Source organism: Apostichopus japonicus, chromosome 21 (assembly GCF_037975245.1).
Source record: "Apostichopus japonicus isolate 1M-3 chromosome 21, ASM3797524v1, whole genome shotgun sequence".
In the NCBI taxonomy this organism is placed as follows: domain Eukaryota; kingdom Metazoa; phylum Echinodermata; class Holothuroidea; order Aspidochirotida; family Stichopodidae; genus Apostichopus; species Apostichopus japonicus.
In genome coordinates, this window is record NC_092581.1 from 8,617,303 (window position 1) to 8,738,212 (window position 120,910).

The following is a 120,910-nucleotide window of genomic DNA, read 5'->3' on the forward strand; positions in this document are numbered from 1 at the left end:
GTAACTTCAAGAGACGTTCATTCACTGTGTTTGGATGGAATCTTTGATTGAGATGCTGTGGACTAATATAAAAGCAGTAGCGGCAATTGGGGCATTGGTGCAAGAGAGACATTGCACTCTTCGGCACTGTGCAGTATACTGTGTGTTCCTGCCAGAATTCAGTTAAAGGTAAACTGTGTGTTCCTGCCTAATTGTTTGTATTGTCGGGTTACTGACTCAAATGTGTGTTACAGCCCAGGGAAACTTTGTGTTCCCACATGTTTTGCTGCGAACTGTAGAACCAGGAGTACTTAAACAGCGGTCCCATAAGTCATTGTATAGATGCTGTTGTCATTAAGTTTATTTCAGAATCCAATTAATTTAATACTGTATTTGTTGTGCAAAGAGTTGCTTAAAATTATATTAAGTGGACTCTGATGGAATATTTGCACATACAGTAATGAGGGAATATTAGGATCATAAACTGTATGAATGTAACACTATATCAGTCCATTTTGTTATAATATCAACATATGTGTAAAGGTTTATGGTGTTGCACGTACATGCCAAAATGTTATGCTAACAGTTTGTAATTCTATTATTTCTTTTGCAGGTGTTTTTTTTTTGGCTTGTAAATAAACTACAAACTCTTTCATCTAGTAGTCTTATAGTCCTTTACTTCCTGTCCACTGCCTTACTTGACCCATGACAGCCACTGAAGAAAGTTATACAATTATTATAAGGAACTCCAAATGTACTATTCACATGAGTTGGTTTGCAGGAGGTTAAATTGCAGCAATTCAAATGTACCTTTGAGGAAGCATCTCTAAACTTGCATACATGGTTAAGTGAAAGAAGTTTGCCAATAAAGAATATGGCAGCTTCCCTCTCTGTGCCCACCTAGTGGTATACATTTGACAAGATTGTAGCTGACACATCAATAAACAAGGGCATTGTCAAACTCAACTAAAAGATTTGTCAGAGAACATTGCACTGAATCTTTTAGATAAATATTGATAAAGAGAAATGAAAGGAATAATTCTTAAATTTCATCTTACAAACTATATGATTTAAGCATGCATAGTTCCCCATTGATATGCATAATACACAGCCTTAGTCAAATAGACCAGCTCCAGCAGATGTTTGGTAGACATTTAGTGCAAGATACCTGCCTGTTTGTGTGGCATTGAATGATTGTGCCATTAGAATTTTGTCAGAAATGACAGTAATCACAGATTGTACTCTGCCTCACATTCCCCACCCCCCATCTTTCCACGCATGGCATGAAAATGTTGATACCATTGACAATATACAGTAGTGTTGGCAGTTATACAAAATGAAATAAATCTATATACATAAGTTCTTCTATGACTGGATGGCAACACCAAAACTATTGCTGCATCTAATTGGACATTCTCAAGTTTTTGACATGATTATGGTATTGTGGCATGGTAAACCAAATAACTTACCTGTCTGAGGCTTTTTAGGAATATCTGGTGTACTTGACGAGTCTGCCGTAAATGTGACTGAAAATCAAGCATAAAAGAACTCATGTAATACTGTATCCCTGGAAAATTAATCATGAAATTCTTCCCAAGTTTTCATTTTTTTCAACACGTACCATTTATAATTTATCCTAAACAGGTGAGGACAGTGTACACTAGAATGGAAACATTAAACTTATTTACAGCATGTTGTTGACAATGCAGCACTCTTTACCATGTGTATTAGGCTGGACACATACACTGTTTTATATGTAATCATATGCATGTGAGGACAGTGAACGTTGGTAATATATGGTAAACATCACACATGTGTGCATGTGAAACATATCTCAGGACTATATATACACAGTTTATACATTATCCTAGACATGTGAGGACAGTGTACACTAGAATGGATACATTAAGATTATTTACATCATGTTTTCGACAATGCAGCACTGTTTACCATGTGTATTAGACTGGAAAGACACATACACTGTTTTATGTAATCATATGAATATTAGGACAGTGAACATTGGTAACATATACATCACACAGGCGTGATAGGTTCTCAACACAAATGCAATTTATGCCCTGTGAATGTGGAACATGTATTTCACAACCCACAATTTTACGCATTAACCTAGACATGAATACATTACACCTAATAAAATCATGTTTACATCACAGAAGCAATGTATAACATGTGGATAAGTGAGAAATACATAGGGCACATATACACAGCTTATCCATTATCATAGGTATGTGAGGACAGCAGATATTAATAGTAGATGCATTAATCCTTTTATATTTCCAACTCAACATCACTGTATGTACTGTAGTTCTTTATGCTTGAGGTTTGGATACCAATGTAGTTTATGTTCATAAATCAGATGTTCATTGCTATGAATTTTGTTAAGTGTGTCTTACATTGTGAGAGCATGCAATATCTAGAAATTTTATGGAGCTAAGATAAAGAAACGTAACATTTTGGATGGCGAGTTAAGTCAACTCAATCACTGGATGGCAACAACAAAACCGTAAAATTGAACTGTCTCAAGTTTTAACATGATTATGGCCCACAGCAGTAATGTGGCATGGTACAGTAGGTTAGGTAATCCAAAGGACAACCTTAAAACTTTCTTAAACATGAGCCCTGATACAGATGACCAAAATTTAAAAAAATCAATACCTCTCGCATGAGCACAAGCCCCAAAACAAAAGAATTACAACAGTTATTTTGATGTGTTAATTTTAAAGTGGACCCTATGTTTTTAAGGGGAATATTTTTGAAAGTTGGAACTGGAAGTTACATAAATATCATTCTAATGTATGTCATGTCTGTTATACACCTATCCATCTATCTAAAAGTCATTTTCAGCCATTTGTAATTTCATTTCCTAATGTCCTATCCAGATGTGCCTACAGACCCTGATGACCCACAGTGATACTATTGAAACCTTTCATGAAATGCACTAGACCAATCAACACTTACCTTTCACTGGCAAGACCCTTTCAACAAATCCATCTTTGTCCATCTGCAGGTCTTCCTCATTAGGATGACAAGGCAGTTTGCCTCTACGTCTGACACATTGCCTGCCCTGATCCATCTAAAACAAATAAGTAACAATTTGGAAGGTTTGTGATAATATTTACACTTTTTAGATGATGCTATAACATGCAGCTACCTTTATATGGCACAAATTGCTTTGATTCCAATTTTACAAGCTAATGAAGACTCATTGATAAACCTAATACTATAATCATGGGAGAACACTGGTTAAGTAAGCATTGTCATCCAACCATACTTTTTGGTGGCAGATCAAACATATACATGATGACCTAGGGTCAGCTCGGGAATCTTGGACATGACTGTTAAAGTTAACGGTTGAAATAGTCTATCCACCATCACAAATGGGTATGGGTAGCCTGTTAACTATCTTGTACCTGATCTATATATCAGTATCTGTAAGCAATAGTGCAAAATATAATTTTAAAAAGTGGAGTATTTTGCTTGCAAAAGTTTTTTTCAAAAGGAAGTGAAACAACTTAAATTGATAGTTCTATGCTGTTCTTTAGCAGTTATATAACTGTAAAACTTTGGTGTATAGAAATCCTGACTACTTGAATCCTGACTACTTGAACAACCAATTAGCCCTTTGTGTGTGCAGAAAATACTACTTACAGTCATGTCTGATGAACAAGATACTACAATTTTTGCTGGTGCAGGACTCATAGGTCTCATTTTCTTTAATAACTTCACTCTTTCGTGAGCTGACTGCTCCAAAGTTACAAACAGGTTTTTATCTGCTTCTCAACTGCTAGAGCTATTCCAGATGATCTATGAAATCAATGAGGATATTAAGAAGTTCCTCCAGGGTGAAGATATTCAGTTTATATGCCTCCATAACAAGCATCAAGAACTTAATTCTTCCTTCAACTTCAACTTCGTAGGACATTTTCACTGGCATTCTGTAAGCTCTGACAAGAAATGTTTAAGTAAGTTGGCCTGACGTTTCGATCCTAGCAGGATCTTCTTCAGAGGCTAAATGACAAGTTACAGTAACAGAGGGGACAAAAACACGCACAGAATACAGACAGGTTAATGAGCACGGTGAACACAATGAGATGGATGAAAGGGGATTATAAGTAGAAAGCAACAGGAGAAGAGGAGAGGAAGGAACACGGTTCTCTCTCTACAGACTTATACACCAAGCCCACAGACACACACCAGTATCTCCATTCTTCAAGCTGCCATCCCCGTCACTGCAAGTCTGGAATTGCCTACAGTCAAGCACTTCGTCTTCGTCGCATTTGCTCTAACAATTCCTCTTTCATTCGCCATACAGATGCTTTGGAAAAACACCTTATTGCCAGGGGCCATAGTGCCAGAAGGGTGCGTGAAGCCATTCAGAGAGTCCGCTCCCTTTCCAGATCATCTACTTTGGCAGTCAAGGACAAAAAGGGACGAGATTGCGACAACAAGCTGCCCCTGGTTGTTACTTTCCACCCAAATCTTCCTCCCCTTCAGAAAATCACCTCTAACAACCACAACATTCTCCTCACTTCAGATAGACTCCAACGAGCCGTCCCTGAAAAACCCATCATCGCCTACAGACGACCACGCAACCTACGAGACCTTCTTGTACGTGCTGCTGTTCCACCTCTAACTTCTAACCCCACACCCATTCAGCATGGTACCTTCAAATGTGATCGTACTTCGAGATGCATCGTCTGCAGCCACCACATTGTTGAATCCAATTCCATCACCAGCCACAGCATGCAACTCACACACAAGACTAAGGGTCACATCACTTGCACTACCACCAATGTCATCTATCTGATCTCTTGTAGTGTTTGCGGCATCCAGTATGTTGGCGAAACCAAAACCACCCTCAAGAAGCGATTCTATGGTCACAGATCCACAGTCAACACCATGAAGACTGAGACCCCAGTTGGAGAACATTTTAACCTTCCCAACCATACCATTAACGACATGTCCCTACAGGGGATTGAATCCTTAGGTAGCCATCCTGACCTAGTACGAATCAGCAGAGAGAGGCTCTGGATGCAACGCCTTCGTACCATTCAACCTCATGGGCTGAACATTCAGGAAGGACATGACTAACTTTCCTCTGTTCCCTACTCCTTCTCCCCTTTCTCCCCCCCCCCCTTTCACTCTTCTTCTCACAGCTCTCTTCCCCTCCATTTTCCTTCACACCTTTCTGTCTTTGTCCCTCTCCAGTTTATTCCTTACCCTGTGCCTTTAATCCTCTCTTTGTCCCTCCACAGTTTATCTCCTTCCTCTCCTCTTCTCCTGTTGCTTTCTACTTATAATCCCCTTTCATCCATCTCATTGTGTTCACCGTGCTCATTAACCTGTCTGTATTCTGTGCGTGTTTTTGTCCCCTCTGTTACTGTAACTTGTCATTTAGCCTCTGAAGAAGATCCTGCTAGGATCGAAACGTCAGGCCAACTTACTTTTACACATTCTATTACACAGGCTCTCTAGTGGATAAGCAGTTTGCTAACAGTTTTATTTTATTTTGATTATTAAGAAATGTTTAAGGATGCAATGTGTTTTGCAACAGGTCATATATTAACCCTTCACGAAGGCCATAAACTCAAGTTCAACCAGTTGTTATATCACAGTGAACTAAAAAGTATTTGTCAAGAGCTAATATTCCTTTCTTTTCCGAACAAAAAAATTCATCAGGTTGTGGCAAGCATAGTGTTATACTCCAAACACTTATTTCTTGAATTGTTTGAAACCTTACTGTAGTCTGTAACATCCAACAACTGACAACTAAAGTGGTAGGCTTAGGCCTAGGCTGTATGAATACTATCAATGAAAATACACCACTTTGTGACAATTTCTTTGGTAGCCAATGTTGAATTAGATTGACCGTCTCATTGAATAGCCTAATTCATATGTTGACAGAATACTTGCAGTGAAAGGATTATCTATAGTAGTATTACAACAACATAATACACTTTGTTTAGCCTATAGTTACTAGGCTACAGTAAATGTACTAGACTTTACTCCTACTTCTGGGTGGGTACTGTATTTGGTAACCTAACGTTACACTACAGTATGTCTACGTACGTTAGACCATGCCTAGCCTACCCTTCGAATAACTTAGTACTACTACTAGTAGTAATTTTAAAGTAGACTAATTAGGCTAGGATGTAACGTGTTGACCACAGAATCGTTATGGTAACTCATGTTAGGTCTTTAATCAACACAAAGAGCAGTTTGGAATGTAACTTACATGGCAGGGCGATATCTGCAAGTAGTAAAACGTTTCGATGCCAATTCGATGCCACTTCGATGTCAATTCGTACAGCATGCAAGAATGCTTGTTAAATTATGGAAGGCGAATTGGGCCACAACATGATATACAGTAACAGCAATCCTTGCGTACCGGACTTGCGCAGATACAGTAGTGGGATTAGCATTGGAGACGGAGATTTACTCTGAGATTAAGAGGGGTTGTTGTGGGGGGGGGGAGGGTTAAGTTACATCATATGGTCCAGGTGACGGTCTAAGGTAACTCAAGTAGGGGCTTGGTCATTAAAGGGTGCATCGTGGTTCACATTAATCTGAGGGTATGACTTTATATGAGTGGCATACATCAAGTGCATTAAAATCATAATATGACGGACGATGCGGAGGGAAATAGGGAAACGAAAAAAATCGTACAAGGGGAACCCTGCCATCACTTGGCACCACTGAGGTTCTAAAGATTTTCATGGGGGGGGGGTCATGCAAAATAGGTAGTTGGAGTTAAATAAGACAACCGAAACCCTGCACTGAGAGCAAGCACTAAATGCTCAAAGGCGATGCCAGGTGGGGAGGGCATAGGAACCTCCCCAATCAAATTAAAAATAGCATGGCCGAATGGGGGTGGGATTGGAGTTTTTAAAATAATATCGAGTACATGTTGCTGGTTTGACTGCACACAAGACTAGGTATTAAAATTGCAGAAGCAGGAATGACGATTGTAAATATGATTACTTCTGCTATGTTTGGTCATATGAAACGTATATATCATGCTGCATGAGCAGGGAGCAAAGCAAATGGTTGGGGATGAGTCTCGAGGGAATGATTAGAACAAAAGTCAATTTGATAAGTTTGAACTTTTGACGACTTTCTGTGCTCGAAAACCTTATCACAAAGGAAATTGGGTATTGAATGGAAGATGCCATATTCTTTCTTTTTATTTCTGTTCCTTTCTTCATGTTTACTTTTAAAGTGCAGTGCACGTCTATGTTAAAGTGTATGTCATGTTCTCCCCGCATTCCAATAATCTTACATTGTATAACATGTAAATATGGGTCCATATCCACTGCTATATAAAATGAGAGAAATGTTTACATTAATCATTCTTCATAGGTAAATAAAGTTGGAATACATCCTTCTCCTTCTCTTCATCCTCCTCCTCATCATCATTATAATTACTTTTATCATCTTGCATATTATTTTTACAATTAATATGTCAGTCATGTTACATATATATATTAGTAGTATAATATATTAATATTATTTTGGTGCTATTGTTATTGTTTTGGTTGTCACAACTTTATTATCATTACTATTTTCCTTTTTTGGTGTTGATAGAGTATTGATAGACTGGGGATAGGTTCTAGCTTAAATTTGTCCTCGGATATTGTAAATGTCCTCACAAGTATATATTTGCAGAGGTATACATAAATAGAGGGCGCTATATATATTTTAGCATACATTCAGTATACACCAGGTATTGGAAAAGTACTAAATATTGACACATTCGAGATAAGTCCATAGCAGTGTTGATCAACCCCTGGGGGGTCAGTTAAAGGTACTTAGAATGTGAGGACACGAAATTTGTCCTCACATTTTTCAATTGTCCTCATATGTATAGGCCTGTAGAGGAAAATGTCCTCGTATACATAGGTCTGTCAGTAAATAGATACATACATAGATAGCAATAAAATTACGCATCGAAAATTAAAACATTCCTCAAGCTCCTTAGAATAGAAATAGAAAAATACAAATAAATAATATGTGCAAATACAATTTACAGGTTATTATAAAGTTTGACGGCAGATGGAAAGAAACTGGCGGTAAAACGCCCCTTCCCTCTAAAGGTACGGAGTCTGCGGTGCGATGGCAAGAAATTGAAATATGCATTGGCAGGGTGATCAGAATCGCTAAAAATGAGCTGCGTTCTACGAAGAGACCTGCTCGACGATGTCTCCTCCGATACGTAGTGGTTGCATATCTGGCTTCTTCCTCCGAAAGTCAAAAATCATCTCTTTAGTCTTGGAAACATTAAGGAGTAGGTTGTTCTCATTACACCAATGTATGAGAGATTCAACCTGTACACGGTAAGTCGACTCATCATTGTCCGATATGAGGCCAGTGAGGGTTGTATCATCAGCAAACTTGGTCACGAGACAGTTCGGGCTATATACCTTACAATCATACGTAAAAAGTGAATAAAGTTTCGGTGAGAGAGGGCAACCCTGTGGTGTACCAGTACTCAATGTTAACACGGAAGAAACATTATTACCAATTCTAACAACCTGAGGACGTTTCACAAGAAAATCTAAAATCCAATTACAAATAGAAACCGGGAGCTTGAGGTCATTGATGAGCTTAGAATGCAGTTTAAAAAGGATAATAGTATTAAAAGCCGAGCTATATTCTACAAATAAAACTCTAGCATATGAATTCTTGTTCTCAAGATGCTGTAACATTTCATGAATGTTAATAGATATTGCATCGTCCACGCTTCTATTTGATCTATAAGCGAATTGGCAAGGGTCAAGGTCAGATGGCAATTTAGAGCATAAATACTTCAATACATGTTTCTCAAAAGATTTCATAATAACAGAAGTCAGTGCCACAGGTCTATAGTCCTTCAGACTGGAAGCAGAATTGTTCTTAGGAACCGGGATAATGGTTGCTTCCTTCAAACTGTTAGGAACTTTTTGCAACCTCAACGACCAGTTATAGATGTCAGTGAAAACAGTCGCGAGTGGATCACTACAGCGCCTCAACAGTCTTGGGGAGATACCATCAGGGCCGGCAGCTTTCCGTTCCTTTAAACCCTTGAACGCTCGTCTCACATCGTGTTCAGCGATCTCAAATGGTGGCAGTACATCGTCGCATGGGGCGGGTACCGGGACACGTAGAACTCATTCAGCTGGTCGGGCAATGTGACATCATCGGTGTCAGTGGTTTTCGCGGGACCTTTGTATTGTGTGATCAGGCTCAAGTTCGACCAGAGAGCTCTCTAGCGTCGCCCGATTCGAACTTCTCCTCAACCTTGTCCCGGTACGCCCTCTTCGAGTCCCGGATAGCTTTCTTCAAATTTGATCTGGCCTGCCGGTAGGATTCCGGATCGGTGTTCCGAGAACGATACGCAGCGTCCTTGGCGACGAGCTTGGACCGAATGGACTTATCAAACCATGGTTTTCTGTTCGGATATGACGTCATCGTTTTTGTAGGTAAACACTGTTCTTGACAAAAGCGTAAATACTCCGTCACGGCGACAGTGAATTCATACAGATTATCGTTACTCTTGAAAACATCCCAGTCAGTCCTATCGAAACAATCAACCAACTTATCGACCGAAGACTGGGGCCAAAGGATTACCTCCTTCTCGATCGGTTTAGATTGCTTGAGGTCTTGTTTGTAGGCCGGTATGAGCAGGACTACCGAATGATCCGATTTACCAAGACTGGGGCGTTCGACAGATTTGTAGGCTGATTTAACCTTGGAGTAACAATGGTCCAGAGTTCTCCTCCCGCGAGTCGGACAAGTAACGTGTTGTTATAAGTTAGGGAGAACGGTCCTCAAATGAGCTTTGTTGAAATCCCCGGCAACAATTGAAAGAGTATCCGGATCAAAATTCTCGGCTTTTGTAATGACGTTTGCGAGATCAGTTAGTGCCACCGTTGAATTGGCCCCTGGATGAATATAAACAGACGTCAAGGTCACCGATGAGAATTCCCGAGGTAGGTAAAATGGCAGACATTTGATAGTCAAATGCTCCAGATCCATGGTACAACCTCTCGAAATAGTCTTAACATCTGTGCACCATTGATTATTGATCATGAAACACACACCACCTCCCTGGGACTTCCCAGTAGCGGCCTGATCCATATCATTACGATAAATAGAGAATCCAAGTGGTTGTACAATAGTGTCTGGGTGGGTGGGAGTCAACCATGTTTCCGTGAAACAAAAGACGTTACAGTACATATAGTCTCTCATCGTTTGAATGCGGCAGAAAAGTTCATCAGCTTTATTATGCAAGTTCCGGACGTTCGCCAAGATCATACCAGGTACCGGTGTTATGTTCCAGCGGCGTCGTGATTTAACTAGAAGACCCCCTCTCTTACCTCGCTTACGGTTTCTGCGGCGTATATGCCTAGGCTTGTTAGGCTGGGCCGTCGGCAGGTCTCGAAGACACCCTCCATTTGTTAAGTCAGCAAAAATATCAGGCTCCAAACGGTTGAGATTACCTTGAACATCAGGTCTAAGTAGAAGCAGTTCCTCCCTTGAGTATCGTAACAGTAAACAGTTCACAGATGTTAGTAGAAGGAGAAAAATCATTAGAATTTTCGGAGCTCGAGCGAACACGTCACCATTGACCGGCGCCTCATTGCAATCAAGTTTTCATCATTCCAATAGTGCACCCCCTTAATATCAAATCTCTGAGTGAATAAAACATCCTTTATCACACGGTACTTGTTGCAGATATAGAAGTCCCGGGACAGAAGTTAAACATTATTGCAACAAAACCATCTATAAAGTCATTCAAAAGATACTTAAGTGATTTGAAAGTAAAGAATCTATCAACATAACACACCCCTGAAAATAAATGAAAAACTGCTAAGTCCGAAATGTCGACAAAAGCACGTGGCAGATTCAATCTATTATTATATCTCACGCTTAATTCACTTCGTGAATGTTCGGTATTATTTGGTCATTTATTACGTAGTTTTCTCCATATTTCTCATTTTCCATCATGGCGGCTAGTGGGAGCTATCGCTCCCCTGTGCAAATTTTCTCGTTAACGTTATAGCCTAGGCCTATTACATGGGCTATAATAGTATAGTGAAACCATACTCCATAGGCCTAGTCTAGTAGTAGTAGTAGTAGTATAACGTTACGAGCGCCTGTGTACTGCTAGTACTACTAGACTACTATGAAAGTATATATGATGATGATGGTAACAAAAGTCGGTCACTAATTAACAACATTTTACACATTTACATATCCAAAGAACAAAGAATACTTCTCAAACATGACCAAATATAGAACTTAGACACATTTGTTTTCTCCAAATTAAAGTTCATATTCCTGAGTATTGTTTACATGTAAAGTGTAGGTTAGGATGGAAAGACTATCTGTTAGTGTTACTGAACTCCCTTTTAGGCTTACAAATATAGAATATATGATAATATAAAATATCTCTAAAGCAGTTTTGTGCTACTGCTTTACATATTCTTCCCCCAGGATGGGATAAGAAGCGTCATTCCATAGCTAGATAATCTCTAGCAGAAGCTAGAACCCAACAGTATTGGAGCAGACAGCCAAGTATTCTTTTGCCTAAAGGCATTGAAGACTCGCCCCAACCGGGTGCGGCCATCTGAAAACGTTACGTTACTTGCAAGTGACGTTTTGTTCGTGTCGCTACAAAATGCAGACAGTACAGTAATGAAACGTAATACCTTGTTACCTTTACCTGAGATGTCCATCGCTGTATTGTTTGTACACTGTGCTGTGGGTATTGACCTCAGCTATATGTACTGACTGTACACTAGTGTCTAATTACAGATGGTAGCAAGCTGTGTGTGTGTATTTTCTGGAATAAGTGCTGGTGTCTAACACTTCTGTTACACCTCATTACAAACTAGGTCAGATTACCAGCATTAGACGTTTCTTTTGGTGCGAGTCTTCACACCCTTTAAGAACACAAGATAACCCATACCGTATTAAAAAAAATAACGCAGGCGACTTCTTCCCTCAGATTCATATGAGAAGGCACGTCAGATGCTAACAAGAGCTGAAGACACATCAGAACCTCAAACAGGCAGAAGATGCTGAGGCAAGTTGTAAGAGGAAATAGAGGTTTACGTGTTATTTCTTCTGCCTTTTTCTAGCCAGTTACTGTGATGGTTAATGACTGAACCTTTCTTTTCTTTACCAATAATTGAAGCAGCCGTGGGTCCTTGAAAAACCAAATAATTATAATCAATTTTGTAATTGTAGTTTTATACATTAGGAATGCTGCATCTTTTTATACAGTACATACAGATGTAAGTGGTTTTTTCCCAAGCTAAAAGTTAACATGTGGCCTACATGTTTGTTTTGTAGATTGATGTGGAAGATGGGTTAGCATTGATTTGTTATATGAACTTGGGAGTAAGCAAAGGAGCCAGAGTCCGGTGGAAGAAGGGTTCTAGACATCACAGGTGTGAGCCGAGGCTTTTTTGGGTCACTTTCCATCTGCCATGTAGCATTGGTTGTGCCACATGCTCGAACTTGAAAACACAGTAAGCAGCATACAGACGAGCTCAGCTTGATCGAGTACAAATGCATCATCTGCTGCTGCAGGTATATGAAACCAATTTTGCTGGCCTTGGACCAAATGAAATAGCATTGTTTCCCCAATTAGTTATTAAAACGTATTTGGCTTCAGGAACATATGTGTTCATCACAAACGTTTCCCACCCCAAAATTATGATAACTAATTGTAACTGTTCATTTCCTTGTGTTTAACAGAGCAAATCGTCGGTACGATACTTCTTCGGATGATGATTACATTCCTAGGCCAACTGGTTCAGCAACACTCTCCACCAATGCCTCACCACTGCCAGCAATTTGAGTGCAATCCCAACCACAGAAGAGGTTTGACCAGCCACCCTCTGTGCCAACATATCCAGTTTCTCTGGACACCGTCATTGCCATCTGCAAGTGGATTTTTAAACCATGTACCCAGAACTACACCTGTCAGTGGCCGAGTAGGACCGATTTAAGAGAGCTCCGGCAGTAAAGTCAATGGTAAGTTCGTTTTCAATATTCTCTGTCGAATCATCCGTAAGATGAGGCGCCACCCTAAATGGGGTTGGATGATGCTATATTCTGATTTTTTTTTACAGAAAAACAGCTTGACAATAATTCAGTTGTTTCAATGTTGAGAAATTTTGCCCAGATTGCCTTGAACCCTTCTGCTGTATGCAGGTACAGTTACTGTATATTACTCTTTGCTCTTCAGTTTAACCTTTTATAGTTTTATAAGGTTGTTCTCTTTAGGTTGATGATCAGGTAGTCTACATATAATAAATTTTGAGACTTTCTTTTTCAGCTGCCCAGAGAATGATTCTGAAGTTGCTGACTGAATTGAAGGGAGAGGTGAGGGAATTGAAGAATGCTGTTCAGCAGCTTCATATTCAGAATGATCAACCTCTCTGTGAAGAAGAGTTTGTATTCCCTGAGGAAGTGGTCATCCCAGTGACTGATCTGGAGGCGCTGAACAGGCTGGGAGAAGAGCTGAAAACAAATAAAACTCCTCAGAACCACTTGGTATGCATTTTGCCAACTCCTGGTTTCCTAAATTAAACTCACACAACATATGCTGCAGTTTACTGCAATTTCAAAACAGTTAGAACAAGCCCCTCATAATGAACCATAAACATTGTTTCAATATAATAAACGAAACAGTATTTGACGACTGGGTGTGAAACCTGTCAGTATCTTTATAAAAAAAAGGATTAATGCATTTAATCACACCATGCTGAATGATTATGGCACATGCTTTTTTTGGGGGGGGGGGCTAGAAGTTATTTTGGGAGTACTAAAGCCCCCCCTGTAGAACAGCGCCTGGTGGGGTACCTAGCTAGTCATAAATTTTATCCCATGCAACATACCAAGACTTCACTTGTGGTTGAAACATACTGTTTTGAAAGGTTTGCAATATTTCTTTAAATTTAAAGTTCATTTCAATCATTTGAATCCTAGTTTTGATTGAGCCTCTGTCAGCATATATGTGATATCACAGTAAATCATTTACATAGGGATGTTTTTTTTTAAATACGGATTTTGAATTGCCTCAAATTTTTGAATTTGTGTTCACTTTGTAATTGCAGAGATCTCCTGGTGACCACTTCAGTTTGCCCTAAAAATCTTGCGCGGGTACATCTTTATCCATACTGGACACATGCAAAATTTAAGTCTTCAATTCATAACAATTTATGAGATATGGCCCTCCTAACATTGGGCCTCACGTCTAATTTTGCACTAAACAAATGTCATTTTTTAGGGTGTTTAGGAGGCTGAAAATAATTAGAAGTAGGGACTGCAAGATGCTACCTAGGGTAATGTGTAGCTCTAAAAATTTTATTGTAATGTTCTATTGATACCACTGTACTGGTACTCATAATCTGGGCCATGTAATCACAGTCAGCATTTTTGTTTTTGTGCTCGTACTTGTCCCACTGTACTTGCACTACAAATCTGCTGTATGGGTGCCTATGAGGTACCGGATCTTTACAGGTGCTATGAGATGTACAGTTGTTATTATAGGTTAAGGTTCTAGGGGAAATTGTTGAATTCCATAACACAATTATAGTAGTTACTTAACTTAACACGTGTTAGAAAATTATAATTTCTAACGTTAATTACTATGGTAGAGTGCTGTATTATTTCCAGTAGTTATTATACCGGCTATGTGAATCGGTTGATGTAGGCCCTACAACTGATGCAATGAGCATCAGCCTGCATATGATAATGTAACATACCGATGGGTGTAAAGATTGAGTCAACGGTCAGCTTTCACTTCCCATTTGTTTTGTCTCTGCATATCTCGATCTGACGTCCACCTTAGTTGAGATGCATTAGAGCAACCTCCCTTGGACAGTGAAACATATGTTTTATTGATAAACTGTAAAATATCTTCTCATTTTCTTATTAACAGAGGCAGTGAGAGGTACACACAACATATTTTCTCCTGCACAGATGCTCAGATAAAGGAGGAGATCATTCATTATCTGAAGGGAGCTTCAGAAAGAGCTGGAGGGCGGGAGACTAGACGAAGGGCTGGTGATACCGCTGCACTACCTGATGAGCCTGCCCAAGAGATTTGAATGTATTTCTCGAAATTTCACCTTATTTAGATTATTTTAACTCAGTTTAATTTTTTAATACACTATTGTGAGTTTCCACCTGTGATATATAATTTTCTCTGCCAAGTTTTGTTGCACTGTTTCTCTGGAGGTTCCTCTCTTCCTGACTCAAAGCTGCAGGGTTCGCATGCATTATTGAGAATTGATACAGTGCTGTAGTTGTACGGTACTGGATGGGTCTCTGGCTATAGCAGTGAATGCACATACGTAGTTACAACATTCACTGGAGTCACACAATTACCGTCATACATTTCAGAGTTACCAGCAAGATGCACGGCCCCAGGCATATTTATTCACCAATTGGGCAATTTATAAGAGTATCTGTGGAGGTGTTTCCTGTGGAACTATTTTTGGACACTCAAAACACAGATTCTCTCTTTAAGATGCTTGTAGGTAACTTTCAGATGCAGAAGCCATTTTATCCTGGATTTACTAGCTTACGAACTGTGGGACTGTGATGTTGGAGCATTCATTACTTAACACCTGCTCTTCAAACCGCATAGGCTTTCTGGATCCTGCTTCTCAGCTTGAATAAGGCCTCCAATATATTCAGTCACGTTGTGGTTTTAACCTCATTGAATTGTGTGCCTAATTTGCATTCTTCTTGTAATTTTTTGCCATTATAGGATTGCTCAGGTTTTACATATTAGAGCCTGAGGCTAATTTTCTTCATATATGCATTTGCATTGTCAGCTCCAAGTGATAGTTCCAAAACAAATATTCATATTCGGTTTCAATGAATATCGTAATCTTATAATTGCATTCATAATTGCATGGGTGTATGTGCGTGCCTTTGTGACGCCCAGCTTGTAAAGACGATATTTCAAGAAGGAAAGTTGGACCAACTTCATGTTTGGAGTGTAGATGTTCCACATTGAGTACAAAAAGCCTGTTGTTTTCTGTGGAGGTCAAAGGTCATTTGGGGTCACCAGGTGTCAAAATGTGGAAACCTTGTAAACACCATATCTCAAGTAGGGAACCTTGGGCAAACCTCATATTTAATGTGTAGAAGTACCACATTGAGTACAGGAAGCCTATTGTTTTCTGTGGAGGTCAAGGTCATTTAGGGTCACTAGGGGTCAAATTGGGAAAACCTTGTTAACACGATAGCTCAAGAAAGGAAGCTTAGGCAAACCTCATTTAATGTGTAGAAGTACCACATTGGGTACAGTAAGTCTATTGTTTGCTGTGGAGGTCAAAGGTCATTTGGGATCACCAGGTGTCAAATTGTGAAAACATTGTAAACACGATATCTCAAGAAGGGAAGCATGGGCAGACCTTATATATAGTGTTTAGACGTACCCCATTGAGTACAGCAAGCCTTTTGTTTTCTGTGGAGGTCAAAGTTCAGTTAGGGTAACTAGGGGTCAAATTGTTAAATCCTTGTTAACATGATAGCTCAAGAAAGGAAGCCTGGTCAAACCTCATATTTAATGGTTAGAAATACTACATTGAGTACAGGAAGTTGTTTTCTGTGTAGTTCATTTAGGGTCACCTGGGTCAAATTGTGAAAACCTTGTAAACACAATAGCTCAAGAAAGGAAGCTTGGGCAGACCTCATATTTAGTGTGTCGAAGTACCCCATTGAGTACAGGAAGCCTATTTTTTCTGTGGAGGTCATTTAGGGTCACTAGGGGAAAATTGTCAAAACCTTGTAAAAATGATATCTAAAGAAAGGAAGCTTTTGCAAACCTCATATTTAGTGTCTAGATTTACCCCATTGTGTACAACAAGAAAAATGTTTATGGTGGAGGTCAAAGGTCTTTTGGGGTCACCAGAGGTCAAATTGTGAAAACCTTGTAAACACTATATCTCCAGAAGGGAAGGTAGGACCAATTCATATTTAGTGTGTAGACGTACCATATTGAGTACAATAAGCCTAATGTTTTGGGTGTAGGTCATTTGGGGACAAATCGTGACAACCTTGTAAACATTATATTGCAAGAAAGGACAGATCTTATATTTGGTTTGTAGATGTACCATATCAAATTTAAGGAGCCTACTATTGCTTATGGTGGAGGTCAAAGGTCATTTGAAGTCAGCAAATGCCAAACATATACTTCACTCCCCTCTTACCTGTCTCTTCACACTAACACATCTTCCCAAACATAATATCGTAAGGGAAGCTTGGACAGATCGCATATTTGGTATGTAATTGTACCACATTGAGTACAAGAAGACTTAATGTTGTGGGCGCAGGTCAATGGTTATTTGAGTTAACCAGGGGTCAGATTGTGAAACCATGTTTTACACAATATTTCAACAAGGACTGATGTCGTATTTAGTATGTCGATGTATCTAACACATTAAGTACAAGAAATGTGTTGTTGAGGTCAATGGTCATTTCAGGACAGCCTGTGTCATTGTGAATTTATTGCTTGTCACATCGCACTGCTATTCACTGTATTACTAATATCAAGTATGTCCTACACCCTCACTATACATTACGTCAGATTCATGCAGAAAATAGCTGAATGTTACATCATCGAAACCACTATGCACTTTTGCATTCTGGTTCTACTAAGTTTTTTTATATTTCCATCTTCATTTTTAACTGCCCTACATCTTCAATGAAAGAAATGTTGGTAATAAAATATTTTCGAAAGATTAAATATCTGCATCTACTTCTTTTAATTATTGTCGGGGCCTTTCTAAAGAACAATTGATCAGGCAAATGAAGAAAAATAGTATTGTCACCCTACTGTAAATTAAGACTGCCGAAAAGATTGGACGTTGACATTTTCGTGTCATGGCCACATTAATTATCTTGGCTCCGATAACTTCTGAGCTTCCCCCTTGAAGCATTTCTGTGCTCACAATGTGTGCTCTGTGGTGACACCCCTTGTTATACCTGTTAGGAAGCAGCATCTGGCTTCTCTCAACTGTATGGGCAAAACAACTCCTCTCTGTTTGTGGTCATCGGCCACCCTTCACAGTATAATTCTAAGGGTGAAGTTAAGATGTGTAGGGCTTAAAAACCTAGCTACCTCCAATGGATGCATCTCTCATCTGCAAAAGAGAGAAAGTTGAAGACTATTTCATATGTCTTCAGATCTTACTGTATATTCTGATTATTCAGGTAAGCGTCTATTTTATATTTCTTGCAACTGCTTCGTAGGTTAGACATATTAGAGTGACTGAGGCTTATTGAATTGCCATGTAGGCCTACAAGCCCTTTAATACTAATTTTGCTCTATTGCGTTTACCCCTGAAACCTCTTATGAATGTGTTTCTATTAATCGTTTGACTATCTAAGTTGTGTCCTTTGCAAGCAACATTGCTGTATTATTGTTCAGCTTGCTATCGTAATGCTCACTAAATATAATCCCATAATATTTAGGTTTCACGTGGCAGTTGAGTATTCTTCTGTATTTAGTATGTGCTAGAGTACTGTACATATTTTGCTGCTATCTAGTTTACAACATTGTATTGAGGCTTGTTAAGTGTCAACATGGTGCGCATTATTTCAATTTATATTCAATATGCCGTTAAATATTGTTAGTAGTGATCACCCAGGTCCTCTTTGTTTACATTATAATTGCTAACAAGGTCTGCCATACCCCCGATATGGCAGTAGCTTAACATTTTGTGGGTTAGAGCTGCATACTTTAAGTCCCTGGTGATCTCTGTGCATGGTACCTTCCGTTACCATGGTAACAGAACCACAATGGGCAAGATAATATAGGCAGTATTGTTCATTTAGACTTTGAAGAGCCATATTAAGGCAGTTGTCCGTATACCTGTACTCTTAAACTTGTATAGATGTGTGTTGTACCCTCTGTACTCCCCCTGTCACCCCCCCTCCGCCTTGATTGAAGCCCGTAAAAGCAGCTGAACAGCAAAAAATCTTCGGTACGTTACTGTTCGGTGGAATTCGCGGAATTATTTTACAAGAGTTCATACTTTCGTGAGCAAATAGGCAAGTTCACTACGACGTTGTCACAGAATGTTAGCACCAATCAAAATAGATCTCAGAGAAGATTTAGGGTTTCAGCCAATCGCAGGCATTTCCTGGATAAACAACATGTCTGCGCCCTTATGCCGACCCCGGTTTCAGTGGTGTACATGGAATTACGTTAGTAATAGCCAAGGCCTATACTTACAGTCACTTTATCAACCAAACAAGTGAAGCCTTTCAGTTCCTATTTTTGATATGAACGCAATGCATGTGTGCCCGGTGACTGTGTTGAGGACTACCAAGTAAAAGTGGTCGGATTTACACAGAATAATGTTATTGCTTACTTGACAAGTCGTCCATATGACTTCAAGTTACACACAGAGTGAGACTGGAGTAGGCTAGGCCCTAATAATAATTAAATAGGCAAAGGCCTAGCACTTAAGTTTATGTTAACGTTTACAGCTCATATAGCATCTGCACCTAATTATCTGAAAACGAATTCATGATGAGGGACGTGTTGAAGATTCGTGTAGATCTTCCAGGCAAGTTGGTCTAGGCTTTATAATGTTGGCCGTGGCTATTCTTACGACTAGTTGTAACAATTATTTACTAACTATTCTTACGACATTGGCGAATTCATGCGCTATAAAGTAAATAAAGCAACTTCGCATGTAGTAGCGGTAACCCTAACCCTTACCCCTAACCTAACCCAACCCCTAACCGGGAAATAGTGTTACACCTAGTCGTAAAAATAGTACTCCTAGTCGTAATAGCTGCGTTAAAGCAACTGCGCATGCGTAAAAGGGAATTATTGTTACGACTAGTTGTAAGAATAGCCACTTTGTATAATGTTTCTTCTCCAGTCCTAATTTTGTTCAAACAAGAGGATATTAATTATTCCTATTTCCCCATGATATTTCAGAAATAGGCCTATGGTAGATTTGAAGACAAACAATGGTCTGTTTGAGATATTGATATGCACATTTGGTCTCCAACTGTGTTAACTCATTGAACTTCAATAGGCCTGTACATGTTATAATATGATATTCGTTGTAAATTGTGATTGGCCTTTAATAACATTGTCGGCAAAAAAACATGTTTACAGGTTGCACAAGATTATTCTTTCCCTGATGAAGTCTTCTCAAAATCTGTGGGCTGTGTGGGATGCAATGTATTCTCAATATAGTGAAGATTTACTCCACATCCATGACTGATTCATCATATTCATACATTCATCCCCCTGCTGATGGTTCTCCAAAGTTTCATTCCCTATGTGTGGCAATTGTATTGAGGGACGATTTGACATTCAATTCCAAAATTGGACTTCAGTTTTTAAATTCCAGGTGCTAGAAACATAGACCAAATTGATTTCTTTCTTTTTGGAACTTGTTGGGCCATTATATAATCTGTTCTGGTGATGCAGAATTCATTCAGCAGGTGGTTCAATTCCATCAACAGATATCATACAGCCAAACAGTTTCCAAAAAGAAGGTCAAGTATTCGGCACCATCATGAGACTTGTAACAAAAGGAATTACAGGAGTTTTCAGTGGCAAAGCTCTCGTTGAATTTCCTCACATTGTCTACATAGGAATTTTCTCTGTGATAATCTCGCTTTCTATTGCCCATCACTCTACACAGCAAATGTGAATGGTAGGGGTAATTTTAATGTAATCATGACTTCACTATAGACCATCCACTGGTGTTCCAATGAAAGATTCAATATGAGTTGTTAGCTCGTCAGCTAACTTAAGTTTAAACAACAACAAAAACTGTTAGAAGGAAACATGTTTGGATGGTGCCATCTCATACTTTGGAACTACTGGAACAGATAACTAATATATATATTTATATATAGAGAAGAACAGCTCTCAGCAAACTGGTTAGCCATGTGTATGGAAATATCTGTAGTAAGTGGACCTGCAGTTTCCCACCGGGATGCTCTGTAGGCCCATATGTTTAAACAAAAGAAACTTTTATTACACACATAGGCATACATTTCTCATCAGAAACTACGAAGTTGTGCAAATTGTTGAACTATGCAAATATTACAGCATGTTGTCATGGCTGAGCTAACAATGGATGTTTTTGAGCACCTCTCGTCAAGCCAATGTGTTCATAAGCACCATTAGATGACTGCATGGAAATAAACCCATATTTTCACTTGTAATCCATTTGTGCTTAACTTTGCAACTCACCACCCCAGATAAAGTTATCATGAACAATGTTCATCTTGTATAATGTTCTCCAAATTTCTCCCACTTAGTATTTGCTATTCTGTGTTCCCCAGTTTTCCATTAAGGACATGCATTAGTCACTGATTCACATATTATCTGTCTAATTTTTGTCCATTTTAGGGCACTGTGCCACCCCAGAAGTGTTTAATACTGAAACTGGTAAATGGAAAGTGGTGGACACAGAATACATAAGCCTATGGAGGAACATTACCTCATAAAGTGCAGGTACTTTATGAATAATTGGATTCATATCCACATACTGTATAGTTTATGTTGTGCATAGTGAGTGTGTCTGTAAAACTAGAAGGTGAGGTTGATCTCATATAGAATGGTATATCAAGGCAGTGTCCAGTAAAAAGGAGACTTCAACTGCAATAGCAATTATCTCTTGATAATATATTACAAAATGACAATATGACAGGGCCGTATCCAGGGGGGCGCAACAGGCGCGCGCCCCCCCCTATTGGCGGTCACCAAAAAAAAAAAAAAGTTTAGCAAAAAAAAAAAAAAAAAAAAAAATTGATGACGACCTTTATGTGAGATGTCGGTGATCGCTCAACCCCCCCCCCCCTCCCGTATGCTTTATTTTTTTGTTTGCCAAAAAAAGGTTCTGGCGAAGTTCGGCGGCATAATAGTTTTAGAAACATAGATGGTAATTGTGTTTGTATTATCACTATAAACACTAAGTGACATGCCAGCCATACTAAATTGTGCATTTTGTGTCCATATTTACTGGAAATGTTGCTTATTATTAAGGTCGAAAAATGGATCACATATGGCCATGGGCGGCGATCCTGGGTGGAGGGGGGATATATCCCCCCATGAAAATGGGTGGAGGGGATGTAATGCACCATATCCCCCCCCCCCCACCAAATGCCAGGGATAAGAATATTTTCATGCCTACATTTATGCATCTTCGTTAATGTACGGCTCTTTTTTAGCTTCATTTCTCGCCTACCATAAGCGCAGTGCGATCTTTTCAAATAAAGCGTCTTTATAAAGCAAAAATAGTTGACTGTAGGCTTCATTGGCCCTATAACAACAAAATGTATTATTGCGCCCACGGTATTGATATAGTACATATATGCACCCTCATAGTATTCATATAGGCCCTATAGTAGGCCTACACACGTACATGTTCCCTCGAACAGCTGAGAATCTCATGTAACCAGGGTAATGCTTAATACACGTTTCACCTGGATGCCCTAGCAATCGGTACCTAGGAATGTCACTATGTGTAATTGTGTATTGCATGTCTATAGGCCTATAATAGCCTGCATGAGGCCATTTTCTTCATCGAATAATATAAAAGAGCTCTCGAACATTCTAACGTTGCGCCTGAAACAAGATTGACAGGGGCAATTTTCCCAAAATAACACCCGAAATTTAAAAAAAAAGTATTTTGGATCCTGAATATGAGAAATTTCGGACATGACATCCCTATTTTAAAGTTGGGTATATGCCGCTTGGAAACCTCGGGAAGTGCCGTTTCCGGCCATCTAGAGGGTTTGTTAATCCCAAAATTTTCTTGTACGCTTCGCGCCAACTCATGATGGCGCTACGCTTAGATAGTCAACAAGGTCATATCCCCCCCCCCCCCACTCGGAAGTACTGATCGCCGCCCATGCATATGACACCATTTTGCATTTCAGCCCTTCTTCGAAAGCAAAAATTGTACACCCCTCCCCTTAGACCCATCCCCCAGGACGGCGATCATTCATGCCTGGCGCCCCCCCTATTGGAAAATCCTGGATACGCCCCTGCTATGCGCTATATAAATAGGTTATTTAAACAAAATACGTTGTGTCTATTGAGCACGACAAATGCAAAATTGTTTGCAGACAATGGTAGGGACTGTTAGCCAAACAAATCACAGGAAATTTGGAAACGCATCATTGACTACTTTTAGCATGAAATTCTTTGTAACGGGAGTGTTGTTAACCTTGTACTTTGCGGTTCTATGCGCTATATAAATAGGTTATTTAAACAAAATACGTTGTGTCTATTGAGCACGACAATGCAAAATTGTTTGCAGACAATGGTAGGGACTGTTAGCCAAACAAATCACAGTAAATTTGGAAACGCTTCATTGACTACTTTTAGCATGAAATTCTTTGTAATTGGGAGTGTTGTTAACATTGAACTTTGCGGTTGATTGTTATCATTTATTTGTTTGAAACAGATTCAATCATCTGTACAAAGGATTGAAAGAAATTGTGGTTCTTTTGAGAAGCTGTGGTTTTTTGAAAAGAAAGAAAGAAAGATATTCATTCTGAAAAGTGTTTGTTAAATATTACGAAAACATGTTATTGGAAACCTGATCAAATCCCGAATCCTGAGTCGTTGTACTCTTTTTTACACAATTTACACGTTGACACTAAGGGTTATATCTACGATTTGTCTAAAACGGCATGTCTTTTAACTGTTTATAGGAACGAGGAATTGTTATAACGGCACGCCATTACTCTTTTAGAGATGTGTAACCATTTTCTTTAAAACTTTCCTAGCTTCCAAAATTGTAATAGTTTTGAATTCTTATACATGAACTCATACTTTCACTTGTGGCTTCATCATCTGTTACTCACAGTGTGTTAAAATTTGGTGTATCACATTGTTGTTGTGTTTAATTATTTCTACCTGGTAAGTTGCATCACATGACTTAAAAAAAAAAAAACACCTACAGTTACAGTTTACCGTTAATCAATGAATCACAGGTAGGGATGTGTCTGTTGTATAATTACAAGATTGATTGCCCTACACAACAAACAATAACAATACCACTGAACTGATCAAAGTGGCAACAAATACGTATTTAATATAGATCCCACCCGTACAGTATACCCACAAAGAAATGTATAATATACACGTTTATAGTACTCGAGTCCATTTTTCTTCACTCGGACTTTAGACCAATTCCAATTTGGTATATTATCTTGCTTGGCAGGTCTCTTATTTCTGAAGTTTACTCTTTGAGTGTCCAGAATGAGCACTTATGTAAGGAGTCAATGCAGTCTTACATATTTAGCCACACATACAATTGATATCTTCTTGTTTAAAGCAAATCATATGAAGCCAATGCTTTGATTGGTAGCTGTTATTCGTCATATGGTAGATTTTTTGGCATAAACGATAGTGGCAATTTATATAGAAACTGTGTGTAAAGGGTAATTCTCACAATAAAACTCCATTTCAGTTAGATCCTTTCATTGTTCAAAGCTGTGTCAAAGTTATGGTTACAAAGATAAAATGGTGATCATAAGATGTCATTTTGATCTTAGTAATACAGTGAAAAGCAGTGTGATGTGACAAACAATAATTCACGATGACACAGGCTGTCCTGAAATGACCATTGACCTCAACAACTGGCTTCTTGTACTAAATGTGATACATCAACATAATTAATATATCTGTCCTTGTTAAAATATTGTGTAAACAATGGTTTCTGGTGAACTCAAACGACTATGACCTCCGCCAGGGGCGTATCCAGGGGGGGGGGGGCGCAACAGGCGCGCGCCCCCCTATTGGCCGTCACCAAAAAAAAAAAAAAAAAAAAAATTGATGACGACCTTTATGTGAGATGTCGGTGATCGCTCAACCCCCCCCCCCCCTCCCGTATGCTTTATTTTTTGTTTGCCAAAAAAAGGTTCTGGCGAAGTTCGGCGGCATGATAGTTTTAGAAACATAGATGGTAATTGTGTTTGTATTATCACTATAAACACTAAATGACATGCCAGCCATACTAAATTGTGCATTTTGTGTCCATATTTACTGGAAATGTTGCTTATTATTAAGGTCGAAAAATGGATCACATATGGCCATGGGCGGCGATCCTGGGTGGAGGGGGGATATATCCCCCCATGAAAATGGGTGGAGGGGATGTAATGCACCATATCCCCCCCCCCCCACCAAATGCCAGGGATAAGAATATTTTCATGCCTACATTTATGCATCTTCGTTAATGTACGGCACTTTTTTAGCTTCATTTCTCGCCTACCATAAACGCAGTGCGATCTTTTCAAATAAAGCGTCTTTATAAAGCAAAAATAGTTGACTGTAGGCTTCATTGGCCCTATAACAACAAAATGTATTATTGCGCCCACGGTATTGATATAGTACATATATGCACCCTCATAGTATTCATATAGGCCCTATAGTAGGCCTACACACGTACATGTTCCCTCGAACAGCTGAGAATCTCATGTAACCAGGGTAATGCTTAATACACGTTTCACCTGGATGCCCTAGCAATCGGTACCTAGGAATGTAACTATGTGTAATTGTGTATTGCATGTGTATAGGCCTATAATAGCCTGCATGAGGCCATTTTCTTCATCGAATAATATAACAGAGCTCTCGAACATTCTAACGTTGCGCCTGAAACAAGATTGACAGGGGCAATTTTCCCAAAATAACACCCGAAATTAAAAAAAAAAGTATTTTGGATCCTGATTATGAGATATTTCGGACATGACATCCCTATTTTAAAGTTGGGTATATGCCGCTTGGAAACCTCGGGAAGTGCCGTTTCCGGCCATCTAGAGGGTTTGTTAATCCTAAAATTTTCTTGTACGCTTCGCGCCAACTCATGGTGGCGCTACGCTTAGATAGTCAACAAGGTCATATCCCCCCCCCCCCCCACTCGGAAGTACGGATCGCCGCCCATGCATATGACACCATTTTGCATTTCAGCCCTTCTTCGAAAGCAAAAACTGTACACCCCTCCCCTTAGACCCATCCCCCAGGACGGCGATCATTCATGCCTGGCGCCCCCCCCCCTTTTGGAAAATCCTGGATACGCCCCTGAATATGTGAGGAAGTGAGTGGGGTGGGAATTGGGGACAGCATAATGAACACATAAATTGGTATCACTGTTCCTGTGGCTATGTAAAGGTCTCTTGGAATTTCTTTATGAAAAAGTTAATGAGTAAAATGTTTATGCAATACAGAGGCCCGGTAAAGAAAGTAGATATGCATTGAGAGTGTTTCAAGTAAATCACTAATTCCAGGTGGGGTTCCTCTTAAAGGTATGCTATAATGGCCCCAAATATGCTAGATATTCAAATATGGTCACCTTTGGTCAAAATTATTAATCTTTTTTTTATTACAAAACTTTGAGGAAATTTCCTAACTGGGGCATTTAGTCATCTTGTGTGTTCCTTAACAATTTCTTAGAACAGTTTGTATAGTAAAGACCTCCAGGAAAGTACTTTTTGAAACCTTCTAGCAGTTATAGCATGCTATAATTTGGGACCTATACTGACTACCTTTAAGGCCAAAATTTTGACTAATCTCTGTGCCAAAATACCCCCAAAAGTATGGACAAGTATTGTTATTCTATAGTGGCTGACACTGGGAACCGCCACCTGTCAGTCAGAACTTTGTAGTACTTTAGGGTGGAGGTTGAGGGGGTGGGGGTATCTGACTAAAACTGAGAGGTGTTGCCAATTAGAAGCATAAACACAGTATGTCTTCTGGGAAACAATATTCTTCATAGGGTTACAAGCAAATCATTTAAAACAAAGAAGAAATGGAAAAATAGAGACTTAACTTTAAACATGAAGGTAACCTATGGGTTTTCTCTCCTGACCAATGCAGTAAGTACAAGACACCTCTCAGTATGTGAAATGATTGTGTTTATCTCATTGACTTTGTGTTAAACCCTGTAATACCCAGGACACCTTGAAGCAGGAGTCATGGCAAAGCAAAAACATGAGAAATAATCTGCAGAAAGCAATGAACAGTTGTTGATTTTTTTTAACTTCCTGAAATCTACGAAATATATTGTATTTGCTTCCTAACTATTTGTTTATTTACTACATTTTATTCATGAAGGCACCAATTCAATGCAAAGTGTGTTACTTGAAATGCCTCGACGATGGAAACAGTTGCTGAGGGGTGAGGTGGGGTGGGTGGGCGGGTCGAGAGTTTCAGGTACACCAATCCATGGGCAACTTAATGTATAAATGCCTTTAATTATTATTATTATTATTCATCATTCTTATTGTTGTTATTATTATTATTGTTGTTGTTTTTACTATAATTACTTTCATCCTCATCATTATTATTGTTATTATTATTATTATTATTATTGATGTTGTTGTTACTATGATTACTATTATTATTATTGTCATTATCATCATTCTTATTATTATTGTTGCTGTTACTATTATTATCGTCATCATCATCGTTATCATGATTATTATTATTATTAGAAAATCATCGTCGTCGTTGTCATCATTATTACTATTATTAAGTCTTCGGAGGGGGTGGAGTGGTATAGGCAGCTGGGATTGTAATGACTTTTACAGTACATTTCAATCAAGTTTATTTCAAGCTCCTTATCACATCTTTTCTCTTAACCTATATAGTCATATTTTGTGTACCTCGCGTATTTTTACATTTATACTATATTTTTGGTTTGAAATAAAAAGAATAAAATAGAAAAGTCACGTATTTCAGTTGATGTAGTTCTCTGGGGCTTTATATCCAGAAACAGGCCTCTTTTTGATTCCTTGCCAAAAGCTGAAGAAATCAATGCGATGGTGATTGTGTGGGTTCGTGTGTATTTGCGTGTGTGTGTATGTGACACTTTCTTGTAAACACGATATCTCAATAATTGAAGCTTGTATTTAACTCATACTCTACATGTGGGTAACCCATATTAGGAAAAAGACTGCTATTGTTTTTGGTGGAGGTCAAAGGTCATTTGAGGTCACCAGAGGTCAAACTAAAAACCTCTTAAACTGCTTGTAAACACAATATCTTATAGGTGGGGTAACTTGGAAGGATTTCATACTTAGTATGTAGATGGCCCATATTGGGTAGAAGATCCCTATTATATTGGACACAGGTCAACAATCATTTGGGGTCAGCAGAGGTGAAAGTCTGAAAAACTTGTAAAAAATTACTCTAAAAGTGAAAATCCGTTAATGTAAAAACAATGCACGTAGATTGCCTTTGGTGAGAACAAAATCGCTGTTTAATTTCATGCGTGTCAAATTTCCTTTGAGGTCAAGAGAAGTAGTTTTCAGAAAACACATTATACGGTACCCAACATCGACCATACTGTCATCACATACATGTTTCTGCCCTACGATGATGATGCGCAAGCATATATCATTTCGTCGTCCGGATCAGGCATCCCTACAAAAGTGTCGCAATGAAACCGGTATAGGAGCTGCATTTCGCGTAAGTTGCTGAGTTCCTGTAGGTTCTCTCTGGCCAGTATCTTTGTAGTAAGCAATAAGATATACTTGGTATGTCGATGATCAATATCAATTAAAGAACCTATTGTTTTGGTGAAGGTCAATACAGCCCAAACTGTGAATAACCTACAAAAATGATATATCCAAATCTCTCAAGTTGAAATCAAAGCCCTATCAAAATTTCTCCTATGGGCAAGGAATCACTAAATCTTTGACTTTCTGGTTTCTTATTTGCTCATTACTAGGCTGCTCATTGCCCTTTTGTAAATGATGTACTCATCCTTTAAGAAAAGTGAATACTAAAGAAAAATACCCCAGCAGCACGGCTAATAAATGAGCAGTGATGTAAGATGTTTGAATAGCTTACTACCGGACCAAAGTTCAGCAGGCTGATTCGAAATACACCAATAACAGATGAGAACAATTTGCGGAAGGAAGGAGTGCTTCTACACCTTCACATGATCATACACAATAATGCACATGTTTTGTAGCCTCTATAGTCCAATACACCTGTTTTCTCAACTTATTCCGTAAGAGTGGGGGGGGGGGGTCTTTGAAGGGGGGAGGGTCCGATCTTCTAATTTTATGGCTTATTGGGTCACTAGTTCCCAAACATATTCGAGACGGATGCTCATACCATTTCTGGTTTAAAAGTTAAAATTGGTTAAAGTGCTCAACTGGCCATATTTTCAAACTGAGGCTAAAAATCGGAAGAAACTTACAGAACTAATAGTTCTATGGAAAACTTCCCCACCTTCCAAACGAGTGTGATAACGTCACAGAATCACAGGAGAATGGCATGTCCAAAATATTAAAGTCTTAAGAAAGTCAAAACCTTGGTTGGAACTAAAATTTATATGTGCGGCATTAAGTGGAAAGGTTTACGACCTCGAAAAGAATTTTCCAAACAATTATGGCGTTAATCCTCACCCTATAGGTTTACCATTAAGGTTAGCCTGATTATTAATGGTGTCTAAATGAAGAGGTCTATAGGAATCAGGGGCGGATCCAGGGGGGCCGACCCGGCCCCGGCCCCGGCCCCGGCCCCCCCCTTTTTTGGAAATCAGTTGCGTGTTTTTTTTATGTGGGAGTACTTCAAATTCCTAATAGGCATAACTTGGTGAAAGAAAAGCCTAATATATATCCAGCTGCTCTTCCCTGAAACGCGATCGTTTTTATTCCAAATTTGAAACTAAGGCAATTATCAGGCCTGAGCGACATCACGTATTAATTACATACGGCTCAGTACTATAGTGCTGACTATTACTGTCAGGGAAAATCAATGCACAGTTAGCAAGTTTATCATAATTATCTGAATGAAAGGGGGTGTAGGCGGTTTTACACTATCTAACGCAACGTAGTCGCCAAGAACCTGAAGTATTTTTAAGGGAGGGCCCGAGGAACATGAACTTATAGCATGCTCCTCGTGTTGAAACATAATTGCACCTATTAGGTGAATTGAGTGTACTGTTAATAGTAGGAGAGACTAGTGTAGGTTCTTATGACCAACTAGACCGGTTTCTGCTCTCAAACTTTATAGGAGGAGCTTCATCAGTAGTAGCCTTTGAATATTTTATATTCGGCCTGGGCGTCTCGTTCTCAGAATGCATCTATTTTCTGTGCACGAGCTTTATGGACTCATAGTGCAGCTATAAGTCCATTTTTGTAGGCTAGAATCGGTTCTTTTGGAAACAGTTTGGATAATTCCGCGTGCAGGGGCGTAGCGAGCGGGGGGTGTGGGGGTGTCACACCCCCCAATAATTTGGTCGCTGTCGGCAAATTTTGGGTCTGTCGGCAAAAGGAGAAAAGGTGAAGAGAGCGGAAGGGGAAGAAAGAAGGAAAGCTGAATAGAGAAAAGGAGAACGGGAGCTTCTTTATCGGTTATTTCGATTTTCCAGTTCTTCATCTGATAAACTCATTCACCAATCCAGTCACCCGACGTCTGCAAGTTAAAAACTTCTCGGCAAATAACTGATAATGTCACGACCGTCAGTATAGCTACTGTAGCCAGGCTCAGCTAGACGAGTGCCAGAATCGCCGGCAACTCAGTGAAAGAAATGGAATTAAAGGCTTCCGTATAGGCCGCAGCCCATGAGTCGTGCTATCGTGTTGTTATTAACCTCTGTTCAGAATGACGTCATCGCAGATGTCATTCGTTCTCCGTGGAAAACTTAAGGACACGGCTCACGAATTGTACACAAGTTTTAAGGTTTCTCGCTTGTATATCAATGAATGTTGTTATTTCTCATTACCGGAAAGTTTTCTGAACATTTTCATCACAAAGTTTCACTATTTCAACGATCGGTGAAAGAGAAAACACAGTTCTATAATTGGTCCCAATTAATTCTTCTTCTGCCGACTGCCATAAAAATAATATCGAAATGGAAATTCTACGGTGCCAAATTTGACTTACAATATGCACCAGATTGCATCTAAGGACGTTTCAAAACTAAAAATTTTCCAAAGGGGAGGTCGACACCCCCTCCCCTTAGACCCCTCCCCCATTTCAGTCACCACTTCCAGATCCGTCGGCAAATCAAATCCTCCACACCCCCCCCCCCCCCCAACAACAACAACCTTCGCTACGCCCCTGTCTGCGTGTTGCGAGATTAAGTGCCAATGTTTCAAAGAACATTTTTTAAATGCGTGGTTTTGATATGGGGTGTATAGGTAAGCTTGAACACCATTGGTGGTTCCTTTTGTTTAGGTTTGGTAGTGAGGTATTGCCCACGGTTTTCAAATTTTATGCCTTTTTGTGGCTGAGGCAATTTCCTCTTTCTTATAGTTACGAGTAACAGTTTCTCTGTGAACGCATTCTTTTCTGTAAGAAATCAGTCTCATTGTTACATAGACGTGCGTATCGTAAGACTTCCCCTGAGCCTTTAAAAGTGGCAAGTGGGTGTGCAGAGTTTCTGTCGAAGTATTGGAAGGTTTCCGTGGGTTCGGTGTAGACTTTGGTGTCTAATAACCCATTGGTTTCAAACCTTGGACCTTTCAAGATTTTCAAATCTAGGTATGTTACCGCGGTGTGTAATATTTCTACCGTAAACTTTAAGAAGCGGTGAATTTCATTCAATTTGTTTACTAGTTGTTCAAGTTCCTGAGGTGAACCGTCGTAAAGCAATAGAAGTTCTTCTCTATAGCGGAGCCATTTTAAGATTTTATTATCTGTCGGTATAATCTGGTTTTCCAGTTTATGCATGACGATATCACAGATTTCCGGGGAGGCTTGGCTACCCATGGCGCAACCGATCTTTTGTAGATAGAATTGGTTATTGAACTCGAAACAGTTTCTTGTTAAAATAAGTTCAATTAGTGTGCGCATGGATATGGAAGATATTTTATTTATTCCATATTCGCTTTTTTCCGCCTTTTCATAGACTTCTTGACATATATCTAATGCCTCCTCTTGGGGAGTATTGGTATACATGGCGACGACATCGAGTGTAGCAAGTACTACTGCTTTTGGTAACGGGGTGGCTTCCACAAATTTCAGAATGTGATTTGTGTCTTTCACATAGGTGCTTTGTTTTAATACAATAGGAAGCAAGAAATAGTCCACAAATTCCGATATTTTTTCGGTCGGTGATCCGTTTCCGCTTAATATCGGGCCCTCCCTTAAAAATACTTCAGGTTCTTGGCGACTACGTTGCGTTAGATAGTGTAAAACCGCCTACACCCCCTTTAATTAATAAGTATATCATAATTATCTCATTGAATATATCTTGTTTTATGTTTTTTCTTGGGGTGAATCTGGTGTCATAATTTTCGCGCAAAAGAAAAAAACGAATCGACGCAATAATAGTGTATCCATTGTACATGCACTGTTGAGCGTTGTTAAATATGTGTCTATCGAGAAAAAATATGTGCACAAAAAAGCGTGTCTGCAACGTTTCTGGTTTTTCTAGTTTTTTGCGAAATGTTTCACCATTTTGCATCTAAGCACTCACAATTAACCAAAAATTTCCAAGGGGGGGGGGGGGCAACCCCTCCCCCTAGACCCCTCCCCCAGGACGCAGATCACTAAAGTGCTACCATCGGGATGTCGGCCCCCACCTTTCTCAAAATCCTGGATCCGCCCCTGGGAATTGAAGCTGAACCTCCGAATGCATATTATGGCAGAGCGATGCCTTCACGTGATATCCATGTATTAGCTCAGTGTAAGTTGCTCTCCATGTGAGGGCGCTTCATAAGAATACTTTCTAAGGCAAACCCCACAGCTCTGGAAAGATCTGTCAACTTGAAACTTATAATTACCTTGAAAGCTAATTGCAAAGGTACGTTTTGAAAATTAAATCCCGATTTTCCCGTCTTTCAACTCCAAGCGGATGTGATGTAGTCGTGAACGTCACTAAGTCGGAAATGCAACATGCAATGGCATAATAATTTGTGGCGTATATACAGCATGACACTTTCTCTTACTTCTTACGTTTCATATCTTTTCTTTTCTACTTGAATAAAAGGCGGCATGTTAAAAAAGACATAAAAAATTGTAAAAAATATAATAAGAAAGTGACCAGAGGTCGGAGGCAATCGAAATGACATTGAAAAAATGAGCTTTGTTTTTAATATTTAAATATAGAATTTCAAGCCAGTCGGGCAAAGTTTACATTGGCGCCAAATACCGCTCCACAATATAACGTCATAAAAATCGATAAAAATACTGTTTGCCCTAGAATTGGACTCACTGGGTCCATTGATGCAATGATCAGGACGATCACATGCATTATTGTAGAGAGTGAGAGGAGAATGAAAGGGTAGATAATTATGATATCATTCCGAGTCTATACAGCTAGGGGAGGCCAGTGGCGTAACTAGAGAGAGCCAGATTTTTTTCTTTCAAATTTGCTTTGTGCTACAGTCTTGCGCCCCCCCCCCCCCTTAATGAAATCCAGTGATGTATTCAAAATACTTCTTTTTACATTTTTTCGAGTTCTAATCAAAAGTATTCATACCTCAGGGCTCATGTTCATACTTCATGTAAGGTCAGAACTTGGAAATTAGACCGAGATATTAAACATTTTGGGCCTTCATCATACCCACATACGGAGACCGTTGATCAATATCGTCCTACAGAATAATCGCCAATAATTTGGCCGGTTGTATAACCTATACAAACTAAAGGTAGCAACCCATGTGTATTTTCAGCGACTTATGATGCCACTTGTGGAGAATTTTCACTGCACGTATAGGCCCAATAGGCCTAGTGAAACTTGTTTGTGTGGAAATCTGGGCATGTAGGCCTAGTGAATTAGAGTAGCTAATTTATTCATTGTATCCTTTTCATAATGTGCGGAATTATGCAGAAACCACGACGACTGTCTCTGCAATAGAGGTAAATTAAGTGAAAGTGTGTCATGTTCCACTGAACCATTGGATGTGTATTTGTGCAGACGAGGTGCCCGTTAATACATATATTTCTTGGTAATTCCTACCATCAACCATCACGGGGTTTCCCCCCTTAAGAAAATCTTGCCCCCCTCTAACAATTGAATGTTAGCTACGCCACAGTGGGAGGCCACGTTGACTTAGAACTTATGTTGTTGGTACAACTTACCACAGATGGGACTCACTATTGTTTATAGTCTTTGCCCGATTTATAATGTCTCGTGGTTAAAATGGCAAGCGAATGTGGCCAAAGAACACTTATATTAACATTAACGGAGGGCGCTCTTGTTAGGTTACATTTAGAGTTTATTTATGTTCTACTTACATTCAGAGCCATGTATACCTCTTTGTTTGCATTAATGCAAGATACATAACCTGTCATTTATCAAAGCTCGAAGCCTTAACGTGTTGAGATGTTTCATCCTATCAGACCAACCTATGAGAGGTTATTGAGCCCCCCCCCCACTCCCCTTGCCAGTAGTATACTGCATGATGTTGGTGCGAAGAAGAGTTTTGCCTGACCATTGCCTTTTCCAAACTTAAATGATCGGGCTGTTGTTTAGCATTAGGAGTGCTGTTGTAGGTGCAACTTTCCGAGATTTCCCAACGAAACCACTTGGGTATGGGGGAGGGGGCAAAGTGTGAATGTTATACATAAATCAGCCTCCCTAGAGAGATAGTCATGGTGGGGGGGGGGGGAGAGACACACCCAAAATGTTCTGCTCAGTATGTGCGGTACACATGCTGACGGAGTTAGTGTGAAGGCTGGTTGCAATGGACCCCACCCCCCCCCACCCCCACACCTTCCCAGTGTTAACACTTCAAAGATCAATATGTAAGTTTTCTTTTCCTTCACAAAAAAAGTAAAGTACAACTTCTTCTTCATCACACCTAGTCTTCGACTTTCCTTGTTTCATGCCGTGGCATCAATCCCTTTAATCTAATTTAGCACTCATTTAGCAATCAGGATTTCGGATTGTAGCAGACTGAATTGTTTGTCATCTTGTCTGAATGTTCAATGTGACAGCATCATGGTTTGCTAGTGACCGTGTCCAAAGAATGCAATAGCTTTTTGACATAGTTGTTACAACATCAAATGATGTTATAGCATCACAGGCAATTGGGTTCATTTAATAATTTTAAATTATTTTATGCTAGAGAGCACCATGACAAGATTTCAGTCACTTCTGTAATAATAAAAATGTCAAGAATGGGGATTTTCATTCATCTGTCAATAATAGTTAATGAAATAAACAATAAAATACCATTATCAATTGCGACTTGAGTTTATTGAAATCACCAAGTACAGTCCTCTTGTTGCAATGTCACCAGATTAAAGTATTGCATTTATTCACCACAAATATGCTATGATATCACTAGAATAACAAAACAAATCGCTGCTTTTCCCAGCAACTAGATAGTAAGTAGAAATAAGCACATACTTTCTTACATATGAAACACAAACAGCTATGGTATTTCCAAGATACATTTGGCATAGCAAGGTACTGTCAACCAGAATGAAAACATTTCATGGTTCCTGCTGCTGCTCATTGATTAACAGGGAACACTCCAAGAATGTAATGATGAAGCAAGATCAACAATTGCCTTACAAAGCCACACCTCCTCATAAATACACACGTTATCCATTTTAACACATATCGCCATGTGTAAGCTACCTATCAATAACACACTCACCTTTGATGAAACTGTGACTTATGGTTGTCTACTGTAGGTTTAACCCTGTGACCTCATTAATATTCATGGTATGAGCACCAAAATCAATATTTTTATCAACTAATTATGGACCACCCACCCACCAAATATAGCATTGATCAATCATAGCCCTTGTTGAGTTATCGTGCATACAAACTTAAGTGTCACACACATACACATACACGCAGACACACCGACCTGACTACAAAGCTTTCAGCAAGAAACCAAAACTACAAAATGCCATACACAAAATGCACATAAATTTAAGTTTGCTGTTGTGTTTGATCCAGGCACAATGCAACATGATATTTCTTGTTAATTAAACAAAGAGGTAATTGCATACTTCCTTGACAGCAAGGAAATGTTAATTGACTGTCAAGACTGACTGAAACCACAGAATGTTTAACATACAATGGGTGGGTTCATTTGCTGCAATGTTCAGAAAATAACATTATATGAACCCTGCTGAAGGATAACTATTTCATGCCACAACAAATACCTTTTCACAGTGAAAAGAATCTTTTTAGACTAAATAGATCTGTCAATAAATGAACAGAACATATGTCACCTGTGATTTGCAAAGGGCATAATTCTATAGCGTTTTAATGGTAAGATTTATTATCTATTTTAACATTGTTTACTAATTATTAGTCACTAATATAAAATTCTTCTTGATTAACTGTATGATTAGGTGGCAGAAATATGATAATTATGATAGTAACATGAGCAAATACTGTATACCTACAAACCTTTTCTGCCACACCCCTTTTTTTTATCATCATTGAACAACCATTCCAATTGTTATTCTGCTTGCATACAGTGCTTTCTCAATTGACTTGAATTGTGATCAATAATAACATTGAGTTGCTTTTTATAGTTATTGGGATCATTAGCTTGATCCTATGAAGTTTTACAGTACCTAAAGGAGTAAACATCTAAGAATGTCTGCAAAGGTAAAATACTAACTGTATCCAAGGACAGTATTTAACTTATCACAATATGAGGTTCAACTGCATTATACCATACTGCAGCTTTAAACAACTACATACACATAAACCTGCAAGACCAAGAAATATGCCTCCTCCCAACCCATTGCCTTCTCAGGTATGCACAGTATGCTTTCATTATTAGCAATCATGGCTGGTGAAAGACATATAAATTGATAAAACTAAATTATTATTTTCAGTTGGAATGTCCAGCCAAATCAGTCTCCATGTGATTACTGTCATGTCTTTCTGCTACTACTGCACTCATGAAACTTTCTCTATGAGGCTTCTTATGCCCTTCAGCATGTCTCTTGACATAAATAGAATGAAAAGATAAAAAGTTTCAACATAATATGCATGAAAATGTGAGTGTAATGTCAGGTATTTTGTGTGAAGTATTTGCCAGTTTTGCACACTTTTGGCAAAAGTTTTGCTCACTGCCATAGGTAAAATTATTGAATTTCTTCTCATGCAATGTCTAATTATTTTGCCAACAGATGATTGAACGAACACCGGCCCAGTGACTAAACGGAGAGGATGAACATTTCTAGTTGCCAGAGAAATGCTTGGTTGCAATTGTGACCTTGCAGAGGAAATTGCATCCAACTTTCACAAAAATCCATCACAAAAAGAGTTTCCAGAGCACTTAAACAACCATAGATAAATGTAATACAGCTAATCCATTAAAACCACATTCAAGTTGTGAAATTTTAACCCTAAATATGTATAGCTTTTTTAATACTACTGATAAGTTACCACTGTAAACTGGTCATATACAGTGTACCAAAAGATTGAGTGATTTGCAAACCCTGAAACTGGCATCTATTACATGTTAATATGAGTAGGAAGCTAATTGCATTTTGCCAATTTTGAGCTGTCTACATAACTTAATAGTTCAATCTTTTGTCAAGCAATCCCACTTGCCTCAAACACAAGACTGCAGGGTTTAAAGTTGGTAAAGGATGGCTAAGCCAAAGGCTGTCATACAGTTGCAGTGCTATGAGGGGTTTTCACACCGCCCATTCAGTAGTTACTTCAAAAAGGTACTGTAGAAAGATGAATAACAAATGGATAACAGCTAGATAGATTGACAGAGTGAAGATGCTGAGTCACAATATATCAAGTGGCATAGCTGGTTCGAGCTAAAAGTTACATTCCAATATGGGAGAGTCTTTCAAATATCCAGTTGCTCAGACTTACACCAGTATTTTACATACACTGTGCTTGCTCTCCATTAACCAGGTGCCACTCCATTAAATATGGAATAACAACATTTCGCTCCAGAGTCTTTGTCCATAGGCGGCATCCATCATGGACATACTGTTATTTATCATGATGGCAACTTTCATAGACCAGTCATGGAACCATGCAAAATATTTTGTGTGTCTTTGAGTGCAGCTTTACTTTCCTTTCCAATGTTTTTGGTTGTGCTTCTACTGCCAGTACTATCCTTTTTTATCAGCATGTTAATGATCATTGACATCTACTGCCAGGGTGTGTTGTCAGTAAACCATCTTTTGAAAGATTAAGGCCAGACTGGATAGTCATGCTTTTGAATGACATATGAAGTTCTCTTGGATCTCATGCTGATCACCTGTCACAATTTATTAAAATAGCACAACACCTTGTCCAAACAAGGATCTCAATCACTGCAGCTAACAAAGTCATTACAAACTGAGGGCTGCCAATTTCATCCACAAAAGTCCATGAAATACGTACAATATAGCCTAGTGCTGAAGAACATGTGGAGTGAGTACTTGGTAATAATATTATATTTTTCAAAATTGCAGACAATACGCTGCACATTGTTATACAGTGCACATATAGGACAAACAATGGGGCATTAGACATATTGTGAATCGCCTTTGGGTAAGCACGACACACCTCCCCCTTGGATCCACCAGTACAAAGCTAAGTATTGATCCTAGGCCCTAGGGTACTAATAATTATTAAAATACCAGAGTGAATTGCCGTGCATGACACTGGCAGTACAGTTTGCAGGCCTAAGTAAGGCTAACACAGTTACATTCCTAAAATACAGTTACGCCTAGTAGTATAGTAAAAGCTTCATAATTGACGCACCCCCGTAATTGACGCATCTTCAATTATTACTAGCAACGATACAGCAGGCCACCTAAACATTTTGCAGTCACGTAGAATTACATATTTCATGAGTTTGAATCCATTTCAGCTATTTGCTGACCAAATTGTGGTATTTTTTAAGCTTTTAACACCTTCCCCCCAGTTTTGCACATTTTTTTTGCATTTGGAAATCTTACACCCTAAAAGTAACCAACAATACCTCAGTATGATAAAACCTCTCTCTGGGACCTGACCTGTCTGAGCTTAGAGGCTCAGAGCATAACAATCAGTATCTAAAGTCAATGGATGTATACTAAGGCCTACAGTACAGTTAGTTTATCGAAGGATGTGTCAATTTAGGGGTATGAAAGAACTTGACACGGCAGACATTTTGTGGTCAAATTCTGCTCAATTGTACGGTGCATAAGCACAGAACCTTAAATATTTTGAGATCATAACATTTCTGAGGAACTACACATATGAAAAACACATACAGTTGAGTGATTTGGTTTTTTCCTTGATAGACATCGTTGATCAAATCCTTAAGTGCATCAATTATGAGCCCACCATGCTACTAGTAGTATAGTAAAGGCTTCATAATTGACGCACCCCCGTAATTGACGCATCTTCAATTATTACTAGCAACGATAGAGCAGGCCACCTAAACTTTTTTTTCAGTCAAGTAGAATTACATATTTCATGAGTTTGAATCCATTTCAGCTATTTGCTGACCAAATTGTGGTATTTGTTAAGCTTTAAACACCCTCCCCCCCCCCCCAGTTTTGCACGTTTTTGGGGCATTTGGAAATCTTACACCCTAAAAATAACCAACATTAGCTCAATATGATAACACTTCTCTCTGGGACCTGACCTGTCTGAGCTTAGAGGCTCAGAGCATAGCAAATAGCATCTAAAGTCAATGGATGTATACTAAGGCCTACACTACAGTTAGCTTATCGATGGATGTGTCAATTTAGGGGTATGAAAGAACTTGACACGGCAGACATTTTGTGGTCAAATTCTGCTCAATTGTACGGTGCATAAGCACAGAACCTTAAATATTTTGAGATCATAACATTTCTGAGGAACTACACATATGAAAAACACATACAGTTGAGTGATTTGGATTTTTCCTTGGTAGTCATTGTTGATCAAATCCTTAAGTGCGTCAATTATAAGCCCACCATGCTACTAGTAGAACTACAGTAGTTAATACTATGTCTACTACTAATTATAGGTAGGCTATATCGAAATTCGGACTTCTCCATCACTTCTAAAGCGCCCGAATCGACCGCTCGCCATTTCTCTATTTCGATGCTCCTTCAACTTGACTATACACGCTTGAAGTCGGGCTGGAAGTCGCCATTCTTCTCTTATACGCTTTGCACTTTGTTTACATCTATGGGCGCAGACATCTTGATTAGGGGTGCTTGGCAGCGATTGGCTGAAACCCCAAACCTTCTTTAAGATCTATTTTGATTGGTGCTAACATACTGTGACACCGTCACCCTCAGTTAAAGCAAATCGACTATTGATATATATATCGATTACAAACCAGCCTCATTTACACGCATACAGACAAATACAAATACATATACACAAAGATGCACATGTAGGCCTAAGGCGAATTTACAAAATTTACAACTAAGATGACAACACGTACCAAAAATCTCATTAGTACAATGGTTTCAACAGTTTCCGTTTGCCAAGGGTAGCCATATTTAACATTACGACAACCGCAATCATTGAGGCGAGACATTAAAATATACCCATTGAAGTTTGACAACAGTAGTGTTATCCGGTGAAAACCAGTTTACATTGACACGTATCATTAACTTGATTCGTGTGATTGGTATGATATGGTTTGACAGCATAGATATACATTGGATACGTTATGACCGTTTACCAGTCTTAAGGGTAACAACAAGAGCAATTTTATGTTATTTCTATATTGCCGGGGAATCTTACTTTGATTAACCCTATACTATTGCCGAAACCATACAGAGTATGGCACCGAAGGGTAAGTAGACCACCCGACTGTCTCTTCATTTAGAACTGTTTTCAGTATTTTAATTTTACCCCCAAAGAATCATGCCTGGCGTTAACTGATTCTTCCTGGGGTCTTATTGCCACATTGTATGCAATTGCCGTCGTTGTGCCGATGGTGTGGACCATTTGTTGTTGGTTTTGTCGGAAGTTTTTAGGGGAAAAGTGCCAACCTCTCCCCATTAGTGACGTAACTTTATTGATACAGGAGCAGTTGATGGCAGCGTGGTAGCTGCCACTTCCTATATACCGACCCCTCACTTTGTAACCACGTATACACGGCATTGATGGATAATTCAGTTAGATCCTTTGCATTGGGCCATGACAGTGCAAGACTATAACAAGCACATTTTAGTATTTATCAACATTTTAATAGTCATACATTTTGAGCAGTGGCGTAGCTAAGGTATTCATGGTACCCTGTTCTAAAGTTAGAGCTGAAGTTCGTCATTATTATTATTATTATTATATATACAGGCGCGAATCCAGGGTAAGGAAAAGTGGAGAGAAAAAAAGAGAAGAAAAAAGGGAAAAAGAAACTTGGACACAAAGACCATTGGGTATAGGGCCATCAGAGATGGTCCGAAATTTGGGGTCAATGGTCACCTGTGGGCCGTAATGGGCCATTTTGTGGAAATAAGCAAAATGCTTCTTCTCCTACAGATTCCATGGTACAATGTTGAGGGTTTGTCACAATAGTACTATGGAAGTTTTACCTTCAGGGTGTTCATGAATTTGAGATCAAAGATCAACTAGGGGTCTTTTGTGGCCCGGGCCGCGAATTTCTTTTTCCTGAACCTTTCGGGCAGTGTACGTGGAGTTTAGCCAATCAGAGCGAGGCTGTGTTGATGACGTACTACAGTAAAGATAGCGGCGTGCTTACCAAATGTTGAAGTGCATGGGGAAATCACATTCGATAAGTCAACATAATTGTTGTACTACAGCAGAAAGTATTGAGTTATATAGGCCTTGCACTAATAACATTATACTGAATCATTGTGCACAACTTACGTGACGTTTGCATCGGTTTTTGTTGAAAAGCGGCGATGCATGATCGCTGTCTGATGTACAAATTTACAATGTCTTCAGATTGACATGACACTGTACTCAGTACTGTAGTACTGGTACAGTAGTATGTTACGTACTTACAGTTTACACACATCTACACAGCAATATTTGTACACAGTGGTACAGTCCTATAGCACCTCCTTGTGAGAGACGAGGTCCAGTAATTAACGGTTTATTGTGGAAACTGCCAAATGTTTGTTGTAAACGGATGAGCGAATTAGGTAAATAAGAGTGCAAGTACTGCCCTTGTTTTATTATGCAATAAATCCTCTCTCTTTAATTGTTCCAGAATGAATATCTGTTTCCCTTGTCTTTTATTCTAGCAAGTCATGTGCCTTTAAATTAAGATAAACTTTCCTAAAACGGATGTACCACATTTTGGGGCTGAGACCGATTTCCCTCTAATAAGATCTAGAAGGAAAATAAACAAAAGAAACTATATATATTTTCGCCACACTATCTACGGAGTTTCATATATAAGATGACCATGCGCGAAAACCATGACATAACTTATAATACCGATTTTCAATTCATGATATAATACTTGGACATAACTACTTGAACATGAGAAAAAGTGGGGGGAAAATCCACACGGGGGCTCGAACTCGCGCTCTTTCGTTTTCCACCTTATGTTATTGAGGGGACGCATTTACCCGACTGACCATCTTTACTGAGTAGTACGTCATCAACACAGCCTCGCTCTGATTGGCTAAACTCCACGTACACTGCCCGAAAGGTTCAGGAAAAAGAAATTCGCGCCCGGGCCGCTGCCCTATATTTTCAAATTGCTCCTGTTCGTACAGTGTATGGCCAGTTATAATGAAACTTGGTCACAACGTTCCTCGGGATGAGGGTTATGAGGGGTGTTCGGAAAATTGAGGTCAAATGTCATTTAGGGGGTCATCAGGGGTCATTCTTTGTAATATTTTCAAATATCTCAATCTCCTCAAGATTTTGATGGATCATATTCAAAGTTGAACTGATGATTGTTGGATTGTGTATGAATAAGATGATACCTAATAATTTTTGGTCAAAAGTTAATTAATTACAATTAATCCCCATTGTTTAAAAAAATCTGAGCCTTCACCTTTTGCCAAAGCTCCTTTAATTTGTCTCCCAGTCTCCGCAGTGTTTGTTTACATTTGTGGTTAAGCTCTGCAGAGGCTGTTAGTGGAATTAAAGCAGGACTGGGAGTTGTTATTAACTGTTGAACTGTAAGCATGAGAGCCCTATAGAAGTCTTTGAGCCTGAGGTATGTAGGCAGCAAGCCAAAATTTTGGCAAGGAGTGCTTCAGTATGGAACGCGAAAAGGGCAACCATATTTCGTTGTCTAAACTAAGTTTGTTGCAGTCTAAACTAAAGTTGTTGCTGCTGTTTTACCACGTTGTTGCTCAAACTCAGGTTGTTATTTTAACTTCCGTTGTCTAAACATACGTCGTTGTCTAAACTTACGTTGTTGCTATCGGCGCTGTTCAAAATTGCTCAACCGCGTAATGTAAACCAGAATGCAAAATGCATTGAGGTTTCGATGACTTCAGTACACTAGAAAGGTGTTAGCATAAGAACTAGCTGTTACTATAGAACTAGCTGTTACTATAGAAATGGCCCGAACCACCATTTTGATACATTAAATAAACACAGGTCAGTCTACTGTACGTGGCTATACACACCTGCACCAAAAACAATAGGGGTCTTGGAGGTCCAAGTCCATTTGGAGTCACCAAACGCAAACTTGTGAAAACCTTGTTTTATAAGCTACCGTATCTCCCACAGCCAGCCTATCAGATAACATGTGCGTTAGTACAACTCATACGAATAGGAGGCTGCACGGTAAACAACTTTTAAAATGTTATAATGTTATAGTTATAGGCTATGCATATACGCTGTGAATGTCGGAAATCAAGTACAACGTCCAGTGTCTAGACAAAGTACCAGCATAAAAATACTGCACTTTTAAACTGATTTCATTGAGCCCCTCAACAATGTGTAGAGATAATCTGGGAATGTCGGTAATCAAGTAAAACGAGTAACGAGACAAAATGCCAGCATGAAATACTGTACTTAAAATTGAATTATTGAACCATTACATGATGTCTGGATATGTTGTGAATGTCTGCAATCAAGTAAAACGAATGACAGTAATATTACTACAGACAAATGTTTTCGTCCCGATCGAACACCAATTGCGTTTATTATATGACCTATACTTTTACTAGTGTTTATAGTTGAGAAGATGCGATCTTATCACTGCCTGTACTTTGTGAATGCTCTACACAATATATATATATGGCGGATGCCATCCAGTGCCCTAGCTTCGCTGTTTTACAAGGGCAGCCGTCCGACCTTCATTTTGCCTGCCCTGCCACTCTTTCCTCCTCTCCAACTTCGTATATAGTACCTCGATGCTTTGACCTGCAGCGATTTCACCAGCTACCCCAACTCTTCAAATATCCTCGCAAATGTAGTGTGCATATCTCGCTAAATTCCACGCAATTTGTATTAGGCCTGTTCAAACTTCGGAGTTTCAACTGCACATGGGCATATCCTGAAAATTTGTGGAGAAAAGATCATATCACCTTACCTACAACACATAGCCTTAGTCAAAACTCGAGTGTATCTTGGATGATTCGTTTCTTGCATAACATGTTAGCGGGTTTTTTGGTCTAAAATTCTTAACAATGCTGAAAGAGGTTTGTGTATATTCCATTTACAACACAATCCCTTTCGCAAATCGAAACTCCGAACTGGATTGGTGTTACGAATGAACTTGCTTGGCGGGTTTAGTAAACTAGTTCTGTGAGTCATATTGCCTACGTACTTCAATACTGTGCCCCTCTTGTTACTCACGAAGCGCAGACTACATCCAACCATAGAGCAACTGATCCAACATTTACCCTGGATGCTTTTCAGTATTTGGAAACAACCAACTCCACGGAAAATATAGTATTTAAATAACATTTTTACGCAATGTCGAAACTTCAATGACTACTTTTGACGATTTATGACTGCAGTAGTTTATGAATTAGTGTTGCACCAGAATCATGACTTGAAGCACGTGGTCAAAGGGACCGCAAAACTTTACGCAAGTTTGCAACGAAGAAATAACTGTGGTATAAATGCACATTTTACATTATCAACTCTCAAAAGGGAGAGAACATTACATACTGTGAGATTTAAAGTCCTTTTCAGTATCAGAGATGTTGTGGTAGCTTCCCGCAAAATTCATAGATTGTCTCAACTCATAACTTTCTGTGATAAAACAATTATTCAAATATGACATTAACAATATAAATGTAAATAACGTCCTCGGAGTTGTATTAACTATCATCTAAATATCGTTAACAACGTGATTTTGTTCGACAAATCAGGTTTTTAAGGATATTTACATGGCTGTTGCTACAACTCCGGCATGACATTAACGATTACCCCCCCCCCCCCCCTTTTTCGCGTTACATAGTTAAACCATCATACTTTGCGTTCATTGAGCACTGAAGATGCAAGCATGTTTGCAGACAATGGGTAAGGGACTATTAACCAAAGAAATCTCGGGAAATTTGAGAAAACATCATTGGCTGTATTTAGCATGAAAACCTCTGTAATAGATATGTTGTTAGCACTGCACGGAAGCAACTTGCGGTTGATTGTTATAATTTTTTTGAAAAGAAAGAATGATGTTCGTTCACAATGTGTTCACAACGGTACTTTAGATAGCAACGAAAGTGTAGACATCAACGTGAGTTTAGACATCAACTGTAAGTTAACTTAGCAACGAAAGTTTTAGACATCAACGTGAGTTTAGACATCAACCGTAAGGTTTATAAATCAACGTGAGTTTAGACATTAAGGCGCGTTTAGTCGTCAACGTGACTTTAGACATCAACGTAAGTTTAGACATCAACGAACAACAGCAACATGGTAAACTAGCAGCAACAGCTTTAGTTTAGACAGCAACAAACTTATATTAGGCAACGAAACAAACTTAGTTTAGGCAACGAAATACGGTTGCCCTTTTCGCGTTCCATACTTCAGGTCTGCTCAGGTAGAGGGGAGAAAGTTTCATAGGGTAGGTCAGTGGTATTGTTTGAGAGAGTGGGTAAAACAGGATTTAAAGGGGAAAATAGGAATTATAGCCAGTGGTGTGGCCAGTATTCTGCTAACGGAGGGGGGGGGGGTATCACTCATGGGCCCAAAATTGGTGGAATCTGAAAAATGGCCTGAAATTTGGTGGGCCATAAAGTTTTGTGGGCCCTACATTTTTAAGCTAGAAAAGGTATGAGCTTCTGCACCATTGGTGCTCTAGTTGACGTTTCCATTTTTCCTCTCTCACTAATGTATCTATATATATATACTATATATAGTCTAGCATAACGCGTGTGTGTGTATGGACGCCTTGAACAATTGTTCAATTGTGCAATGGAACCAACTGTGGCTGGTCTTGAACTCGACCGAGTCGTCGGGGAACATGACGCATTTCGGGAAGGGGCGACCGCCCCCCCCCCCCGAGCAAATTTTCTCTATGATATCGCTAGTCATTTAAAAATAGACAATGCTTAGATGCAACTTACAAGGCCTGGGAAGTGTCATTTCCAGCGATCTGGGAGGCATTTTCGGCCAAAATGTTCTTCTACGCTTCGCGCCAACCCATGGTGGCGCTTCGCTTAGATAGTTTGCCTACAGGCTTTGCCCTTCCGTTGGCAAATTACTCGCTACACGCCTGTTCGAATTTGTAAAGCAAAGAGCAGACATCGCATAATATCAGTGAGCATGAAAATGCATGTTCAAAAATGAACAGCCTCAAAACTGTCTATGTGTGTAGTCAAAGGCGTAGGAGCCCAATTGGATTTGGGGGCTGTAACGACTTTCCCGAAAAATATAACCAACATTTTTCGCGCGCCAAGCGCGCGTTCAACATGTTAATGGCAATATCATATAAGCAAGCATAGGTCATTACATCGCATGGCATCGTGTACCGTACGGTCCGTGAAAGTTGCGCAGTCATCCGCAGGATGCTAATGTAAACAACGAAATGTCTTATGTAGATGGAGAAAAAGCATACAGGTCCAATTATGTCAAAACTCTCTTTTACAGTAGTAATGGCGAATTAGTCTGCCAAGCTTAGAACTTTATTTTAATTACCAAGGAGATCATTTTTAAACTATTCATTTATTCTCAGCATATTGCCCGAATTTTCAGGGGAACAAGTTTGGTTGGGGGGGGGGGGGCTGCAGCCCCCGCCTCCTACTCCTATGTGTGTAGTGTTCGGGTTCGAAATATCTCTGATATCGGAAATATCTGGTATTTTTCATTTCCTTTAACCAAGTTTTATAATTGCCGTTATAAGAGGTTGTAATATTTGTACACCAATAAATTAACTGTGTCTGAATTTCGAAAACTTCCTGACCAACATTCTTCATCATACTTCCCTCTACTCGTAGCAATTTTGACCTGTCTGTTAGGGGTTGAAGGAGGTTTTTCTATATTGGTTGTCCATAGATTGAATTTTGTGCAACACTATGTATATGTTTTGAAGTGATTTTCTTCACGAGAAATGTGAATTTTCAAATTCTGAACAAATAATGGGCTTTAAACTTTGAAAAGTGGGGCTTTCGGATATTGTGGGCCGTGACGTAGAATCACCTACAAAAGCATTGATCCACAGGACATGCAATGAGGTCGAACATGATGTGTGACTGGTTACAATCTTCAAAAAGGTTATGGATGGAAAAAAAATATTGGGAAATACTTGGTTCTCAGGCAAAAGTGTACATCTGGTTGGTCATTTCCAAGCCCGAGAAGTGCCATTTCCGGTGATCTAGGGGGTATCAAAACCTGAAATTTTCTTGTACGCTCCGCGCCAACCGATGGTGGCGCTCCGCTTAGATAGTCATACGCGCCCCCCGGGTTAGAAAATCCTGAATACGCCCCATATATATATATATAACCCCCACTTTCTTAAGTCTTTCTAAGCCGCTGCTCTGTTCTCCGCCCCCATTCAACTACCCCCCCCCCCCACCCTCGAGTATGTGAAAGGTACAAGATATTAACAACGGCTGATATACAGTATAGATAGTTTACTTCATCATTTCAAGAAACCTTCCAAAAGTCGTCTTGACTTTAACATTGTAGATTTCTTACAGAGTGTCCATTTCGACATATTGGTCAATGCGGAATTGACCTATTAAGCTTTGCTCGTTTATCCTATAAAAGTAACATTTACATATCATTTTTGTTCTTTTCACTTTGACGTAAAGATTGTTAGTAAATAAATCAACGTTCCGATTCATATACAAGTGTCCATGCAGCGGACTCCTCCACCCGAAACAACCAGATTATACTAGAATAGTAGTTTTGCCATAGATATTTGTTTTATTGCTCTGAGGTGGAAGAGAATCATTAGTAGGCTTTTATTGTATCATGGTTTACAATTATATAAAACAGGTTTATTGGAACGACTTCATTCTGGAGAGAAGGTCGTGGTAGCTGAAGGATATCTTTTCAACTTTGAGAGGCGAGGTTTCCTCCAAGCTGGACCATTTGTACCTACGGTTGTACTGGATCATCCAGAACTCGTCAGGCAACTGCATGAAGAGTTTGTGAGAGCCGGAAGTGACGTAGTACAGGCGCTAACGGTAAAGAACATGTTTACATACGTAAAGATTATATTAATAAACAACACTTTTAGATTATGTTGTCTTCTATTAATATGTGTAACCTTTCTTAACAAACATGAAGTCTAGCTGGTCACCTGACATTAGAAGGAGTGTCATATTTTCTCAAACGTGTTCAATGTCTCCAAAGGGCTTCTCTTCACAGAACTGCTGATTAGTGACAGTCAAATTTGAATGTGCGTGAGTATTTGAAAGATCGTTAGGTTATACTGAGGTTAGAGGATAGACACCGCAACCTTCGTCAACCAGCAAATCATTCATAATTCAGACGTCTATGATGCGCATAGTGTGCTATAAGTCCTGAAATCGACATTAAATTGAAAAAGGCCTATTTATGTTTCTAATTGACAAATGTCGAAATAAATTAACATAGGTTCCTCGTGCTCTCATTGGACGACCAGTGTCACATGTCGTTATCTAGCGCTCGGATTGGCAGAAATCGATTTATGTCATATAAATTGACATAGGTATGTTTCTCGTACTCTTAGTGGACGATCATTGTCACGTATATCATTTAGTACTCTGATTAGAAGAAATCGATATTTGTGAAAGAAATCGACATATGTCGAATGAAATTGTCATACGTCGTTTTTCGTGCTGTGATTAAATAATATATACATATTCATTGGCCCCAGAATTCAACCAGTTAAAATTAGAATAGCTAAACGTTATGTTCTGTTCATCAAGTTATGCATAAATGCCAAAATTGGAAACCATGACAATGGAATAACCAGGAAAAAAGACCAGAAGTATGTTGATATGCAATTTAATAGGTTGTGTAAGTATCACTATCTTTTCAAGCCTATAGGAGGACCTATCCGGACAGCTTTGTTTTTCGTTAATGCCAACGCCATTATAGTCTCATAACTAGCGGTGTATAGTCATTCACATATGTCAATTTCTTCCAATTAGAGCACTAGAAAATAACACGTGTCAATAATGTTCCAATGAGAGAACGAAAAACCGATATATATCAAGTTAATTAGACATATGCAAATTTAATTAGACATATGTCGATTTCGTCCTATCAGAGCGCTAGAAAACGGCATGTGACACTGGTCGTCCAATGAGAGCACAAGAAACCGACATATGTCAAGTTAATTTGACATATGACGATTTCTTCCAATCAGAGCATTAGAAAACGATGTGACACTGGTCGTCCAATGATAGCACGAGAAACGTACATATGTTTATTTAATTCGACATATGTCGATTTCAGGACTTATGACACACTAGGCACACCAGATGTCAGGTAAATATATGCACTACTATCCATGCTGGCTCATGTATAGTAGGTCAAAGGTCGTGTGAACTTGGAGAATTCGTTTTTCTAAGAATACGTCTCTCCATTCCGCATTGCTTCCCTTTTTGGTTTTCTCCCCAGTATTACGCAAATCGTGAGAAATTGTCATTAATCGATCGCGAAACTGACCTTGAAAAACTGAACAGGGATGCTCTCCGTATTGCAAAAGGTGTGGCAGTTAAAACCAACACCCTCCTTGCTGGTAATATATGCAACACCAACATTTATGACGTCGAAGATCCTGTCAACAGAGAAAAAGTGAAGAAAATGTTCAAGGTTTGGCAATCCTCCTCACTTTAATTTTTTAAGTTGGTCAATTTGCCTAACAATAAATTACCTTCAGTCTGTTATAAAAGAAACACATTCGTTAATTTGCGTGGGCTTGACTGCATTTCTGGCTGACTGGCGGCTGATGGACGGGTGAGTCAGATGGATATATGGCTGGCTGACCGATCGGGTGGTTACCTGGTGGGTGGGAGGAATGGTTGTCTTGTACTCGGGTTATCGACGGGTTATGAAAGTACGAACGGACCGTGAGTAAATGCCTGCACGCATATATACATTTTTATATTAATAGGAACAGATTGACATAATCGTCGAGGAAGGGGCCGATTTCATCATTGCAGAGACTTTCGTTATCTTTGCTGAGGCTATGATAGCCGTGGAGGCTATCAAGGAATACGGCAAAGGTAAATAGAAATATCCACTTAGTCCGCAGTAGCTTGACAAAACAAAGCAACAGAAACATGTCTTTGGGATGCCGATATATCACCATCAAATCTTAAGTCAGTTATAGAGCGTCGTTAAACAACTATCAGTAGATATATATTTAATTAGGGGTTTATCGTAGTGTAATGTGATACACCATTATGCATTCTATCATAATCACGAACTGTTCCCTCACTCTACAATCGTTCTTGGTACTATTGTATAGTAAATAGCCACACAATCATGAATGACGATGTATTTTTTCCCAAACATTTTGGCCCTTTTCGCAGAAATCGAACGAATAAAACATTCACACCAAAAACAAAGGGATTCCGTTCTTTATTATTGCTTTTGGTCTGCATGAATGCATGCGTCCGATTAATGTTCTTAGTTAGAATTTCTCGCTTAAATGCGCTTACCTTTTAAGTTTAATTGAATTTTCGTTTTATGTGTCCACGATTGGTAAGTCCTAGTCATAAACCATTAGTGCCTTATACCAATGACTTTAATAACTTCCATATATTTCCTTGTATAAAGGAATAACCTCTGTGGTTACTTTGGCACCACATTTGCATAATACCGAGCAGGGCCAACTATTGACAGTCGATAACGTTGAAATAACCGAGGCTATCAAGAAACTCGAGTCTGCCGGAGCCGACGTTGTCGGTCTGAATTGCGCCAGTGGCCCCGATACAATGTTATCGTACATGGAACTTATCAAGAAGGCTGGAGTCAAGGTAACTATATACACCTAGCCTAGAACGGGTTGATTAAAGGTGAATCTTCACTTCGAACGGGCGATGGGCACTACGAAAGCAAACTGGAAAACTAAAAACATCCAGGAAATGTTCATTCCATCGCACAACGGATATTAAGCGAAATGACGGCAAACGATATTTTCATACTTTGCCCATTGTGTACTTTTTCTCTTCTAGGCTCCACTTGCATGTGTCCCTGTGCCTTACCGCACCACGCCAAAGGAGCATACGTTCATGCTATTAACGGATCCTGTAACTGGTAAGATATCCGTGGATGAGGTCCACTCTATAGGGAAACCCATACTTCACCTTTACCCCAAAGTTAAAGGAGGTGTGTGTCTTGCATGAACGACTTCCACAACATAAAACCTCTTTATACTGTTTGACTTTGCGTCATATGCAAGGACATTTTACTTCATCATGTTCATTATTTAGTGCATGTAACCATTGCTTTGTTCATTATCTTCGAAATCAGGTGGGATCTTCTAATTTTTTTTGATAAAATATTCACGTTTTCTAACATTTTAAAATATCTTGATTTTATTTCAGTTTTTATGACCTGTTTCATCAAATTTGTATGGGCAGAAACACAATATGTCAAACGGTTTTACTTCGTTATGGCATATTACTGAACAAATTTGTATTTCCTGACAAGACTCAAATTAACAAAAAGCTTGAACAAAATAACTTAAACCATCTTTAATTTCACTTTTTATCGCTCAGTTCCGCGATTGTGTTATTTATCTTATTTTTAACAATCCCCTCAGGTGAGTTTGTATTTCCTACCAACCTCGACTGTGCATTGTGTACGAGAGACGATATCTACAAGTTCGGTCGCCGGTGTGATGAACTCGGTATACCGTACATAGGACTCTGCTGTGGTAACGCCGCCGCTTATACCCGCACTCTCTGTGAAAGCATCGGTAGAAAGCCGCCTGCTTCGAAATATTCACCATGCATGGAAGTGCATTGCCTATTTGGAAAAGACGAGAGAGTATTAAAAAATCATTCCAAGCAATCTTTGGAGAATATTGTTACAAGAAAGGGCAAAATGTAGTGATATCTATATAGATAATTGATTGGGATTGGTTAACCTAACTGGCGAAAAACGTCATTTTCGAGGAATAGTCTACATATTCTTCCATTTTGTGATGGTCAAATATTGAAACCCAATCTATATATGACTTATTTCATTTGGATTATTATTTATCATATCAACTATAATCATAGTCTGCTTCATTCTTTATTGTTACTTTAGTGTGTTGTGTTGCAAAGTGTTCTCTAAGATTCAAATCAAGACATCGCAACTTTAATTAAAACAAATTCCAACACCAGTTCTGCTTGCAAATTCGCTTTTAAAATGTCAGTGTTGAAATCATAAACGTGTTACCCTTTTCATTTTCATTTTTTTTCTTTTTGCGATACTTGACTGGAGACGATTGTATGTTTGATAACCTTCATACTCCAGCCACTTTGCTCGATTAGCCTCGATTGTTTTAATGGTAACATCATATAAGAGAGATATGGAAACGTAATCTTCCCCGTCTTAGGGGTTTCTATAGGCTATGGTGGTTCATTTTAGTTTCCACTTGAACAAAACAAAACACTCAGAATGAGACATTATCTCTACAAGAAGAATGAAGAACTGAAGAAGCAAGCTTCCTTCTGCAGAGGGGAAAGCAAATGAAGGAGAAGCGCAACATACAATGAAAAACAAGGAAAGGAAAACAGAGCAATGAGATGAAATGTTATAATTTTGCTTACGAGTTTACGTCATTGATGTAGTATACAGTACAGGTGAGCTGAGAGGTCATACATTTCAATTAGTCAATATTTTCATTAAAGATTCGATTTCTTTAATTAGTAACTGTGCCCTTTGTTCCTTTTTTGTTGTTGTAAATATACCAGTAGACCACTGATTAGAATTTCGATCCTGAAACTGAACCCCATCGGGTATGAATTACAAGCACAAGACCAGCACAATATTACCCTGAGTCAGTGGCGGACTGGTCACACGGGCATTTGGGCAATGCCCGGTGGGCCGGTGGGCTGGTGGGCAGGTGGGCTGGTGAGCCAAGTAAACATTACAGCCCATTTTCACCGTAGTTAATAGAAAACAGACGGGCTGTGTAGAAGCATATTTTTAACTGTGGGAATCAGCTCATGAAATCACCATGTTAGTTAGTCTGTTAGTTCGTAACAAAAGAACGTGCTATTGGCAACCCGTCCATGCTAATGGATTTTTTCCCCCATTTTTTCAAGCATGTTGTCACAAAATACTTGAAAGACTAAATAAAATCCAGTCTTAAACATATATTTTTGTCTATATTTGTTTACGCTTTTAACGTTTCTCAGATTAATCAAGTGTTGCTTCTGGAAAATTATTTTGGGGTATTTTTTAAGGGTTTATTGTAACCTACAAAATTGAGAAATATAGCACCATTTTGCATCTAGGCATTCCTTAACTTCAAAAGAATCTCAATGGGGAGGGGGACACCCCTCCCCTTATACCCCTCCCCAGGACGACGATCACTATGTAAGTAACATATATCAAAGAATAATGGCCCGGTCTTAGGTGAAAAATGCCCGGGCCGGTTTTGAGACCCAGTCCACCCCTGCCCTGAGTAGCACGATTTCCATGTTCCATAGACATGATAACATCATGTCAATGTTAACTGGGTGTTCATGTTGTTTCCCTGCACGTGATGAGAGACCACCGGGAAGTGCGTCTCACTGTTTATGTTCTAACGCAGTGAAGAGAAATAATATCAACACTCATCACACAGTTCAGCCAAATGTATGCAGTATCTTTCATTCGCTATGCAGTTAAAGTGTATCAAGTGTAGCCGGCCAAAAACTCAGTGACGTAAATATACTTTTAGATTTGGGGAAATTACAAGTGGCACCTTCCCATGAGGGTAAGGCCGGTTTACTATGAGATCGTGGGGACAACTTTAAAAGGCAGAACGCTCACATACAAAAAAAAATGAAGGCAAAGTGGTGTGTTTACTATTCACATGGACGTTGTATTAATATCAAATAAATGGGTGTAACTTACATATCTCGGAGCTCTTACTTCTCATAACGACTCCACTGAACTTATTGGAAACAAATAATTATCAGTCCCAACAAAATAATAACAAATTCGCGGCGCGGGTCGACCAAATACAATTTGAAAACGAAATTGTCTCCTTGGGAAACTTTTAGGGCGGTTCACTTAGTTGGGGACGTCTCTTGGGTAGGCTGGCTCTCTGGGTAGCTCGCGACTCGGGGAAATAACCTCTTGGGGCGTGTCGGTCTCTTGGAGGGCTGTTCATCACTGGGGTTGGGTCACCGCAGGGGTTCACTTCCGGATCCAATCAAGGACGTAGAATTAAAACGGGGATTTATAGTTCCATCACAACAGAGAACTAGCACAACAAAATAGGGTTGCCAGATATTAGTACAGGATGAAATATAGGTCTGCTTCCATGGGTACAGCTTCGGGTGATAAACTTATATTAAATATGAAATCTCCATGTAAAACAGTTCCAGGTGTTTACTAAATAAAATATCCATATGTAAAACAAGCTCCGGGTATTCACTAAACTTCTATAAAAAACTCCATGGGTTAATAGCTTCAAGTGTCCACTTAACTTCTAATTAATTTAATACTGGTCCTCTATACTCTTATAGTGGTGAAGTTAGCCTAAGAAAATAATTATGATCTCGTACCCAACCATCTCAAACCTTATCCTTCCTCTCTTCTCCTCTAACTATTACAAACTCGGCTTCAGTATCGTTTCTTAACTTTGTCCCCCTACCATCATACCCTATTCATTCCATCCCATAATTCCTAAAATACATCCCATAATAATAAGAATACATCCCATAATAGTAAGAATACATTACATAATAATAGTACAAGGCAACTCACACATGACCACCTTAAACCAATCAAACACAAATTGGGCCAATGAATATTCATAATTTAACCTTTGTCTCAACTCCCCCCCCCCCCCTCTTACTCTAGAACAGCTTGCCCTCCACCTCCTGGTATCTGGGGTCCAGTGACCAACCAGCTGTCATGTTATACTTAATAAATAATTTACCAGACACATTACTTAACTTATAAATGGGTTTCGGTGTCCTCAGGTACATTTAAAATAATCATCTATCACCAAGAACACTCCAGTGTAACCAAAAAAGTTATGAAACTGTCTATTATGCCCACAGTTCTGAAAAGGGATAGATTCTTGGAGCCAGTCATGTATTCCTAGAAAATGGGACCACACAAAACAATAACTTAGTTTAAGAAAAAAAGTCACACAGGACCACTTGACCACTAACTGTTGCCATGTAGTAGTTAGCAATAAAAGTGAAAATTAAGGAAATTATTGAAAATTAAGAAACTCCTCAATCTACCAAGTAAAGATTATTCATTGTCAAATGAATAAAAACAAAAATAAGAAAATGAAAGGAAATGCTCAAATGAATAAAAAGAAAAGTAGGAAAATGAAAGAAATTGATAACTATACAAAACATAAACCAGGTTATGCTCTGGTTACAAAAGCATTGTCCACGTTTAAATAACGTTTATTGGGAGATAAAACTGGTGGCACGTCATAAGAATTATAATTTAGGATAGTTTTAATATGAATAGTTTTAATATGAAATTAATATATAGTCTGGAAACGGTATATACGGCCTCGAGAAGTTCAGTAATAAAAAAACGGCACATTTTGTGTTTCTACGTGATTCTGAGAGTAGATAGATTCCAACAAAAGATATGACTTATCGTTCCCCTTTTCTCTCTCAACCGTAACAATATTAATTTATATTTATTTTTCCCTTTCTTTTATATACTGTCGAGTTTTATCTCGACGTTTCAAACTTTACTTAATTAAGAATTGTGTTTTTTACGTTTCGAGTTAACCTGGCATTGTAACATGAGCATTGAAGGCAGTATACCATCAATGTCCATTCCCGAAAGATTAATTTGACAGTGCATGACGATGACGACAATATGAGATGATGATAAAGGAAGGCTTTCGGTGCTGTTCAGTTATTGCTTGCTTCATTTCCTTTCAACGAAGACTTGCAGTGTCTCTTTAGTGTGATGCTTGTAAACTTTCTCATCTTTCCCAAAGAAACAGTGAAGTTCCATCTTTGGTGAAAATTGAGATGCAGGAGGGGTTCTTCCGATGCTCTCACAAAGGGTCCGAGTGTATGATGCTGCATTACCACAACACAGACCCAAGTACGATATTCCGAGCTCTTGACACCGTTTACCGAACTTGAATATATCGTCTCTTGAACACAGGGTACAATCGAGGTTCCTAGGGAACACGTTGTCCCCTGTGTAAATAGAAATGATACAAGGGGTGAATCCAAGGGATATTTTAAATAGTAAAAACAAAGCTATAGCTTGAATAACAATAAAGCACTAATTACAATTAAACGGTGAATAGTCCCGTAGACTAGTTGATCTCATAAAGAGTCAAAAAACCGTGTGGAAAAAAGTCCAGATGGCAGGACAGTCGACTGATTATCATTTACAAGGCATTCCAGATGGGAAAAGGAAATGGCCCATGTAGAGTTTACCCAAATACGTTACAAGCATACAGGCAAATGAATGTTAGTGGTTTTATAGTCTCTAACCTGGTCACGGTATCCTCACTTCATATTACATTTGATCTCGATACCCCACTACCAAAGAGACGATCGTTTACCAACTGTTCGTGGATTAGGTCACAGTTCACGAGGAAATTCTAATCTGAAGAATATTTCACATTTCGTTCTGTTATTTTACATTGATTTCTTTGTAACCATATACTTTGAAGCTGGTCAGCACATATCCACTTTCAAGCCCATTCTCTTTTAAACCATATCTTCCTCCCAGTGCCCTCCTCCACACTTTCCCCACCCTTATCATTCATCAACTCTGGGACTGATTGTAACACTGACTGTCTTACCCGTATTGGGATCGGTGAGCTTCATGAACGTAGGCTCCTTCTCACTGGTACGATAGAGAACAGGAACACAGGCAAGAGGAATCTAACGCAAGGAAAGTAAAGAAAAGATGAAACGGAAAAGTTTCTTCATTTCAGTGCACTATAATTACAGTATTACGATCTGTCTCAAACCTTACGATGTCAACTGTGACGTTCATGTTGCTAACCCATAGATGACTGAAATATTAAAAACAATATTAATATATACATGAATAGAAAGTAACTTAGCCTATTTCTTGTTTAGTAGGAGGGCGATAAAGTTTGACTCGTGCTAGGGGAGTTTGTGCTTGCTTATGTGTGACTTCACTTTTACTGTAATGTTGAATCTACCACGGATTTGTCGAAATTTTAGCATACCCTCGTCGATGTAGAGCCGTGGTTTTCAACCTTGGGCTCGCGGGCCCATTTGGGCCCGCGAAGCCGATTTTGTGGGCTCGCGAGCATTGCCCTAGTAATGATTAAAAATTGTGGCATTTTGGGGGGCTGGTGGCGAAGGCACATGATGATGTTTCTTAGGAAGCCTCTTCGATGAAACCTTGTACAACGGGTAAAATTTACTCAACCCTAACCCTATAAGACTAGTGTAAGAGAATTCGGTGACTCCCACCAACCACTGCACACTACGTATTTACCAAGGTTATGATGTGTGGAAGCCTTGCTTTGTACCATTGCCTTGTACCATTGCGGGTTGCAAGAAATCTTTGAGATAGGCTCTAATTGGGAAGTACCTGTCATCTGATCACGGAGGAACATACATAGCTCTGATTGAGTCCCCGGGTCACTTGTGTCAAGAATACACTAATAAACGCTGTGAAATTGATTTTATGAAGTTGATAACTTTGCAGGGTAGGGTATGGGCTCGCGAGGACGGCTCGGAAGACGAATTGGGCTCGTGATCGAAAAAAGGTTGAAAACCAAGGACGTAGAGGATAAACAGTCTAAAATCAGAAAATTGTAAGTAAAAGGGATATTCCGGTGGCAGACGATGTGACACTTACATGAAAAGAAAACTATCGCACGCATTCCCCTCCCCCCCCCCCCCCACTCTCTTGTTTTTCTTCTTTTTTTGAGGGAAAATCAAATATCTTATCCCTAACTCAAGATATGGTTGATTGAATGGAACTTATTTTGACAGGCTAAAACCTCGATTCTTCCTTGGAATAGATCACAGTAGGGGGTATATGTGATGTCATGACAGCAATTGTTCTTCAGAAATTTGCCATGACGACATTTATCATTCTGTTGTTGCCAAATTCATTACTAATACCACCAAACTTGAAAACTTCATATCGTTGGCATACAACATGTTATACGATGCTGTTGGACTTATAGAAGCAGAACATCTCCAAACGTCGTTACTATCATGAAGTTACCGTATAGCTTATACATAGAACAACATACCTTAACGCCAGACTTCCTGATAAGTTCCATGTATCCTAAGATTGTCTCAGGTCCATTGGCACAGTTCAGCCCCACCACATCAGCCCCGGCAGCCTCCAGTTTCTTCATCGCCTCGCATATTTCAACGTTATCTACCGTCAGGTTTTTCCCATTGTCGCCATCATGAAGATTTGCTGCCATGGTAACCACAGATGCTACTCCTGTAGAATTGCGAGAGTAGTTAAAACTTAAAAAGGGTCTGGATATAATGAAGTTCAGATAATGTTGTTCAAGGGGAAATTGCGATAAACTCGTGGAAAGATAGATCGACAAAACATATTTCATATTTATATTAATCGGCCGGTATAACATAACTGAGAACACTTGTTTTTGTTGTTAAACTATATGTAACGGTTTTTGTTTTAACAGTCTGTTATACATTTGTATGCTGCTCACCTTTTCCGAACTCTTTAATCGCCTCCAGTGCGATCATTGCCTCTTCAAATAGGACAAAGGTTTCAGCGATCACAAAGTCAACCCCTTCATCGACGGCTAGCTCAATTTGCTCCTAAAATATATAACAAACATATGTGTTTATCTTGTGATGTTTTTGTTTTGTTTATAATGTTTGTTTTTTGAGGGGTTTTATTGCAATCTTAGATTTCATTCCCACAACAGCTCCATTCAGATAAATAAACGTGTATGAAACGCAGCCTGAAAATAACACCATTGCGCGTGTTAGTTTTAAAAGATGACTTTATGCAGAAGTTTAGATTTGATATGACATATCGTAGTAAAATAATGGAGAAAACTTTGAAGTTGGTAAAGATCTATTCAACTATTCACCTTTAACACAGTGATGCATGCCTGGAATGCTCATTAAAAGGTTAATTGATGTTGACTTCGGCTTCTCGCGCAGCACTAAATATTGATGTTAGTCTATACCGTTATATAAATTTTATAATAACTCAACCGACACATGTTCTTTGAACTTTATATAAACAGCAAAGTATCATCGGATTATACATTCAACGCCATCTGTTCTGGTCAATCTTGTGATACATTGTAAGCGTCATTGGAGGCCATAAATATATTTTCTTCTCCCATTGAGTTGCATCTGAGGAACTGACCTGTAGTAGACTGCATAGTCCAGACTTTTTAACTGATGAACCTCTCCTGTAATGTGGGTAATTTCTTCAGAATTAAAAGTTTTTATAGAAATACGACCTGGATTGATGACAGCGTGATGTAACAGTCTACAACACATCAAATTAATTTTGTGCCCACCACTTAAGTAAAGAAACTCCATCCAGGATAAACAGAGAGTTAACACAATTAGTCAAATTCAGTCAAGTTTCATGTAAAGTAATGAAATCCCAAATTTGCATCTTTGCGTGTGATTATTGCTAGTATGGAAACTTTTCTGGTCGACGATTTGTTGAGGTTTTAAGCGAAGTCGATATTTACTGTCTCATTAACCCTTTAACGGTGAAAAACAGTACAAGATTGCCTTAATTTGACGAATTGTCGTAGACTTGGTAAAAAAAAATGGCCAAACGAAGAATGGTGGTTCTCGTGGAAATGAGGACACTTTAATTGAAGCGGATTAATCAATATTGTATGGGCTGGGAGTTACTGACAAACATTTATCTCACTGAAAGATGTTTCGTAAAATATTAGCCAAATTCAACTGAGATTTGCCCTGATGATGCCGGGTCGATGATTCACATTTCGATCCCTCACCCTCTCCTGGCTTATATACGCCCCCACCCGCCCCCTCCCCCACCCCCATTCTCAGTAATCATCCTGAGCCTGCCACATCCACGCATATCATAGAATCACTTACCTTAAACATTTGTTTCACTCTCGCCCTGTTTTCTGGATCTACAACGTCGTGGATGTTGGTATTACAAATGTTACCGGCGAGAAGAGTGTTGGTTTTCTCGGAGACTTCTTTCGCAATACGTAAAGCGTCTCTGTTCATTTTCTCGAGGTCGGCCTCCCGTCCAATCAACGCCATCTTTTCTCGGTGTGCATAATACTGAGATAAATACGATACGATATGACGAGGAGTCTTTATATATTTATATTAACACACACATACACAGGATTCGTGGTTGATCTCTAGAGTAAGGCAAAAAGTAAATTTAAAATTAAACCAGAAGCAAATAGTAAATTCATGTGCAAATATTATTTGTTTTATATGATATTGAAATCTGCACAGTTTTGAATTGAATGACAGAAGTACAATACATAGGCTCAAAAACACGTGGAACATCAAAACAGGCTAAAAATGGTTTCTTGTCAAAATCCCAAAGTTTGAGGATTTGTCATTTAAATATAAGGCAAAATACCCTCCTGAAATTGTTTGTACAAACAGGATGGTACTATATCTCTTCCAGAAATGGTAATCAGGTTTTTTTTCTCAACATAACGCGTTCTAAGTTATTGGCTGTCAAAGACGAACTCTGTTGTACACCAGAGCAACTTTACAACCTCATAAATTAATACTGAGAAAAAGGTAGAACCCTGAAATTCGTTAAGTTATAAGAACTTTATACTTATAATTATAGTAAAATACACTCACAGCTCTCACATGGTTACATTGGCATCAAAACCCTTTCCTCGTGCTGAATCGAAACACTAATAGCAGCTTTAGAGCTGCACAACTTGCAATTATATTACAGGAAAGCATTTATGTCACTATCGTGTATTGTTGGACGGTGACATCCCTATGTTCCGACGTCTCTATGTTCCGACGTCTCTATGTTCCGACAAATTGTTTGGACTCTAATTTTTTTTGACCAAAATTTTTTCGGACCCATTTTTTTATTGGAGACTCAATCTTTTTGGTCCCGCATATTTCGGACCAAATTGTTTTGGGGGACTTAATTTTTGGGCCCCAAATTTTTTGGGACCCAATTTTTTTGGGGGGCACTCAATTTTTTTGGACCAACATTTTTTCTGACCTACCTTTTTGGGGGACACAATTTTTTGGACGCACCAATTTTTTTTCAGGAAAAAAGGGCCCAAAGTTTGTTTATGACCCAAATAGTGCTTGTGACCGAAAATTGCTTGTGACCCGAAATTTAATTGTTTGTAAATTTTTTGGGACCAAAATCAGTTTGGTAAAAAAAAAATTGGTACGAAAACATGATGGTGTCAAAAATTTTGGTCCAAAAAAAATTTGGTCATAAAAATATAATTGGTCTAAAATAATTTTGGTCCGAAAAAATTTGGGTAAAAAAAATTAGAGTCCAAAAAAATTGTCGGAACATAGAGACGTCGGAACATAGAGACATCGGAACATAGAGATGTAACCGTTTGGACTAGACATAATACCTCTGAAAGGAATAAACAATCTGAAGCAATCGTTTAGGAGCAACAGGAGCACACAAATAGCACATTTATATCGAAAATGGAACAAAATTGAACTCCACAACACAATGCTTTTATAGCCATTATTCGCTATTGACATTCATATCAACTTACTTGTATTTTATCTGTAAATGGTGAGAACCTTGAATTATATGGTAACACACTACTTCTTGCATAGGTTTATATGGATCTTGTTGGGGTTTTTTTAAGTTTACTGGAAAATCTACGAAATTTAAACTTCATTACTGAATGTTGTCAACCCCCCCCCCCCCCCTTCCCACCGAAATCCTGCAGACTCGGCCGATTTTGCTGACAATTGGAGCCGGACTTTGAATCGGATATGCGTAGATAGTCATAAATAATTATTATTGGACAGTGTGCGTGTGCTTTCGACTACGATTCATCAATATTTATGCATTTGTTTTTCAGTCGCGTCGGCTTTAGTCAAATCGACTTTAACAACAACAATTTTTGTTTGCGTATTCGTGAGTCATTCAGTCAGTTACACGACTACGGTAAGGATTGATGAATATCGATAGCTAGACACAACAGTCGAGTTATATATGGTAGTACAGTGTGTGGCTAGTGTTTTATGTGTAAATAGTGATAGTAGACATGGTGACCTCACATTGACTTTTACAATTCATTTATTACCGTAAACGCTACGACCACGTCACTTCCGGCGTTAACAAATTCTTCATGAAGTTGTTTGACTAATTCCGGGTGAACCAATACTACTGTTGGTGTATAGGTTCCAGCCTGGAGGTAGCCTCGCCTCTCGAAATTGAAGATGTAGCCCTCTGTCACAACTACATTTTCTCCAGACCTCAGCCGATCCAATAATCCTGCTAGCAAGTGAGCAAAAATAATGGAAGTTTAAAATGGATGTCAAACCGATGGGGCTCTCCAAACAGAAATGTATAGATAGAAGCCACTTGCAGCACAAATAGGATCAAGAGCTCGCACTTATACACAGCAATAATGGAATATTGGTTGTTTGATTACTGTGAGGTACCCTTGCAGTTAAAAATTTGAAGCAACATTTCGAAGATCTTTCACTGCGCATCAGCTTAGTAGACTTGAATCCATAAAACTGTTAGAGGAAAGAATTTTTTTTACCTCAACATGACTTGTAGTGTATATCAGTCTTTATCATTCACTGAGCATTTGTCTGAGGTGGCTATATGGCTCCATTTGCATATGAACCCCTCCCCAGCAGTCACAAAGCAAGGCTGTGCCCTGGGGGCATGCCCCTCCATTTTCAGACTGGTGTTCTCCCACTCCCTTAATTTGTCCCACCATCATGTGAACAAAACCTTCACAGCACAAGTAACAGTACATGAGTATTGTGCCCCTCCTTTAATTATTGGTGCCCCCCCATATTTTGTCGGTGCCCCTCCAACTCGGAGTACCTGCTCCCCCCAGGGGCTCAAACATGTCTGCAAAGCCACAGTCTCCCCAACATTTCGGTCTAATCAAACTTAGCATGGTGAACGGTCTAGTTAATTAAGGGCCTAACGTAAGAATGTGCGTTTTCGAAGATGCTAGGATTTTTTTTCTCCAAACGTAAGAACCACTATGGCAGCAACGGCTAAATACCCATGTATTGTTATTCATTTCAACTAATATATCTTTTTCCACCAAATTCGAGCTAACCTAGTGCAACAAAGTGTTTCTATATGTGAACATGAAACATATTTTGACAAAACAAACATCAGGATTTCGTCGAAACACCGTTGCCATAACGTAGGCACCCTTTTGGGTGTATCGAGATGGGCGCGAGCGACCTTCAATAGCTGCAGGTGGCATACTCCTATTAGAGCCTATATCCATCCGCCCTATTGTTCTCCTTAAGAAAAGTGCTAAAAAGCAACAGGAGAACAGCGGAATTTCAAACGGGGCACTTCCCAAAAAGGGAGCATTATTACACTTAACGGAGCGCCATGAGGTACAAAAGATTTTTTTGTGCCCAAAATGCCTCCCACGTTGCAGGAAATAAGCAATAATAAGAGTATTGTATTACTTAGCAGACGAACTTCCAGGGGAAAGATTGAGAAGGGTCGCTTAGCTTCCTTCAACCTGAAAAAAGAGCTTTAAAGATATTTCCTGCTTTTAGTTACATTTTATTTGTCGGGGTACTCAATTCCCCCCCCCCCCCCGGCTACGTCCCTGGTCCTAAAATAGCCGCATAGAAACGGTTCTGGGTCCCAATGTGCATAATCTGTTCTTTTACAGATCTGAATCAGAGTCATATTACTGATCAAAACATAGATTTCGTATAGCACGTACTTTTGGCGCTGTGACGTATCTCTTGATCAAAGAAACACGGTCGCATGAAAGTGCTCAGAAGCATGCGAAACACGCAAGATGAACCTGCACACAGACGGTGTTTTAATAGTTCACGATTCCACTACTGCAATTTGGCCAAACGAAAGAAGTGCCTTAGAAAACACAAGTTAACTTGGTGATTAAAAACAAGTTTTAAGAAAAGAAACTTTGGGGCTCGAAAGTTCACAAAAATATGATTCAAAAGATCCTTTCTTCAGTAATTACGAACGAAATTGTATGTACTACTATAGTGATCAACTCACGTTACCTTATGATTACCTAGTTTCACGAAACTAGATACGCCCGATATGCCAGTGCCCGGATATGTTTATGTTAGACAGAGCGGCAGAGCCGTTTGGATCTGGGCGGAGAGCCCCAGTAAAGAGTCTAAATAACTAGGGTACAAATGGCACTAAACTTACACTGCCATGAACGCTTATATAATGTAAGCATAAAAGGGTGGCTTTTGCAGGTTAAAGTACTGTAACGGAAATGTATCCCTTTAAGTAATTTGTTAGTGTAATATTATCGTTTTAGGATTGAGCGTTCCCTCAGTTCTACCCGTCGATGGCCCCTCTCTCAAAATATGTGTAGAGCTTTTGCGAGTTGCAGGTGGGGACAACCAATGAAAATCGTACCCCTGTTTGTTTGTAAACTTTGTTGAATCAGCACCCGAGTTTGGAGATGTTTCCCCTTGTTAGTGGTAGCGCAGATTGTTTGATTAGTTTTAGCTCACCACGCTCACGAGGCATTCCGAGATTGGCCCCTGACAGAGAAAGAACTGAGAGAACCGCCTATTTTCTGTAAGTTGCTACCACTTAACTGGTATATTTGTTCTATCACACGATCATGTGATTGGCATGACTTCTAGGTTTAATTGTTTGTCTAAGGAAAGATAAAATCGGGTATCTTTGGGGTGACGGGGGATATTATTCGTACACCTAGGAAATTCTAAGAAAACTATCGTTGCGCCAAGTGCATTTAAGTAACAAGAAACGATGGTGTATTTTTAAGAGACATCACATTTGTTGTCACACTTTCTATAGGGGTTCGATAATTGTAATTTCGACTTCACTAGGGGGATCACAAACGCTAGACCATGTGTTTCATGTGGGCGTTTGTCTTGTATATATCTTTTATGTTTTCTTAATCAAAGCAAGTAGTGAGAAAGAGTAGTGTCAACAAACGCTAATATTATCCTTCATCTGTACATACATTTACCCACGTACTGGTTCGGTTGTGATTCGAAAAGAGATGTTTTATTTAGTAATCTAAACTGGTTAAGTCTCTAAGCCAGTCGTCGAGGGAGTTCCAACAAAATCTTGTATGCCTCAATGAGTTAGCGTAACTGCGTAAGTGCGTAAGTGCGTAACTGCGTAAGTGCGTAACTGCGTAAGTGCGTAACTGCGTAAGTGTGTAACTGCGTAAGTGCGTAGTTGCGTAACTGCGTAACTACCTAACTGCGTAAGTGCATAAGTGCGTTACTGCGTAACTGCGTAATTGCGTAACTTCCTAAGTGCGTAACTGTGTTACCGCTTTAAGTGTACAGACAATTCCTGTACCATTTCTATTAACTGTTTATCAAAGTCTCTGTAAAGTCTGTCAATGCCGTAATCTGTGGTAAATTCATATGCCAGTGAATCAAAGATCGACTGAATACATCAATAAATAAGAGATCAACCAGTCATCAACCTCTTCTCCGATTTTTGTCTTGATATGTGTTAAAGATTTTTATTAGTTCAAGCAGCTGGACTTCGGGAGACACTGGTCAACGTTACACTACGATGTGTCGTAACATGGTTTTTATCTATGTCCTAATGCAATAATCTATTTTCCGATGGCAACTGATATTGTTACAAGCAGACCTTAATTAAACCGTCTGAAGAAATCTCTTTGAAATGTAGAAGTGTAGTAAATACAAAACAAATGATAATAATAAATACAAAACATAACAAAACGAGATACCTACAATAATAAAGCCCTAAATATAAGGAGCTGTCCCAGTATATAGCTTATTATTTACTATAGACATTTTTACGCTGATCTATAGGAAGTTCAAGTCTTTAGGAAGATGACAGTGACTAAACACTTCCTTTCGGGAATTTTCATTGTGACATATTAGATCCATCGGATTTTTTAGCTCCGAGGAACACTCGGAGGGCTAAACAAAACCTATATGGAAAGATTCGTAATTAAGTACTCAACAATAATATCCACGTTAAACAGAAAAAAAATGGAACGCAAGGAAGTTATAAAGCATTGTTTGCCGAACTAATTTATTTTCGTCGGAAGAACCAACCATTATCTGGAGGTACGGTATATATGCTGCCTTTTTTTTTTCTTTAATCTGTAATCATATTTTTTATTAATTCAAATGCTATTTTACTTTATAATCGTAATTGAAGTGACATATAGTTTATTCAGTTTTTAACGTTAACGTAGTGACTAGTACTAGGCCTACTTCCGTGTATTTCGGGCACCTCGTTTATCTATTTACAAGGTCCGTCTGAAACTTGTGTTTGCATTTGACACCAATCCGGAAATGACTTTTGCACTGTAGAGGTCTTTGTTCTGACATTAGCTATTTTTTTATCAGTTGCTTTGAAAAAAAACCTGACATTTCTTACCATTGTTTTTTTTCACTGGCAAACAAGCCCACCGTGTGTCATGTGCGTGTTGACATCTTGCTTTTTCGTTTCAACTGCAGTCTCGGTAGACGGTTAATCGATTTACTGTTGAGGCTCGACTGTTGAGGCTCGACAACAACAAAACACACACTTGTGCAAAAAGGTGGCTGCCTAGAAGTGTAAGACCATTCTTTTTTCTGGTCACAATATTGGTGGTTTTAATTAATTCAGCAGCATATTCAATTGTACTTATATTTTAACTTTTTTGGGGGCCAGCCAATTAAGACCCACCGTACCTGTAGTGCTACTTATATGTACATGCAACTTTAAGTACTATCTACTCCGTTGCTTCAGCCCACTTGGCTTTTGTGAAGAAAAATCAAACCTACATTGCAATTTGTGTCATAGGCATACATGCATAGACAGTTGTGCTTAAAACATCAGCAAACAGACTGGTTGAAATGAAGCAACAGGGAAGTGTTGCATTGCAGCTGCTAGCTAAATGTGAAGGAGAGGAGACATTGCGGAGGTTCATGAAATACCCCTTACTCCCTGTAACTTTTTAAGAAAAAGTCGCCCAGGATAGAACCTGGGCACGAAAACAAAACTACCAAACGACTGATCCGCTCTCAGCCCCAGTCCCCTTGCATCGGGACTGTGACTGTGTGATCATCGTCGGGTGTGCATCACCATTCCCCTCGAAAGGAAACAGATACTAAACATGATCTTATCCAAAAGGCCCTGTTCCACCTTCGCTTGGGACTCCGGATGGCTTTTTGGCGAAGACAAATAAGAGCAGTGGGATGAACTACATCACTAAAAATATATTCTCTGAAGTAGTGTTGAATGCACCTGATGAAGTGATGTATGTTGAGGATGGAAATGCTCTTTTCTACTGTATTAAAACACAGAAGACATTTGCAGACATCAGTCGAGCTTCGATTCCCATGGCCACATCGGGTAAGCGGGAAAAAGTTTTCTTCAGCACAGACAGCTATGAGCCACAATCAATCAAGTGCCAGGAACGGTTGGATCGAGGTGCAGGGGAAAGACGTATCATCAAAGGGAGCAGCACCCGCTGTACTGAAAGCTGGTCGTCATTCTTGGAAAACGATAATAATTAAGTCCAGTTAATTGATCTCCTTCAGAAGTGTTGGACAGAATCAACTACAGCCAAGAATGTCATCCTTGTCAATGCAGGCAAAGCATTTCAGATGAAATCAGGTAGTTCGTCGGAGATCCTTGAATTGTATTCCACCCAAGAGGAAACGGACACACGGGTTGTCCTCTACTGCTTGCATGCTGCAAGAACTGGGTACAAAACAGTGGTTGTCCATAGTCCAGACAGTGACGTATTTGTTATACTCATGCACTTTGCTGCTACCATTGGGATAACGGTGTTGTTTGAAACGGGAAACGGCAACAAGAGGAGTCTCCTTAACATCACTGCTTTAGCGGCTGATCTATCACCAAAAAAGTGCAATGCCCTGCTGGGATTGCATGCTTTCACCAGGTGCGACAGCACAAGCTGCTTCAAAGGCAAAGGTAAACTCAACCCCATTAAGCTCATTGAATCTAACCCCAGATTTGAGGATACCTTTGTCGAGGTTGGTGAACAGTGGGAGGTTTCGGCTGATCTTAAGAAGGGCCTGGAGGAATTCACATGCCGGATGTACTCCAACAGAAAAAACGAGCCACAGACATAAATGAACTGCGCTGGAATCTGATCCAAAAGAAGTCAGAGGGGAAGGTGTCAGTAAAAAAAAAGAACATCGACCTAGCAAAGCTCCCACCATTGATGCGGAGCTAGTTTGGAGCAGCACTGCAGACGGGCCAACTATCAAGTTTGCATCTGGAAGCGGGCTGCAGAGAATTGTCCAGCTGTTCCTCGTCCTTGGTGCAATCATGGATGGGCCCTTGAAGGTGACACAGTTGTGCCAAAGTGGTACGAAGGTGATCCCTTGCCACAGCAGCTGATCGATTCATTGCCAAGAGTCATAGATGACGAGTCCGGCGACGACATTGACAAAGAAGACGAGAGTGAGTGCGAAGATGTCGGAGGCAGTGACAGTGATAGCGACCAAGAACTATATGATGTTATAAACTTGTGAGGCAGAGGTGTGTTGAAATTCTCTTCTGATTTGTCACCAGATAAGCCAACAAATTAAATTATTAAGGTTTAAATGGTTTAATTGCATCCTGGGCGGTTCTTCCACAGAATAATTACTTTTTTTTTTCACTGGACGACGCGCGGCTTTGCGTCCAACGAAAATAAATTAGTTCGGCAAACAATGCTTTATAACTTCTTTGCGTTCCATTTTTTTCCTGTTTAAAGGAGAAATGAACTCTGGGTTTTTTAAGTGTACATGCGGTAGGGGATATTTTTCTGATACCATTTATGAAATTACTAAGCAAAATATAGTTTCCCTGAATTTTACGCGAATTTCCCAATTATTTTTTTTTAACCCATTGAACAACGGCCATTTTGTTAATTTGAGGATTGAGGGCTCTTCAAAAGTGACGTAGGCTAGCCACATCGTAACTTCAAAACAATGAAGCTTTGCATACGAGTTATATCTATTCACACTATGTTCGAGCATCTTGCTTCGCATATTTCACCGGTTAAAATGCCCGAATGCCAAGCCTTTGGTTGTGTTAACCGACGAGGGGAAGAGGGAGCAGAAAAAGGTAAAAGATATTTCGTTATTCCAGATGAATTAAAATATCCGGAAAAGACAGAACTTTCACTGAGGTGTACAGTACCTGTTCGTCATGTTCTCAGCAGCCGTAGGAATAAGATTCTTCTTCTTGTACCTCAAGAAATTTACAAAACAGAGTTCTAAATGAACTGGCTGCAAAAATATCGGGGAGAATTCAGGTCTGTTGGTCAGACATTCTCCTGCGTTCAACAAAGCTTTTTCCGCGAACAATCCATAGCAGCATACCCTCCCCTTGTCGCTTTCCAATGGCAAACAGAGTGCACACAGACACCATTCTTCGCAGTGGCTCGTGGAATCGGTATTCGTATCAGCAACGGAATTCGACCCAACATCACCAACAGTCGCGGACTGATTCTTTGCACAAACTCCTCCTCTCGATGTATCAGTTCTTACTCTGAATATTCTGGTTCGAAAAGATACGATTCCAATCCAAAGGCTTCCATATTTTTTTTTTTTTGAAGATATTTGCTCGACAGTAAATTGGAGTGCAATGATGGACGTAAGTAACGCTATCGCTAGGACTGAGTACGGTATGCGTGTTGAAAGCAATCTAAACACGTTAAAAATCAAATCCTTGAAAAGATCCCAAAATTTATATTTCTACTGATACTCGTTACAATAACAAATTTCACACACTTTTTAAGCATTTTTACAGATCAATAAAGACAAAAGATATTTTTTGATCGATATTTTATTCATTACTATTGTTGAAAGTACAATTCTAATTATTTTAGGGATTGGCAACTATTTTGTCTTGAAATACGCGAAGCGGCTCGCTTTCGTCACGGTACATCCGGGAACTGGCTCAATTCAAACAAAATGGCGCTACACATGAACTACATTCAAATCGTTTTTTCACTTCAAAGAAGGGATTTTTATGCTTTTCTTTTGCTTTTACTGGAAAGACCATCTGTCAAAACGTAAGAATGGATGCAAAAAAAACTAGGGTTTATTTCTCCTTTAACGTGGATATTATTGTTGAGTAATAAATTACGAATCTTTCCATATAGGTTTTGTTTAGCCCTCCGGGTGTTCCACGGAGCTCAAAAATCCGATGGATCTATATGTATCAAGGCATGTGGTGATATTGTTTAGCCCCAAGTAAAAGGTTTGATAAGAAGGTTTGATAAGATGGATTAAGCTGAATTAAACATTTCAGTGGATCATCGTCTTCTGACCACACAATGGACTTTATGACTAGGTTTCTGCACTATTGATAAAGAAAGTATACAAACATGCAGTGAAATGTACCCAGCTTGTTGGTCATATAAAAGAGGAAAAACAAAGCTAAATGTTATAAAGGTATTTATCCCCCTATATAAGATCTCGAGTGTATATATATATATTTATATATATATATATATATATAGCCTATATATATATAGCCTATATATATATAGCCTATATATATATATATATAGCCTATATATATATATATAGCCTATATATATATATGTGTGTGTGTATGTGTGTGTGTGTGTAGGCTACAGCAAAAACAATATAACCTTCTGGAAAACACCTCACTCTCGAAAAAATAACTCCAACGGTCACGTGATGCCATCATAGATACATTTACATAAAATAAAATAAAATTTGACTACAATAATTCCAATCGCTTGATTCAACGCCAAGATTAACGTCAAGGTATAAACTGGTTTGAACCAGATTACACCGTCTCCAAACACATGTTTTCTTCAACGGTATAGTTTTAATGCCTCGCCTCCAAGAAATTGTGTTGTGGTCGTAAGGTTAATATGGCTACCCTTGACAAACGGAAATTGTTACCATTGAACTAATGAGATGTTTGGTACGTGTTGTCATCTTAGTTGTAAATTTTCAGACAGAGTTCAGAGGGAAAACTTGTTTAATTGCGATTGCCAACGGGACTAGCTTTAAAGTAATGATTCATTCCATGTTAGGAGATAATATTCAATTAATGTATGAACATTGTATTCGAATAGACAGGAGCATTAACTGAGATGTATGGGTACAGGTGGACATTCAATAGATGTAATGCCCCATGTATGTCCTCTGTTGCCAATTTCTATTTAATTTTGATTGAAAATTCGCCCACTGTGTGGGAAACCCCGGTCGAGCGAAGGTCTAATATATAAGGGAATGCGTACACGGGATGTAAGAAGGCTTATTCAAAATGGTGCTTTGGCAAATTTTGAACTGATTATATGTTGAGAATTCTCATTCTTTATAGTGCCGAGTGTTTCATCATTTTTCCTGTTGTTGGTTAAAAATATTCATTCTTGGTAGATAATTTAGATTGTCATAAAAACCACCGCAATGATTAACAAATATAGGGGAAATATCAACCAGGCTATTCTTCAATTCTTTCGACTGGGAACAAGTAAGGTTTTTAGGCGCCTAGGCGTAGGCCTAGTTCATACGCTGACCAGGATTGCAATATAGCTGTAACACCTTACGGTCAAACAGACTATACTTCTCTACGGAAATATTTTGGCCAAAATAACGGATATTTTCCTGTAATTTTTGGACAAAACAGTAATAATGAGGATCAGGACCCTTTCCCAAGTGGCTACCATACCCATCCGTAACGGTACCCCTCCCCCTATGTGGCACCCGACCGGTACCCGGGCGGACCCCCCCCCCCTCTCCCCGCTTTGTACGCCACTGACTCTATACTAAATTCTAACCAACCATTTGTGTACAGTGTATTTTAGTTTCTAAAGCACCCCTCTACTATTGCAGCATCCTTTGTGGTTTTGATGTTTTACTGCATATTTTTCTCGAGAAAGAATATTTAATTTTTAATTGTTGCGCAAGTTCGTCTGCTTACCTCAGCTCACGTGTGTCACTTTTTTGTCATTGATTTACGTGTTTGTGTTACTGTGAACGGTTGTACAATTCATTCTCTTTTTACAATCCAAGCGTATTTCCAGATCATTGTTAGTTTCTCATATTTCTGTTAACCGTTTTCAACTACAATGCATTTTCTTCTTTTTATGTTTCCTTCTTCTGTGTTATGACTGTTTTGATGGTCATTTTGTTTACGATATGTTCGTTTGCTGCCTATATGTATGCCATGCTGTCAACTATCCATTTTGAGATTGAATCTACACACTGAGATCCCCCTGTTAAAACTTGCTAGTGTCATCGCGTCACGCATAGTTTGCAAAGTTTACGAATCACTTTTAGTATTTACATTCAACCCTTGCTTAGTAAATCATAATGGTGACAGAACAATTATTTCATCCACAAACTTTGTCACAGTGGAATAGTTTTGCGAGTGTTTTTCTTTAAAATTGTTACCAATTTTTATATTTACACTTTTCATTTTGATTAATTGTGACGTCTATTGTATATTGTTTTACTTGAACTCCTGCTCATACGCGTTTCATGTGTAACACTCTGGGTGTGAAGTGACTTATTCCTATCATCTCAAACACGTCAAACTTGTACACGTATATGATTCTCACATTTTTAGTTTTAAGTTTCCTATTTTCTTTCCTTAACGTCTGAAATTTTAGTTAATTTATTTTATTAATGTTTTTTATTTTAAAATTCTTATATTCGTCTACGTATAAGTTTGCTACAAACAACTTTTTACAAATATTGGGGCTTTAAAATATTTGTTATGTTTGTTCTATTCTAGTCTCTGTACAGTATAGACGAGTAGAAACTAGTTTGGCGGTGACTCGAGATGTGGGGGGAAGGGGGTGGGTGTGGAGAGGGGGTGGCAGTACCGTGACCACAAGGGATCATGGGAAAGGCGTTTTCTGGCTAAGGATGATGGGAAATGTCTACATATATATGGATATAGGCCTATATCTACAAAATTATTGAAAGGTGGCGAATAAATAACCCTACACTAATATTTTACGATGATGGTGGTGTGAATAATACCCAAAAAAAATCTCATCAATAAAAAAAATAATGTGTGGTGAAAAGCTAAGGATGTAGGCATGTCATGTTTGGGTTTTTTGTTTCTCAGTACATACTGAAGTTAATATAATTTATTAATAATAAACAAATGAAAATTACAGATAAGGTTTTCTCTTGATAAATTTAAATCACACATAATATCCATCCATTAACAAAGACAAAAACCACTCACCCACTCCCATCCAAATAATCAAAAAGCTACAAACGGACGACCAGCCCGCAGGGAAACAAAACACCACTCCCCATGCAGCACACCAGCACCCGAAGAAGGCGCCCCAGATGAACGACAAAATCTCCTTCAATCTGAAGGCGAATGTCAAAGTTCACCGCCGCAAGGACTGGCTGCCAATTGGAACTCCTTCCCCTCAAAATTATACACATATATTCCTCCAATTACGTTTCTTCAAAATAACTTATTGCCGTATCCTATGCACTTGTTGACTGACGGAGCTTGTTTCCAGAAGTGCTGGAAACATGTGCAGACTACAGCTCCTATAATTTGCATAGCTAATGAATGTCTATCAGTCAAACGAAAAATAGAGATCTGCTCCTATAGACATATCACGGTGTAACAGAAGAGGAAATTCTCAGCAGGTGCATGCTTTCCTGGCTTAGTTCATGGTAGGTAATAGGTAATTATAATGCCTTGATGAGAATAGTCCATTAGCCTAAAATGGGGTCAAATAAGAGTTGACCATTACAAGTGATCAAACTTTATTGAAACAATAAATTAACATTATTCGGGTCTGTCCTGAGTAGGAGAAACGATCACGGCCATGGCATTACGAATCATTCCAGACATGCCTTTTACATTGGAATATCTCCATATATAATTGATACTGTTAATGATATTGGTGGACTAATCTGTATACTTGGTCTCAATTCAAAACCGTGGTACACCGAGTCCGAAACAAGTACAAGTCCGCACAACATACGTACAACGATACCTTGACAATTATATGACTCATGTGATCATAAGGCTTACTTAAATTCGGCCATCGTTCGACCGACGATGAGGGCAATACTAACTTTACTAGATGGTGAAGATATAGGCCCGATTCTCTCTTCTTCTCATTCTTTATTTTAGTTGGTTGATTTAGTAAAAAGATTTTTGGCAACAGTGTCACTAGATAACAATCTTCTTTTTTTCTAGTGCCCTTCACATGTTAAGTTCCAACCGTTTTGATATACTGTGTTTAACTTGTACAAACATAGCGGAAATAAATTTGAAAATGAAATTTTCGGATTTACTATTTGCAATAACGGCTGCTCATAATAAAACCAAGCACACGCTAACCGATAATATGCTGCTAGAATGGTCACTAACACATGAAAAATCACTATTGCATCATTTATGTACACACGCATTTCACAGTATATGGTTGTACACAATCCCACGTTGAGACTTTGCGACTACTGCAGTAGCTACAATCCCACCTCACAATTGGAAGCCATACTTCAAGAAGCACGATTGAAAGCACTAACGACGTTCATTTGACCAGGTGTATTTTACGAATAATTTTAATGAAAATTTGTATAGGCTTATGGTTACAGTAATTTCATCCCAACTTATAATAATACCAGCTAGGAAAGCTATTCAGGCCTACCTGATGTCAGTACACAGCTGCACAGTGAAACGGAACGTCCATTGCTCCAATGTGTGACAGCTGCTATCCCTGCCTAGAAAGTTACTGCTAGGACCTAAATTGTAGGCCATTTTTGCTAATATTAAGTCAGGCCCTGGGTTAAGTTCCTTAGATGAGAAGTTAGGAACTTCAAAACTTGAAGTATCTCCAGGGGCTTATGCCGAACAACAGCACAGTAAGTATAGACTATAGTAGGAACATACAATTATGCTTCATTAATAGTAGTCACAGATTTTAGATTGGAACAAAAGCAACAACTTATGGGAACTGGCAAATCATAAATACCCACTGCCAAAAATCTGTTGCTCAACTCAGTGGCATTCAGGAATACATTATCTCTGTGGTTGTGTAGAAATTAATGTTATATTTGCAATGTTTTAACCTTGCATTTGGATACAAGGTAGGTAGTTCACCAAAGTTTCCAATTCCAGCATTGTTCCAAATTTTGTATGAAATTGAATGAATTTATTGTGACAACTAGCATGAAATAGACTTTAGATGGTCCAGTGAATTGTGCTGATTTATACCATGATTTATATCAAGTTCAATCTATTGCCATGACCCTAATGTTTGTAACCAAAATCTCTTTTCTCCACAGATGAAATATTAATTCACCATGGCTGAATCAACATTGACTTCAGATGAGAAACTTAATCTAATAACAAGGAATCTCCAGGTACTGTACAGTATGAGTTTCAAATTAACAAATTCATTGTTTCAAATATACACAAAAGTGTTTTTAGTTCTACTGTAGCCTATAGGCAGGCCGACTTTTATCAGCTCAGCTATATGATCTTGTGATTCTTTTGTACTCGGGAGCTCCACCGGCATAACTTATCTAAAGGGACGAAAGGTATAATCAGGCTGTCTTACTTCAGCCATTACATCTGTCTTGTGACTCCTTTTGTGTTCGTCAATTTCCTACCTCTTCTCCCCCCCCCAGCCCCCCCGGCACACACACTTCCCAACCATCCTGATTCAATAGCAGGAATGGGAAGGTGACCTAGAACTGATTCTTTTGCTTCTTTGAAGGCTAGCAGAAGATAGGTCTGTGCATGAGCTGTAAACCAAAACTGTTCTTCTCAAAACTGGTATCTACTGTATAGTGGATTTCATAATTTTTATGACCCTCTCATATATCCTGTCTGGCTGTCTTTACTGACTCTTACTGAGCCTTTATATTTGGTGTTGTTCACCGAATGTAACATTGAAGAATCTCCTGCAAGCCCAACCATTTCAGGAGACATATCTGCTGTAATTTTTACTTTTTTTGCACCTTTCTGCATTTCTATGATTTTGGTCCAAGATACTCACAAGTTTTAACCTTGTGAAGTTAAAGAACTAGTAATACCTGCTAGTCTGAAGTATACAAGCTTCAAGTAAATTTTATCTCGAGTCAACTTTAGATGGCAATTTTTTTGGGGGGGAGGGGGGGGGGGGTTCATATCAAAAGAAAAGCAAAACACACATGGCAAAAATAGGTATAAAGTATGAAATGTTTTTGCAAACATTGTCATAGCACCGACAGATATACATTATCCCTCTTTTAAATTTTTGAATATAATGAAATTGGAGTAAAACAGCAGATGCTGGTTCAGACACATTTTGAACAATGTGCATAGTTCTAGCTCTGTATTCTGCATGTCAATTCCCAGACTATTCTGTGTCTGTATATAAAATATTACATCTTTATTAATCAATCAATCAGACAATCGGGAACTTTAAAACTCTGCTGAGATTGGATTTCTACTTGGAACTTCTATAGGTTGGTTTTATACTCACATCAACTCAAATCACAGTTTAATATTCAATCTTTTCCATGCATCTATTATAGGAGGTTCTTGGTGAAGATAAGCTGAAGGAATTACTCAAGCTGGGCAAAGAAATATCCATTTACTGGGGTACAGCTACCACAGGTAAACCCCATGTGGCCTACTTTGTACCCATGAGTAAACTGGCTGACTTTTTGAAAGCTGGATGTAAGGTGAGTCAATATTCACAATGTGTACATGACATTGACTTGGGCTTGTATGACTCCAAGTCTATGACAAAATATTTTTGGATGTATTTTGTGCTCGGTTGTTATTTTGATTGGAACTAACCAACCTTTATCATATTCATGTGTTAAAGTATCCCTCAGTCTAACTGAGGGATCTCCGTGGTTACAAACTTTTGGCTTTTCATAATTATCATAATTATCAGAAATATTATTGGAAATCATGATAACAGCTACAACTCTCCATAAAAATCCATCAGAGACTGACCATTTTACAAGTCTTTTCTCAATTCTAGTGTTATTTATGAATAAACATTAATTAGCTTATTATGCACATTGATGATTTAGAGGGAGTGACTGCCTAATTTTCTGTTTATATTATTCCTTTTGTTTTTAAAACCTTTGTTTCCAATTGGACACTGAACATAGGCTTGTGGCCTGAGGTGATTTTTTGAAATATTTTATTTTCTTCTTTGAAAAGAGGAACATCACATTATTCAAAATGTATATGTTGGCTTGTTATTAGGGGCTAAGTTGTAAAATTGCTAAATTAAGGAATGTTGATGAGCACAACACTCCACATCATAGTTTGCACATATTTAGTGAGTTTTCCAGATTTATCAAACTTTATTTATAATTTTTTTATAATTGTAGTCATGTTGAGCGATTCTGGGAGGCAGTGAATTCAAATTGCATTAAAATTAATTATAATTTTAATTTGACCAATATTTGTTTTGGTGATATTGGTGATAATATGGGTAATCCTGTGAACTTTTTAATTTTGCATGCTAAAAAGTGTATTTATATTTGTAGGTTGAATAACAAAATCCAAGATGTGCACGAATTTTAGTTTAAGTTTCGCTTTCGACTTGACCTTCACTATTTCATATCTAAGCAAAACAACAATTTGTGTAACCTTAACGACTTCTATGATTTCTTTATGTAAGCTTCTTATGTAAGTCTTTTTGCTGATTCTTTTGTATTATGTGTCATGGTATTGTAAAAAAATACAGTGGGAAAAAAAAAGGATTTATCAAACTTCAAATCAGTATATTTTGAAAATGCAAAGAGCTTTTCCAAAAGTTGCAAGAGATTTTGAATGAGAATATCACACACAACAAATGTACTGAATATGGGGCAAATTGGCTAGGTGTCTGTAATACTTTAAATATTAAATCCATTAGAGGTGATCTACTGATCTAGTGTACAATACTGTAAATTTAATTTTTATGTACCTCTACCTTGTGTGCAGACATTTGAATACATTCTATGTCAGTCTAATTTCGTTGGTCCAGTTGTGGTTTTGTCCAATTAAGGCGCAGATCGTTTTTTTTTTAGTTTCCTTAGCTTTCATATAACTGCCCTGTGTTGTGTTACCAATCTGAAGCAGAGTCAACACATACTACAGTTTAAAGTGCACATTTCAGTGACCATGGATAATTGGGTACAAAAATTGGCATTAAAGTTTTGCATAACCCATTCAAAACCATGCTAACATTTATCGAGAAAGATCTAAAATTGCAAAGTTTCAAGGTAGAGTGAGTGAGTAATGTCGTCGTGGCAGATTGAGATGAAAAGGTGTATTTGCTTGTTCCATAAACTTAAAGTAAAAATGACCTTCCATTAGAGAAAATGTCCTTTTCCAAGAACAAGTTGGATATTGAGTACTCAAGCCATGATGAACACATGTTGTTTATTTAATAGACCTATTAACAATTAATATCTACTCTCTACACTTATCTGGTCCTTTTATTGCTTGGTTACAGGTTACCATTCTTCTTGCTGATCTCCATGGTTACCTGGACAACATGAAGGCCCCTTGGGAGCTCCTTGCGTATAGAACACAGTATTATGAAGCTATCATAAAAGCCATGCTAAAGGCCATTAAAGTGCCTATTGACAAACTCTCCTTTGTGAGAGGCACAGACTACCAGCTGAGCAGGTTGGTAGATATGTTTCTTTCATTACCCTGGATCAATGGCACAGCCACGAAAATGGGTGGACGAAGGCTCAAGATGTTTCAGCTGTTTGAAATGACAACTTGAAGCCGTCTTTTACAATTTTTTCAGTACCATTTGATATTAAAATTCCATCACAAAGAAGATTATAAGCTGGACTAGCTAAGTTTCATTTTCAAACACAGAAGGAAAAGTTTTAAAAAAATGTTGAAATTTGCAAAGTTGCCAATGTGATTACTAACGTAAAATTTAAAGTGTCTAGGTGCTGAAACACTCAGACTCCAAAATGAAATCATGAATTAACTTCTTTAGTTGGTGGCAATATCATTGCAGATTGTCTAATACTTTGATCAATTGCAAGCTCAGTTTGAAGGATACTTCTGAGTTTGGTGAAACTGCCAAACCAATCACAAGCTACTTCAACACCACACACAAGACTTTGGAAATGTGTCCACAAATGTGAAAATTTGCCAAAATTATGGAGGTCAAAACAGTTTGAGATGACACTGTACGGGGATGCTGCTGTGCAATGTTTGCATACTAGATTTATTGGCTCCTGTCATGCCTGTCCCTCCTATTTGATATCAAATCATAGCATGTGGGGAAAAATTGCCTTTGTAATGTGTGTCATGATATGCATATTATGTAAAGAACCAGTGTGATGTCACTTTTGTGAGTGGTATTTGTCAAAGTTTGCCTTCAGATGGTACAGTAACTTTGATATATATTGGGAAAGATCTGAATCGCATCAAACTGTGGCCTTGAAATTAGGGGCACATTTTGGTGTTACAGACGAAAGTAGCACCTTTTGCAACCAAGAAGCAATTTCTGTGCCATGACCCAGAGATGCATCAGTTCTGCACCCACCCATATGCTGATAGGCCAATCCATGTCCGGGTTTAGTAATTAAACATATATATGAGGCAATTTGTTTGTCTTTTGTCTGTTACTTTTTGCTGTTCTTTTAAACATTTGTCTTCTTCATCTTCACAGAGAATACACATTAGATGTTTACAGATTGACCTCACTCGTCACAGAGGTAAGTTTACTTCAAGTGAAATATAGAATTGAATACTAAAAGTATTTGGATGTTATGAAAAGGGCAACTCTTACAAAACTATATATGTCACATATCAAAACATTCTAGCCACTAGTACAGGTTACACTAAGGTAAGATTTAGTATTTCAGGAACTCACTTTAAAGATCGAAATATCAGCAAATTGAAATGTCTTTACAAAACAGGGATGTGGAGAACATTAAGGCAGCTACCCTGAAGCAGAAGCATTGGTGATCTTATTTTGCATCCACACACACACCCAACACATGTAGTAATCACACTTTCTACCGTTTGTGTCGGCCACCATACAAAGAATGTATCGTTTACATTCTTTGTGTGAAATTTGCTAACTTGATGCTATTCTTGAAAGAGAGTCTTTTCCATAAAAACATTGCTTTGACTGTTTGACTGTTTTTCAAGTTTTGTTTTATCTTTGTCAGCATGATGCCAAGAAAGCTGGTGCAGAAGTGGTGAAGCAGGTGGAAAGCCCTCTGCTAAGTGGACTTCTCTACCCAGGTCTTCAGGCTTTGGACGAGGAGTATCTGAAAGTCAACTGTCAGTTTGGAGGGGTAGATCAGAGGAAAATATTTACCTTCGCCGAGAAGGTTTGTTATAAGTTAATTATTGAATTATCTTTGAGGATTGTGGCTGTTACAGTAGATTAAGAACATACATATAGATGGAGTTGTTAGCTGATACCAACATTGGTCATAACGTATCTTAGTCTTCCTGCAGAAATATCGTCTCGATGAACAGGTATTGAATCAGTAACTGTACACAAAGAAAACTCAAGAAATGTTTATAATTGAAAAATGTTCTTTGACGTTTTTGAGTTTTGATTGGTCATTAAAGCAGAGATTGCTATACTTTGAATGCATTGTGTAGTGAGGGTCAAATTGCATTCTATTTTTGCTCTGAAATACCAAAGACATTATTTTACACTGAATTTCCCCGACTTCAATGTTTAAATGCTGTCAAATATTGCTGAGCAAAGTTGATCTCTGTTAAGTCACAGATGTGAAACAAGCACATTAATTGGTTATATATTTAATTATGAAAACGTATTAGAAGCAAAAGATTTATACACCAACTACAAAATATACATAGCAATAGTTACCAGTTTCTAGTGGCATTGCTAGGCTAGCATTATATCATATTGTGTAAATGTTCAGTAGGGATTTTCCCTGTTGTAAAGTATTGTGAACTGTTATGTGTCAATAATTTCAAACCTGCATGTATTTATTTTCTTTTGCATTTACATACTGCTTTGTCACTACAAATAGTTTTCACCTCAGCAGTGGTCACATGTGTAATAATTTGACAATTGATTTCTATTATTACTAATAAATTATTTTTGTTTTGCTACCCTGTATGCCTGTTATTCATTTCAGACAAGTTACAGTTAAAGAAAACTTCTATCTTATTTCATGTTACAGTATTTACCACAGCTTGGCTATGCCAAAAGGATACATCTCATGAATCCAATGGGTAAGGCCTTTTCTGTCTGTCTCCATAACATGAATAATAACTTGATGTTTGAGCCCAACTAATGTGACAGCTTTGGTATTCCTGTCACGCTGTGAGTCAGTGAACTGTGTTCTGTCAACTTCTACCTTTTGGATACAAAGAATAAGCCCTTTTTAAATATGCTTGACATGTTTTACCAATCAAGGGAGCAATTCTCATCGATCCTCTGAGTAATATAGACTGCAAGAATGGCAATATTATGTTCAGCCACTTTATCGACCTGTGGTCATTGAGGTTACAAAATTAAAAGATTTAACAATATGTGATTGGTACGAAAGTGGTTGAGTTTGTATCGCACATTTTTTTGGTTAGGTACAAAAAGATAACTGTAGATGTGTGATCTAGTATATATGGCAGAAGAGGTAAAATTGTAGAGGTAACAGAGGAAACATGTGAAGAGGTAACAGGTGAAGAGGTAACATTGTAAAGGTCACATGTGAAGAGGTAACATTGAAGAGGTGACAGAGGTAACAGGTGAAGAGGAAACATTGAAAGAGGTAACAAGTGAAGAGGTAACATTGGAAAGGTCAAAGGTAAAGAGGTAACATTGAAGAGGTGACAGAGGTAACAGGTGACATTGAAAAGATGACAGAGGTAACATTGAAGAGGTAACAGGTGAAGAGGTAACATTGTTAAGGTGACAGAGGTAACAGGTAAAGAGGTGACAGAGGTAAAAATTTCCTGCAATAATGTTTACTCTGTACCATATGATACACAAGGGGGGCAAATATTTGTAAACTTCTGCATCTTTCCAGAACTATTCAAAATGATTGCATCAAAATTAATTTTAGAATTGTTATTGTTAGCAGATAAGCACTAGAGGTAATACTATGACCAACCTATCAGCTGTGCTATCAATAGGTCTGATGTTACTGCTGTAGGCCATTCATGTGCATCGTTATATTAACATCTGAAACTGTCAGGTTTCACTTTTTGAAAAGTTTAATTCTCAAAACATGGGTTAAATATTAATCAATTTTCTTGACTCAGGACCATCTAAATGTAGTAACTAGTGCACAGCGGCACATTAACAACGCTGTATCTTTTCTTATATTGTTGTAAGTTCTGTATGTGTAACTGGGAAAAAGAACATCTTTTCTTCTCTACATTTCAGTTCCAGGATTAACTGGAACAAAGATGAGCTCTTCAGAAGCGGTATGTCTCATAATTAAAGTGATTTAAATTGGGAATTTGTAAAAACATAAGAAATTAGTCTAATCAGCATATCAAATACCATGTACCTGTGTTTAATACAAGTGTTTAATTTAGTTAAGACATTTTGCATAGCTGGTGATATGTTTGAGGTCTATATTTACCATAAATTTGTGAGAATTCTAAGCTCCTATTGAATTTTTTATATATATATATATCCATTATATGGTCCATTGCCAGGAGATCAAAATTATCGATCAACAGCTCAGGTTCTTGTAATTTATGCCAGGCTGAGAAAATAGCTATAATAGATCATTCTAGCCCTAATCTCTTGAACAAAAGATCAGATCAGATCCCCAAAATAAAGTCAAAACTAAGATGAAAGAGAGATAGCTTTTAAGTACACCTCCTGACGATTGCTAGTAATCATGAAACTCTGAGTAGAGCTTTGGTTGTAAAAATCAAAATTTACATTAAGCTCTTCTTCATAACGTGGAATTGAGCACTCTGTCGTGTTCTACTTGGAACATTTTATACACTTCTATAAATATATATATGTTTATATATATATATATATATATATATATATATAGATATATATATTTTTTTTTATTGCTTCAAAATGGAGAGCACCTTTGAAACTTTGAAAATGCTTCGACGCCTTTCCGAAAAACGGGTTAGGTATCGGCATCATCTTTCCAACTACAGACTATACCGTAAAAACAAAACGGTACCAAAAGGACTTAAAATCAAGGTCCGTGCTGGTTTACCACTTTCTGATAGCGACAGCTTTGCCAATTGGAAAGGAATCCTGCTTCGCTTGAATTAATGGCTGTGCAAATAAGTATTTGTCGCAAAACAATTCACGAACTTAGCCAGCAAATTGATTCCAAAACCAGAAAACTGCAAAAAGAACTCCCCAAAAACGAGTTCGAAAGAAAGCTTAACTCCATCTCCCAAACTTGCTTGAACCTCTCACATACCCTAGCTTCAAGACAATGTCACAAATTGAAGAGGGATAATGTCACGCAAAGAGTTAAGTCTTCTGGTGAAACCTCAAAAAGAACCAGGTCTCGCAGATTCCGTCGGAAAGAGATACAGACCGCATGCAACACCACCAAAAGTGCAGTTGTTACCATTGATTGCCAACTCTCGGCAGGAGAAACAAACCTACTCTCCAAAGGTCTAAATTTTTGCCCTAAACCACGGCAAGTAAACGCTCAGAAACTTTCTCTTGACCTAAATCTGTTCTATCGACGCTTACGTCTCTGTGAATTTTTTGCCGACGAAAATGGCAATAACACCACACAACAAACCAACGACTTGCATTCCAATTTTAAGTCCAAAAGCTCGTGGAATCCACCCAAGGCTCATTGTGCGCCTCTTGAATCATTTATTTCGGCCATTGAAGAGGACGTTAAAACACACACCTCCGCCCCAGACTTCCGCGACAATCTCAACAAAACTGAGAGACAGGCCATTCATGAACTCTGGAAGCGCGATGACATTGTCATCAAGCCAGCCGAAAAGGTTCTGCAATTGTCACTATGGGCAAACAATTCTACAGAGAGGAAGCCAACAGACTACTCGGCAACCCTCAACACTACAAACTCCTAGATTCTGATCCTACTCAAGAAATCACACAAAACGTGAAAAGAGTCATCCAAAAGATAGTCTCTAACGGTTCTATTGACCGCAAGTTAGGCCAAAACCTCCTGGAAAATGACCCAAACATGGTCGCTTTTATTTTCTGCCTAAAATTCACAAAGAAGGCAATCCCGGGAGGCCCATAATATCGGGTACTGGTACAGCGACTGAAAAAATTTCCAAATTCGTGGATCTCATCATCCAACCTCCCGTTTCGGCCCTACTGTCCTATGTGCAGGACACTACGGATTTCATCCGGAAAATTGGGGAAATAAAAAATCTTCCCTTATCTTCTCTGTTAGTTACCTTGGATGTGTCTTCGTTATACACAAATATCCCTAACGAAGAGGGCATTTCGGCCTGAACAAAAGCATTCAAACCGAAACGTGGCAAAGCCCCCACGAAGAAAGAATTGGCCAAATTAATGCAACTTATCTTGACCAACAATAATCTGGTATTTGGCAACAAACACTACCTCCAAATTCATGGCACCGCAATGGGTACTAAAATGGCACCGTCTTTTGCCAACATCTTTATGGGAAACCTCGAGAAAGAATTTTTATCTCGACAAAACTTGAAACCACATACGTAGTTACCTTACATTGACGATATCTTTATGATATGGACCCATGGTGAGGCAAATCTAAAACTCTTCATTGATGCCATAAACTGGTTTCATCACACTATCAAATTCACTGCCGATTTTTCTGGACATGGTGTTCACTTTCTGGACACCACCGTGACCCTACAAAATGGTTCACTCAAAACAGACTTGTTCAATAAACCCACGAACAAGCACAACTACCTCTTACCAAGCAGTTGCCATCCACGTCACTGTACCAGAAATATTCCGTACAGTCAAGCGTTGCGCATTCGACGCATTTGCTCCTCTGAAGTCGATTTTGATTCACGCACTAAAGAACTGTCACAACACCTCCTAAACAGACAGTATTTTCGGGGTACTATTGGAAATGCCATCAAAAAGGCTAAAAGCAAACCCCGTTCCGAAACATTGACGTACAAAACTCGTCAAACCAGTTCCAAAAGGGTACCATTGGTAACTGAATTCCACCCTGGTCTCCCACCACTGGCTAATATCATTCAGAAGAATTTTCACCTACTTCAAGGCACCGAACGCCTGAAATCAGTATTCCCAGAATTACCTGTCATCGCTTTTAAAAGACCCAGCAACCTTTGGGATATCTTAGTTCGGGCATACTTTCGGGATGACACCCCATTAGGGGAAAGCAAAACAGAAACTACAGGATCATCGCCCTGTACACAAAATTGCAAAATGTGCTTACTTGTTGATTCGACCGGGGCCTTTCAGCCAAACGCACGTTCCAAATTCGGCACAAAATTAACTGCCTATCCAAAAATGTCATTTACCTCATCTACTGCAATATTTGTAACTTACAATACATTGGAGAGTCAAAAAACACTCTTAGAATGAGAATGACACAACATAGATCGGCGATCAAAACAAAAAAGATCTACCAACCTGTTGCAAATCTCTTCAATCTCCAAAATCATTCAATTGAGAATTTGCATGTTATTGCCATTGACCAGAACGATTCTTGGACAGATAAATCTAGGAAAGCGAAAGAAAATTTCTGGGAACTAAACCTAAAGACCACGGCACCATTCGGTTTAAACATCAGAAACGATTTGCCCTCCCAGATAAACCAAAACAATTCCTTTACAATTACGACGGAATCGGATTAAAATAATCTGACGCGGATTAAAATAATCCGAATTTCTAAAACTTCTGCTCAATTCAGCAGAAATCAGTAAGTCGCTTTGCCTTTACAACCATGCCGACAATCTTCTCTATAAAATAGTTTCAATTCCTGCTACTCCTTGTCACTTTCGGTGATCATGCACTGAAGAAGAGCTAGTTTTGCTCGAAAGCTCTGCAAAAACCAAACATTGGCTGTTTTACTTCCAATCACTTACCTAATTCAATTATTGTATCTCACTCGAGATCCAGCCTTTCTCTAAATGCAGCATAGTTGTTTAACAGTTTTTCCGTTATTCCTATATATATATATATATATATATATATATATATATATATATATATATATATATATATATATATATAAATATATACTTAAGTAATTTTGTTTCAAGTATTTTTATCCTTGGGATTATTGTATTGCTTAACTATGACAACAGAAGTTACTTAACAGCAAGTGAGAGTAAATGTGTGTTTTGTATAGCATCAATATGAAAGCCTATTAATGAAAACTCTTAATCAATAATTGTGAAAACTAAAAAATTGTTGCATCTGTTAGATTAAGTTACTGTCACATTCTTATTTTGGCATTGAAAACACTCAGCCATTCAACTTTCTATTGATCTTCCTCTCCAAAGGATACCAAGATTGATTTGCTCGACGGTTCCGGGGCGGTCAAGAAGAAGCTGAAAAAGGCATTTTGTGAACCAGGAAACATTAAGAATAATGGTGTTTTATCTTTTGTCAAATATGTCTTGCTACCACTGAAATCAACTGAAGGTATGTTTCCTGTTTGTTTTATAGAGTTGACTAGAATATCTCAGAACAGACCTTTAGTTAGAGCCTATTGCACTTTACTCCTGTCAGAAAGTAAACAGGAATAAACACTAAAATGAAAGGCCTTGTCCATCCCTACAACTCAAATCACATTTTTGCCCTTCCAGTCAATCCCACCTCTCCTTTTATGTAATTGCAGATCCAGTCATGAGACCAGGATGTTACAAATGATGTAATTTGATAAACAATTTGTCAAGAAGGCACACAGCAAATGTCTAACTACATGATGCAACACTGCCATGAGCAGAGAATTAAATTAATGAAACATTTAAGTGAAAAACAAAACTATGGTACTTTAGGCAATGTTTAGTTAGATTTTTATCATAAATTAAATAACATGTGAAATATGTCAGGTGTGTACATAACAGTATTACCTGTAATGATGTTACCTACAGGTATCATGTAGTTGAAGAAACCCAATACTGAAGTGGAACCTTCTTAACTCAGCAGATGATTCAGTTTAATAGGAGACAAATAGTAAATCGCAAGAAATACAAACAATAATATTGTCCATTTTCTTTCTCCATTTAATAGTCTCTTTTTCATTTCTGTAGAATTTATGGTTGAGAGAGATGAGGCGAACGGTGGCAGCATTACATTTCCCTCATATGCCGCTTTGGAACAAGCTTTTGCCAACGAGGTAGGAACCAATGTAGAGAGTGACGATGAAAAGCAAACTGAAATGTTTCTTTTTATTTTATGATAGTCCAAGAAATTAAAACATTTTGAGTATAGGTCATAGTTGTACCTGTTGACATTTCTCTCAAAATAGCTGTAAAAATAAGTAAAATGGCTGGAATAATGGCTCAGGTAGAGTTGAGGAAGACAATCGCTTCTCTCCGCATGCAGTTCTGTCTTTGTGAGTACCTTATTTAGATATCAGCACCAAGATTGCTTCATATCGAGAGCCATGCCAGTAAATGGATGAATTTAAAAACATTTGTACACAACAGATTTGTAATGCACAAATGTGTTATAAGAGTCTTGTGTATGCTTGTTGACATGTGTCTCTGGATAGCTGAATTAGTTTTCATGCAAAAGTTGGCAGTTCAGGCAATTTTTGGCTTTTCAGCTGGCAGTGTTTAAATCCTTATTTGTCAAACTATTTATGGTATTATAACTCTAGCCTGCAGTGATAAAGACATGTTTAATGGTTTGTCACTATGGAAACAACATTATTCCACCGATTCTTGACTTTGGTATTAACCTGTGCATGCTGTCATATTCCTACAGGAGCTCCATCCTGCAGACCTGAAAGCAGCTGTTTTGAGGGAATTAAATATATTCATGGATCCAATTCGAGCAAAGTTTGAAGAACCAGAAATGAAAAAGTTGACCAGGCTAGCTTACCCTCCACCGGAAAAGAAAAGTAAGCTATTCGACAATGCAGTGCAGTTTAATATGAAAAGCCAGTGAATTAGTACGGACATAGATTATAAATGGATGAAATTTTTAATTTTTATAAACAGTCTAAAGATTATTGGCCCATTTCTGACATCAGAGAGTCATGGCCAGAATATTTAAAAAATCTGTCTTTGCTTGAGGGAAAGAGTCATCTGTGATTGCCATGACAACAACCCCTTTGTGACCTTTAATCCTACATATTTATGCATGATGCAAGTGTGCCTATATTGATAAGAATAGTTTCCATGTAGGAATTTCCAGCTGTGATCACTTATCATGATCACCATCTTAACCGGCCTCCAATTTAACTACTCTGTCTAAAAGAATTTCAATCTGACGAGGTCACATTCATTTTCTTATGTTCATTCAATAATGTATGTATATTAGAAAGATATCTTGCTGACAATAATGAAGACATCACCAGAATTTGAGAAATTTTGCTCATAATGTTTACTGTTATGAACCCATCACAGTTTGACAGAATATTAGATTTTTGACAAAGTCGTGTTTGTGGAGTATATTAAGGATATTGCTATACAACAGAGCAAAGCGATAAAAACAGTCTTTATAAAGAATAGTTCACATACCATCACACCTAAGTTGACAAGTTCCATCATATTGTCTTTGTTAATGCCTAGAATTTGATTTTTGTCATCATATTCTAAAATTTATTTACCATTTCAGCATGTGTTTCTCTTCTTAGGCAATCCTTGTCTATATTTTGTTTACCTGTGTATTTAAGTTGCCAAATAAATCCTAAGCTTTGACAGGCTGTATGCATCAGTGTAGCGTGTGATCCTCAGTCGCATGGTACAGGCAAAGTCTAAGGCTCATTTCTAGCAATGAAATGATTAGTAAGGAATGACCAAAAATATTGTTGGTTTTCATTAAATAAAAAAGTGGATATGATCATTGATAACAAGGTTTCTAGCAAGGACCTTAGCAGTTAGGTCTGTCCAAAAATATAGGTTGAATAGATGAGTTTGTAGAGCATAGGACAGTTTAAACCTCAGGTGATTGTTTTGTTCAAGTGTCTGGCCAAATTTGCATAGCTACAAAATAGCTACATGGTTATTATGTTATAGGGACAGTAACATAGTCAGTAAGACAATGTTTTTCTTAAACATTAATATTAGATCATTTAAGTTGTTCGGAAGGGTTGGGGGAAGGGCTAAGGAGTAGCGCTGGGGTAAAGGCCAGCACCTTGGCACTTGAGTTACAGTGTAGTTGCTTCAATGAATCTCTTTCCCTCCATACTCCAGGCGGAGTGTATAGCCTAGTGGTTAACGCCAGCGTCTCCCAGTCATGAGATCCCCGGTTTGATTCCCCGCCGACAGCAATGTGTGTCGTCTGGCAAGGGTGTTGTTCAATAACAACTTCCCGACATGGACGTTAAATGGATGTGTGCTGAGAGATTGGCTTCGGTCAGCTTGCGAGTCTACAAGCCTCCGTGGCTTCTTTCGCGAGTTCCTGCTTGCTGGAAGATCACATATACATACATACATACATACAAACTGGATTTTTTTTGATAATTTGCAGAAGGCAAAGGAGGCAACCCACAGGCTGAACCAGAGGAGATCATTCCATCAAGATTAGATTTGAGGGTCGGAAAAATCATCTCTGCAGAAATGGTTAGTGACTATTAAAACCCAGATTGGTTTTTGAGGATATGAGTGGTCTTCAAATCTAGTGTAAGCTTCTGATCTGTGACTTATATAAGTTAAGTCATATATAACTCACAGAGCAGAAGCTTACATTTCTAAGAAGTGAGTTATATATGTTCACAATCATATATAACTCACAGAGCAGAAGCTTACATTTCTAAGAAGTGAGTTGTATGTGTGCAGCATCATTTATAACTCACAGAGCAGAAGCTTACATTTCTAAGAAGTGAGTTGTATATGTGCAGCATCATTTATAACTCACAGAGCAGAAGCTTACATTTCTTAGAAGTGAGTTGTATATGTGCAGCATCATTTATAACTCACAGAGCAGAAGCTTACATTTCTAAGAAGTGAGTTGTATATGTGCAGCATCATTTATAACTCACAGAGCAGAAGCTTACATTTCTAAGAAGTGAGTTGTACAGGTAGGGGCCCCTCAGAATGTAGGTGTTTTTTGTAAGTCACCTACAGCTCACCAGTTTTACAATATTGGGTAAAACAATGAATAATTATGAAGATTATCTATTAACTTAGATTGCATTTGGGTCCAAACATGAAAATATTTTTTTTATCATTTTTTTTTTGCATGGAGAAAAACCACACTAAAAAACACTTGCCCCTCAAAACGCTGGTCAACAATTTTGCTTATAATTTTCCAGGAACGTGATGAATTCAAAACAAATTTTGACTGGTTCAATCATTTTAAACTCTCTAAGAGTTATTTAAAAATTGATTGTGTTTCTTGTATTTTTTCCCACTGAGGTTCCCAAAATGCTGGTGTATTGCCCCTCAGAATGCTGATTTTCCCTAATGAAAAATACAAAACATGACACCTCCTTTCCAAAATTTTTGTTTGTTTTCCCATTCCTTGGCATATTGACAGTCAACAAATGGAAAAATATTCCCCACTTAAGTAATAAAAGAGCAAAAGTAACCAACAAACATCCTAAAGACAATTAACAATACTTTGGATTTCTTCTAACTCAACTATCTACACTTGTACATATGGCTCCTGACATTGCTGTCAAGAACATTCCAAATCTTCTTATATCAACAACTGAACCTGGTTCTCAAGCACATGAATCCCTGTTGTCAGTGTACAAGTTATTAGATCGACACTTAGCAGCACAGAAGGTAGCAAGACCAGTTGTCATTGTTTCTGATGGCCACAGTTCCAGATTTGATATTGAGGTGTTGAGGTTCTTGAGAGCAAAAGAAATGCATCTTTTCATCACTCCACCTGATACCACTGGAGTCACACAATTACATGACCAAATCAATCAAAATTTGCACTGTGAATACCATAACAGCAAGGGAGAACTCTTTTCTGCGGAATGCACAGTCAACAGGGATGGTTTCATGAAGAAATTGGCAGATGTTTGCCCACGGTGGGCAAACAAACTTGAAATAATAAAAAATGCAGCAAAACGTGTTGGTGTAACCATGGAGCTATATATCCCAGGTTTATAGCTCCATGGTGTAACTAACCATGGCCTGGGTGTTGAATGGATGCAAAAGGACAAATTTGTTCCAGCATCATCTGTTATTCAAGATGAAACTGATGAAACGGCAGGACCTTCATCATCAACTTCCAACACATCAATGGTTGAGTCGCCAGTTGGCATCAAGAAGTACACCAAGCAGTACTATACACAAAAACTGGAGAACTCATTAGAAACCATCCAGAAGCTTGAAAATTCATTCAAGAGTACGCCATTGGAGGAGATTGATGGACTACTGACAATTAAGAAAGTGAAGCCAAAACCAAAGGTAACAAGTAACATAAGGGTAACTCAAGTCCATGGATCCATGGAAGGACAACAAATATAAGAATCAGTGGAGTTATTGAATAAAGAGAACGAAGCAAGGGACAAAGCCAGACAAGACAATAAGCTGAAGAAACAGTGTAATCTAGAGACATTTTTGAAGTGCAAGTCACATTGTGTTTGCTTGAAACCAGATGGCAAGTGTGAGGCAGAGAAGTTGAAACGGGGTACACCCCTCAGTCCGACAAGTTTGCAGTCCGACAAGTTTGCAGTCCGACAAGTTTTCAGTCCGAAAATAAAATACACGTTTTCAGTCCGAAAATGAAATACACGTTTTCAGTCCGAAAATAAAATATACGTTTTCAGTCCGAAAATGGAATACACGTTTTCAGTCCGAAAATAAAATACACGTTTTCAGTCCGAAAATGTTTTCAGTTGGGGAATGAAAGCAGTTTTAATGCCATAATATCCCCAATAAACTGTGACAGCCCGAACTGATAGTAAATAAATCGATTGAATCTTTCGTATTTACTCATAATTGACAAATAAGGAGGTAAGTTTTAGAAAATATATTGGAATTTTCGGTCCCCTGGGACCTTCGTCAGCAATATTGGCAGTCGACTGAAAAGTACAAAATGTAACACAGTGAAAGTATGACGCTAGGTTTAAAGTGTAAATTGCATTGATGGAATTAGAACCAAACAAACCATGACTATACAGGAAGCTGATTAAGGAGCGAAGAACGGATTACATATGTTTGTAGAACTGATAGTTGTTAAGGGGTCCCAAGTCTTTGTTGAGGCCGGTGATGTGAGACTTAATACAAAAGATTCAATCGATTCTTTTACTATCAGTTCGGACTGTCACCGTTTATTGGTGATATTATGGCATTAAAACTGCTTTCATTCCCTAACTGAAAACGTTTTTCTCATTTTCGGACTGAAAACGTGTATTTCATTTTCGGACTGAAAACGTGTAGTTTATTTTCGGACTGAAAACGTGTCGGACTGAAAACTCGTTTTTTCGGACTGAGAACGTGTATTTTATTTTCGGACTGAAAACGTGTCGGACTGAAAACTCGTTTATTCGGACTAAAAACGTGTATTTTATTTTCGGACTGAAAACGTGTCGGACTGACAACGTGTACCCGTTGAAACTGTGTCCCAAATGCTTAAATGTGCTGGCTTCCCAATTATATGCAGTAAAGCTGCATGTAAAGATGAAAATGGAGTCAAGCCTGATATGATTTTGCCTGCTTGCACACAAGGGAAGCGTGTGCGTCGGCGACTTCTTGTTGATGACTCATCTGTTGAAGAGATGTCTGTAGATGATATTGAGGTTGAAGGTGCAGAAGAGGTTGAGGTTGATGGTGCAGATGACGTTGAGGTTGAAGGTGTAGATGCTGTCGAGGTTGAAGGTGTAGATGTGATGGGGTTAAGAAGGTTGGATATGAAGGATGTGAAAGTGTCGATGTGGGTTTAGAAGAAGTGTATGATTGGTAAAGTTCTACAAAAGGTGGGAGATGAAGTCTGTGTGAGATGTTTAGAGAAGCCATTTGGAGTAGATTAGGGTATGACACAGGAAATGGAAAAAGAGTCTGCTCCCATATTTTATGGTGAAGTGTATGAAGCAGAAGTGCAACCAGGGATGGTGAAATGTGGTAGAATGTAGAAATACATTTATCAATAAATATGTGTATGTGAAATGAAAAGTTGATTAGTTTTATAGTTTAGTTATTACCCTACAGTATACAAGTTTGTCTTTTCTGATGATGCTTTATTTGTTTAATTAAAGTTTCAAATGATAAAGTTGTTTATTACCTGTTAAATATAAATCATTACAGTTAAAAACAGATTGTTCTTTCTTCAGCTACATGAAACTGTTACATGTGATGGTAGGTTCTTTAAAGTGTAATTAATATTCGTTTATACTATATGTGTGTGGTACTGTATTTTGCGCCAACCCATAAGCACCCACCCAGTTGAACTGACCCACAATGTTAAAAATCTTGAAGGTAGCAAAACTTACATCCAAATGAGGTCTTCATTTATATAGTAGTCATTTTGGCAGTATGTTGTGAATTGTACATATCTTAGTAAATGTAATGGACATAAAATTGAGGGAATACTGTAGAAGGCAATAGTAAATATTTCTCAGAACATTTAAAAAAAATATGAGAGCAACTTATTTAACGTAGTTAAATTACAAAATATGTGAGGTAAGTGTTTATTTTTGGTGTTGTTAGTGTAAAATTATATGTTTCATGTAAAAATACAGTTTTGATATTACCCTGTAATGGATTTATTAATTTTTCATATTTGTTTTTATTAACCCTCAAAACGCTGGTTTAATGCCCCTCAAAATGCTGATTCTGATCAAGTAATGATGTTTTCAAAAATATCAAGTTACGTACAAAGTGCTATATTTCACTGATCATCATTCTACAAACAGGTAATTTTGCAATGTAAATTACCCCCTAGTTGTCCGTTTTTGATGCAGTGCCAAGAAGCTACACTTCAATTAATAGCAAATTTTAGATGCACGGTAAGCAAATAGATGATTGTACCCATATATTTTTTTGGAAACTATAAAATAATTTTTGAGTTGTTGGCAATTTTAAATTCATCATACATATATCCTATCTAAAAAGTATAATAAAAAGTTCATGACAGGTTCAGTTTTTTTTCTAGCCAATAATATTTGTTCACCTACATTTTGAGGGGCACCAGCATTCTGAGGGGCCCCTACCTGTATATGTGCCGCATCATTTATAACTCACAGAGCAGAAGCTTACATTTCTAAGAAGTGAGTTGTATATGTGCAGCATCATTTATAACTCACAGAGCAGAAGCTTACATTTCTAAGAAGTGAGTTGTATATGTGCCGCATCATTTATAACTCACAGAGCAGAAGCTTACATTTCTAAGAAGTGAGTTGTATGTGTGCAGCATCATTTATAACTCACAGAGCAGAAGCTTTTATTTCTAAGAAGTGAGTTGTATATGTGCAGCATCATTTATAACTCACAGAGCAGAAGCTTACATTTTTCAGAAGTGAGTTGTATATGTGCAGCATCATTTATAACTCACAGAGCAGAAGCTTACATTTCTAAGAAGTGAGTTGTATATGTGCAGCATCATTTATAACTCACAGAGCAGAAGCTTACATTTCTCAGAAGTGAGTTGTATATGTGCAGAATCATATATAACTCACAGAGCAGAAGCTTACATTTTTCAGAAGTGAGTTGTATATATGCAGCATCATTTATAACTCACAGAGCAGAAGCTTACATTCTCAGAAGTGAGTTGTATATGTGCAGCATCATTTATAACTCACAGAGCAGAAGCTTACATTTCTAAGAAGTGAGTTGTATATGTGCAGCATCATTTATAACTCACAGAGCAGAAGCTTACATTCTCAGAAGTGAGTTGTATATGTGCAGAATCATATATAACTCACAGGGCAGCTTACATTTCTCAGAAATGAGTTCAATCAATCAAATAACTTATATAGCGCCTAATATCCAAAGTACAAAACAATGTTCAGTGAGTGGCGCTCAGTCAATTAGACAATGCTCTTTGAGAGTTATATATGTTCAGAATCTAGGTTAATGCCTCGGAAGAAAGGAAAGTTAAAAGAAACTAAGAAAACATAATCAAGGAATGATTTTGTCAACTTCAATGCAGCTAATGTAATAGGCTATATTACCTCCTTCCTGCTTTGGGTACATTTATGAGAATTGTTGGAATGCTTCATATTTTGAAGCAATTTGTGACTGAAATTTGAGGCAGAATGCTCTGGAAAACATGATCTTTGCAGTGCCTAGTTAGAGCTTTATTTGGCAATTGATGTTGGCAATATTGCAAAAATTTATAATCACTCAATTGTACATGGAACAGACTTACGTTGTCAATAATGCTTAATTGGAAGGTTTATTTACAAGTTCAATACACCAATGTCTTTCTTTGCATTTTGACAGCATCCAGATGCAGACTCTTTGTACCTAGAAAAGATAGATATCGGGGAGGAGGAACCAAGAACGGTCATCAGTGGTCTAGCAGGAACTGTCCCCCTGGAGGAGATGAGAGACAGGATGGTAGTGATGTTGTGTAACTTAAAACCACAGAAGATGAGAGGCATTGAATCACAGGCAATGGTTATGTGCGCCTGTATGTAAGTATTTAAAACAACAGACTTGTGGCATTTGCTGCATGAATTCTCTTGAAATCAGAAATAAATTTACTTTATTATATTTATGTCATGAGCAAATGTTTGAGATTTTGAGAAAGTCTATTCTTCTTTTGTAAACCAACCTTCAACACATACACTTACATTCCCCATGAAAATTGGTTAAGTTAAATCATAAAGCAATTTGTAAGGGTTAAAGGATTTTCTAATAGCTTGCTTATCATATGGATTTGACTGCTTGAGTAAACCTTTGGTCTAGAAGCATCCCAAAAGATTTCAACACATTAACATTTTTCATTTCAGAGAAGAGCTTAAACTGATAGAGCCCCTCTCTCCCCCGGAAGGGAGCAGTCCAGGGGAGAGAATCTTCGTAGAGGGTTACGAAGGTAAAGACCCCGACGAGGAGTTGAAGCCCAAGAAAAAGGTCTTTGAGAAGATACAGGTAAGAAGAAAGTAAACTAGTAAGGCGTGAAATAAATGGTAAACAATTCAAATTTCATTTTATAAGTGAAGTTATTTAATTACATATGCTTTGGTGAAAGAATTGAGAGGGTGCAAAAGGTATACAAACAAGGAAGATAAGACCCAACTTAATGTTTTATGTTCACATTTTTAATTTACAAATGTACATGAAAATAATACAAACTACAATATCATACAACAATACATAAACTTGATAAAATTCACTTTGATGTTAGACCTGTCAGGCATGGATATAAAATATAAATAAATTCTGGAACAAAGAAAAAGAATATCTTAAACCTGCATAATACCAGTTAACACTTCAAAGAAGAACGTATGTAAGAATACACGTTACGATATGAAAAAAAAATTGAAGAAAATTCAATGGCAACTGATTATATGATAAAACTTTCAAAATTGGAAAATTCTATTTTCTATATTTTTTTCCTCCTTTTTCAGGTGGATTTGAAAACTTCTCAAGATTGTGTGGCTATGTGGAAAGACTCTCCATTAAAAACCAAACTAGGCTTTGTGAAGTCTGCAAGTTTGAAGGGAGCTGCTATACGTTGAACTTGGCAATGCATAGGACATTTTACTTAAAGGGAAGCTATGGTTGTTCAGAGACTTTGCCATTGGTACATGCTTGATTTCTGGATCAGCGATAAATCTTAGGTGAACATGGATTAGGAGTTTTCACCGAGGCAATAGGAGATGTAATCTCCACTTATTAATAATATGAGCATACTTAGTTATGAATGTCCAATAGTAAAATCTCTTTGGATATTGCAGGCTGATCCTGCCTTCGTGGAGACATAGAAAGATCAAGAAAAATAAAATGCTTTTCATCATCTTCAGATCAGATGATTTTTCCAAAAGTGTTGATGCCCTAGTGTCCCTGGAAAAGCTTTCTACAATAGTCTTGGAGAGATGGAGACTTTACGATCTTGAGTTTCATTTAAGTTTTCAGTTGCTAACTGTGGACCATCTATTCCTGCTATGGGAATTTCTTAAAGGTTAACAGTCCAACTTTTGAGAGTGAACTATAACAGGGTTATGACGGTGCTTGTTTTGTCTCATTTTATTTTCTAGAAGGTAGAGGGTGGGAAAAACAGGGCTTCAATGATTGATTGTTCTGTTTTCCTAGAAACAAGTTCTTTAACGTAAAGTAAGTCATAAGAATTTATATAAGTTAGTTAAAAAGATAGCAAGAGGTGACTGGGTAGAAACATGTACAGATATGCCACAAGTTCCTGGTGTAGAATATACACTATTTTGGAAAAGACAATCCCCAGCAATAGCGGGGCAATATTTCGTTTAGTTCATTCAAGTATACGGTAAAATAAATCAACAAAAGCTGCTCAACAGGCAGAATTTAATGGTTTGGAGGTAGCAATTCCAGTTACAATGACTTCTTGAATGGGGTATGACTAATCTGAATAAATCAAATATTGTATGGCACACTGCTATGGCGTATTGAATAGCATACTGCAATACAATATTGGATTACGTATATCCAATTTTACTTGGTCATACAAAGTATGAAGATGTCAAGTTTGAGGGATAAATAAATTTCCTACATATATATACACCAGTTGCTCTCTCATCTCTGTCCTCGTGATTCTTACCTATACTACCATACTTGGAGAGGTTTTAAAACTATTTCGTTTGATGACAAAAGACTTAAACATAATCCGATGGAAGACGTTTGTTTACTTTAATATGACATTAAGGCACATCATTTAACTCTATAATATTAAAGAAGCACACACAACCGTCATCTTTACCATATATGACATGGGTTCTTGTCATGAGAATTCTGTTTGAATAATTCCTCGAAACAGCTAAAGAAACATCTTGCTCCATTCTAGAAACATCTTGTCAGGGAGTTTTTCTTTTGTATCATGTGTGACATTTATCTGCCACTAGCTGGTGAAATATCTACCTTACCCTTTGTTCATAATTCATATATGCATTGTTGATATTAATCAGTGTTGTTGCTGAAAGCTAATATTTTACCACCAACTAAAAGGAAGTAAAATCGAAGGGAATAAACAATCTGAGAAAAATTAACTATATGACATCAACTTTTATACTTCTGTACTAAGGATCTTTTATACTAAGGATCTTGTCTTTGAAGAAACACAAAAGTATTCCTTGGTATTCTGGGAGGTGGGTGAGAAGTTCTATAACTGCCTACTTTCCATTAGTAAAGGTCACTTTCCATTAGTCAAGGTCATATTTGAAATCTATCTTAATGGTAACTGGTAGAAATGTATTTGACTTGTCTTCGTGGAAAGCGTTCACAAATTAAAGTCATTGTCAAAAGCTCCATGTTCATAACAGAATGTCATCATCAGGACCTTTAAACATTCATCAATTTGAAAATTGTCAAGTCCTGAGATGAACGAGTAGCACCGGTATTGACATTTTGCTGTATAGAAACAACTACACTTGTTACATGTTCTATAATGTTACACTAACAAACACACTCAGAGTAATAGTATTAGTGCATTAGGTATGAAGATGACCATAGGTGGAATACACATGCCCAAGCTATTAACAAACTATTAAGATCTATGAAATTACTGCCTTGAAATTCTTTGAGACTCTAAACTTTAAAGGATAATTTTCTTGGTATTCGAACCAGATTCTTTCATAGCCAGACAAGAAGAAGGGTTGCCCCATAGCAATTGCCACAAAAGTGTATATTTCACATTTTCCACTACGTTTTGTAATGAATCCAATGTACCTTATGGGAAGAACTAAATGTGACACAACAAATCGTCCAATCACTCTCTCTTCATAACTGCAACATGCAAAATTAACTAAAACCTGAAGTCGGCCACTCCACAAATTACATTGGTTAATATTCCCTTCTGCAGCAGTAAATAATGTCAAATTTTGATAAATCTTTAATTTAAGCACAACCAAATCTCTGACTCCACCCCACCCACTTGCCACACTAACTCCACACCACCTCCTTGCAACTACTACTAAATATTCTATAGCACCAACTGTAGCCACCACCACAGAAACCAAATGCATAACAAGACTGGTGCTCAGAGAACTGTATCAGATCCAGCATTCATTCAGTGGACATCTACACATACTTCAAGCGGGCAACAAGCTTGCGAAGATCCAAATCTGTTTGAAGGATTTCCATATCACTCTTGCTAGTGGGAGACTGAGGAGAAAAGAGCATTGTTTTCTCATTAGAGATGCATGTTGGTATAAAATGTATAAGATTTCGCTGTTCATTCCATTTAAAAAAAAAAGTCTAGCTTTCTTTCTGTCAAATCCAGCAACTTTCTCCATAACATAAACTGAAGGTTTAAATTCTGATAAGCGCAAATGTAAGAAACTAATTGATTGCAATTGAGAACACTTGTCCATAATATGACAATACTGAACCTGCAGCAGCATATATAACTCTTGCATTCACAAACTAAAGAACTGATCAACCACTCCAGGAATCCTCACCACATATCCAAATGGCCAAACTAACACAAGTTTATATTACACAACAGTGTGCGGAGGTGTTATTCAATGTACAGCGATTAAACTGCATTATCTTTTGATGAATAGTACAGTGAGGCTGATCGCCTGTGTACTGAAATTTGTCGTTCAAGAAAAATCATCTTATCCGTCAAGCATACATCAATTTTAACCAATAATTGTTTCATTTGTTGTTTGCTTTCATTTTCTCTCCAGTGCTTTGAGCTGGTGGATATGCGCGTGTTATAAATCACCATTATTATTATTAGAATGAATGGTAGTAGCCAGAGATTTTACTGTAACTACAAAATCAACAATTTTACTGCAAACTAAATGTCAGGTATATCAGAAGTGCTGACTTCAGATAAGATGTTTTGGAGAGAGTTTGGCTAAAAAGTCATGTGGGCAGCTTCCTGGAACAAAGACGAACTTTGACCTCGACTAAATCCACTGCAATTTTGTACACTTCTCAGATGATCCAACACACAAAGTAAAATGTTCATCCTTGAGTTATCATGTATAAAACAATTTCAATGTTTGATCTTTCCTGACCAAAATTGACCTGTGAACTCTATTGAACAATTTACAAAGGTTTTATTCAGCATAATAAAAAAAACACAAGTTCCTGTTAGGAGTTACATCAGTTACAAGATTTTTCCTTTTTGACCTCTGCTGACTTAAATATGACCCATACCAAACAACAAAGGCTTCTTGAAGTCTTAACACTGGATCAAAGTGAGGTACCATCAATACAACAAATGGTCACAAATACACTTTCACACAGAGACATAACATGACTACAAAGGTCCCTTTCCTGATAGACAAATGAATATGTGAAGTTAATGAAAAGCTTACCTGTTGGGAAGATGACTCCTTGGGTTTGGTTTTCCTCTTTGCAGAAGGCCAGGGCCTAATCTCCTCTGTTTCTTGACGACTCCTCTTGACACCCCTCTCAGAAGTATGGTGACCGGTTCTTTTTCTACCAATGATGCTCGAGACTGGAGGAATGACACCTTGTACTGATCCAATCTCTGTATTCCTATCACTCTGTCTCTCGTTCTGCATGCTGGAATGGGTTCTCGCACTCTTTAGATGCCCCTTTGAAGTCTGATGTTTGGTAATGCCTTTTAATGATGGTTCCATTTTATTTTGATGAAGCCTGTAATCTGGTGACATCTGATATGATTCCTCTTCTCTGCTGTTTCTTCTTCTTCCATCACCGTCCCTGATTTCTTGAGATTCGTCACAACTGGATCGGTTCCTGCTGTGTTCATTGGACCTGGAATGCCGATGCCTCTGATCGTGTGTAAATCTCTCGCCATGTGATTGCTTTCGATCTGATCTTTCCCTTCCTGAGGGTTCTGAATAAGTTGATGCCTTTGGTTGTGAATGGTGATGCCCTTGATCTGCCTGTGATGATTGATGTATTAAATCATGTCTATCGTATCGAACACTTTCAACTTTGTCACTTGTCAAGTGTCTTACATGTCTGCTGTCCGTCTCTTCCAAAGAGCTACGATTGGAATAAATGTTTCCTTCATTCCTTGGTCTTTCCTCCCTCCCTCTCACTCTATGATTCCTTCCAGGAGTATAATGCCTTTCTGATGGTAGAGAATGTTTCCTATCAAATTTATAGTTGGAATTGTAATCTTGTGGAGGAGATGCGGTGGTTTGATGCCAGTTGTCTGACCTGGCATGTTCTCTCTGGAAATTTGTACCTTCTCTTGAACCTGTAATATTTTCCTGGTGTGACTGAATCTTTGAATTTCTTAAGGCACCATCAAATTTATTTCTTGGCAAAACATTACCACTCTCACTGTCTGATGAGTTCCCCCCAGACATGGTTTCATCTCTTCTTGGTTTGGTTGGATAACTTTTCATGCCTTCATCTTCATCTGATGCATTCTCCACCATCTGACCATGATCCAGAGAATGTCCTCCTGAATCTTGATAACTCTCATCTGATAAGTAAGCCCAATTATTATTTTCACTTCCTTTGTAAAGCAGTTTCTCCCTTTGTAAATGATGCCTATCATTCCCTATATGCTTCCTGGCCTCTTGGTATCCCCCTTCCATTGAGAATCTTCCAGAGTCTTGAGGAATCATGCTACCTCTGAGGTCATCTTCATCGTATGAATATCTTCTCCTAGGAGTGCGATGTCCCTCATCCAATGACTGCCTCTTCCTCGATGAATCTCTTCGATGCCTCACATTCTCTCCTGGATTCGTAACAGATTCGTGAACATTGTTCCTTCTCACCTGTAACTGATCTTCACCAGTCCAGTGTTCCTTTCTTGTTAGTAGCCTTTCTCTCGATGACTGCATGTTAGGGATATCCAACTTATGAGGGTAATCTAAACGAGGAGATTCAGCCTGTTGTTCTAAGGAATGCCTCTTGGAAGTCTTCAACATATGCTCACCAGTTTGGACTTCTTTATAATCTTGTCCTTCCTTGGGCTGAGAGCTTTGTCCATTATTCCAAGAAACATCTGACTGGTTATTACTCTTCCTTGGGTTGGCCTTTCCATGAGTATTTGACATCATCAACCTTTCAGCAGATGATTGACTAGCATAATTCTGTTTCTTGTAATGGACTCCTCGAGTTCTACTGCAAGAATCTTCAGCCATGGTGTGTATGGGAGAAATACGTGTCACAGAGATGGGACTCGACATACTCGATTCTGACAAAGGTCTGTCCTCTCTACCACTTTCATCTGAATTTCCACAAGTATTGGACTCCCTCCTTCTTTCTTCCTTTTCTTCATCCCAACTGAGATTCAAAGGATCTTTCTCCATCCTAGAAATCGGCCAAGGTTCTCTGTCGGACGTATGATGTCCATATCTACCGGAATCCTCAACATGATGCCTCGTATCTTCATAATCCTTATCCATAAAGTCCACTTCAGCTTGCGCCTGCTCACTAGTGAATGTTGGACTTTGATGTGAACTAAGCTGAGACGTGGAAGCTTTTGAAAAACTTTGGAAGCCACGGCGATTATTGTACTCAGGTTGCTCTTCTTCCAATCTTCTCCTGTCTCTGGACTTTGATCTCACATTTCTGACATTCCTTGTAGAGTCGGTGACATTGGAAGATATTAACCTGTGATCTTGGGTGGTTTCATAGTAATCCTTGCCATCGTGCACATATTTTTGCCTGACATCTTTTCTCCCAGAGTTGAATTTACCTCTTGTGGGAATGTCTACATCTTCTTGGGATCTATTTCTTGTCTCCTCCATCATCCTATCACTTTGCAAACCTCTACTCTCTTGTACCGTCCTTTCGTCACTTTGGTGGTCATTCTGATTCTCTTTGACACTTGCTGGATTTAACCTTTGAATGACATCTTCCTGACTAACATTACCTTCCTCCAGTCCACCAACACTCTCATTATTGTTGTTCTTTCTTCTCATGGAAATCTGCTTCTTTCTTTCTTTCTCAGAGGTAGTTTTCATCGTTTCTCTGCTTCTATCTTTGTCATCTTTACCAGACTGTGACTTTTTGCAAGTTTCAGAGTTACTCCCATCTATCCTAGATGCATCTTGCTGAATTCCTTCCTCTCTTGTACCAGATCCTTTTCTGAGATCTGAACCTGTGGGACGACTGTCTTCCTTCCCTCTGTATCGATTGCCTTGCTTGATGGAATTGGGTGGTGGCATTTCTTGGCCTCCTGGACCTTTGTCAACCATCTCCCTATTGGTTCCCTGAGGCACTCTACTCCCATACTTCAATTTTCTTTCTTGGTCATCCTGATTACTAGTAGCTGCATTAGACTTCCTTCTGGAAATGATATGATCACCACATTGTCCTTTCTTCTCTGCAGATGTTCTGATTTCAACATCGTTCTCCCCTCCATTCTTGCCACGTTGCTCTTGGTGGTTCTCTTTTAAGCGAGTTCTCATCCGCCTCTCCAACTTTTGTTGTTTTTCTTTGTCCATGACATAATGAAGTTTCCTCTTCTGGGATTGGAGATCTTTTTCCCCATTTCCCTCCTTATTGCACTTTTGAGACCCCTGATCACTTTCCGTAGAAACTCCAACCTCACTTTCATTTACAGAACTTGAAGTATGATCTTGTCTGTAGGCATCACCTCTCCTTTCCTCCTGGTTGGTACTCTCCCTGCCTTGAGAATCTCTCTCTTTCAAAAGGCCTCTCTCGCCACTTACTCTCTCTTTCTCATTAGAGTTGAAACTATTTGGAAGGGATTCAAGACTGGACTTGTCCCCATTTGGATGTTGCTGTTGTGTATGCGAGGAGTCAGACCCTTTTTGCCTTGTCTTTCTCACATCAGCTTCATTTGGTCTTTTATGGTTTGGTTGATTCCCTCCAACATTTTCTACATGACAATCCCTTGACATTTCACCTTCATCAGTGAAGACTTTCCGGACACACTTGTTACCTTTGGCATACCTAGTTTGTGATTGTAATGCAGCATTCTTCCATGGACTCACTTTCTCTTTCACATTCCTATCCTCGACATTTACCTGGTACTCGGAACCAGCAAATCTTTTCAGTTTGTCTGCAATGACCTTTTCAAGCGGTGAATATTTCTTTGCCTCCTTTAATGTACTCTTTACACCATCCTTTGGTATATCCTTCTGAGGGGTCATCGTGATAGCTTTGAAAATAAAATCAATGTCCTGGGTGGATGCATCTAGGAGGGATCTCTCCAATTCCTCATTCATTAGCGTAGTAACTCCTTGTTGATCTAAATTCAAGTGGTTACCTGCAGCATTACTTTTAACATTTACAGTTGCTACTGATTCGGGAGCCATACTGACTGATTTTGAAAAAGTCCTAGTTTCAGAAGATTCACTGATGGCTTTTGACAAAGGAGGGACTTGTGAGGTGGTTGACTTAACTTGAACATCGCTGGTAGATGTCATAGCTTCCATGACCTGTAGCTGTTTTACTTCATGAAGATTGGCCCGATTTGATTGTATTACAACAGGCTCACCTGGTCCTTGCTGCTGTGCTATTGTATTTGTGTTTGTATTCTGGACAACACCCAATGAAAGCAAACTATCAGCTGCTTGTAACATAATGACCTGTGAGTTATTGGCCCAGTCCATCGGTCCATCGGACACAATCGCTTGTATGTTCCCGTTCTCTGAATTCCCAGCTAAACAATTGATAATGCTTATGTGTCCTGAGCTGTTGTCAACAGCACTAACACCTTGTAAAACTGTCGATTGTCTCACCATGGGTGGCAGCGTCGTGCATTGTGATCCTGCTATACTGTAACTGTTCTTTAGAAGTAATTGCTGCTGGCTGGAAGTAAGAGCAAAACTGGCTGGGTTTGTGGCTAGAGCAGTTGCGATTTGAATGTACTGTGGTGGTGGTGTAGCAGCAGCTTGACTGTTATTTAAATATAAGGCTGTAGTGCCAGTCACATTTGTCTTACTAGCAGTGTCTGTGGAAGTAGTTCCATGGGAAGATTCTGAACTCATAACTGAGGAAACGATTCCATCACTACTGGTGTCTGTCGAGACCTTGTCGCCAGTCTGTTTGCTGGCAATGTTCTTACTCAAATCTGCTTTACTTTGTTGAGAATGATGTAAGTTTCCATTACCTCCGTCATTACTGGAGACTTTTTCGGGAGGCTGGAGATTAAGAAGCTCTTCCTTTCTGACAGATTCAAGCTGGATCACACCGATTGGTTTACCAGCCGGTGTTAACACGGTCACCTTACCGTTGGAACTTTTGCTCTGTGTGGTTGTAATCTCTGAGTTCTGCCTGGTGGATAACACTGAAGATGTGGTGCTTGTCAACGTTGCCACTGTCATACATTCAGCAAGTAATTTAGATTTTGTGGAGAGCACGTTACTCGTCTCAAAGGGGTCAGGAAGGCATTCAGTGAGAGGTGATGCTGTTGACACGGTTACATTCAGAGCAACTGGACTAAGTCCATTTAATCCACCTCCTGATATGTGGTCAGGCATTGAAGCTAACAACTTCTTAGCATATTCATTTGCAGCCTGGAGGCCACAATCAGTGGTCATCATATGAGGTTCTGAGGATGGAGTCCTCGGGGTAATGTTGCACTGTTCATCCTCATCCTCATCCTCATCATCGACGGTTGAGTTAGGAGAGTTAGCTGAGGTCTGCTGTTTCTTGGCTTCTAGACGCTGGCTGCGTCTCGTACCTTGCGATTCTAATATGAAAAAGAAAGACAAAATAAAATAAAACTGTTAGCAAACTGCTTATCCACTAGAGAGCCTGTCTAATAGAATGTGTAAAAGTAAGTTGGCCTGACGTTTCGATCCTAGCAGGATCTTCTTCAGAGGCTGTCACTTGTCATTTAGCCTCTGAAGAAGATCCTGCAAGGATCGAAACATCAGGCCAACTTTAATACTTTTACACATGAAAAAGAAAGATTAGAAGTTTTAAATGCGAGAAACTTACTGTAGACCTAGCATTTTAATGGAAACACTGTGTCTTTCAATTAGTCTATAAAGTCCGATTCAAGATATGATTTGCTGTCTGATTCAATGTAACACGAACGTGTGACAGTGCTTACCAGAATGTGAACAAGTACAGTGAACTGACATATTGAAGCGCAAGGTGACTGACTAGTTCAAAGTTCCACTACTAGTGCAGTTTAATCAAATGAAAAATATGATTTAGAAAACACAAGTAGAGTTGCATAAAACAGTTCTTTCACTTGAAATTTCAGATTTCTTCAAAAAATAGAATCAAACTAGTATATATATTACACATGATCAAATTATGGTACTACCATGTTACTAAAACTCATTCATAGGAACAACTTGTCCAGTTTCATAGAATTAGAAAGGACAAATATGACAGCACCACTCATCAGTGGAGAGCCCCATTGACATATCATATATGATCCGACCAAACATCTTATCAGACGAACTAACACCAGTGTTGGTTCCCAAACAAACATCCAAAATGAGTGAACAGTTTGCTGAATGCAAAGGCACACTGTAATGATGGCTCTAATGGTCATATGGTCACCGGATAATGCATGGTCTAACAGGCAAAAGGCCTCCCACCCTCATGGGCTCATTGTAACAGGTGCAAATCTCTATAACAGAGGCATATGTTCACCCTGGACTGATCCCTCTAATGGATATATCATCTAGTCTTATGTGATGTACACCATATTTCTAAAAGCTTACTGAATTCATAATATATAACATTATCCTACCTTTGTTTCGTTCCCTCCTTCTCCTTGATTTTTTTCCATCTTTCCCTCCATCACCGTCTGTTTTCTTCAAAACTACAAAACATGAGTTTGACCTTTGACCTTTGCCATTCTCTTCTCCTTCCACTGCTTCCTGCTCTGCGTTATGCATATTCATATTGTGATCTGCATTTGAGGTAGGTTCAGAGTCTTCTTGTCCATTACCGGACGAGTTGTGTGATTTTTCACGAATGTCTTCACTTTGATGATCTGTAAGGGAATCTATGCCCATCGGCGTATTAACTTTGCATTTTGTTGTTTCACCTTCATCACACACAGCAGCAGGGGTGCGCTGTTGAGTGTCCCCGGAACTCATTGCTTTCATTCTCTCATTTTCACTGGAAGAATTATCCACCATCACCACATCCTCTGACTGAGGTAAAGAAGAATGACTTTCAGCATCTGATTCAACAACTTCTGTGACAGCCATTTCATCTTCATTAACATCCATTGTTTCATCCTCCTCTGCTTCATCGTTAATATGCTGTGAAGTCCTTTTCTTGGGATTTGTCCTTACATCATCAACATTTAATGCCTCATTTCTCCCTTCTCCATTAATAGCACCTCCTTTCTCAGCTAAATTGTCGCTCGGAATTTCAGAAGCCGTTTCATAGCTTTGATTTTCACCCTCCTTCTCTGCCACTCCCACGTCCTGGCTTCTTTTTATACCTTCATCTCTTGAGTTTGATGTGAACAAATCTCTTACGACTATGTGAGAGATTTCACTATTTACTCTCCTGTCCAAAACTTCAATACTTTCTCTCTCCTGGGAGTTCTTCGTTTGCAATGCCCTTTCCTTCTCCTCCTGCATAAATTTTGCCCTATCCAAATTGAACAGGGAAAAGAGTGAATCGAATGCAGGATCCGAACATGTCATCTCAATGGCTTCATCTACCGCCCTCTTGTCAACTGCTGATTTCTCCTGAGCAATCATCCGTGCTGAAGATTGACCAGATGTATTCTGTGATTCCAGCCTCCCAGACACAGACTCTCTGTAGACATAAACCAGAAAACAAAAATGTTTAGCGGTTCCGATGCCCAAAGATATTCATAGTGTGGTGAGCCGTACATGTTATATTCATGAACTTGTTTATTTGTATTCTAGCATATTTACTTGTATTCCAGAATATTGACTTGTATTCTAGCATATTTACTTGTATTCCAGCATATTGACTTGTATGCCAGCATATTGACTTGTATTCTATCATATCTATTTGTATTCTAGTATATTAACTTGTACTCGACCTGTGGATTGGGTACTCGTACTTGCGCCTTTGAATATGGTATAGGAACTAGTGCACAGATAATTACACATGCTCTTTCTTAGAGCCTTGTACTGGTAAAATTGTTCTCATACTGAGGAAAGTTCTACTTGTACATGCACTCATGCCATTGTACTCGTACTACTATAAGTCTGTTTGACTGCCACACAGTGTCATCAAAGAAAAATGCTGGCTTCTCTATCATTAAGACACAGACTTTCTAAAGAATCTACATTACAGAACCATGTTTTACCATATATCATTTGAGATAGTACATACAGTTACACTGAATTCTGATACATACTGAACGATAGTAACATGTTCAATGACGAAACATGAACCTTGAGAAGCAGTTGCAACAAGCCTTCAACTCACAAAATTAAACTTTCTCTTACATTAGCTAGCAAAAAGCTAACCAGCCTTTGACAATTCGAGCTAGACAGTCTTTCATAACATTTTTCACATCACACATTCGTGGACTATCCAGCAGATATCACAATGTGAAAGGATAATACAGTCTACTCACGCAGCAGGTCGAACTTTGTTTATAGTGCCCGCTAATTTTTCAGAAATTGTTGCATCAGACAAGAGACTCTCCAATATCTGCGGGAACTCCACAAGTTCTTCGGGAAGGAGAGGAACGTCCAAAGAGGGCGGCAGATTTAAAGGTGTGTTGTTATCTTGGATTCTCTTTTTCCTTGGTGTTACACTGCAAAAGGAAGAAAAGAGCAAATTGTTCAAAGTCTCGGAAGAAACTTATATGGACTTATATGGAAAAATATACATATATATATGTACACAATATAAACGAGCCATGTTTTACAACTTCACATGTAATCCAATGGAATGACTGGGACACAAAAACATTCCTTACATTTTAGATAAGTACATTTGCTTGCAGTTCAAGCAGTGATCATTAACACCTTTAACACTTTGAAAACACTATCCACCATAGAAAGAATTGATACTTACATGATATTTACAGACCTCTGAATTTTGCATAAATGAAGCATTTAAATAGAATAATATTCCTGTGACTGAAGGTGATTGCTTAATGAACTTGCTTGAAACTTACTGCTTATTTGGGTTAAACCCACATTCTCATAGCACTTGGTATGGGGAAGAGACATGAATTTTTCAATGATATTTTGTGAATGCATCTGGCAACAGTAGAGTGACTGATGTCACCGTGGCAATCAAGCTGTAAATGTTTCTGATTTTTCTTCGTAATTCATGTATCCACAGAGGATGATAACATGAATTTTTTTGAATTTCTAAATATAGGGCACATTAACAGCTAATCTTTCATTCCAAACTCATCACGTTTCAAGGATGAATGGACAGGCAGATTTTAAATAGCAAAAGTAACATTTGTGAACCACAACTGCAATGATGAAATCACAGACCACCTATTGTATGCCAGTCCATGTATAAAGCTAGGCCTAGGTTGCATTACATCAACCATATCTCAAGTTAGGGACAAGATAATGAGATGGGGCTTTCAACTAACTGTGAGGAATATTTTGCTTCTTGATATTAGTGTTTAACACATTGTCTGTCATTGGACTATCCCTTTAAAGCTGTATTTTGCCTTGAGTTGTAGCCTTATCATCATACAATGTATTATTGATACATAATTGGAAATCCCTCAATCTAACTAAGAGATCTAAATGTAGCTACAAACATCTGTTTACTCCTAATTGAAGAGATATCAACTGTTCATCCGAAACAGATATTTCTTGTCAAACTTTCAAAATTTTCCTTAGTCTCCTTTTTCCTATGGTGATTTTGGTGGACTAAAGAAAAAGATTGGTTTCATGTACATTCTCTTTTCCCTTTAACAATCCATGAGTCACATGTTACCTTTTTCTCTTGGGTGATATCACAGGGTTACTACAGGTTGTAGGTTGAGTGCTTGAATGTGACAGCTGACTTCTAGTCTCTTGAGAAGCTGCAGACAAGTAATAAGCATAACACACAAGTTGACAAAACAGAAACTAGCCAAAGCTATGAGAAGAGAAAATCATGAAACTATGAGTGCATGATAGTTGATAACTGGACGCAATAAGATCTCTATCATACAATAAAGTACCAACTTTATTGTATAATGGTACAGACAATCATATGCTCAGTTAGATTGCCCAACCATGGTGTCAAATAGATGTCAAGGTTTGAAGAACTCATATCCTCTGGGAAATTTCACTACCATGGTGTCAAATGGTGTAGACACTACCATGTCAAATGGTGTGCATGGTGTAGACACTCATATCTTCTGGGACAATGCACTTCCATGGTGTCAAATGCTGGCAATGGTGTAGACACTCACTTCCTCAGTGCCATTGTACTACCATGGTGTCAAATGGTGCCACTGGTGTAGACACTCATATCTTCTGGGACATTGCACTACCATGGTGTATAAATAGTGTCAATGGTGCAGACATCACATTCTCCATTAAATTTCTGTTGATTCTGGTTTGCAAATTTTGAAATTTTGAAAAAGAACTTTGTTCAACATGGCTGCACTGCAGTGACTATGAATGGGGTGCCTTCACCTTCCTCAGTTTTTGATAAAGTGGTCAGTTGCTGAGGTACACTCCCGTCCATTGGACTGACATTAAGTGGATGTCACTGCAGCCTTAATGAATGTGTCATTTTCAGGCCTGCCTCATAAGCTTTCTAACAGTCATTGGAACTTGATATTAGCAGGGTTTACAGGTTATGGACAAGGTTTCCAATGACCTTCTGTTGCCTTCCTGAACCTTTGGTAAACTAAAAATTACAAATAGAGCATTATCGAGACTCTGTAGCTCTGCCACCACGAGCCAACAAAATTAATATAACCCGATTCCACTTTCCATCACACACACTCCTTTAACACTCACATAACAGCACATTACTGTGTTCCAACTGCAAAGAAGAATTTCTGCAAGCTCAACAAGGGTTTCTGGAGAACTGTTTATTATTTACATGATTGATTAATGTGTGAAACTGTTGGAAAGTAAACATGGTTGTATCATGTTACTAACAATATGAAACCACTAGCTAAAGTGATGAATATTTTGCTAAATATCACTGACATTTCTGACTTACAAGTGGAAGACACATTTGCTTGAGATATGTTCTGGCTGTTCATTCGTCTCCTCTGCATTTGTGTCAGACGTAGTGAGTTCAAGGTGTGGCGAGCTCTCGCTGGTTGAAGAACAAGACATGAAATGAGACTATTGAAACACTCAATATCATAAGAGAGCTTAAGTATAATTGTACTTCAACTAAAGTGGTAACAACTTTTTATTGCTAAAAATAAAAAGAATGACAACAACAACAGACTGCATAATTTACAAATGTGGGAACAAAAGCCAAACAAATGAAAGACATGGTGATAAAATAACAGATTTCGTGTGCATTTTCAACAGAGTTTACTACATTTGGTAAGAGTGTTTCAAATTTCCTCTTAGTCACACTCAGTTCATACTAAACTACTGTTGCTGATTCAAAATGGCTGACTTCAAAAATCGGCAGTAAAATCAGGCAATTAATGGTGGTTTTGTTTTTTTTTAATTTCTATAAATCTACTTTACACCTGCTTGGATAATTTCTATGAGTTAACTGGTAGGGCCTTATCATTGCCTAACATACAAAAGCCATATGAGCTGCTATCCTAGAATACAGAGCCAGTGTAAGTAGATTTTCAATGTTGTTTCCACAGTTGGGAGTAATTAGTAGGTAATTTAGCTGGATAACTACTTAACCCCACCAGCGATCAAACAACATGTTTGCATCATGGAGGTGAGTGCAAGGAGGGGAAGGGGGGTGGTAAGGTTACGTTTTGAAAATGATCCATTCACATTGCATCAGTGACCATTCACATTGCATCAGTGACATCTATCATAGATGTGTACAATTATAATACCCAAACTAAGAGTCATCACCAGAGCTTTTCCTGACTCGGGTTGAGTCCTTGACTGGAGTCACTATATTATCTTTCTTTTCGGGGGGTTAGGGTGTGGGGGGAAGGGGGTAAGGTTCACAAATATCTTTGAACCACTTCCATCTCATTACAACACAGCTGAACCTGCTAAAGCTGTCTCTCATGCACTCTCATGCATTGCTCTTACTACATGTTTTCACATTCACCAGCTCTTCCTCATCATTATCTTTACGGGTATGTCAAACATTTTCTGTGTGGATATTGTTTCGGCCTTCCAATAACATAGTGCTTTGACATGTGTAGATTGCTATGAAGCATTATTCCATTAGTTGTCCATTTCATGAAGCGGAGGATACAATCGAAGGAGGAACTGAGCAGCCACATGAACTTGCTGTGTACATGTTGCTGTGTAAATAATGCTGTAAACAGATTTGCCAGCTTCATATTTGTCACTGCCAAATAATTTCTGATTTATAGACATCTTAGTTTGACCAACTTGTCAGAAATGTTACCAGGTTTGGTCAAAACACGGCAAAATACTCAACCAAACTTGTATGGCTATATTATAGTAGTTTCCTATGGCTTAAATATAGTTTGAAATGAGTGTGTCCACCAACCATTTTGTCCTTCATTATAGCCATCTTTGTTTTGATATGGAGGATTCCCTCTTCTGTAAACAAAAAAAATACAAGAAAAGACTATTGTAAAGGATTGAAAATTGAAATTTGACGACTATGTTGCATTATTAGATTACAAACTTACTAAATTGCAACCTAGTAAGTAATACACTGTACTAAGTGAACACTTTGGCATGTACATGCTTCAGCAAGATGAGAAGAAAGACTTTCAAATAAAACTCTTCAGCTTTTCCTTTGACAGATCCATGTTTCATTCTTGCTTTATCTTATGGAACATCAAAAAACAAATTGAAAGAAACAACCATGTTAGGCTAGTATAAAATGAAAGAGCCTAACAACATGATACATTTATGTTGTAAATATTGATCCTGACTCATGGTAATGGTAATATCTGACAATGTGAAGTGATTAAACTTAGCTGGCAGTGATTATTAGAAAAGATAATAGGCTTGAAATATCAATATTAGGGTCCCTGGTTCTTTTAAAGTTACGGATCAGATGACAAGGTAATACAGTCAGGGATGTGCCCAGGATTTCTGATTTTTGAAGGTGCTCAGATGCCAATGCATGCAGTTGTGTAGCTTTTTAAGCACATACACTAGTTTTGCTAACAATTTACATTTTTTTTTTAGTGAAATATATCACGTACCTGGTAAAAGAGATTTAACAAGGGACCGATTGAGAGCCGTAAGTAATGTTTCTCGCATGTAGAACTGATGCATTATTAGTCTGTATGATTCTGGCATAGGCTAGGCCAAATTTATGTTGAATATATTGTTAGTAATGTCGGGATTTTAGATGAATATAGTGCTGGGCGGGATTCACGATATATAAGACAGTGCTGGGCGGTAATTTTTAGTGCTGGGCGGAGCCACCCAGTGCCGCCCAGCGTGGGCACATCCCTGACAGTAATTAATGGGGAGGAAATGGGGACGTAATTAATGGGGAGGTCAAAGCATAGTCAGAGATGACAGTTATATGCAACTTTTATTCACCTATCAAATTACAACTCCTTGGCTTCTCAGCAGGAGGATTCCAAAAGTGTGATTGCATAAACAATTGGTTTGGACATTCCCCAGTAGGAAACTCATATACAAAGGTTATGTGCAAAAACAGGATTTCAAACAGACTATCAGCAGATGATACCATTAAAAATTAAGCATTGTACATTTATGTTTCCCCAATTGTCACAGCTGAATAAAACATGACACCTCAAGCCACTCAATACAGCCGGGGAGACACAAATGAAATTAATCCCAACATAAGTCGGGAATGGAATGACAAAGACACAGTAGACTGCATGACTTCTTATTTCTGTTTTTAACAAAAAAGACAAAACACCTGCAGTGACTACCAATACTTTCCAGCTACGAAACATTGAACAGAAATGAAGACACAACATGTAACTTTACATTAATCTAGCGAGACCAAAATAACCCACCATGACTTTGAATCCTAACCACCACTTCTTCCAAGTTACAAGCCCAATGCTGATCCCCGTCATTAACTGCTGAAGTGCATTTAAATTTTTAGCGAGGGATTCAATGAGAAAGTAAAAAGATGCCTGATTAACTTACAAGTATTCATACTTGAGTTGGGCAACTACAGCATCAAGTTTCTTCCAAAGCTGAATAACGAATGGTGTGACCATTTTTTTTTTACCTGTATGAAAATTAAAACAGAAAAGACATTCATGATCAAAATGATAGGTACAGATTTAAACACCCATACTGTTATTTACTGAGGTCGCTGATCTCATACTCTTCAAATTAAGGAAAGTTGTTACCACTTTAGACAAATTTGCCAACTTTGCATGACTTTTGCATATTTTCCCCCTCCCCCTCTTCCTGATTTTCTCAACAACTGCTAAATGCAAACTTATAAGTATTTGCTGGCATGTGGCACTTGACAGTTTCCTTTGTCATTTTTGGGGGCAAGTTGCTAGGTTTTTAGTATTTCCTTCTACATTTGATGCCAAACGATGCAAATCTTTGAGGTCAGATATTTGTGATATACATTGACAACCGTTTTCAAAGCTTTCACAGAAATGACTGATTCTTAAATGTCAAGCAATTATTGCAGGGAATAATTTATCTGGTATTGCATCACGAAACACTCTGTAAACTGCTATATAAGTGCAAAGATGTACAGCAGTTTTTGATACAAAGCTACCATAGTATTTTGTACGGAAACGTTCTGAGCCTTCAAAATTGATATACAAAATTCAATCACTAAATTTATTTTCTGTATTTGCCAACGATAAATTTATCAATCGATCAAAAACTCAACAATCTGGTAGCTTACCTTCCTGCATGAATGTAGTATGCTCCTCTATGATAGTTTCAATATCTTTGGCCTGAGGAGGCTAAATGAAGAAATAATATAAAATCATATTTAGAGTTGGTATACTGAATCATTGGAAAAAATACTCATTCAAAAACTGGAATCACATCTCAAATGGGAAACATTGTTATTCATCTTGACTTATAGAACAAGACATCATATATGTCAACAGGTATGCTAACAGTCATGGATAACATTGAACACATTACACAACAGCTGCTGTGTCATAGTCTGAACATAAACAAGAAAATTGAACAATCTTATGGAAAAACTCATGAATGGTGCTCAGATAGCAAACAAAGAGAGCAAGATAAACCAACAAACCATTCTTTGAATGTCAAACATCTAATATGCAAATAAGTTAATGAATAAATGAAAGCCCACAAAGTCAACACTTTACTACCAAGTGACCTAGCAGATAATCCAAATTTTACTCCACATAAAACACATACAGAAATCGTACTCTGGCATGCAGTCTGAAAACAAGTAGGAAACACAAGTATAAAGTTATATACAATTTTCAATTTTACTAACAACACCGAAAAGAATACAGAACATGATACCACACAGTACGCTAACTAACAGAGCAGACGAACCACTACTACAAATAGGAAAGTATGCACAGGTGTTTGACTAAAAATATCTTGAGTACTAGTTCGAGTACAATGCTACCAGTTCACAAAATTTGCTTTCTCCAAGTAAGAGCACAAAAAGGCAATTTTTTTTAGAATGCGAGTACAGAGTAGGTTAGGTACAAGTCTGATACATGGTATAACCACTGACACAATAGTTCATAATCAGTATGTTGGCAAGTAGTTGCAAATTTATGAATGATGACAGCTACAATGCAACTGTTAAACCTCCCGCCCCCCCCAAAAAAAAAACAAAAAAAAAAATCCACAAAACAGGCTGAATTTTATTTAACCCTTACCAAAATAGGGCATGATGGATTGTCTCTGATCTCCTTCAAGTGGGGGCTCTCTTCAAGAAACTTTTGGCTGGTGCCCTGCAAGTTGTTGTCCTTTAAATATGCTAAACAGAAATAGAAAAACAATTGATCCTTTGCTCTGTAATCATGGCAAGCATATAAACAAACATTGATCTTTGATGGATGCAATAATTCAGCAGCATCATTTACCTGATTATTAACCTATGAAGACACAACAGCAGATACAGAGGATTGCAAAGTTTGCAGTCTCTGTGTACTAAGCCATAGTTCCAAATATCTACAGTCGATACTTTGATTGGTTACTAAATGTTGTGTAAAGTCAGATTGAGTTGACTCGGTTGCAAAACAGCATTATGATTTATGAACCCAAAACTGTCTACAGTCTTGAACAAAGATACATCTCATGATTATTGGCCAATTAGATTATAAATCACAGTATACCCTTGTCTAGTCTGTAGTATCAATGCTTAACATGTTGGCTGAAAGTCTCAGTGGATATGACGGTGGTCTGTAGAAAACAGCTCAAAAACTTTTTTGCCCTCTTATTTTAAACTATAATCCTAGCATTTGTACAGTTCTAGCTATATCTTTAATTCAAGAGGGTGTTTGACACAACCTTAAGTTTGGTATGTTGTAAACCCTTAAAAACCATAGCTGCCAGCCCAGGTTGTATTTTTTCATACCACTTTTAGTTTTTGAGAAACAGCTGAGGTCCATCAATTAAAGTGACTGGAATATATAGTCTAACACACAGATCATTTGGTCACGTTTTCTGATGCAACCCAAAACGTCACTGGGAAAACATACTGTATGACATTCATGGCATCTGATGACATGGGTATAATTTTTGAGGAACTTTTCAATGACGAATGGTGTTGATTGTAATCAGTTGTTCTGTTGGCTGCATGATGCTAAAAGAACAAACTTTGGTTGAGTTACCAGGATTGGTAAAACAATGGATTGACATAATTAAAACATTTAGGCTTGCACTAACGAGCAGGCATTATCACAAATTTAGCCTTAAAAGAAAATGCCATAGATTAAGCATATATTCTAATGGTGAATATCTTGAAAGGGGTATAGCTATATACTGTATGAACATTATCAGCACTCATATCTTCCTTTTTCTCAGACTATGATATTTCAAGATGAGAATACTGCCTAAAGTCAGTCTTTCAGGGAGTAAAGAATGTCTCATGCCTCAATATATTCCTTTACAGTTAAATACTACTGTTACATACCAAGAACAAGTCTTGCTACATCTGACGGGAGGAGTTTTGCCATTTTTGTCTTATTAGGCAGGATGGGAGCATCTAGTTCCATGAATCACATCCATACAACCTTCCTGCAGCTGCAACTGTGGGCAAGATGAGATGCAATTAATAAGGATATTTAACTTAAAATTGACAAAACAATCTAGTAATTAGTTATGTTGTGAAGCTATTATGATAGCCATGAACTAGGAATTTTATATTCATCATATTAGCACTGATCCAGTTCCAGTAACTTTTGAATTTTAAGTAGCAAAATTATTGAATAGCCATTGAATAACTCTTTTAAATATATGCAATTAATTGGAAACTAGCACTTAAATTAGATGTCTTTAGCAAGAGCAGATAATTTACACATTCCTTACAGGCATACTAGGGAAGCGAGAACTTGATTAGGACTTTAGAAAATTGCCCAAATGTAGCAAAAATTGGGCCTAACTTTAGAATCTGTACCATATGAATGGGAAAGCTTACTGGGGGCTAGGAATTAGGGTTAGGAAGTAGGGAATAGGGTTAGGGGTTAGTAAGTAGGGTTAGGAAGTAGAGAATTGGGTTAGGGGTTAGGATAGGGTAAGGAAATAGGGAATAGGGTTAGGAATGGTATGGATTCTAAATTAGTACCAAAAATTGTCCCCATATTTAAAGAAGAACAAAGCATTGACCCAACGTATGCATACAATTTATTGTAACTTCCTTTGCCAAGCTGTTACATTTACTGCAAATGCTTCCAAAGATAGTCTTGGCCTCAATTTGTAGCCTACCTAGGCTAGTGAAGCTGAAAGTTATGGACTGGGATTGGGTTATCTTTTAGTCACTCGCGAAAATGTAGATCTTAGTGCATTAACTAATTACTAGTCGTTGCCAATTTAGGGAAATATTTCCTTGTGAGTTAGGCCTAGGCTAGTGCACAAAATGAATCAAGACTTTCATGTGTAGCCACTATAGGCCTATCCTAAGTTAGAAATGTATGGACCCTAACTTGTATTAACTGTATCATCTTAAAAACACATGAATGAAAACAAATTTTACGCAGGCCTAGCCTAATTATGAAACTTAGGCATTCATAAATCACCATTACTGTCACCACTTAAAAGAATATATGTGCTCTACGCATTGCGAAACTACCGTAAAGGTCTAGCCTACCACTTTTAAGTAGGCTACCAATAGTAATGCTCCCAATAGTATCATCAATCATCATTCATAGTTCATACTTCATCATAGTCATTCTCACAACAATGTCGTGAAAATTAAAGGGAATTTGTAACACTAGGCCCAATTTACTATTGGATTGTACTGTTAGGATTCAAGTGGAGAAAACATTTCAAGTAAAGGGACGGGTTGTTACGAATGGTACCGTTAGCAAAAGTTAAAGAATAGTAACTGTTCAATTGAAGGGAAATGGCTTAAAGGAATCTAAAACATATAATAAGTTCGATTTTTCTCAAAATTACCTTGCAATTCGTAAGAAATTCATTGTTTTCTGTCACTACTTCAGTCGTCTCTATGTACAAACTTTGCCGCAATTGAACATGACGATTGAAGCTAGCGAGAAATATCAACTAAAACCAAAGCTGAGGTGCGTTTCGGTGTTATGGTTTTACTTGGCACGCCGTTTGCCTGTTTGGAAAAGAACGCCTTTACAATTAGTTTTCTGCGGTAAGAAACTTGTGAAGTTTATAAGACAAAAAGAAAGCTGCTACGGAGGTTTCTCGGGACGAAATGATTTCATATTCCTGGGTATCACAATTTTAAATATTCCAGTGTTTTCTTGTTCTTAAATACCACGTCGAAATTGGCCCCAAAACAGAGTTGAAGAAGAAAAAATAAAGCTTAAAAACTTTACAGGGTACAAACTATCAACAACAAAAACTTTACACTTTATGAAACCCCTTCTGATACTCAGGCTGTTTTGTTTCTACTGAACTAAGCTTAACAGAAGTGAGCTATTGAAACTGAACACAATAATACATGTAATATCAGGCAACTAGCATGCAAAAATTAATAAAACATTTGAATTTGGGATATCAGTTGAGTTCCTGAGATAGTTGTCTGGCACGTATAATGAATGCAAAACACGGTCATTCAATTGATCCGTACAGTAGACTTATTGACTATTGTGTCCACGAAGACAAGCAAAGCAATTAAATTTAAACCTTCATCATTTTTTACCAAGACGATACTGTTACCATGTGATCATGGTTTATATCAAGTGAAGTATCACAAGTTCTTTCAGGCGCGGCGGAACGGGAAAATTATTGGGGAGCTAATAAATGGAGACTATCTAAGCGGAGCGCCACCATCGGTTGGCGCAGAGCGTAATGATTTTGAAAATATGCCTCCCAGATTGCAGGAAATGGCACTTCCCGAGCTTGAAAACAAGACCCCTGCCATGCCAGAGTAGTCACATTTAGCCTACTTGCCGTCATCATTATTGAAAACTGTTGAAATATATACCTCCGAGAATTTTTTTCCATTTTTTAGTCCTACTTTTTTCTCTCTTTTTTGCGTCGTGAATATTGGTCCGGCGTTCGCCAGACCTGCCCGTACCGGCTCCGACGCCCCTGAATTAAATAAATGTCATAAGAAAAACCAGAAAGCATTTCTTAATGTCAACAAATGGGTAATTCCAAAACCATGTGCAGTTGCCAACAAATTTCTATGACCTAGCACTGTCATCATGTCATGAATGCATGTACCCTATACAGTACAGGTGAAATGCTAATAATGTGTTTTTGTTCGTTTAATAATTGATTGCGTTTAAACATAAAGCCATGTTCAACGCCTTGCGTGTACTCGTAGTGTAAACGCAAATGTTGATGAGTGTAGCGTATAGATTATTACCCTCTTATTTAAAACACTAATATTCGATGAGGCATGATACAGACAATCAATTATCATATTTAATTATTACACCTATAGTACACGTGTGCACGGACAGATCGACAAGTATCCATTAAAAAATGGGCAGATGCACGTTTCGGAGCCTTGGTAAATATTGAGGGGGCTTATCATGCATTTGCCCCCTCAACTTTTTCATTGGGGGGCTGAACCCCCAAGCCCCCCCCCCCGTTCCGCCGCCACTGAGTTCTTTGCAAATGGAATGTAACGTTCATGTGATGGTGTTTAAAGGTTAATTCAATCAAATCAAAAAAAATTATAAAGCGCCTTATATTTAAAGTCAAATTGGAAGGATAGATACTAAACATGATCTTAGGCAAAAGGCTGAAAAG

General features: G+C 38.4%; 5 protein-coding genes and 2 long non-coding RNA genes across 12 annotated transcripts in view; 3 read left to right on the top strand and 4 right to left on the bottom strand.

The window, feature by feature from the left end:
- Positions 1 to 7,440, bottom strand: part of LOC139962939 (uncharacterized) — a 9,393-nt gene extending 1,953 nt beyond the window's left edge. Inside the window, exons 1-4 of one of the 2 annotated variants that reach the window (XM_071963357.1) lie at positions 6,236 to 7,440; positions 3,649 to 3,804; positions 2,959 to 3,073; positions 1,449 to 1,505 (exon numbers count right to left, since the gene is read on the bottom strand). In XM_071963357.1, the coding sequence (XP_071819458.1) occupies positions 1,449 to 1,505; positions 2,959 to 3,073; positions 3,649 to 3,708 (232 nt within the window). In that variant the 5' untranslated portion in view covers positions 3,709 to 3,804; positions 6,236 to 7,440. The remainder of the gene's footprint in view (positions 1 to 1,448; positions 1,506 to 2,958; positions 3,074 to 3,648; positions 3,805 to 6,235) is intronic. The other variant, XM_071963356.1, reaches the window with a different exon arrangement.
- Positions 7,441 to 12,440: 5,000 nt separating this feature from the next.
- Positions 12,441 to 15,061, top strand: LOC139962639 (uncharacterized). Its single transcript, XR_011791286.1, has 4 exons — positions 12,441 to 12,576; positions 12,745 to 13,023; positions 13,328 to 13,545; positions 14,936 to 15,061. It is a non-coding gene; the product is annotated as an uncharacterized lncRNA (long non-coding RNA).
- A 20,076-nt stretch (positions 15,062 to 35,137) lies between these two features.
- Positions 35,138 to 39,228, bottom strand: LOC139962637 (uncharacterized). Its single transcript, XR_011791283.1, has 2 exons — positions 37,494 to 39,228; positions 35,138 to 36,879 (listed from the first exon to the last, which is right to left on the bottom strand). It is a non-coding gene; the product is annotated as an uncharacterized lncRNA (long non-coding RNA).
- A 1,167-nt stretch (positions 39,229 to 40,395) lies between these two features.
- On the top strand, positions 40,396 to 53,516 carry LOC139962632 (betaine--homocysteine S-methyltransferase 1-like). 2 transcript variants are annotated; one of them, XM_071962789.1, is made up of 7 exons: positions 40,407 to 40,671; positions 48,204 to 48,394; positions 49,818 to 50,012; positions 50,314 to 50,425; positions 50,982 to 51,181; positions 51,380 to 51,461; positions 51,970 to 53,516. In XM_071962789.1, the coding sequence occupies exons 1-7, from the start codon at positions 40,659 to 40,661 to the stop codon at positions 52,257 to 52,259; spliced, it is 1,083 nt and encodes a 360-aa protein (XP_071818890.1). In that variant the 5' UTR covers positions 40,407 to 40,658; the 3' UTR covers positions 52,260 to 53,516. The 2 variants fall into 2 exon arrangements, with proteins under 2 accessions (XP_071818891.1, XP_071818890.1); XM_071962790.1 differs by lacking the exon at positions 49,818 to 50,012 and having other exon boundaries at positions 40,396 to 40,671.
- Positions 53,517 to 54,247: 731 nt separating this feature from the next.
- On the bottom strand, positions 54,248 to 62,768 carry LOC139962633 (S-methylmethionine--homocysteine S-methyltransferase BHMT2-like). Its single transcript, XM_071962791.1, has 6 exons — positions 62,608 to 62,768; positions 60,422 to 60,616; positions 59,032 to 59,143; positions 58,597 to 58,796; positions 57,157 to 57,238; positions 54,248 to 56,539 (listed from the first exon to the last, which is right to left on the bottom strand). Exons 2-6 carry the CDS (start codon positions 60,593 to 60,595, stop codon positions 56,259 to 56,261), a joined length of 849 nt encoding a protein of 282 aa, XP_071818892.1. The 5' UTR covers positions 60,596 to 60,616; positions 62,608 to 62,768; the 3' UTR covers positions 54,248 to 56,258.
- Positions 62,769 to 65,024: 2,256 nt separating this feature from the next.
- On the top strand, positions 65,025 to 98,172 carry LOC139962629 (tyrosine--tRNA ligase, cytoplasmic-like). 3 transcript variants are annotated; one of them, XM_071962785.1, is made up of 15 exons: positions 65,025 to 65,084; positions 75,788 to 75,865; positions 77,024 to 77,173; positions 78,952 to 79,127; positions 80,137 to 80,182; positions 80,642 to 80,806; positions 81,638 to 81,689; positions 82,843 to 82,883; positions 86,904 to 87,045; positions 87,657 to 87,742; positions 88,336 to 88,471; positions 90,046 to 90,137; positions 95,916 to 96,109; positions 96,428 to 96,566; positions 97,046 to 98,172. In XM_071962785.1, the coding sequence occupies exons 2-15, from the start codon at positions 75,806 to 75,808 to the stop codon at positions 97,154 to 97,156; spliced, it is 1,590 nt and encodes a 529-aa protein (XP_071818886.1). In that variant the 5' UTR covers positions 65,025 to 65,084; positions 75,788 to 75,805; the 3' UTR covers positions 97,157 to 98,172. The 3 variants fall into 3 exon arrangements, with proteins under 3 accessions (XP_071818886.1, XP_071818885.1, XP_071818887.1); XM_071962784.1 differs by lacking the exon at positions 65,025 to 65,084 and adding an exon at positions 74,958 to 75,047; XM_071962786.1 differs by lacking the exon at positions 65,025 to 65,084 and adding an exon at positions 75,193 to 75,364.
- On the bottom strand, positions 97,680 to 119,241 carry LOC139962625 (uncharacterized). Of its 2 annotated transcripts, none has more exons than XM_071962774.1 (12): positions 119,132 to 119,241; positions 117,651 to 117,766; positions 116,392 to 116,492; positions 115,422 to 115,482; positions 114,695 to 114,779; positions 113,097 to 113,149; positions 111,642 to 111,740; positions 110,415 to 110,502; positions 109,078 to 109,260; positions 107,254 to 108,281; positions 100,937 to 106,233; positions 97,680 to 99,770 (listed from the first exon to the last, which is right to left on the bottom strand). In XM_071962774.1, the coding sequence occupies exons 2-12, from the start codon at positions 117,730 to 117,732 to the stop codon at positions 99,687 to 99,689; spliced, it is 7,161 nt and encodes a 2,386-aa protein (XP_071818875.1). In that variant the 5' UTR covers positions 117,733 to 117,766; positions 119,132 to 119,241; the 3' UTR covers positions 97,680 to 99,686. The 2 variants fall into 2 exon arrangements, with proteins under 2 accessions (XP_071818875.1, XP_071818876.1); XM_071962775.1 differs by having other exon boundaries at positions 114,695 to 114,774; positions 115,418 to 115,482.
- Positions 119,242 to 120,910: the final 1,669 nt, after the last annotated feature.

What these genes read in the sequence shown, in the direction of transcription:
- LOC139962625 (XM_071962774.1), bottom strand. Translation starts at nt 117,732, where the DNA reads ATGGAACTAGATGCTCCCATCCTGCCTAATAAGACAAAAATGGCAAAA. An exon ending in TGTAGCAAGACTTGTTCTTG is followed by an intron (nt 116,493 to 117,650) that starts GTATGTAACAGT and finishes ATTTCTGTTTAG; the next exon opens with CATATTTAAAGGACAACAAC. An exon ending in AACAAAGTTCGACCTGCTGC is followed by an intron (nt 108,282 to 109,077) that starts GTGAGTAGACTG and finishes TTATGTCTACAG; the next exon opens with AGAGTCTGTGTCTGGGAGGC.
- LOC139962633 (XM_071962791.1), bottom strand. Translation starts at nt 60,595, where the DNA reads ATGGCGTTGATTGGACGGGAGGCCGACCTCGAGAAAATGAACAGAGAC. An exon ending in GAGTGAAACAAATGTTTAAG is followed by an intron (nt 59,144 to 60,421) that starts GTAAGTGATTCT and finishes TATATATTTTAG; the next exon opens with GAGCAAATTGAGCTAGCCGT. An exon ending in TCAGGAAGTCTGGCGTTAAG is followed by an intron (nt 57,239 to 58,596) that starts GTATGTTGTTCT and finishes TCCTTGCGTTAG; the next exon opens with ATTCCTCTTGCCTGTGTTCC.
- LOC139962629 (XM_071962785.1), top strand. Translation starts at nt 75,806, where the DNA reads ATGGCTGAATCAACATTGACTTCAGATGAGAAACTTAATCTAATAACA. An exon ending in TTTTGAAAGCTGGATGTAAG is followed by an intron (nt 77,174 to 78,951) that starts GTGAGTCAATAT and finishes GCTTGGTTACAG; the next exon opens with GTTACCATTCTTCTTGCTGA. An exon ending in AAATCATCTCTGCAGAAATG is followed by an intron (nt 90,138 to 95,915) that starts GTTAGTGACTAT and finishes GCATTTTGACAG; the next exon opens with CATCCAGATGCAGACTCTTT.
- LOC139962632 (XM_071962789.1), top strand. An exon ending in TCAAGAAGGCTGGAGTCAAG is followed by an intron (nt 51,182 to 51,379) that starts GTAACTATATAC and finishes TTTCTCTTCTAG; the next exon opens with GCTCCACTTGCATGTGTCCC. An exon ending in ATTAACGGATCCTGTAACTG is followed by an intron (nt 51,462 to 51,969) that starts GTAAGATATCCG and finishes CAATCCCCTCAG; the next exon opens with GTGAGTTTGTATTTCCTACC.